Source organism: Scomber japonicus, chromosome 13 (assembly GCF_027409825.1).
Source record: "Scomber japonicus isolate fScoJap1 chromosome 13, fScoJap1.pri, whole genome shotgun sequence".
NCBI classification, from domain to species: Eukaryota; Metazoa; Chordata; class Actinopteri; order Scombriformes; family Scombridae; genus Scomber; species Scomber japonicus.
In genome coordinates this window covers 9463997-9608175 of record NC_070590.1, presented here as the reverse complement: position 1 = coordinate 9608175, position 144179 = coordinate 9463997, and the positions used below count along the sequence as shown (strand labels likewise).

The 144179-nt window shown below is 38.6% G+C and overlaps 7 protein-coding genes and 1 non-coding gene across 9 annotated transcripts in view; 5 read left to right on the top strand and 3 right to left on the bottom strand.

Moving 5' to 3' along the window:
- Positions 1-38712: 38712 nt before the first annotated feature.
- On the top strand, positions 38713-64553 carry nsd1b (nuclear receptor binding SET domain protein 1b; the record flags this gene model as incomplete). Its single annotated transcript, XM_053332186.1, has 24 exons — positions 38713-38835; positions 39793-40709; positions 44795-44936; positions 45768-45940; positions 46148-49229; positions 50922-51034; positions 51194-51443; positions 53290-53390; positions 53771-53813; positions 54774-55036; positions 55434-55571; positions 55998-56121; positions 56497-56697; positions 56792-56971; positions 57795-57951; positions 58100-58305; positions 58483-58595; positions 59716-59862; positions 60224-60346; positions 60466-60582; positions 61488-61629; positions 62064-62170; positions 62416-62617; positions 63892-64553. Coding segments are annotated over exons 2-24 (7686 nt in total), but the record flags the coding sequence as incomplete, so codon positions are not given.
- A 5038-nt stretch (positions 64554-69591) lies between these two features.
- rab24 (RAB24, member RAS oncogene family) lies at positions 69592-84201 on the bottom strand. The gene is made up of 9 exons (XM_053331399.1): positions 83825-84201; positions 81841-82065; positions 79729-79797; positions 77592-77670; positions 76224-76291; positions 75563-75662; positions 74491-74541; positions 72999-73058; positions 69592-72057 (listed from the first exon to the last, which is right to left on the bottom strand). The coding sequence occupies exons 2-9, from the start codon at positions 81955-81957 to the stop codon at positions 71990-71992; spliced, it is 612 nt and encodes a 203-aa protein (XP_053187374.1). The 5' UTR covers positions 81958-82065; positions 83825-84201; the 3' UTR covers positions 69592-71989.
- Positions 84202-85994: 1793 nt separating this feature from the next.
- On the top strand, positions 85995-91825 carry pgrmc1 (progesterone receptor membrane component 1). Its single transcript, XM_053331483.1, has 3 exons — positions 85995-86339; positions 89073-89228; positions 89440-91825. The coding sequence occupies exons 1-3, from the start codon at positions 86045-86047 to the stop codon at positions 89532-89534; spliced, it is 546 nt and encodes a 181-aa protein (XP_053187458.1). The 5' UTR covers positions 85995-86044; the 3' UTR covers positions 89535-91825.
- A 673-nt stretch (positions 91826-92498) lies between these two features.
- trnal-caa (transfer RNA leucine (anticodon CAA)) lies at positions 92499-92609 on the bottom strand. Its single transcript has 2 exons — positions 92572-92609; positions 92499-92544 (listed from the first exon to the last, which is right to left on the bottom strand). It is a non-coding gene; the product is annotated as a tRNA-Leu (tRNA).
- Positions 92610-92793: 184 nt separating this feature from the next.
- Positions 92794-95258, top strand: LOC128371384 (cytochrome c oxidase subunit 7B, mitochondrial). Its single transcript, XM_053331697.1, has 3 exons — positions 92794-92950; positions 94088-94203; positions 95036-95258. Exons 1-3 carry the CDS (start codon positions 92833-92835, stop codon positions 95117-95119), a joined length of 318 nt encoding a protein of 105 aa, XP_053187672.1. The 5' UTR covers positions 92794-92832; the 3' UTR covers positions 95120-95258.
- Positions 95259-96936: 1678 nt separating this feature from the next.
- Positions 96937-109115, top strand: pgk1 (phosphoglycerate kinase 1). The gene is made up of 11 exons (XM_053331519.1): positions 96937-97084; positions 100461-100511; positions 100650-100805; positions 101068-101212; positions 103832-103935; positions 104049-104168; positions 105933-106047; positions 107628-107807; positions 107979-108156; positions 108756-108854; positions 108954-109115. The coding sequence occupies exons 1-11, from the start codon at positions 97020-97022 to the stop codon at positions 108992-108994; spliced, it is 1254 nt and encodes a 417-aa protein (XP_053187494.1). The 5' UTR covers positions 96937-97019; the 3' UTR covers positions 108995-109115.
- A 15057-nt stretch (positions 109116-124172) lies between these two features.
- myl10 (myosin, light chain 10, regulatory) lies at positions 124173-129500 on the bottom strand. Its single transcript, XM_053332185.1, has 6 exons — positions 129450-129500; positions 127960-128035; positions 127117-127221; positions 125630-125708; positions 125168-125216; positions 124173-124280 (listed from the first exon to the last, which is right to left on the bottom strand). Exons 1-6 carry the CDS (start codon positions 129483-129485, stop codon positions 124173-124175), a joined length of 453 nt encoding a protein of 150 aa, XP_053188160.1. The 5' UTR covers positions 129486-129500.
- A 6441-nt stretch (positions 129501-135941) lies between these two features.
- The window catches only part of kctd7 (potassium channel tetramerization domain containing 7), an 8903-nt gene continuing 665 nt past the window's right edge, over positions 135942-144179 (top strand). Inside the window, exons 1-4 of one of the 2 annotated variants that reach the window (XM_053331950.1) lie at positions 135942-136214; positions 137011-137022; positions 138016-138185; positions 143231-143409. In XM_053331950.1, the coding sequence (XP_053187925.1) occupies positions 135942-136214; positions 137011-137022; positions 138016-138185; positions 143231-143409 (634 nt within the window). The remainder of the gene's footprint in view (positions 136215-137010; positions 137023-138015; positions 138186-143230; positions 143410-144179) is intronic. The other variant, XM_053331951.1, reaches the window with a different exon arrangement.

The following is a 144179-nucleotide window of genomic DNA, read 5'->3' as shown; positions in this document are numbered from 1 at the left end:
GTGTTAAAAGTGGGCGAAAATGAGAATACAAACACAGGAAAAATGTCCTAAAGAAGCTCGTACCTTCAACATACTTCTACTTCTAGCTGCTGGCAACTGATGATTTGACTCATTCGTATCCCAAAATGCTGTTTAAAGCTCAAACTTGCAGAGTAGAATTAGTAGTTGGGTCAATGGCGTGTAGATCACTTTCCCACTGCAAACGAACCAGAGTCCAAGTCAAACAGACTAAGGTTTACACACCGTGCATTAAAATCGAATGACTCAAAATGTGACAAACATATACATTTTTGTCAAACCTAAATCAAAATCAGTTGCCAAAATTAACACTGAACACAATGTTGCTTTTGTCACTGAATTTGGTGGTTTCTTGTTTTAAAAATACAATTCCTCAGCAAATGACATGCAAATGAAGTCTCAGATGTCTTAATATCCTTGAATGTATCAACAAGAAAAAGTTAACAAATAAAGTAACTTCACCACATGACAATAATATGACTATTTAGCATTTAGCTAATGCTAAATAAAATAAATGACTAAAGTTTCATACAAGTTGATTTTCATGTCATAAGCTTAACTGAAATGTACATAAAAAAATACTTTACAAAACTGTACAAACTGAGTCTGTTTCTGAAAAGAGGCTGAAGGTAGCGTGAGGTTGGGCACACACTTTAAAAACAGCCACTTCCTTTAATACTATGCAAAAGTGTCATTAGAAAACAGCAGGTAGTCTGGGCCTTTAAAGAGCCATTACTCAGCTGATGTGAACGATTACGGGCAGCCAAGCAGGCCTGTAATTGTTCGTGTATGGAGACCCTAGGATGTGACTGATTGGATGTCATTAAGTCCAATGTGCGTCAACTGGCATGTAGCAAGCGTATTATAGTCAAACTCTGTCTCTCTCAACCCGTGACTTTCTCCTCAGAAGACGGTTAATGGCTCAGGAGGTCCAGGTAGCAATTTAGGCCTCTAAAGTTTTAAATGCTTCCTACTGTAAAATAAAAATACACACACACAAAGTACTCAGAGGTTTTTATGTTTTCTCTACTGTAAATGTGGTGAGTTTTTGGTTCAAATATAAATTAATTAAATAAAAAAATCAAGGACACCTGACCAAATAACATAATCATTGGTCCAAATTTTTGTTTTCTTTTTGGCCATAAATCTTTGTGGTTCTGGGGAAACCGCCAGTGCTAGTAATGTAACCTAACAAACACTTACTCGTCTATTAAATTATAAATATTTTGGCATTTTCCTGCATTTTTTCTTGGGAGGACAGAAGTTTGAAACATTGCATTCATAAATAAATTTATCTGAAGAACCAGTCACCACCTGAGTGAGTCAAATGGAGCAAATATCTTCACAGTTATTATTAATTATAGTAACTAAAAGAGGGAATTTGGCACTAAAAAGGCTGTAATGTTGAAAGATATTTTACTTTATTTGACGAATTTGGACAACTGGAGCCCCTTATTAGCTTCAGGTAAACTGTAACATACATATTTGAACAGACTGACTTCACTTAGGTTGTGAGTGGAAAAACGTGTCAGTGTTCATTTGGGAACCTATCCTTTTAGTTTTGGGATAAAAGCATTTTAGTAAACTGTCACTTGGAGTAAACTTAGTTTTTTTCTTCATGTAGCAGCTCTGGGTTCCTAAAATTATTATTCTTTCATAAAGAGAGAGATTCACAGAGAAGAAGTCCATAAATTAAGATCAGCTCTTTGGTTTGAAAAAAATTGGTGCAACATGTTGAAACCGTAAAAATAATTTTATCTTGATAACTGATGAAAATGATATAGTAATTTCTTTAAATAACCTGCATGTGTTTACCTGCTCTTTGTGCCTCCAGGTGTTCAAACATACATGTCAGATAAAATACCATTGCAGCTAATCAATCCAAGTCATTGCATAATTTGCCTCAGTGGGTATCAGAGTAGTTACATGATTTTCAGGCAGATTGTGCTGTGTTCAGGTGCTGCGGTGCGTGAATAGTTCTCACAGTCTGACCTGAAACCTCTTACTTTCAACATAAACTCCTCTAGACCATAAAAACTGCCTACAAGGCACCAAGACAGATGAGCCAGATAACCCACTAACGCTGTTTCACACAAAAAACATAATCAAAAGAATTAACTTTGTTTTCACATTTTTAGGCATCTATTTGATCCATTTGGGGTCAGATTAACTGAACTGAGAAGTAATAATTGCATGTCTGTCATGGCAAATAAACTCTTGAAATCCACTAGAATTACTTGTTAATAATAGATCAGAGTACACTAATCATCACATACTCTTTCCCCATGTCTACAAACTGCCAACATGTTTTCTCCTCTCTGTTCAGGGCAAAAAGCATCACTCCTTACTTATGGGTTTTGTGGAAATTGTTTGGAAAACTCCACAACTCAGCAACTGTTGGGCTGCGTCTTGAGACTTTGTGATTTGCGGGTGTGGTTGTGTTTGCGGGTTATCTCTCGTGTGTTCGTGCCTCCTTGAGAAGGACTTAAAAACATGTTCAAAGACAAGTGAGTTCTCCAGAGTTTTACAATGCTGTGATTGCATGAGACGGTTTTATAGATGAACTTTACAACATGAACAGAACACAACAAAGTGCTGAGAGTGTTGCTCTATATGAACAAACCAAATGCGACAATTCCTTTGAGTCTGTGAGTGGTATCATTTCTGAATATGCTCCATATGGACTGCAGGATCATCCTACTGTTATCTTATCAACAAGACAACAACAAGACGTACAGACTAGTGTCAACATGCTAACATGCTAACAGTTGACAATGCTAAAATGCTGATATAGTAGGCCTAAATGTATATAATGTTTACAGGGCTTAACATCTCAGCTTAGTGTTAGCATGCTAATATTGAGCACTCAAATTAGGTAAATAGAAACAGTATTTACTCAAACCAAAGTATTGGAGACACTGAAATCTTAAACTTGATGATGAAACCTTATTCATGATGTCTGCACCATATTTAATGGCTGTATAGGGACAGTTAGGAACATTCACAAACCATGTTACAGATAGTATAGTTATATTCTAGACCAGACAAACAGTCATTTACCATTTATATTTTAGGCTCCAGATTACCAATAGAGTAATCGGTATTGTACCAGCTAGGCCTGTCAGTTAGCAAGATGTGCTAATGCAACAATTAACAACATTTGCGCCATGGAGTGTTGTCTCATTAATGTCTGTTAACATAAATGGTTAAATAAAATAGATGGTGCAACACAGTGAATGAGCCAGCCCTCTGTTCCCTCAAAGATCAGCTTTGTTAAGGCAGCTTGCTATCGCTCAACTGCAAGAATCCACTAATCAAAGTTCACTAACGCAACATGAAAAATTAAATCAGTCAGTGCTTCAAAATATCAACAGCTGTGTCCTTAAAATATAATTTTCTATGATGTGCAACTATTATTAAATGCAAAATGTGTCAGCTTCAAATAGTAAATAAGTGATTATAAACTTAAGACATTTTGATTAAATTTTTAGTGTGTAATTATAGTTTTGAGTTATCAAACACCCAGTTAAAACTTGAAGTAAATAATACTGTAATATTAAATTGTCTAATGAAATAAAGACTTTATAGCAAATGTTTTGTGTTAGTTGCACTGAATCATGTGACAGTTAGTAGAGTTATTGAATGAAATGCCCCTTTAAGTCCCTGAGAGTCTTTGTGGGAATGTGGAGCACATGGAAAAAATGTGGAAGAATGTAAATGGAAAACAAAGAAGAAGAAAAAGAAAGCTGTCATCGCCCACTATTCATCCTTCATCAGTGAAATATGTAATTATCAGTCCGGAAGAGCAGCCATCCTCCTCCTGTTTATGTTCTCCTCTTTCCTCTGTGAATGTGTGTGTGTTTGTTTTCTCAGCCGCCTTAAAATCTCTCTCACACACACACACACATACTGTAAGTTCATAAACAGAAACTTATGATCCTCCGCTGAGCTTTAGTGCATTGTCTTTTGTGGTACATATAAAACAACAGCGGCATCCAGAAATCTCACAACCATGACCACCTCAATCTGTCCGTCTCCCACAACCATCAAAATTCACTTTTTATTTCTCACATTTAACAACAATCTGCTTTAATGGAGGAGACAGACAAGGAATTGTAGGACACATAACTAATTTTAGCCAAGCTAGCGCCTTAAAGGGTGGCAATGTTGGTCTGTCTACCACTTTGGTTCAACAACTCTAGAAAGAAGAAGTGAAAAACGTCTGGGTTTTCTTCTAGAAGTGAGAAAATCTCATTCAAAATTCATTCGAAACTAAAAATCCAGCCTTGGAACAAAGCCTTTCTCAACAGTGTGTTGCACGGCCCATTTCATATGTCTAATTAAGGATGATCATATGATTGTTTAGTCAATATTTATATTTTTATCTGCCTTTAACAAACACTGTTTCCCTTAAGCCCTAGATGTTTGTGGGGTAAACAGAAAAAGCAAGATCATGAGCGACTCTGTCTGTAATAACGGCAGGACAGAGAGAAGCAAATGCTGTAGACGGCAGCATAGATTTCAACAAGAAAGTGGGAAGAAGAAAAAAAAAAGACTTTAGAAGAAAGCGCTGAGTTTTGAGGATATGTACAAAATCAAGTAAAGATGATAATTTTTTAAAACAACAGCTGTAATAGATTTTAGAAAGATGAATGAAATGTTGAGTGAGAGGTTATGTCAAAGTTACAGACACTAACCTGCACATAGCATCATGACTTCAGCTCTCTATCGGATGAACTACTTGGTTCAACCATTCATGGATCCCAAAGCATGAATTGTACCGATTTTTTGTGATCACCTGGCTTTTCTTCTATTGCCACTGAAAGATTAATTTAAAATGCAGTCTCATATAATGAGATATTAAGCATGAAAGATTTGGTCAACTAAAATAAATTATACCTGCCGAACATCAGCCTGTTAGCACTGTGGCTGCAAATTCTTGGTACATGTTTTGTCACTTTGAATCCAACACATTCATTCACAAAAATGTGGCTCAATGTCTGAATTAAGTCATAATTAACAACAGTCTATCTCTGAATGACAAAAAGATAGATTAACAGATAGATGAAGCCAGAAACAAACAGCATCAGTGATCAATCCAATTCTACTATCCTGATGGGAAACTCTTTAGCAAACAAACACGTTTAACATTCTTGAATGTAAATACTTCAATCAACACTTTGTTTACATGCCCTCAGTCAGTCAAACATGTTGGAGCAGAGTCATGTGTGTCCAGGAGATAAGGATGTCCGCGGGAGTCCCATCCTGCCGAGAACCAGTGAGGAAAGTTGACTTTGACTGATCCCTGAAGAACATTTGCCTTTTGTTTAGATTTTTGCTCTTTAAACAACTTTTACTGATACACATTCACAAATAAAATCCTGTTTTTGTCAGATGAAGAACAGTGTCTGGATTAACACTGCGGTTTTATATGTCTGTGTTTGTGAGGGAACGCGTACGGATCATTGTTTCCCTGTTGATACTGAGGAGATCCTGACTGGGAACGTTCCCCTCCCTCCTCCTCCTGAGGAGAAGTGGGCAGCAGCCTCTACATTTGAGACCAGAGAGGATCCCAGTAGGAGGTTAATTAAAACAAACTGGCAGTGCTGTCGTACACGCAGATGTAGGCGAAACAACTGGAGCCTCCAAGTCTCTCTCAAACGAAAACAACTGCTGCCACTAATAAGGCCATGCCCAGACTAATGTGAATAAATGTACAAATACTGTTTATGAGAGTCATATGTGTTTATTGAAGGAATGGTTGGCAATACAGCAATCTGCTCTACTGTAGAAAAGTCTACAGTTTGTTAATTAACACATACCCTTTAAAATGTATGCACAAATAGAAATATAAAAACAATTTGGGGTTGCTGGAAGTGATTTTTTTTGGTAAACAGCAATGTTTTTGTTTGCTGTTAGTCATACTTCTTAACTTTGGACAGAGCCAGGCTAGCAGTGTTCCCCTGCTTCCAGTCTTTATGCTAAGCTAAGCTAATCACCTCCTTAATTTCATACTTAACAAAATGTGAGAGTATCTTCTCATCTAATTCTCAGCAATACAACATGTAAAAGTCTTACCCAAAATGTTGAACAGCTCTTCACATCCTCAAATATCTTTTCAGCATTTTGAAAGCACATTGTGTACTTCCAGAGAGAGATTGGAGCACAGACAAGATTATCAAATTACCTAATGAGATATCTGTGGTCATACAAAGCTCTGTATGCAAAGTTTCAGACAAGAATTCAATTATCAAACATCCATATAATAAGCTGAAAATCACCACCTAAGTGAGAAAAGGAGTATGAAATAAATATTAAAGAATGTGAAATTAAATTGATCAATATTAGCGTAAACATGGAGAGATTCTGATAACATCAGATAAACGTTACTCTGACCTCTCTGGTATGTCAAAGATTGTTGTGTTTGTTCCAGTGATGACAAATCTGCGTCCATCCCTGTGTTTGCTTGGCTTTGTTTTGCTTTTATCTACAAACCAACAAGACAAGGACCAGCTGTTCTGATCAGGGGAGGAGGAGGAAGAAGAGGAGGGGGGCAGAGAAAGTGACCCTCTACTCTCACCCAGCAATCAGAGGTCAGTTTAAACTAAAAACAAATCTTTAAAAGTGTAAAATTCAAAGATGCAATCAAACAAGGTTTATCCAAGTTACTTTTAACACACATCAGTGTCATAATAACCCTCAACCCGAACCAATCACAATATCCTTCCCATTGATTTCAAAGCAAATCATTATTTTATGCTGCAATCTTATATTTAATGCTCTATTCTAGCATTTTATTTCTCTCTTTCTATTTTTCTGTACTTTGTTTTTGCTATTAGTGTGTGTGGGTGTGTGTGTGTGTGTGTGTGTGGGAGGGGGGGGGGGGGGGTTAATTGTATGTTTTAATAATGTTTCTCAAATTGCATGTTGTTCTGTTTTATGTAAAGCACATTGAGTTGCCATTGTGTATGAAATGCACTATATAAATAAAACTGTCTTGCCTTGCCTTGCCATTGTTTTCTATGTAAACCCTGTCTACTAAAAATGATATATTCTACTGATTAGGAACAAAAAATGTGACAATGTTTCACATTCACCAGTCAACTAATCGTAATGGACATACCAAGTAAGTTAATTCATGTAGCATGATGTCATCCATAGTGATGGGGTCAGCCAAATTATGTTAGGAAATAACTAGTTCGTAAATCAGGCAGAAGTGTTAATAGTTGTTCTGAAAGGTAACACTTGAAGGCAGGATGAAAAGCGGGCCATTACAAAGAGCGGAAAGACACAATAATCATTTAAATACGGGCATAACTGCGCACATTTTCAAGCGTGTAAAGACAGAAAAAAAGAAAACCAGAGTGGAAAAATTCAAACTCTGGCTCCTTCCTCACCTGCACAATCACAGGTTGAGGAAGTAGATGTGAATGTCAGATTGTCAGTTTTGGAAAGTTACAGAAATTTTCAGACACTGCCTCTCTAGTCCTGACTTCAGAAAAGTGTTGGGAGGAGGTTTCTGAAACTATTTAACCATCTGACAAGCAGTGCTGGTATACTGGGGTATACTGGCACATTAAGAGTTGTCTCAGTCCCGCGGTAAAACTTGCTCACAGCAGCTTTATGAATAGGCCTTATTAGGAAACTCTTAGCACCAGTGAGCAGAATTCAAGACACAACGCTACAGAGGTTAAACGCCTGGAAATCCCCTGCAACCAGTCAGAAGTGAAGAAGCTTTGTAAATAAGAGGCAAAATGTCCTCAATAATCTTATTCAGTTGCCTTTGACTCCTAGATTTATTATGCCTTGGCTGAGTAAAAATCCTCACAGACATAAAAATGTGAGCAATGTGAATAATCAGACTCAAATCTACATCCAAACATGAGTTTCAGTTCACATCTCTGAAACAAGCCCTCAGCTGCAGGCACCTGTCTGTCTCCGAGCTGTGGCGAGCACCGTGGGGGTGAGACAGTCTGGCGAGAGCCCCGGTGACCGGGAGGCTGAAGCTGTGACCAACGTCTGCCCACACAGCTACGGGTCAGTCTACACAGAGACAGACAGCGAGACGACGACTGAGGGTCTCCTCCAGAAGACGCTAATGATCCAGAGACAAAGAAATGGGGCAAAGACAAACACAGGGAAACATTCACTGGCTGCTGTTAGATACTATTATTCCTACTAAATATTATCCACCTGATACAGCTCCCAGAAAAGTGCCAAAAAAGTGGATAAAAATGATTTGATACAGTCATCAATTAAAAATAAAAATGGCTGTAAACAGTAGAAGATACTGAATTTATCTTTTACCAAAGATTAGCACTGAAGCAACAGTTTTTTATCCGAACATTTTACCAGTGAAAGTACTGAACAGAAGACTTTTATCATGTTTTGTCAGCTGCTGTTTCTAAGGTCAAAAATTAACTTTAATCTCACAATTTGAATCTACAGTTCTGTTCTTTCTGCTGACAAAGATGGTTTGATATGATCGAAAGCTCCAGAATAGCTACTAATAGACCGTGTGGTGAGGTTGTTTTGTCAATTGCTTTATCCGAGGTCAAGAACAAACTTTCAATCTCAATTTTTTTACAGCCCTAAAACTGAAAAAACTCTTAAAAGATGGTTCCCCTGGGAAATATGCACATAGAAAACTGGTAGAGAGTGTTTATAGTGAAAACAAAAGAAGAGGAAGTGATGTGTCTTCTTACAGCATTTGGGAGAGGTACATACTGTAACTGCTTTGGTACTACATCGCTAACAAAGCACAGAGAAGTTTGTTAAAAGACTGTAAAGAAAACAGTAAGTAAAAGATCATCCAACTTCTTCTCCAAATGGCCCCAAAGATCACAGGAACAAAAACAGTGAATGTGAGGCTTCATGCGGCCTCGTGGACTCATGGTCAGCTGGTGGTCATCGAACTTTCAGCCGCTGTCTGTTTGTGCTTTGAGTTTTTCCTCATTGAGACGTGTCTGTAACTTTTTCCAATTTGTACATGGTCTATTTCTTTTTCTTGATATTGCAACATGCTACTTATAATGATTAATTACTATGAAGCAAGGGTACAGATACAGATCAAAATTTCAAAAAGTCTTTTGCTCGTCTTTTTTTCAGTAAATGTTGCATACTGAAGTTTGGGTGTATGGGGGTGTCCAAGAAGAACGACTTTGACTGAATATAAATGATTTTAGATATTATAAAAATATAAAGAAACCGGAAACAATGATTACGTAGGTAATGTTTGCCCTGATCAGATTATAAATATAAATGATAATAATGAATACCACCAGACATTTTCAAAACATTTCTGTAAAAGGAATCCACATTTGAAGTGTAGGCTAATCATGACATGTTTCTATTCTGATTTTACTATTATTAGTGGAATAAAATCTGCATTGAGCTATATACTCAGTGCTTTAATACACCTAGACTTATTTCAGCTGTTTAGGTGTGAGGGAAAAAGTGTAATCCAGAAACACTGTTTTTAAAAAAAGCAACTTTTTCAAGTTTTGAGTCAAGAGTAAGACTAAAGCTTAACTATTTTTATACATAGGCTTCAACATGAACTCATAGCTGACAGTGTCGACAGATCAATGACTGTGTCCTGATTGGATGACGTGGATTTACTAGATTCAGGCTGCCAAAAAGAGTTTAACAGCCTGCACACAGGAAGGCAAGACCAAAAATAGCAGCAAAAGAAGCAAAACCTTTTTTCACACTGTCTGACTTTATTGCTTACTGTAGCTAAAATTGGACACTTCTTGCTGGTGCAGACATTTATAAACTCATAACTGACAATGGAAATTAGCAGAGGAGGTAAATTATGTCTAACTGTTGCGCAGCATGGAAACTGAGGCAGACAGAGGCCTTTCTGTCTGAGCCGTAAGGGAGGAAACACAGGCGTCATGCAGCGCCGGGACGTCCTGACAAGCCGGCGGCCGCTCGGACCAATTAAAAGGTGAGAGGAGAGGAAGAGCAGGATGTCAGGAGCCGACCGGAGGGCTGCCTGGACTCCCCAAAACACTGGGCTCACTGTACCCTCAAACTCACTGTTTTATTTATACACAATTCCACCGGAGCTCATTTTAAACTTAATGTAGTGCGTCACTTAACATGAAATCCCTGCAGCTTCATTATGTGAAAAGGTTGGCTGATTGTCAGGCAATTAAAACACATGGAGAGATGATGAAGGATTTTTGATAGCAACAGACCTCTAACCAGCAGGTCACAGTTTTCACATGACCTGTGAAATATTTAAATATCTACAAGATTGATTACCACAAAATGTTGCACAGGCAGTCATAATTCCCAGACAATGTATGTGAATGTCTTTGGTGATTCCTTGACTTGTCCTCGAGGCTGAAGCTGATATGGCCGTACCTTAAAGTGCAATGCACATTCCTGAAGAGTTCGGTTTAGAACCTGCTCTATGTGCAAAGTGCCTTGAGATAACTCTGTTGTGATTTGGCGCTATACAAATAAAGATTGATTGAGATTGATTGATGCAATGCCACCGGCGTTAATGGGACGCTTGCTTTAAAAAATGCCATTAAGAAAGCGTCATCTCCTTGTTTATCTAAGTACCTGCAAAACTAATGACATTCCCATCAGTCTCAGCTGTACTCTGTGTAGTAGTAGTACTAATTAGGTAATGCTCATATATTAAACATAGTATGTTATGTATGTATGTGAATACATGCAAACTTTATTGCATGTAAACAGGCTGACTGTAAGCATTGGCTGCAGTGCTGATATGTGCAGTATCACAAAGCCAAAGTGTGGCTGTGAACTCTTATGTTTGTAGCATTTGTGGTTTCTTGTTATTTTTGTGTCTAACATTAATTTGGTATTTCATTGCCCTGCACTGCTGCCACAGGATGATGCATTTTCCATGTTGTTTCATCAAAGTTACATGAGAAAAGTTTTTCATAGCTCTTTGGGGTTTGAGAACTAGAACTAAAAATCAATAATTAAATGTGAAAGACAAAACTGTCTCCATCACAAAGACTGGACTGTAATACATTGCAGTCGTATTGTTGCTGTAAAATTTTGTTCAGAATTGACCAGTTAGAACATAAGTATAGAAAAGAGATTCATCAATATATCTCAAATACACTAAAGTCTTTTTAACTACTTTTGTTGATTGTGAACACAAATGATAATCATTCTGAGGATCGGCAGAAGTGGAGGAGAGGCAGAAAGGAGTGGTGATTAAAACAATTAAACACCTCATCAAAAGATGGTGGTTTTCAGACAAACTAGCCACATTTGATGTGTGTTTGTTTAGTGTGGAGAGTGTTATTTATTGCCTTGTAAATGTGATGTTTTACTTTTTTTTATTTAGACCGTCTGACAAGATAGATCAAACCCACCCTCAGGTCTTTAAATACCTTGAGGTAGAAAACATGCTTTGCTTGATGTTTAAATGGGTCACCGTGGCCACAGCGGCTTATTCTAAACATTTTTGTGGTTATCGAAAAAATATAATGGAGACATGACAGATAGTGTGACATGAGGTGAAAAACAAGAGTTATGAAAAGTCTCCAGGTGGGGCACAAGCAAATAAGTGACTGAAAATATCTGCACCTCAGTACAGAAATGACAGAGCTTGTCTGGGATGTTGAGAAGTCAGTGACACTCATAGACGATTAGAAACCTGGATAGGGTTGGAAACATGCAATGACATTAAAGGTTGAATATGTAGAATATTTATTAAAAGCTATATTTTTTTTAAAATAATACAGCCACGGGGCGTTTTGAGGGGTACAGAATGAAAGTATTGCTTTTCCATAAAAAAAAATATTTAGTCTGAATTAATATCTGGTTCACTGAGTTTTTAGCGCAATAATAGTGGTACTGTTGAACTCGCCAGGGTCTTAGCTTTCATATGAGATGCTATTTGTTTGTGTACCATGAAGTATCAAAACAGTAGCAATGGAAATGTGGAGAGTGGGTTGACTTTCTGACGCTATTCGGATTTTGATATTTGATCATCAACCTCTTAACGCACGCTGTTCCGTTCACGGGACAGGACGGATGTTAGGAGGTAGCCACACGTTCTTCTGAATGTTTTAAACACCAACCCTTAAACATATATACTCATGCCGTACATTGTTGGAAAGCTTAGATTGTTCTGATTCATTCAAGACCACTCACGACTTATATGGTTGCTCACAGCCGTAATAGTATTACCGATTAGCTCGGCTAGCCACTCAGCTAAGTGAGAAAAGCTATAATGCCTACATACCTTCAAAGTCTTCCCTTTATCCACAACGATCATCTTATGACTCAGGACTTTCTGTACAGCTCGCCAAGTATCCATTCTTGTGAAATATGAAATCCGTTTTCATAAAACCGGAATATTTTCCTCAATATGTCCATGTATTTAGTCCAACACGTAATGTAATAACAAACCATATACGGTCCGTTTACGTCATTTCCTGACCTGCGCGTCCATCTCAGACTACACGTGACTAGATGTTTACTTTTTTTTTTTTTTTTTTTTTTTTTTGTGACTAGATGTTTACGACCGTGAGCCTCTTCTGCTTCTGACGACACCACACACAAGCCAATCGGTGTTTAGGATTAGGCAGTACATGCAGAGACATTGCTGCTACTCCCACTGCCCTTACAATGTAATGTACCTCTGTGGTTTCAAGTCAGTTACAGCGAGGGTATGTTCGCTTCCTGTTTTCAAAATAAAAGCACCAACTCTATCGTTATGGTTTTCTTAATAATAAAAGGCAACGGGTGTTTTATTTTGTGAAAATGACCGGAAGTGCGTTACTCGCTACGGCTAACTTGAGTGGCTCCGAATTCGCAGGAACAAAACTTTAAGCAGATGTTATTTGGACAAATTAGCGTCACATTGTGGATCTAAAGGGCTACTTTCTCGCCTAAAAAGGTTAGACATGTGGATAAAGTGGTATATTTACAGAGTTAGAGCTAAAATAAAATCCGGCACCGGACCTGGCAACCCGACTGCTGGAATTACTTTTTGGTTGTTGCGACTACGATCTCGAGACATTAGATGGCGTTGTTCTGCTCATTCTACATATTCTACCTTTGATATCCAGCTTCCATAATATCTTGAATCTGATTAAAACCTGGAGAAAACTACAAAAATGAGCACACAAATTGAGGATGGGGTGGACTATGCGGCAGGAGTGGTTTGAGATATTTTTTTCTGACTGTTTGTTGAAGACCATCAATATCACGGTGAATAAAGAGAGCAATGTGAAAACTAAGTCATTGCCACTAATCAGTTTTATTTGGATTTAGACCAGATCTCTTTAGCCGTTTCTTGTGGCAGTTTTTGGACTTGAATCAGTGTGGTCCTGGGAGGTCTGACAGGTCCAGCAGTAATCTCAGTGTAGTTGGTTTTTTTCAAGAGAGGAGACAGCAGAGAGGCTCACAGTCATCTTTTGATGAGGCCAGATGAGACCTTCAGCCACATTCCTGGTCAGTCTCCTGGGCTGCAGCTCGCCACATTACTGCCTGCTGTTCAAATAAATAAGGCCAGTCCCAAAGGGCCTCCTGAGCCGTGCCGAGCTGTGCCAAGCCAAGCCAGGACAAACCACCCACCTCTGACTGTCCTAAAATATAGACTCTCCATTTTTAACTCCAGGAACAAGAAGCTTTTTCAGTGTGGCACAAACAAAGTCGTTCCACATGTTGTGGCACAAGCTGTTGTCGTCGGTGCTGATGTACAGTGTCACTGTGTGTGTTCCCAAAAGACGTCACCAGACTCGCCTTGGAGTCTTAATTGTTTGTTTTTTCATTGAAGAAATTACGCTAAATTGAGCGTTCTCCAAAACCCTTTTGGATCCAATTGTAGGTAAGCAGCCATAACTTTACATGGCAGGATTGACGTTGCTTTGGATTTCTCCACATTCCAAAGTGGTGTACGTGGTTTTAATCAGAGTGATACCTGGTATTTAAAGAGTTGTAAGGGTGGTGTCTTTCTTACCGTCTTTCCAAAATCAACCCTGTCTGGTTAAATAACGAGCATATACAACTAAATAGTTTATCCAATTATGTTGCATTGGCAAATAAACTGCCTGGATTATGTTCATGGGTAACGTGTTTTCGAATGAATGAAGCACTGTATCGTTTATATATCACTCTGAAGCCTGAGGGAGGAGGTTGGGGTTGAAGTTGAGTGTACAAGTTCCAGGAACACCTCACTCATACTTTAAGCATCAACATTTTTGTAAGCTGTCATATACTATAATATTCTAGCTGAATGTTTTTGTTGTTGAACATAGCTTCTAGGAGACAGGGTTGATTAAAAAGTGTTTACCGGCTATAACGTAAAGATGCAATCATTGCAGCATGTCCACTAGCTAGCTACATCCAGTGGTAATTGAGTGTTACATCCATTATATCATTAGCTAGCTAACTACTATGAGTTTTTTGTCATTACAGGTTACGATAAAAGCCACATTCATGACAACCACATCCACAGTTTAGGGTATCATCATCAGCTTTATCTGCTCTTTATTGGATTTGGGTATTTAATAAAGTAGGATAATTATATTCTCAAGTAAGACTGTTATTATCTTCATATTAAACCATTAAAACGTTATGAATCCCAACAGATGAATTAAATCATAACTGATGTTTTTTCGATATTAATTCATTTCAGCTGACAGAAAAACATCTAGAACATATTTTCTGTCTGTGATGTGTCAGATGTTTGCTTCAAATATATCTGACAGTTGCATGAAAACAGCTTGTGTTTTTCCATGCAGGTTTATGTGTGTGTGGGAGACAGAGGAGGGAGGATGAGAGTGAGATGTGTGTGACACAAAGGTCCAAGGAGGCAGAGCACCGCTCGTAAAAAAACAACAACACTGACCACAGGATTTTGATTCGCCATAAAAGTTTACAAGACATTTTTTCACATGTTGTCCTGAAATGTCCTCCCACGTTCTGATTGAGAGAAGGCTGCAGGGTAAAAGTGTTGGCTGTGTGTGATATTAAAGTGTCTAACATGCATATAGTTTCTATTTTACTTGGAGGTCTTGGGATATGGGATATCTGAGCCTGAAATACAATGAAAACCCTAACCCTATCCACAGTAAAGTCTGTGGATGCCACCTGTTTGTTGAAGAGCACAAACTGTACCTGCACCATGCAAATCCTCCCTTCCTCTGTCTCTCTCTCCCTCTCTCTGTCCAGGAACCAACTTTGAATCTCAAATCTTAAGGCTGAATTTTACATTTTAAACAAATAATAGTATTTACATGAAACCAGACACAAGCAGTCACCAGACAGGCGGTTCAGTAAGCAGAAAATCAAACAGAACATTTGAAGCTCATTAGAAACCCTCTACCTTTTATTGCATATAAATCCTTCAGCCCGCTCACCTGATATTTACAGTCTGTTTTCACTCTGAACTGTTTAGTAAGTCATGGAAAATATATGCAAAAAAGTCCAATTTTATGTTTAACTCATTTTATATTCTTATTAAATGCTCTATTTTTAGTGACTTCTTCTGGTTTTAGGACAGAAGCCTTTTTTGTGGCATGCTGCATTTTGTAGAGCCTGTTAGAGAAGAGAGATAGTTCATAGTTATGTAATTAGTTAAAGATCCTTTCTAGGCATGTTATAAGACAAAGAAATACTCTGCTTCGAATCATTTGTGTCTAATAAAACTTCAATTACATAGTTAAAAGTTCATGTTGAATCTATTAACGTCCAAATACTTTTCATTAACTGCTAGACACAAGATGTATCGTATTTCAGTGTAAAGTCCACTCTCAGTGTTTACAGGATGCTTCAAGTTTCCACATCTCATTTGTGTAAGTTGCATGTTGACCTATGATTGTCTTCCCAGTTGTGATGCCACAAATCATGCTTGTTTGTACATGTCTTAAACTTTGATTTTCAGTGAGCTCAGAGAACCAGGCTTTTGGTGTCAAACTTGGCACAACAAAGCTCAAACACACAACTGAAGCAACAATAAGCAAAACACATTTTATAGTAGATGGACTTCCACTGTGCTCCAAGAAACAACAAGACAATTATGAAAACCTTCACTTCAGCCTTGAAAGTCTTTTTACCTCCATACGATGAGTGCTGAACAAAGAGAGAACATGTGATAGTTGAAAGGAGGACTTTATAATTGATTTGGTAAATATGTAATGGATTCCTTCAAGTGTTAAATGGTTAATATGAACTTTTTATTAGATCTTATTTTTAGTAAAGACTAGAGATGTTTCTAAATACCAAGATTGTGGATGAAATAATAGATGTAAGTGAGAGTAATGACATCTTGATTAACTTTGTAGTATTGTAAGAAAAAATACATCAATTTATTCAATAATTCCTGATTGATTGCAGCACTAATAAAGTATTTGAACTGTCCTGTGTTTAATTGTGCAACACACACCACACCACCATTGATGTAGTTTGTCAAATTATTTCTGAAAAATTGTTTCATATTTGGTCTTCATGAAGTTTGTCTTACCTCAAAAAAAATGTTAAACATGCCCTCTTTACATAAAAATATCCAGATGTCTTGCATAGAAAGAGACACAACATTCATGTGGAGTGGAATTCCCATTTTGGATTGTGAGTGTGACTGAATCTAAAAGTCTTTATCATGGTTGTCACATCAGATTGACACATAACCTTTGAAAGAGAGTCTGTCAGGACGCCAGACTGCGACTGCAGGGCAGCGCTGTGTGTGTGTTACTATGTGTGTCTTTGTGTCTGCATCTATGTGACAGACAGAGACATCAAGTCATCAAAGAGGACAATGCGTCTGGTCCAGAGCTGAACTCTGGGAGACGGAGACAGACAAAGGGATGGTGTGATAGGTGGAAGGAGGTGACAGAGAACTAAAGGCCAGTGGGAGAAGCTGTGTGTCTCCACCTGCCCCCTCGCTGTCGGAAAAACTGAAAATGAGGGAAATGACTGCCTCTGTACCTGATGAAGAGCCAATTTGGGCTTGAAATATACTTTTTCTGAAGGTAATACAGAAAAATATTTTCAATGTTTTCACATGTTCTTTGGAAGCAAAAATCATGGCACTTTGTCATAAATCAGTGGTTTGGCTTCTTCCTCTTGGGAGGAACTTACTGCTTCAAGTGAAGGACTTGAAGTATCTAAGAGTCTTTTTCATAAGAAGTAAAATTGAACGGGACCAGATCAGGTGAACCTCTTAATTTACCCAACCACCAATCATCAGTGACCTGTAAAAAGTCCCAAGATAACTCTGAATCAATCTGTTCTACATTTTCGAATTGATTTAGTACAATTTTATTTTATTTATTTAATGTTTAATGCACAAAACAAAATTTACAATAGTGATGAAACAGAAGTGTCATAAAACAACAAGCCCCTAGATAATTTATGACTACATGACTGATCCCTCTTTAAAACAGTCAAAATTAGAATTTGAAATTATCCATTTTAATTGTGTACAGGTATAAAAGACTTAATTTCCTCCATCTTCTGATCCTGGTTTCTTGATGGGGCCCTGTGATCAGGTTTAGCTTTTATGTAATTATTATTTTAGTGTATGTTGTGCACATTCTGAAATAAAGTTGAGTTTTATTAAGTTGCGTCAATTATGAGACAGAATATTACAACTCAATATCACAGAGACAATCTTCATATATATACATACAAACAGCAACTCAGTGACCAATGCACTGTGTTGCTGGACTGCTGTCACATTGTTTTGTAAATTATTGTTCAAATATCTTTGTCATGAATTTCCTGGCTGTTTGATTTATATTGTTTTTAAACAACAAACATAAAACACACGTAAAAAAAAAAGATACTGCATAAAAAAATGAAACTGACATATAACACAAACAAGATGCACACAACTGAAACATGCTGCTGCAGACTGCTACATTATAGACTTGAATGCAGGTTGTAACAGATTTTCCTCGACATGGTAAATCATTTTTGGTCAGTTGCTAATCAGCCTTGTAAAACTCTCATTTTTAGCACCTTTGTGATTGTCACATCTCATATTTTTACTTCTCTTTCTATTTTAATTTATCTACCACCTGTATGTCTTGAGTATCTTCCAGTTTAGTCCTCTCCACTGACCAGTGAGCCAGCATCCTGATTGGTCCAGTGCGTTTGCTGCCTTGGCACCACAGGGGGTCATATTATGGGCCAGTGGGGGTGTCACTCAAACCTCTCTGAGCAGAAAAGAGAGGCAGCTGATTTAACATTAGGTCATCCCCGCCCCTCCTGGTCCCTCTGTGGCTCTCTGACAGGTCTCATCATACTGGGGACCTGCCGGGCAGATTGACAACTCAATGAGTCGACCAGCGCTGGGCTTTTACTAGCACCATTTCACGGCTTCAGTCTTTGTATGACAAACCCCTAACACCACCCAAAATCCCCTCCACCACCACCACCCCCAAACTTTGTTTTTCTTTCACTCTAACTTTTGTCTTTCTTTCCACAACCACTCCCCTGTTTTTCCACGTCTGTTTTGCCGGTTAGAGATGTTGCAGCTCCAGCTACTGATGTGTACCTCATTGGGATATTTGTTGACTTCTTCTTCATTATTAACAAGAGGAAAGAAGAAACCTGTCTTAAAGTCAGCTGCCCAAATGCATATAGAAGCACCTGACTCTTGTTTTCCATTTAATTTAGCCTCTACTACATGCCCAGGTTGGATATGTACACCCCAATTATCACTCAAGAACATCAGTTTCTCCGAAATCCTGGATACTGTTCAATAACCAAGCTTAATTTATATCCAAATACAAAACAATTTAAAATGTGTTCAGTATCTGCACATGGCGGCTATAGTGTAGTTTTGGTTAGAAAAACATTGTGGTTATGATCTATAAAACAAATGTTGGCACCACATGTAAATAACAAGGTGCAGAATCCTCAAATGTGGACGTAACTCTTAGGGATACATGGCCGAAATTAAAGGAGAAGAGGAAGGATGGAGGAAAACATGTAAGGTGGAGGAAGGATGCAAGAAAGGGAGGGAATGAGTAAAGGAGGGAAAGTGGGAGGCAAAGAGGGGAGGGGATACTGTCACGCTTTGGTGCCTCTCAATTGAAGTCTGAACACCGGCCACAAAACGTGGCTCGCTCCATATACCTCATCTTTGCATGTGAAAGGACGACGCCATTGTCCAGACCTAACTGCACATTTAACCTGTCTGGACAGAAAGAAAGGGGAAATTTCTCTCCCTGTCTCTCCCCTCACACCCTCTCTCTTCTTAACAAACCAATTAGCCGGACATTTCTCCTGTAAAGACAAACTTCTTTGCGCTTGTGCTAAATAGAGAACAAGCGGCTCACGGTCCAAAGCGGATGGAATGGTTAATTTTTAGCCGGAGGGAGAAATTAGTACGTCTCCATCCTCTTAGCTTGTTTGTTCTGGATTTGGGCCTTGAGGATCACTAAGTAGTGTGTTCAGAAGGATGCAGGTTTCATGCCTGTTTGATACTACTGTTTCCTCAGAGCAGAAATGAAGCTGGTGGCTGTTGTTCAACTTCATATATTTTGAAATCCAGATGATGATGAATTTTAATGAGATTAAACTGAAGTGTTTTTGTTTTGAGAGATTATATCATATGTTTATATTTCGCAACACTTTGTATTACATTTCTGCTCAAGTTTGAACCTCATTCAGAGGTTAACAGCTTTCAGTGCCAAGGATTAGTGAAGCTCAATATTAACTTTTCTTAATTTTCTCTCCTGACAGAAGAAATCCTAATTTAAGGAGGAAAATCAAATCAAATATAATTTTTTTATGACACACTTTAGGTATGACATTGGACCTTTTTAAATAGGGAAAAAAAGACATTACTGTTAATCTTTGTAAAGCAGAGTAAGATGACTCTATCATCCATAAGCACCACTCAAAACACCTTTTCTAATTCTCTGCGAAAGTAAGAATACATTTCTAAAATCCAAAGACACTCATAAAGTTGAATCCAAACAGAGGCAAGATGTGCAATGCAGCTACATCTATACTTAACAGTTAAGTGAAAGTCTTGTTTTCTTTCACCAGAATAGATGCATAATGATTTCAGGCTTTTCTGCGGCCGTGTCCACAGAGAGCCCGCTGCTCATGCTGAGTGCCCAGAGTGGAGATTGTTTTTTTCTGCCAAAGCCTCCAGCTGTGCTTTGAGTTTGAAAAAGGGGGGTTATTTGGCTCCAAAATGGCACTGACCAACACAGTACAAACTCAAAGCTGTGTGTGTGTGTGTGTGTGTGTGTGTGTGTGTGTGTGTGTGTGTGTGTGTGTGTGTGTGTGTGTGTGTTTGTGTGTCAAAGTAAAGCTGACAAGACATCATCACTCATAAATCTACATGGCAGTGCTGTCGTGTTGACATTTAGGTGCCACATTCAAAAGTGTGTAATTTCTAAAGTAGTCTACAATTATAATGAATGACTTTATTCATTAATCATTAATGGTTTATAGATCACCAAAAAAGACTAATCTGTTTAGCTGGTCAATATCCTCCTCCAAGATCACTTTAAAATCACTTTATTCATTACAGAGACTGCCATGATGGAGAGTAAACAACTTTTTTTCTTTTAACTGCACACCTGGTTATTCACGATTAGGCAAGTACTGAGATCTGGGAACATCACTACAACAAAGTCTTACAAGGTGAGCTACAGGAGCTGTCAGGCAATCAGACAGGTTGTTAATAATCCACCATAGCACTTGAAAACTGTGAGCATACATCTACATTAAGTCCGAAATTGAAGCAGGAAGTCAGTCTTTTAACAACAGACAGTTTGGGTAATAACTTACAATAACTACTATTCATCTTTCAATGTCTCTTATTTACAGCCCATCTGACCTCCTGCTTAAGAGTCTTGACCCATTTTCTGATGTCTTCATCTTCACAGATCTCAGTAGTTAATTTTGTGGGTACAGTGTTATTACTAAAGAAGAAGAATTAAGCTGTGATAAACTGACATTATCTTTTATATAAGGCTCTTTGGTTACAAACTATATTAAAGTATCATTTAGGGATGTCCATTCTGATTCCTGGTAAAGCCATACAACACAAAACCCAAAAAATCCAAGCTTAATTCTGCATAAATTATTTTGTGGCTTATTTAATTTGATTCATTCAAGTGAGAAAGTACATATTAGATAAAGCTCTTTTTCTATTATCTGAGCAGAGGCTGAGACCATGGAAGTCGCCATGAACATGATTGTCAGTGAAACACCAAAGATGTGATGCCAGATAAATGGATAAGCGTTCCTCAGAGCTGCAGTGCTCCCCCAACGCTCTGTCCTGAATACTGGCTTCCTGAGGAGTTGAGTCCTGGAGAGAGGACGCCGTCTCTGTACCTGTGAAGCCATCAAACAACCAACTGGGGTTTGTTTGTGTCGGCAGCTGAGTCGATCCTCAGCAAGAGCTCTCTCAACACAATGTCCGACGCCCCGGCATGCTGGCTCTGAGGCTCAGCCGAGGGGGCCAGCTGTAAGAACGTCTCAGCCAGGGACTCGGGGCCCGGGCTGGTCCAAAGGCCTGGTGCTGGGAGGCTCTGACAGGGTCAGCTGCATCCCAGCGGCCCCTCAACACCCCGCTCATTCTTCTAATGAGACACTCAGAGAATTAACTCCCGCATGGCGAGAGCTGCCTCTACTCCCTCTGAGCCAGAGGAGAGAGGAGTAGAAGTTATTCAGTGTTCAGTTTTTAAACTTTATATTTCACTAAAAGATATGTCAGTTTGATTAAGTGATTAATACCTTCAAGGGCAGCGGATGATTTGAAACTTTTTGCTAAACCAGGAAGTTAACATCTAGAAATACAAATTACAAGTGGAAAAAGGAAAATACTTGAAAGAGGAGGAGCTTGTTGCCATCCTTATACTTGAAACTTGTGACTCATAACACTGAACACTCTGCCTCAGCAGTGCATCACATTCATTAACCAGTGGTGTGTCTGTGATGCTTAAAATTAGAGAACTGAAAATCTGATCCACCTCTCACATTGCCAACGCATACAGCAGAGAACCCGAACCTTGACCTCACCGTAATCGCTGACATGCACAGATATTATATGAAAAAACAATTTTTTAACATTGAAAAACCTCTTCCTTGTGCATAATCTGGGAGTTTTGCAGAATTGTACAAAACCAACATTTAACCTGCCATGGTTGGAAGGTTGCAAATACAAGCAGTTTAAGTTTATTTTTGTTTTAGTAGATTTATATCATTTAGTGATTCAGTTTCTCTTAATTTTGCTTTAATAGACCATTTACTGGTAACCTACCAGTTATTTTTAAGAAAAGTGTTGTTTAATGTGTTTTTTATTTCATCTGTCCATCAGCTTTGTATTCATTGTTTAGCTGTGTGTGTGTATTTTTCTATCTTCCTGCACATTAGTTCTTGCTTAACACTGCATATATTGAGGACGAAAGAGTCAAAGACCTTTTATGCATCAACATACCAAGGCATCTTATATATATTCGTTATTAAACCATTCACATTCATTTTGGCTGAAAGAATTTCATTTAGATGTTGGCACACACTCATGTTTTTTTCCCTTGAGATCCTGTGTGGGGACATTTTTCCACTGATGCTCCTCCCCAATACTCATCAGTGTGATGTACAGATCTTAATTAGAGGGGATGGGACGCTCCTCCCTGCTGAAGCCCCACTTTGTGAGGGCAGGTGCAGCTTTAAAATGACTTGTTGACATTTTTTGCAGTGTGCAGAAGGTGGCAGGTTGTGATCCTACAACCCACATCTCATATACATAATCCAGCAGGCAGGCAGGCCCCCGCTCTTGTTGAATGGGGGGACTCTCCCTTCCTCTGGGGACGTTTCAGGGCTGAAAGAGAACCCTCACCACCCGGCTACTGGGGGCCCGTGGGCGCAGTGAGAAAATGAAGACCTCTGCGCCCCTCTAAATCCCCAGGAATTTCTCATTAAGCATAGGTCTCCGGCTGCCGAGGGCCCTCTGGGTCCTCACCCACCCCCCGTGAGGGGTCTCCCTCTCTGGCAGGGAGAATGGAGCTCTTCACTCCACTTTGTGCTGGCTGCCGGCTACCAGGGCCTGTTATTCACCTTTTCCCTTTCTCACCAGCACAAGAGCTTTCTCCCAATCATGCTTTCAAAGCCCTCAGGACTTCCTCTTCCTTTCATTCAGTTTTTACATAAGTGTGTGTGTGTGTGTCTGTGTGTGTCTGTGTCTCTGTGTGAGTGAGTGAGATGTCTTATGTGGCCCAAAAGAGAGAAAGGCATAATTGAATTTGACATTTTTTAATCGTCTCCTGAGATATTTTTGTCGAAAGGCGCCAACGATGGAATGAAGCGGACTCATTTCAAAGAGTTTTTTTAAAAAACTTTTTTCACACGTTGTTCATGAGTACAAGTAGGATTAATGAGGATTATGTATATGAGGAGAGGTAATGAGTTTTGATGAGAGTAGAGAGGATATTTAGATTTCAAGATTTCAAAACATTGCAGCGAGTCAGGATTTGGCAGCATCAGCTGCTCGTGACTTTTCTTGTTTTTGTTTTAGAGTACTTGGCTTTATCCTCAAATTTCTCTGAGAATATATGGACACAAGACACAAAGAAAAATGACAAAAGATATGACAAAAATATTTATTTTTTTGATTTGCAGTTATTTAACTGAAAAGTGAAAGTGTTGCTTCTAATAGTATTATAAACAATATAAATACAACAGCAAACATATTGGCAATACACAATATATTGAAATAAAACATATTGGAATGGTGTAATTACAACTTATAGTTCATTTCATATACATTCTTTGTACTATGGTTGATTTACTTGTGTTTGCTTTTAAAATGTGTATTCATTCTTCATTCTTGTTGCTTGTTGTGAGGCACTTTGTGACATTGGTTTCAAAATAAGGAACTCATTTATATTCTGAATAATCCCTGGGAATTATACATCAGACAAAAATCCAATTTGGTGTGTTTGCAACCTGCTGCAAGTCTTTTTCAGTGACATCCGTGCCAGATGCGGGAAAGAAATAAATCAGGGACGAATCACTCAAATGTTGAACTGCAGGTTGAACAAGGCAGTGTGAGAATCTCGTAACAGTTCAGCTGTCAGACCCGGACACACTATGATGATCCGAGCCAAATGTGGTGCTTCCTTTTGGTCATAAACCCGCCATTTTGCCCGTGTGAACATGCCAAATCTGACTAAACTGCTGCTGTGTTGTAGTGGGACAGCAAAGAGCAGAGAGCAGCTCCTCTGGTCACTGCAGTTCATCTATCAGCTGTGCGTGCTGGCCCGTCCGTGGGGAAGTGTTGGAACGATCGGTCAAGGCTCATTACCACGACTCTGTCAACATGTCCAACAGGAGAGCGGCTCCATATGGTTCCCTCAGTCACACAGAGCCTGTGAACCGTCACTGAGATGATGGACGTGCATGGTGACCTTTAAGGGGCCGATACCTATGGGGCCAGAACAGCGACAGTCAAATACTGGCATCAAAAATAAAATCTGGCATTTGTGAGGGGGTTTCTCCTCTCCCTTTCCACTGGGCCCTGGTTCCCAACATTACTAGTGTTTTTGTGTCAACACACTTATTGATAAATTGAGAACAATACTTGATTTCCTGTAGAAATAAAACATTGCCTCCCTATTCACCAGAGAAAAAGAAATATTGAATTACTATTTTTATCTGTTTTGGATTATGGGGATGTTATTATGATAAACTGCTGTTTCTAAATTGAAATCCCTGGATGCTGTGCACCACTCAGCCTTAAGCTTTATAATTAACAATCCCTACAGTACCCACTCTTTACCAACATATTGGCTGGCCATCCCTAGCACTGTTTTTTATTCATCTATAAAGAGTTACTACAGATACTGCCACCCTATATTTAATCTCTTTTAACTCAATACAATATTCAGTCACAATATTGGTACTTGCTCACAGAATAGGTTGTTGCTCTACACATTAATCAGAACTGAAATAGGAAATATTATCTTACAATGCACCGTACACTTGGAATATTCAAAAAACTGAACTGTATTGTCTTTCAAGTTGAAGGTGGCGTTGGTCAGTACAGGCTATGGATCGGTAGGATCGAAGTGTTTTTGGTCAATGCAAAAGGCTTTAAAATTAGATACTACTGCCACTACGGACCTTGGTTTAACAGATTGCACATGTTTTTAATTTCAACATAAACTTATCTGTTTACTTGTATTCATTCATTGCTTTATTTTCTTCTATTTGCCTACCTAATATTGTTTTGCATTGTTGATGTGGTTTCTCAACACACTGTAAATGAGGATTCCTCCTCAATGGTCTTTCAAGGTAAAATAAAATTAAATAAATTTCAGTCTGTATCTGTTAATTTCAGTCATGTTGTACAAGTGTTATATGGTTTTCAGTTGAGTATGTTGTATTTTACAAGAACTTCAGTCCTGATTGTCTGTTTAATCAATGTTGGTAGCAACAGGTGTGCATCATTAGCTGCACTGAGTAATGTCACTGGGCTCTGTCAAGTTGAGGCTGGTGGTAAACTGAGATTGTACATTCCAGTTAGGTGAGACTGAGAAGGTAAAAGGCTAGTCACTATCCTAGTGAGGGGAATAAGGAAGAGAGTAGGTAGTAGTTTGCTGCGAGGCTGCAGATTTTTTTGTTGTTTGTTGCTGTGGCTTAAGTTATTTTTTTAATTTCCCAAAGGTTAATTTTTACCTTAACTTTGTTATACTTTTTTGTTAATGAATATTACTTTTTGTGGAAGTTCTCCAGCCGGAGGAAAAGCTGTTTTGCAACATTCCTGTAAAAGTTTCCAGTGCCCAAATACCATCCACTGCCCTTAATATTAGTGGCAGCACTGCAGCATTGAAAACAAAACATGGGCAATCAAATGTTTGTATTGGAAAATGCAACACATCGAATCTAATTTTCTTTAAATATTTTTTGCATTATGATGTTAATTTTAATTTATGTCAAGTAGTTTTTTTCAGTTTCAACTTTCTTGCAGTGTTTTGGTGTTGAGAGGTGCCTTGCGGTGCAACAAAGATTGGACATCCGAGGGTGATGTCATCATGGCAAAGATTTTGAGCCAGGCTGTTAATTTTCACTCTAGGACTGTTAATATGTCATTTTATTAAGATTTAATATTTTTTCAGGTGAGGAAGTAGCCATGGAGATTCCCAATATGTGGTCATTTTATCCAAATGAGGCCTGTTTGTAAATCTGCTGCAACGTTTACGGTCATCTTACAACAGTAGCCAAAGTTCTTCATCGTCATCTGGGGGACAATATGATCTGATGGACTGATCTGTGCAGCTCTTTGGTGATTTATCTCTGGCTCTAATGTCTCTGCAGCATTTTGATATATGATATAATTCCCTTTGGAAGATAAATGTTGGTCTCACAAATGAAATCTAACGGTTGTAGCTGCCACGTTAGTTTGCCTGAATGTAACGTGAAGCCCCATGATTTGTGTTCCACGTGTATGCTGCTGTTTTTGGTGTCACTGTCCAAACAGTGTTTGCTGGGTATCTGTCACCATGGTGATGAGATGATTCAGTATCTGGAGTCGTAGGTCACCAGTGACTCAGCTCCAGATGCTGAGTTTTCTGGCTGTTTGTACCCCATGAAAAATGTCTTTCCACCATGCTGTCCTGGTTTTGTCCTCCCTGTGTGTTGCTTTTCTGGCTCTGCACAAGGAAATTATAATACAAGTAAAATAATAACAGTAGAAGAAGACTTATTTATATTCAGGCATCTCATAGATATAATTGATTTTGTTGATGTTGGTCGGTGTTTTGTTAAAAATTGGAATAACTTTATTTAACCTGCCCCACTTCAATGAAAAATCTCCTGGTCAAGACATCAGAAGTCAGAGAAGTTGCAGAAAATAAACATGGATCTGTCACAGACTTGCGGTTTTTTGGACTATTTCTGTTCTCTTGGTTTCCAGTGTTGTACTTCTGTTGTTCAGTCATTTGGTTTTGCTTATTTATATTTGGGCTTAGTTATAGTGTGTTTTCTGGGCTTTGATTTTCAGTTTGCTCTGTGTTTCCCTTCTGTACTCCTCTCCAGCCCATTTTTTCCCCTCAACACCTGCCCTGCATGAGGTTCATTAGCCCTGCCTTGCCCTCAGTGTCTTTCCTCCAGCCTTCACACCTGTCCTGTATCAGTCTTGTCAGCCCTGTCCCTTCTGCAAGTTCTGTCATTTAATAAATGTAGGGAAATTGCCAAAACCACGTAGCAAATACCACAGCTTGAGGCTGAAGTCAATATGGTACCTCACAGTGCAATACCACCAATGGCCACTAGATGCTGACCTTGTGAGGCAGCTGAAATTGTGAAAGCATGACAAAGATCACGCAAGAGTCCATCTCGTCAGGCTTCACGTTATGCAGTCATATCTGAACCAGAAATTAGCATCCTATAGGGATATAGGGATGCATATAGGGATCTACCACGCAAGGTAAGACGTTGATGGACAATGCTTCATCCAATCATAGTATTTTTTTGAAAGTGCTTTCCCTTTTCCAAACAGTTTCCAAGGATTTAATTATTATTTCTGTGTAACAAACCATCTGATGCGTCAGGTTAGAGAAATTATGGTTCCAAAAAAGCTTCAAGTGACTCCCATTCAAAAAAGCATCCATTTCTCTTTCGTAATACCAAATCAATCATTTTTTTAAGTCTTTGAAGTCTTTGTGGTTTTCATTCAGGCCCCCTAAAAAGTGTGCTGGTGGTCATTTTTGGAAAATATTCCTCTGTTAATAAGATTTAAAGACAAACCGTATCTTTGATGTCTGCTGTGTGGGCGTTGATTGACAGCTGTGATTGACAGTTGGCTCATCTGCTGTTCTCCTCGGCTCCAGGACTTACACGGAGTCTAATTTACTTCAATGTTACTTGGTCAAATATTGAAAAAGTCAAAAGTGACTTGAATAAATAGATAAGATGTGTTTTTGAACATCTTTATTAACATATAACAAGGAGTCTTGTTAAAATTAGAATAAAGTGATATGAATAATTTGTAATGTTTTTGCAAGGTACTGACATTCAACATCCTGCTGATAGGACATGAGAAAATGCTCGTGTGTTGTTTCAGAGGCCAATACTACTGCATATCTTGTCATTTTATTTGGGAAGCGTTGTATGTGGAAGCAACATATATATAGATGGGATTCAGGAATACTCTAAAAATAAAGTCAAATGTGTTCAGTACATTAGAAAATGTAATGCTGGAAAGTTATTGAATATCAGAGTCAGGACAGTCCTCAGTAGAGCTTATAGACAGAAGACACAGATAATGAACAATGGCTTTAATACTGGGAAAGACTTGAGTAGTAGAAGAAGTCCGGCTGGAATAATGAATGTTGGGTCACAAGTTTCAACAGCTCCAATGTGAGAGAGTCAGAGAGCAGTCCCATGCATGCAGGCCAGGACAGCTGACAGCTGGGTTCAGCAGGGGTCAGAGGTCATGGATTGGCAGCAGTGGGGGAGTGAAGTGGAATCTAAAACAACAGGAAGACGAAGACACACACACACACACACACAGTTCCGGGAGAGGAGACGAGCGTGGGCCTCCGGAAGTCTCTCTCTCTTGTGAGGGGTGACAAACGGTTGACTAAAACTTCATCAGTGAGTGGTGTCAACGCTTCCTCCCTCTTATTGAATCCAGGAGCTTTCACTTTCTGTGCGTATGTGTGTATATGTGTGTGTGTGTGTGTGTGAGTCCTGATGGCAAGTATCCATGAGGTAAATCATTAAAGAACAAATTCACAATTTTCAAAGATATAAAACAATAGTCAGGGGCATAAATTCACATCAATATAGGTTTTTCTTGCAGTAATGATTCCTCCTTTTTGTACTAACCATTAAAATATCCCTTCATAATGCATTTACACTTCATGGTGGGGGACAGGTGAAACAGCAGTCCACTTTCTGTTCAAAAATGCATTTCAAAGTTTATCTGAAGCTAATATAAAGCTTTAGCCACCCAAATTAGTTCAATCAAGTAGATATCTTTCAACGTTAGTCTTTGTAGTGCTAAATTCCCTCCTTGTGTTACTTCCACTGCAGCTCAAACAGTTAACACAAAGAGAGAATTTGATGCTAAAAACACTGTAAATGTGGCAGATATCCACTTACCTAACATAATTAACTAGCTTAGACTGCCAAAGCCTTAACCTTCAGATGCCATACATTTAGAAAATTACCCTTTATATTATATTAAAATTCACCCACTGTATTCTTTACATTTTCAGGTGAAGTCCAGTCCCCACTCTGGACAGACCTTCACAGAGTGATTTGATGGTTAAGACTTACAGTAAGGAGAGTAAGGGAAAGAATCTAAATTTGATACTGGTATTTGGTAACCGATAAATCACCTAAATCCTCACCCATGCATTTATAATCCTGTATGAGCACAGTATTGTTTGGCGTAAAAAGATGATGTCTTAGCTTTCACTGACAGCCAGATAACACAGGTTGTGGATACTGTATTCCACACTGATATTCAGCAACCTGCTCAGATCTGAAACCTCCAGCTCATATCATGTGCTGTGCTGCCTTCTAGTGGACATGACAAGTCTACACGGGCCTTGAAGCTTTTTTTTTTTTACCCGCCTCTCCAACCCATTCCCTTGTCTCCCCTTCCACCCCCCAACGCAAAGCAGGGTTGATGGCCTCAACTTCCGGATGTGAACAGGGGACAACATCTGTCAGCATGTCATCATCACCCTTTCTTTCCCCCAACGATTTGTGTCTGTCGCTACACTGTCAAACTGTGGCTGTACATAGGCACAGATAGTGGGATTGAATCCATTTTTAAAGCTCATGTAAGTGTAATTATCTAAATTGATGGTAAGAGCAGTATAGGTAATATAAAACTGAAATATAAGTTAAATAATGGTTTTAGAAACCCTACTCTTTTTTCCATTTTTATTCAACAGAATTAAAACAGTCTGTTATTAGTGCATTTTATATTTAACATACAGTTTATAAACCATAAATCTATTCCTTTATAGATTTATAATCCTGAATGAGCACAGTATTTTGGGCAGTAAAAAGATTATGTCTTAGCTCTCACTGACAGCCACACAGCCAGATGACACTCAGGTTGTCACACTTAATTGCACACTGACACTCAGCAACCTGCTCACATCTCAAACCTCCATCATGTGCTCTGCTGCCGTCTAGTGGACGTGTCAAGTCCACATGGGACTTGAAGCCTGTATGAGGCAAGTATGACATCATTGGTGACACCACATAACTGGTTAATACCAGTGAGAGATTGTTAATTGTTAATGCTGATGAATTAAAGAGCCTTTTGGCAGTGACTGTGGAGCTAATTATAATATCCTGATAGTTGAGTGGTTTTGTGAAGTGGTTCCCTTCAGAGGGTCAAAAAGATACATTGGATAGGTCAGAAGATGATTTATTCAGTCTGAAAAAAGGAAAGGACAAAGTTATTATGTACAAATTAATTTTGTGGACTTTTATCTTTATACTGGGACATTTTGAATTACTTTTTTGTTTGTATTTGAGGAAGTTTGAGGAAAGTCACTCTTTGGTGTAAACTGCTGGTGCGAGCAACTCAAAGGCATCTGAAATATGTCAGACAGTGTACAATGCTGCAACTACTGGTTACTGTATGTTGCATTTTATTTGCATATCATATGTTTTTGATGTGAAATCTTACTCTGTAAAGTAATGAGTAACCTCATCTGTCAGATAAATATAAAAATCACAATAACCTTCCTTTAATAAAACTGAAATAAAGATGTTAGAAAGCAGCCTATGGTAACTAATTGGTGACATAATATGTCAAATACAAATATAAGCCATATAAGACTTTATTTTTTATTTTATTTTGCTTTGTTATCCTAATTATTCAGTTCACATTTTATTGGATATGTCTTAAAAATGTTATGTCATTAAACAGGAACTTCAGAATGATTTTATATAAACGCAAAATTAAAAACTAAAAGAGCAGATGATAGTCCCCACTATTACATATCGACAGCCAATGAGCAGTCAGCCTCATGTATGATGTCAAAGAAGGCAGGAGGGAGGCTGCAGGCACCTGGAAGAGCCTGTTTTCTACCAAAAAAACTGCAGACCTTTCTCCCACCCATCTACATCCCTCTGACCTTTGTTCCTCTCTGGCCTCCACAGGAAACTTTTTACTCTGCAGAAAAGCAGCAAAATAGAGCATCTTTGTTAATATGTACACTAAAACAATGTGTCATTATGTAAAATATCTCTGAAATCATTATTCCTGGCCTCAGTTAAGAGCAGGCAAATCATCTTGGTAGTAGCGTAATGCTGGCTTAATTACTTTTTCTTTCACCATAATGAAAGAAGATTGATTAATGGCAAAAATGTTAATATATACATGAGAAATATTGAGGGAAATCAATCTTTTCACCAAAATATCTGATCCTGTATATCAGCTTTAGTGAGTACAGAATTGAATTGTTTGCCCAAGCAACATAATTTGGAAAACAATTTAGTATATAAACATAATTTCTAGGAGATAGTGTTGCCGCCATAGACATACACTTAGAACCCTTTGATTGACCACCTCCAAACATGGAAATTTGACAGTTTCCTTTTCTTCTTCCTGGTATCTGTGTTTTAACATGGCTGCCCGCCTTGCCCTCTGAATTTGTTTGGGTTGGGCTGCCATCCTGACTTTAAGCATGTTGACTGGATCACTGATCAAGTAAAAGTCCCTTTTTATCTATCTGTACTGCCTCAGTGTCTCAGTTCGTATTGTCAGTCCTGTTGCCTGTTTGACACACATTCACAACTCTGCATTTACCAGGATGGACAGCTGGCAGGTGAACGGCAGGTCTTGTACAACATTTCTAATGTTTTCCATCACTGTTTTTTCTAATATAGAAATAATAGATATGAAATGACAGCCAGGAGACTGTTAGCTTAGTTTAGCATAAAGAGTGAAGCATGGAACTAGCTTACCTGGCTTTCTCCAAAGATTTTGAAACTTTTCTCTATCACCTCTGAAACTTACTGAAATAATGTTATATTTCAGTTTTAAATTAAGTATTTAAAAAAAATACCCCCGTTAGATTCTAGCTAGCTGTGTCCTAAACCACAGCTATTCTTCCTGGGATCTTGATACTGTCTTCTAACTCCTGGCAACAAAGTAATTCAGACTACATTCTCATTCTCAAAACAGGCCCAGTGTTTCCCACACATTCATTCTTTCGTGGCGGCCCGCCACGAATAGATTTTTCGGCTTTTGGCTCGCTCGACCTCGCTCATAAAAGCATAATAATGGGACTCTGTCTGTGAATGTAGCTTGTCGTAACAATTCCGGGGCAGTAGGTGGCGGCAATAAAACCAAAGAAGACGCACTTAATTCACCTGGTCGGCCAGAAGAAGAAGAAGAAGAAGATAGACAGACATATGTCTTCGTATGTCTTTGCTAGAGGCTATCTGCTGGTGTGTGGTGTGTATGAAACAGGAGGAGTTCACCGACGTAAACAAAACAGTCACGTGTCCTACAGATGCACGTGTAGGTCAGGAAGTGACGTGAAAGGGACCGTATATGGTTTGTTCCGTGTCTGTTTCCTTACGTGTTGGACTAAATACATGGACATATTGAGGAAAATATTTCATATTTCATATTTCACCAGAATGGATACTTGGCGAGCTGTATAGAAAGTCCTCAGTCATAAGATGATCGTCGTGGATAAAGAGAAGACTTTGAAGGTATGTAGCATTATAGCTGTTAGCTTACTTTAGTGGCTAGCCGAGCTAACCGCTAATACTATTACAGCTGTGAGCAACCATATAATTCATGAGTGGTCTTGAATGAATCAGGAGAATCTAAGCTTTCTAACAATGTACGGCATGAATATATATGTTTAAGGGTTGGTGTTTAAGACATTCAGAATAACTTGTCGCTACCTCCCAACTTCCGGTCCGTCCCGCAGGCGGAACAGCGTGTTTTAAGTGTCTGTAGTTCCGATCCTTCATGTTGGCTGAAACAGACAAGTCACCCTCAAATATGCTGAAAACCATGTTGAAGTTTGGCCTGCAGTTAGTCTTCCCTAATGTTTATGTGGCTTTGAGGATGTTCCTTACGTTGCCGGTGCCAACCTGGGGGGGGTGGGGGGGGCGATCATTTTCTCATTTGGGGAGAATCAAAAATGAGCCGAGGACCACACCACCACAAATAGATGCCTGTCCTGTGGGAAACACTGAGGCCATAATGCTAAATTCACTTTATTTTTTCAGATCTGATGGTTTTGTTGATTGTTCACATTCATGTTTGTGTCACAGTCTGTCCTGCCACTATAGCTCATGTTTTATTTTCATTATTTGTGTTTCCTGTTTTATTTTGGTCACTTACCTTTTGTCTCATTTCAGATCCACTTCCTGTCAAGTTTCCCGCCAGTGTGATTGTCTGCCTAACCCTCTCCTATTTAGTCTGTGTCTTCCCCTTCTTCTGTGCCAGATCTTCTTCACCTTTGTGAGAGTTCCAGCCTTTTCTGCACTAAGGCTACGTTCACACCGCAGGCCTTAATGCTCAATTCCGATTTACTGCTCAAATCCGATTTTTTTTGTTTGACTGTTCATATTACACTTTAAATGTGGCCTCTTGAAGTGACCCCATGCTCAGTTGATCATTAATGGTGTGACGCACAGAAGGGTGTTTACGGAAGCGAACATGGCAACGGCAACAGCTGGTGAAGTTACTGGTAGTCTCATTTATGGTCTAATGTTAAAAACACTGTGTGGCAGCAGCCGGCAAATTTGTGAGCGGGTGATATTAAAAAGGAGGAAGAGGAGAAAGAAAATGAATACTTTAATGATGTCTTTATGCGGAGCATTAGCATTAGATGACGAAACCATATTCTTAATCTTTGGGGAGATGACTCCGTTCAAGCGAAGCTTGAGGGTTTGTTGTTGCTATCGCAATTATATGACATCACAGCAAACTGTTATGAGTCACATTTGAGTGAACAAATCGGATTCAGGTCACTTTTAACTGCGGTGTGAACGCCTTTGTAAGAGACATGTATCCGGCTCCAGTGTGAACAATGCTGAGATCCTTTACTGCCACACATGCACATATTTAACTAAAAATGTGAGACAGAGATCAGATATGAATCAGATCCAGGATTACACACAAGTGACCCAAATCTGATATGAAAAACAAAACAGATTTGGTCTGTTCAGAATTCAAAGTAAAGTGCATTTCCTATAATGTTAAATTAAAAGTAAGACACATCTTTCTTTGGGATCATCATACATCCAAAGACATTTTTCCAACAAGGATGGCTTCAAAACATACTGACATTAGATATTGTTTCTAGTTTCCAACAGTGTTCAGGAATGTAGTAATCCTCATAGACTTTCCATCTTTGAAGCCATAAAGTAAGCAAACTATTTACATTTACATCACACAGTCATTTTTATTTCACTATTTAGAAAACTTTTCACGAAGCTTCACAGCAATAAAGAAGTAAAAGTAGGCCTAGAAATCTAAATCCATCTAATCAAACTGTAATTTCTGGGCCTGTCCAAGTGAAGCCAATCTGTGAAAATGAGATGACTGTGTGAACTATGTCTGTCTCATATTACCAGAACAGAAACCTACACAAAGCCCTTCTCCTCTCAGCTGAGTCATGTGAAGGTATGAGAAAGAAGTGACACAGATAGATGACTGGTCATGAATGCCGTGCGGAGCTTTAGTAACATAATCACTCACACAATCGTCATTATTGTGCATGGGGATAGTTTATGTATGTCGCACAGAAACTATTAGAAGCAGAGGTGGGACTTTCCAGACTTTGTTTCTTGTAGAATGCACTTAAAATGTTACTCCCCAAAAGTTTTGTTTAATTTAATTAACTACACCTTTACACAATATGATGTAAAAAGATGAAGGGTTGGAGGTCTCATCTTGTTGAGGGTAAATATTTCCCTTTAAGATCTTCTTTATGCCAGTATGTATTGTGCTTTCATTGTATATTTTACTACATGAATTTGTTCATTAGTTACAAATGCATACAGAATACACAGAGTGGGAAAAACAGAGGTTCATTAAGAGGCCCACAGGTCATTTTTGTGTGTGACCCTTTGGCAGTGACACTGACCCAAACAGTCAATGAGCTAAAAGATGCTAAAATGCCCTCTAGATTTGAGGTGATTTACGGATTGGAAGGTAATTCTAGGAGGGTTTGTTACTATGAGTGAACCTTTTTCGTGTCATGTCGTCATTGATCCTTTGTTCAGTGATGTTAACACTGGTAACTTTCTGTGGCCTTCAACTCTCTTTAATCTATTACATTATCAGGTTAAAGGCCAAGTCAGATTCAGGCTGCAGTTTGTTCTTGTAGCCCACTTTTTCAATGTGCACATAAAAACCTGAGAAGAAATGTTAGAAATTTGAGGACAAATGTCCAGTAAATAAGAAGCGCTGTAAAGCTGAGGACGGTCATCCCAGCAGACTGCAGCACCACACATTGTATTAAGAGTTTAAATGATATTCATGCCTTTGAAGGTAAGACATTTGACTGAAACACCATGTAGCTATACCAGATTTACAAATATTGTTCTCACGTGTATATTTACACAACACCAGTTAATACATATGCACACTAATTTGCATTTTGAATTAATCTGTGTTCACTCTTTGGAAATTGGCACATCTGGATCAAAATGTAGTCAGAGAGTGATGCATACACTAAATGTGGTGTTTCAAAAGCCAATGAGCATTAAATTAAAAGTATTGACAGCTTTGCCTGTTGAGATGATGGGCAGCTGGTCTACAATACATCATCATGTCATGGAAGCAACATGTAGAGATGGAAAAAACTATCACTTTTTTGGGTTTATTGTGTTGATTTTCTTTTGTGGCAATAACACACACATTATTTTGTTTTATTAACATCAGATAATAGTTGCAGTTGTCTTCACAGTATATATCATACAGTGTATACACATTTACTGAGCATTTTATTAGGAACATCTGTGCAATCTAATGCAATCCAGTACAACAGCTCCGCCATAAATTCTACTTTTATGAAGTTTACACATTTCAAGTTTTTGTTGGCATTGTCAACATTGTCAACTGCTGTATATTTATTATTGAGGTCATAGTGGGTGGTAGTGGTGGTGCACTGGAGTGTATTGAATGGTGTTCCTAATATTAGACTTTTAAATACAATCCACTCTAAAAGTAGAATGTATGGCAGATCTGTTGTATTGGATTGCGTCAAATTACACGTGCTCCTAATAAATTTCTCTGTGAGTGTAATTTCTTCAGTGTTGATGCTCTGGCTCGATGGCCTGCCTTTCACCCTCTCCATCAGCCAATAAAAACTCTAATTTTAAGGACAACATCTGAGCTGGCCTTCAGATTTCATGCAGGCCACCACTGGCCACCCTCTGGTGAGGAATAAATTGAGTAAATATGGATGTATTCAGTCAGTTCTAGTTAACTGAATATGTATTCTTAATTATATTGCTCTAATTAATATGATCCATTATGTGTATTTTGTATACATATGCACATTCCTGTGAGGTTTGTGTGACTCTTTTAAACCCACTTTGAAGAAAATTGCATCTTATATATTACCTTTTTAAAAGTGAAAGTGTGTTAAACATTAATTATTGGTATCTCAGTATTTCTTACTCTTAGTCAGAGCCTTCATTTGTTGTCAGATCGAAACCTGGTTTGATGCAGCAGTGGAAAGTTCACCAAGTGAAAAAAGCTGCGCTGACTAACCAGCATGTGGTTTGTGTAAATGAGACTTAAACCACGTTAATCGTGTATTGATGGTGCGCGGTGCCACCGGGCCGTGGCGCTGTTCTGCGCTGCGCAAAACCCGCAGCAGGCCCTGCTCTCCCTCCTGTCTGCCTTTTTTCTAAGTGTTTCGTTCTCTCTTTCTCACCAAACCGTTCCTGTGAGAATCGAGGCTGAAAAGCAAGATCCTCCGTCTCTCACTCTTGGCTGAGTAAAAAAAAAGAAATAAATCAGGAAACACCGGAGAAAGTGACCGAGACAATGTGTGTGTGTGTGTGTGTGCATGCAGAAAACGAATAATATCCACTAGATACTCGTCTTTTTCTGTGGGCTCAACAGTGACCTCATCGAGCTTCATGCTGTTTTCTAATACTCCCCCAAGACTTCAGAGCAGAGGAGGGTTTGGTGTTTTGCAGCCATGTCGATCATAAACGCTATTTCCCACATCGTCTCCCGGTGACAAGAAGAGTGAGTGAGTGTGTCTGTGTGTTATGGGGGGGGGGGGGGGTATTTTTACACCTGAAACACCCCCCTCGTCCGCCCTCTCTGTCCTCACTGACATATCGTCTCCAAAGTCTCCAATTCTGCACATTTCTTCACCCATAAAAATCAAATACACCAAAGCAGAAATCTCGCATGTCTCCCTTGCAGCTCAGCTCAGTTTCAGCGGCCGAGAGCTGCAGTTGTTTTCCAGCTTTCAACCCCTCGTTTCTGAAAAAAGGAAAGCTGACCGTGTGTTTCCCCCCCCACCTCCTCCTCCTCCTCCTCCTTTTTTTAATATGTACATATACAAAAAAAAAACAGTCACCAAAAGCAGCACAGTCGTCGCTTAAAGTGGCATTAAATGTTGTGGCTTTTGCTTGTCAGGCGTGCGTTTGGCACACACAAGCAAGAGGATAATGTGCTTCAGTCCCCCCCAGTCGTGGCAGAAAAACGCTCATAAGACAGTGACTTTGGGAGGCACAACATGTAAAAGAAAATGTTCCTGTCGTGGCATGACTGATTCAAGACTCAAACAGCCTACAGAAACACCTCCAGAGCACAGGAGAGGTGCGCTTTGTGGCTCAGTTTCTCCGTGGCTGGGTGAACTTTATATCGAGCATATATTAACACTTTGTGGCCTGTTTTTTTTCTCCTCAAAGGCTGGAGGACTCCATTTTGAAGGGACCGGGTGTGCAGCCAGAGTCTACATACAACAACTCGTCTCAGGAAAGGAAACCCATCTGTTTTTCCGGGTAGCCTGCTTGCACTATTTCACTGCTCCTCAGACGTGGTGGTGATAGTGGGGGACATTTAAAAAAAAAAAAAAAAATCTGATCATATGTTTATTTCTCGTCTCATCTCCAGGCGCATGTGTGCTGCCCAAGTGCGTGTCGATGTAGTGGTGGTGGTGGTGGTGGTGAGGAAGATGATGCCAGTTGTTGGCATAAGTTTGGCATGTGTCATGTCATTGGGGATGGCAGCCCGGTTTAAGGTTAATAATTGATGCTTGTAATTAAGGAGAGGGGCGGGGCGATTTTTTTTGAGGTGTCGTGTGGTGGTCCGGGGGATTTTATTTTTTTATGGCTGACAGCTCAGATTTTTTCTTTTTTTTCTTGAAGAGAGATTTACGGCCCCTTCTGTGCTCCATGCTGTGGACCGGCTGGGGAGGGAGGCAGTGGTGACGACTGGCAGTGCGCACAGCAGAGAGAGACTGACTTTCAAGGGGCAGGCAGAGTCTGCAGGCAGGAAATAGCCATTCAACAGAGCAGAAATCAAAAAGACGGAGGGAGGGGAGGGTGGGGGGGTTATAAAGTTGTAGTTATCACAAAACAAAAAAGAGGAGTGGGTGTCGCTGGAGGAGCACAACACGCCTGAATTTCTATTCCAATCCAGGGGCCGCTGGACCAGGCTTTAGCGCATGTAGAGGAGAGGAGGAGGAGGAGGGAGGGAGGGAGGTGGTGGAGGAGGGGGGGTGAGTGAGTACGTTTCAGAGGATCCAGGCCTAGTAGTATTGCCGCTGGGACTCTCCTCATCCGCTTTCAAAAAATTGGAAATTGGCACATTTAAACGCCAAAATGAGCGGGTCGAGGGTCATTTTTGCGGTGGCCGACACCGGAATGGTAAGATTCTCGCGACAGATCCCGTGTCATTTGGCGTTTTCTGCGTGATTTTGTTGTTTGATGCACATAGCCCGCATCTGACGGAGGGAAGCCTGTGGAAGTGTGTGTGTGTCTGTGTGTAGGTGAACTTGTTGTGTATCGTCCGCTTTGCATGTTGTGTAGCGTTTGTGTTGCTGTCTCGTGCAATCATGGACCCACTGCAAGCCACGAGCGACACACAGACACACATGCAGTTGCACACACCTTTGCACACACACACATACACACACACACACACACACACACCCCTATGCACACGCGCGTTACATACACGCACGCGCACGAACGGGTCCATTTTAATCCCAGTTTGTGGTTAAAGCGCAGGCAGCGTTGGATTGATTTTAACATGACGCGCTTTAATAATCGCGTAGGCTTTATTGTGTATGCATGTGTGTGTTTGGTCGCCAGCGATGAGTTTACAAGCTGCTGACCTTATCGGACTTGATGTCATTTTCATCATATCGCGATAATATTCCTGAAAGGCTTTAACAGCTGGGCTGCGGTGTTTGCGCAGATTTCTCTCACAAATGTCACATTAGGTCGATCCGATCGTCGCCGTGAGTCTGTTTACGTTTTGTTTTCATATCAGTCTGTGTTGCCTTTACAGATTTGATGCACTGTGCCTTTTTAGATATATCTCATTACCAGCAGCCTGGGATAACTTTAGATAAGCTGCAGGGATGCTGTGACATTTCATTGAATGAAAGACAGAAAAATCTTGACTAAAGTGTAATTTTTTACAGGAATATTATTGAAGGGTTATACAAAATATTATTGAATAACAATTGAGTTCCAGAGGAAAAAGTGGGAATCCAAAAATAATTATTACAGGCATATTAAAACAAACTTTAATGCAAAATAAAGGTGAAGTCTATGTTTTAATGACAATATTGTGACAATTTTCTGTTCATGTTTCAGGGAGGAACCATGCCAGCATGAGTGGGCCTTACACAGGCCCTGGCAGGGAGACTCGTCAGTCCAGCTGCCCTTTGACCCCTGGTCGTAACCTCTCCGCCCACTCTTGCTCCCCCAGACACCATGACAGCAGGATCAGTCTAACCATGTCTGCTGCCACCTCCTCCCTCAAACATGCATCTGTCTATGGGTTCACACAAAGGGACCACTCCTCTTCATCCTCCTCCTCTTCCTCCTACAGTCCCCTCAGGAGGCTGCAGCATCTCACCAGCATGGTGAGCCAACCTGACCTGGTGCTGCCAGTGAGGGAGGGGAGGGCACCTGAGAGGAGGTGGGAGTGGGGCACAAGTAAGAATGACAGGGGGAAGGAGATGGAAAGGGACTCGTGGACTGATTGCACTGGCAGGGATTATTCTGGCACCCAGAGTAGGGAGGAGAGTTTTGGTAACTCTTCATCTGCTGGACGAAAACAACCTGACGTCCAGACTGGGAGTAGAAATGCATCAGCAGCCAATCGGAGCGATCCTGTTGTCTCAGAGAAAAAGACAGAAGGTTGTTTCTCAGGCCCGCCTAGCCCAGCCTTCTCTCTTGATAGCAACAGTCCATTTGCTAATGGCTTCCTCCACTTTGAGTCCTCTTTGTTCGAGGATGACGATGACAACAACAACGAGGAAGAGCGAGAGGTTGCGTTGCCCGTTGGAGACTCACGGGACAAACGTGAGAGGGTAGGGAATCTTCTTCAGTCCACTCCTGGAGACTTAAATTCAGACTCCAAGGATGCTACTGTGTCGTCAGCCAAGGTTGTCACCCGGTCCCAGTCCTCAGGTCAGCGCAGGAGATACTGGGACGGCTCGGATGACGAGTGGGAGAGCGACACAGATCTGTTCCTGTTTGAGGATAGTCCTTCAAGGCATTTGATGGCAAGTTTTACCTTTTATTAGTAGACATAACACAACCGCTTTTTGGGTTATTTTAGTAGTTTGGTTTTGTTTGTGGCACTCTGGCCACTTCATTTCAGACTGAGGTCAATGTTTTGCTTTTTCATGCTGTTAATTGTCCTGATACAGGGTTCTTACTGGTGTAGGTATAGGAATCATTGTAAAATATTAAAATGGCCTCCAGGCAAATGAGGACTGACATTCACTTAAGTGGAAAATATGTGTCATGGTGCTGGATTAGGTTAATGTTTTCACACACAAGCCCTGTGCCCTTGACCTGTCACAACAGATACTTGTTCGTCTTGGATAATGGCTGGACACACACACAGTGTCTCCACAATTGTAGCTCTGTCATTGATAAACATGGTTGTCCTCCTTTGAAAAACAAAAGGAAAACATTCACCTAGTCAAGTATGAGATTGGCTCACAAATAGACACCAAACATGAACTTAGCGACCCATAAATTAATATGTATCCACTGTCACAGGTTCTCCTTTTGTTTCCCAGGGATACGTTCCTGGAGAAAAATTTTGGCACAGCTCAGGAGGTGATACTAAATCCAAAGACAGAGCAGCACAATCATAACTCTGTAGTTTCACCTCAATTAATCAGTGTCTCAGGATGTATTTTGTTCTTCAACAGCCATTAATTACCAGAATGACACCACAGGACAAGAGATTCATCTTCATAGGGCAATCAGTGTAAATAGGGCTGCAACCAATCATTATTTTCAGTAGCGATTAACTGGTGGATTATTTTCTTGGTTAGTTTTTTTTTTCAATTTTTTTAAATATTGGAAAATGTCAATCACCGTCTTGTTTTGTCCTGATCAACAGTCCACAAAGATATTTAGTTTACTATCATGTAGGACTAAAGAAACCAGAAAATATTCACATTTAAGAAGCTGGAACTGAAAATTTAAATTTTTTTTAAATCTTTAAAATTACTATTATTATTCATAGATCATCAAAATAGCTGGCGACAAATTTTTTATCAATTCATTAATCGACTGATCATTGCGGCTCCAAATGTAAATACAGTAAACATAGCAGACGATTTGACTGTGTATTGTTGGGAAAGAACATGTGTTACTAATAATAACATTAACAGTGGATATGTTTCATTCAAGAGTCCCAGTAAGCCATGACAATGTAACAGTGAGCCAGCATGAACAACACCAGGACCTTCCAACTGAAGCAGCTAAATGGAATTCAGCCATTGCTAAAATTATTTACACCTGTGCTTTTCCTACTGTGACATGTCAAAAGGCCTGCAGAGGTAACTCATAGCCAACAAAAGCCGCCAATATTCTCAAGTCCACCCGTGGTTATAGAACAGCAAGGATGCAACATAAGAAGACCAGTTTATTTACAATTCACACATTTTTTTCTAACACCACTTCCTGACCAAAACAACTGCCTGAGGAAAATAGGAGGCTGATAGGAGGCTACCCTCTTGTCAACCGGATTGATGGCTTGGCTATACTCTGACTTTAACAGTAAAAGATTGTAGTTTTACGGGGAAGTCCCTGGAATCTATTTATCATTGTGTGAAATTAATGGAATTTTAAAAATACTGAAAAAATGACATTCAGGCATCCACAATCTCTCAGAGGTCAAAGTGATGTTTTCGATTTCGTTATTTTGTCTGACTAATGGACTAAAATGTTAAAGAATAGGTTCATCATTTTTCAAGTCAGTCCTAAAACAATCATGAGGCGTAGCTGAAGAGGAAAGCACTCTTGGTTGACACACAAAGAGGTAATGTTTTACCATAAAGACTCCACTTACCGGTGGAAGATATCCACTTGTTTTTTCAGGCAATTGAACCATTAAATATTTGATTTTTTTGCTTGGAAAATGACTAAAATGATTACTCAATAGTCAGAATAGTGGCTGACTGACTAATTGTTGCAGCTCTATAGATTTTGTTACTTTTGGACAACACCAAACCAGCAGTAAACCTTATTTCCCACCTTTAAGCTAAGCTAAGCTAAGCTGCTTGCCACCTGGCCCTAGCTTCTCTTTGAACAGACAGATATGTGAGGTGTGGATCTTTTTATCTCTCGGCAAGAGAGTATGTAGGTGTATGTCCCAAAATGTTGAACTACTCCTTTAAAGTGCCCCAGCCAGGGTTACATCATAGTAGCAGTCAGTGTCGCCTCGCTGGCCAATCCTGCTACATGCCGGTCATAACTCTGGCCTGCTCATGTGCCCTGGGAGTCCACTCAACCTGCTGCTGTGACCTGTTAGTCTAATTTACACAGAAAAGGGTGGTTGTCTGTTTTAAGATTTAATTATCTATGATTTAGTAGATTATTTTTTCATATTCCTTTTGTCAGACAACAAACACGTTTCCACCTTGTTAAACGGTTGATGGACTGTGACAACACAGGGGATAATACCCATACTATCATACTATTTAGTATGCCAGAAAAAGATTTTGTATGTCCTGATACATGTTGTGTCAAATGCAGTATGCCTAAAATACCAGGATGTACTACTGCATTTTGCAGTATGCAAGCCAGCATGCTTTTCTGGCTATTCTCACCCACAATCCTCTGCGCAGTGGAAGATACGTCAAATCGACTGAGCTGCAGAGAGAGCACAGACCAATGACAGCACATTGACAGTGCAATGACAAAAGCTAGTGCAACAACAGAGGCCGTAATCACAGATGAAGTAGTGTGTCCCAATTGTTTGCATACTGCATGCAACAGTGCGTGCTTTGTAATAGCGGGTGCAGTACTAACTAAAAGTAAAAAGTATGCAATTCGTAAAGCAGCGCAGGATTTTATCGTTCTATCTTTGACAAAGTCTGATATATTTTTAACATGTTAGAGTGCTGACAACAAACCAAAACTTAAGATCTATTAGCTACCAGTGCTAACAGGCTGTAATATTGTGCTACTGTGGTTTCAGTGGAAACATAGTTAAATGCAGAATAAGAGAAGACGAGTTGAATTCAGGCCACGGAAAAAGACATTACCAGAAACCGAAACCTTTGACCGAACAGAAAAGATAGTAGACCGTCTTTTCATACAGTTTCATATGTGTGAAAGAATTGCACTGCCACAAATATGATGAAAGATTAAATGTTATCTTTTGCCTTTGCCTGTCCTTCATCCTCCTTCTCTCTACTTGCTTTCCCATCTCATAATGTTTCTTTGTAGTTGAATCAGGTGGAAATAATTGATGGAAAAAGATATCAATATTGGAGCAAGTTGTTCATTCTTGGCCTTTAGAAACATTACACGGTGAAGAGAATTTAAGCACAAACGTCCAATCACATTCACAGCCCTTCTATGAGTGAACACAAAAAGCTATCAAGTGGATCTTTGTGCTCAGACTCACTTCACCGTACACATCAGTATTACTTCCTCCAGCATCTTTGATGTTCTCAGCCACACAGTTGTTTCATATGTCTGACCTCAACTGTTCAAGCAAAGCCATCAAGGCACTTGGTCAAGACAAGCAAGGTCAGAGAAACATCTTACAGGTAAACAAATGCCAGCAGTCTTATTTTTTGACTTAAAGCAGTAACATCAGCTTCGTATAGGTTGTATTGGTTTGCATCATTAAATCATCATTAAACTTTAGTTTAGTGTTCATAAATTTAATACTTAACATCAAGTCGGTAACAGAGAAGACTAATGTAACTTAAAGTAAATACATTTTCATTAAATGTTTTTCGTGCCTCCTGCAGACCTAATAGTTTTCACAAGAACATTGTATTTAGTTCTGTGTAGCATGAGTCACAGCAATGATATTTTGCAGCCTAGGAACTGAGAACATACTAAAACAGCCACTATAATTTGAATTCTTCAGACTTTTGGACCTGATTCTCAGCAGATGATTAACAGCAGAAATCAAGAATGAATGAATTATCACATTACAGATCATGCAACATGTCTTAGTGTCTTTAAAAGTTGAGGTACAACTAATTATGGTCACAATGAACATAAACAAGAACACACATGTAGCTCTACAATACAATCCAAAATACAAACCTGGCTGATTTTCAGATGTCTTATTAACATGTTCTTTTCATCTTTATCTTGATGACAGCCGAACAGCCTCAAGAAAAAGTCTTTGCCGCCTGTGAAGTTTTTAGAGGGTGAAGTTATTTGGGCAAAGTTCAGCCGAAGACCCTGGTGGCCCTGTGAGGTGATCGTTGACCCTGCACAGGGAACCTATCACAGAGTTAAAGGTGGGTCTGAAACATTGTTGACTTGCTGTGATTATGTAGACTATAATGCATTATGTATATGGGTGGCTTTCAGCTGTGAGAAAAATGCTCTATAGATTATTTTGTTGGCCGTTTAATCGCCATCCCCAGCTGGTAATGACAGAGCTGTATTTTGTCAAAGAATGGCAAACACTACATCAGAAAACTAACAAGTAGGCTGTTAGAGGTAATTTAGGGCAAATTAGAGCTGAAAAACGCATTCAGAAATGTATAATAATTTTGTTGTAAACTTTTCACTTTCTTACAACATGCCTCGATTGGACATTAGGTCATGTTACTAAGTGGAGAGAACCATTATGCCTGAAATGTTTTCAAAATATTATGTGTAAATATCTAATTTTCTCAATGGCAACAAAAAACTAGATTGTAATTTCTCATTGGATGTCCTCCTGCATTAATGTTGAAAGCATTGACATGCTTTATGCTTTTGTGCTGAAAAAGTATTTGTCTGCTTGGTTTTTCTTCTGCAACTGTGCATGTGTACATTTAAAGTCTAGTCACATACACCATTCATTGGGTTGTTCTAATGTCTTGAATGCCACAAACTGCTGGTGTTGTAGGTTTAAGTTTCACTCTTGCAGTTTAAATAAATCATACTCTCATCTAAGAAAAAATGCATACTACTGCTACTTTTGTTCAGCTGAAAATTCATATTTTGGCCATGTCAATCACTCATGGTCAGTGTTCTTGCATTTTAAAGCTGTTGCTTCGTTGATGCATTACCTGTGCAGGATGATGTTGTTTTATTTTTAATCCCATGAGACTGAGGCTAATGTTTTGTTGTTGTCTTAGAGCCCAGTGATCGGCCCTGTCGGCTCTACCATGTCAAGACATTTGGGGAGCCTGTGGAGTTGGCCTGGGTGGCAGAAAAATCAGTTCACACTTTCCACGGAGGCTTTGAATTTGAGCAGCTCTCCCTACCGCGTCAAAGGGGAAAACAAAGGGAGCAGAACTACAAATACAATGTAATTACTATTTTATGAATGATAAACTACTACTTGCATCCCCTTAGAAATGTTGGTCTATATAATAATCATTGCTGGGTAATTGTTATGTTAGACTTTAAAAGAAAGCTTGCACACCAAAAACTCTTTGTAAAATAGATTTGTTCAGAAATAACTAGCAACGGAGAACCATTCCCCATATGAGTGTTTGCCTTTGTGTCTCTACAGATTGCTAAACGTTTTCAGGACTCTTGGAAATCCAGCATTGCAGAAGCTGAGTCTGTTCTCCCACAGAGACCCAAAATGGGATCCTCTCCTCCTTCGTCCATAGATGATGCCTTGCACAACAGTTCCACACCAGAGAACAAGGCCCATCCAATCTCTCCTCCCTCCACCTCACCTGTCTCCACTCCTCCAGAGACATTGCACATGACCAATGGATCTATTTCATCCCCTGTTATTTCATCCCCAATACCAGCTCCAACAAAGCCAAGCACTTTAAGGAAATCTTCTGGCAAGAAGAAACTGAGTAAATCATCAAAGAACATGAGTAGAAAACACTCTAAAAAAATGTTGCATAATAGCCCAAACCAATTAGAAAGAGACAATGAAGAGTGTCCATATTCTGACCTGGACTCAGTCCCTAAGATTTTGTGTCCTAAAGCACTTGAACGTCAGCCGAAACTGGTTCCAACCCCGCCGTCCGTTTCGGTTGTCAAAGAGGTAAAGAAGCAGCCAGAGATTCAGAGCGGTCTGTGGTTTAGCAAATCGGGCAAAGACAGGCGACCTAAAACAACCAGTCCAATGCCAGATCGAACTCTCTTTAGTAAGGTGCCCTGTAAGAAAAAGAATTCATCTGTTGTTAGTAAAAAGATGCTGGTTCCTAGTGTGTCCACCTACAATGGTGGTCATGGTGACCAGTCAGGTCTGTCAGACAAGCATAAGACTCTGGTACCTGCTGAAACAAATCTGCCACCTGAACAGTCAGGACATTTGAAGTGTAAAAACACCATCGTTGCTAATAGGTCTTCTGATACAAACGGCAGCCCTGCTGACCAGTCAGGATTGTCAGACAAGCAGAAGTCCCTGGACTCTGTTGAGATTGGCATTCCTTCTGGTGTCAAGTGTGGATATTCAAAGGGTAGACAGACAGTCTGTAATACAACCAGTGCTGTTAGTGGCACGCTCTCTGACCAGTTAGGTAGCTCAGATGTTAAAAAGACCCAAGATCCGAGTAAAAAGGCCAGTTTTAGTGATCAATCCAGGTTTTCAGAGAGCGTAACGACCATCAGTCAAACTGAACATTCTGATACAATGGCTAGGAAAAAGGGTTATGTACAAGACAGAATTTCAGACCAAATAGAAGAAAAAGAGGTTAGCAAGCCTCCAGCGTCCAATTTGAGTGTCGACACTACTGACCCATTAGCAAGACTAGGGAAGAAAACATCTCTGCTCTCGAAGTGTAGGTTGCCCTTTGTCAAATTAATACGCAAGGACATAAAGGGTAAGAAAATCTTAAACTCCAGTGTAATCATTAGTTCCAAAGACCAACTTAGAAGTGCAAAGAGTGAAAAAACATCAGATATGAATGAGACTAAAATGTCCTCAAAACAATCAGACTGGGTGGATGGCATGGCAAGTGTCTCCATAAAACAGGCAGTCAGTTCAGAATCCAAAAAGGTTTCAGTTAAGAAGTTAAAAGCAAGTGGTGGGACTGGTACGCTTCGTCTCTCTTCAGAATCATCACAAGGGAAACCTAGTGTGGCAAGTGTGTCTGCTGATGAGTTAAGTGACACAGAAGCAGAAAGGATACCAGTGTTAAATATAAGCTCAAGTAATGTGAGTTACTCATCTTCAAACCAATCAGACCCGTCAGAAGGTAAGAAGACTACTGCCTCCAATGTAACAAGCATGTCCTCTGACAAATCAGGCAGCTCAGAGCAAAAAACGACTTCTGTTACTAGCCCAGCTCATAAGACAACTTCTCTGCCTTCTCACCGGGATGGAAATTTAGTATCTAGGAATGCTCATGTGCCCGAAGCCCTGTCCTCTGAGAAATCAAAGGCCATTGTCCACAAATCGAAGCAGGTTCCAGGTAAAGTGAATAAAGTCCTACTACATGAGCAGCCTGCCCATCTCCCAGCCAGCAATCGACTGATGACCGGAGCTCTGAAGGCTATGCAGGAGGTTGAAAAGAAGAAGCGTGACAAAGCCAGAAAAGGGGCTGATCTGTTCAGAAAAACTCAGCGCAACTCTTCGATGAATCCAGATACCAAACTGGACTTTTGCACTAAATTAAAATCTCTAAAATCTCATTGTAATGACAATGGTGAGTATGATCAGGACACTTTTTCTAGCTGTAGCACTCCTCCTTTGATGTTTTCTGACTCAACTGACTTTGAAGCTGAAGTCAAGAGTGAAGATGAAGACCTTTCAATATCCTCAACTCCACCAATGGACTTTATGCCCCTCACTTCAAAAGTAAAAGTAAAAGAAAAGAAGGAAGATCATTCCTCTGACATTTGTTCCTCATCCGCACCTTCCTCACCGTTTTCTTTTATGAATGCCTTTAAAAATGTGGAAGAGGTATCCTTCCAGTCCTTGACAAATGAGGATGATGGTAAACCCATCTCTTTCAAACCCGACACAAACTACAAGTTCAGCACTTTTCTCATGATGCTGAAGGACTTGCATGACACCAGAGAGCGAGACGGGGCCCCCTTAGAACTGGAGATTGGGCCACCAAGTGCACATGTTAAGAAGGAGCCCTTAGTGATGCCTGGGGAAGCTACACCCACAGGTCAAGATCAACAAAGTGAATGTGTTAATCACAAATCAAGTTCAAATCCAGACAAAAATGAAGATAGCACAAGTCAGGTTTCCAAGAGGCCCTACACCAGAAGGGGAAGCTCCACTGGGATGAAAAAGAAAATGAACCGCAAAGTGCCTTGCCGTCCTGCCAGGTCTGGACCTGGTTACCCAGGGCTGGAGTCCTCTCCAGAAATGGCGTCCTTGCCAGGAATGGAGTTTTCATCAGAAATGGATTGCTCATCAAGACTCCAGTCCTTGATGGGTATGCAGGCCAGCAACTGGGAGAGGCAGGCTGAAAGTGGTGAAGGAGTGATACGGGAGCAGGAGGAGAAGAGGTGGAGCAGACTAAATGAGAATCTACAGAATATGGTGCCTTTGGAGCAAAGGGGGTCCGACACTAAGCAATTTCTGGAGCAGCCGAATGGTCTTGCTGCTGACCGCACTGAGGAAAATACCAGCTTGATGTGCATTGCTGCAGGAGGCGACGATGCTCCATCGGGTAAGGACAGTCTACTTTACATTCTGACCAAAATAGTGGAGCACAATCTGACCCGAGTTCCCCACATTTCTACACAAAAATGCACTTTCAAGTTGATCACATTGCAGTATGTCTTGGATGCCACCCAGTGGGATAATATGTTTGAGGAGTACCCTTCCACAAATTGGACAATTCAATCACATATTTGGAGGCTTATCCAAAGGGCTACTGGGCCTAAAGTGATGTTCCACATACAATAATTTTAGTATCCTTAAGCATATACTTTACATCCATTTGCTAAGTGTGTTTCAAACTTTCTTGAACTGTAGCCAATGGTATTAGCTCACAACACAAATAACAACAATGGAATCAATACATGCAGCCATATTTTGGCAAATCTGTTACTCTTGTTACTTAATAGCAGTAAAGCTAAGTCTCAGAGATTAACCTAACCACTTGGGGGCAGCAGGAAGAAGTTGTAAACACAACACTGACATATCTTCACTTTTTAACTCGATGCGGAAAATTGTTTTGCAAACAGTCGATTGTTTACACATCCAGCTGTTACGGAGCAACATAATCATTCATTTTGCAGTTGTATTTCTGTCACCTGATGAATGTAAATCCAATATTCACTCTTGTTTAGCTCAGTTTTTTGGCCTATATCAACTCTTTTAAATTGCTAAACATTCCACTTTGATCATCAGCTAGTCGCTAACTGTGTCTGTTTGCTGTCTGCTGAGCAGGTAGTACACAGTGGATTACTAGAGTTATTTATCTGAAAACAACTGTCTGCTTCAGCCGAAAATTACCAAGAGAGCGGTGAGAGATATGCGGAAGCTGAGAATGGCCATGTTGCAGTTATTTATTTTGAATGCTGTTATCTCGAGATTGCAAGTTAATTATTTTGTTACCTTGAGAAAACAAACTTTGTTGTCTAAAGATAATGAGATTATCAACCCATTATCACAAGGAAACAAATGTATGTTTTCTCTTTTTACTTATAATGTTGATCAGAGATCAGCAGTGCCATGCCAACATTCATAGATGCTGTCATGACAACTGTAGCAACATATTTAAGTTGAAATTGCCAGATACAGGAGTACAAATTATATTCACAGCAAATTTATCAATGATATCTTGTCACGGCCAAATGGCAAGTTGATTAACTCCTGGTCATAATATGAGGGGATGTTTCATGTAGGAAAAGTACTAAGCAATACCTTTCAATGATTTTCAAATGAGAGAAACAAAAGAGAGAGATGCAATAAGAACCAGCATAATTATGATGGATTTGAGCCCATGTCCTTCAGAGCCACTTGAAGACTTCTTGTCCTTGATCAAAATAGTGGGCTAACCCATGTGAGAGAGACATGGAGAGGAGTAGACAGGAATAACCAAATGAGAATGAGCTCGATCCGTGATAAATCTTGTAATAAATTATCTTGTTATCATTGAGAAATTAGCCTATTGTTTTCTTGATATATTGAGATAATTCAACTTGTGATCTTGAGATAATGGCATTAAAAAATAATTGAGAGCATGGCCTTTCTCGGCTTCTGTAGAGATGAGACCTTTTTAATTTATATTATTTTTATTTGTCAAGGACTATGTGGTTCAGAATAATCAGTGTAACCTCTATGGTGAGACTAACTGTATGTAAAAAAGTACATGTACAAAAGTTAAAAAAGGTAGTGTCTTCGTCTTTCTCAGGACATAAACGAATAAGAAAACCAAGCAAGAGGCTCATTGAATGGACTGAAGAGTATGATCAGATTTTCTCCACGAGGAAGAAAACCAAAAAGCCTCTCCAGTCGATTGGAAAGGTAAAAATCATACAAAGTAAGATCTGTTGTAACTTTATAATTATATGTCGTTATGTTTGCATAACACTGTGGCATTGAGCAACTGATTTCACCTTTTACAGCTAGACATGAAGCTTGTATCACTGACTGGCAATGACATCAGTTCATTTGTATTCTCAGGCCAGTCAACCCATTACCTCCATGTCCGAACTCCCGGTATCAGACACACAACACCCTCCATCTTTGAATTTACTTCCTGAGATACAAACTCCACCTCCTGAGGAAATCCCTGTTACAACGCCCGCTGAACTACAGATTCCCAGCACTGAAAACACATCTCCCCAAGATGCACCGGTGCTTTCCATCGACACGCTAACCCCTCCACCTGAAGCTGAACCTTCGCTGGCAGAGGGCCCTGTCAAAGACGATGGTGAGCCAGTATTTCTTTATTTGCAAAAGTCTTGAACCATGTTAGGGAAAACAGTCAAAGGAAAGTCTTGTTGGTCAATGTTGATACAATCTGTTGTCAATACAACTCCAAACTGTTGACTGGTACTTTATGTAGACGCTTCAACAAAGCACTGGTATGTAAACCCCCAAACATTACATCCATATGTGACTGATGAACATGTCCTGAGCATTCAGTGATTACTCCATGAGCTTCCGCTTCTCTATAAAGACTTTCCACAAAATGTTGCACCTTGGCTGTAGGGATTTACTTCGATTCAGCCACAAGATTATTTGTGAGATCAACCACTGATGTTGAGTGATGAGGTCTGGCTCGCAGTCAGTGTTCCAGTTTAAACAACTTGTATTGGATGGAGTTGAGGTCAGAGCTCTGTGCAATCCAAGGAAGTTCTTCCACACCAAACTGGGAAAACCATTTGTATATGGACTTTGCCTGATGCACGGGGAACTGTTATGTTGAATAAGAAAAGAGCCTTCTCCAAACTGTTGCCACAAAGTTTAAAGCTCCATATCGTCTAAAATATAAATGTGTGGTGTAGCATTAATATTTACCTTCATTGGTACAGAGAAGCTGAGCCCAATTCATGAAAAATATCCCCAGACATAGTACACAAAAAACTTTGGAAAGAACTGTCCAGATACTTATGGCTGTGTAGTGTATTTTAAGGCTTACATTTTTGTATCCAGAGATGACGCAGTGGTATTCAGACACAGATAAACACATTATTGTGCACATGGATTACAGCTGCATCCACTCCACATAATAGCATAACTATCAAACACATGACTGGAACTAGAGTAAAATTTTTATTTTGTATAATAAGCCAGAAATGCATAGCTGAGGGCAGCACGTCTTTCCTGAGATAGTGTATTTGTTTCACACTGCTTCTTCTCCTGTAAAATTACTGTGGGTACAAATGATGCATGTCAATGTGTTTGAAGGAAGCCATCCTTAATAAGGATATTATAGGAATTTGCTTGTTCAGTATTTCTTGTGGAACACTGATCAATATTCAATAAAAAGTGAACGATAAAGAAAAAAAGACTACTCAAGTCTACTGGTCAAACTAGTGTTTCAGCCAAACTTGATTAGCCCTGGGTGTGTCACAATTCAAAGTTGCCAATATTGTGCCAATAATTGTAATACTGTATGGCTTTGATACAGAAGTATAAAAAAGGTAGGCTATTTAAAAAAGTGAAAAGCAAAAATTATTTTTTGTTGTTTGCCCATTTTGGTTGTTTGGTTGTTTGGTTGAAGCTGTCCACTGTTCAGGGATCCTGAAAAATAATAGCTAAGCTAACAAGTTGTTAGAGTTTCAAGTATGCACACTGAAGCAAAAGCACAGAATATTCTCAGATATTTTATTTACAAGATGCAAACCTGGTTTTAAAGCCAAACAAAAGGATAAAGTAGTATTTTTGATACAGTGTGTTGTTATCATGTGCAGTCTGACCTTTTTCCCAGGGAGTTTGATCTTAACTCAAGAACCACTCACCGCTTTTTCCAGAGTTTGCTTTCTTGTCAGTGAGATAATGTCAGCTATTGAAATAGGTTTCTTATCTGTGCCCACTGACAGCTGTTGGACAGATGTTCACTGGTTGGGGGATACAATCAACTAATCACAGTTTAGGAGGAGGATTTAAAAATAGGGATGTCATCTTCCTGCATTTATGCAAAATAGTGATTAAAAAACAGCTTTCCTCTTTACTAGATGATTTACTAGATGATTTCATTATCTTGAAACTCTAATATGCCTTTGAACATCTTTATGTTCCATGCTAACCCTGCTCTGATGTCTCATTCACAGGAAAGGCTCCTCTGCTGGAGAGAAAGCGGAAGAGGAAACCCACTCAGAAGATCCTGGAGTACTGTCTGGAGGCCGAGGCCGCCACAGGCCCCAAGAAGAAGGTACAACATGGGCGTGTTCTGTAGTTTGTACATTAGGTCATTTATGGTTTGTCCAAACATCAGGGAATCAGGGAGGGGAAGTAACAGACAGAAACAGCATGTAGGACTTAAAATCTAAGAAGCTAATCTAACATAAACAAGCCTCATCCCACTCAGACCCTCAGTGAACAGGGTCTAGTTTTTGAGGATCAAAGATACCCAGAAATCTATTCAGGAAGATCAGAAAGAAATAAAAAAGAAAAAACCTTTTATATGTGTTTTGTGTTTTTTCTTCAGCAGACAAATACAGTATCTAGAACAGGGATAGACCTAACAATGCTTTGTAATTTGCAGCTCGGCCAGGCTGAAATGATTTGTGATAATATTTTTCTTTGTCACAGGTCAAAACACTGAAGAACAATTCAAATCCTGCTCCTCAATCAGGTCAGTCAACCAATTATTTAATATTTCAATTCAACAGATCTTGTTACAGCACAGTGCAGTTCATCATAAGCTCATCAGTTTCTGTCCTCTCCAATGTGCAAATGTTTATACTATTTTTTCTTAAATGTTATTTCCCTTGTTTCCAGAATTTTGTAAATTGTATTCATCAGAAATAAAGCAAACTGACATGTATCCAAACATGAGAAAATTCAATAAAAGGCCTGTTGAATTCCCAGACAGAAGAAAATGATTTCACAACTTCACTTTCAGTTCAGTTCAGTTCACTTTCACCTAATAAATCAGCTCTCATAGAAATATTGTGATTTAAAATGACCCGTAATCAAAATAAATAGTTTTGGATGGAGATTTTCCCACAGTATTATTGACTTTAAAGGTGTACTATGCAGGATTCGACTAAAAATAATCTCAATTATCTCTCATGACCCACTAGAAGTGTATGGTAGTGTATTTTTCTGTGGAGACTCTGTCCACTGCCTGTATTTTCTTATTTTCTTCCTATTTAACTGTTTTCAGGACATTTCTGGGTATCAGCCTTTGGGCAGTGGGTGTGTAGCCCCCAGCCAATAACAACTCACAGCGTAGTGACCCTGCTTCTCCATCTCTCTTCTCTGCTGTCTGGGTGTCTGTTTGACCGACACACACACGCAGAGCAGAAAGTGTGTTTATTTGCGCTTTAGAGTGTAACCACTGTGAAACAATGAGATTATAACGATTTATTAGTCTGATTCATGGCTTTGTTCTTGCCAGCACTGCTCGCTCGCTCGCTTCATTTACTCTCTAGCTCATTGGGCTGGGGAGGAGGGGCCAACTCTAAATTCTGTGTGTTTACAAACACCAACCTACTGTCCTTGCATATTATGCCTTTAATAACCATCTGTGATGAGCCTCCTTTAGTCATGCCTGTGATTACTGCTGCTAACATGCTTTTCTTACATCCAGATTCTGGGCCACAGCCTTTAAAATCAAAGAGCAAGCAACTTACAGCATCCAGTTCCCCACCGACCACCCCAGAGGTTCCCACCTGTGCACCCACTCCCTCTATTCAGACTGATCCCACTCCCAGCTCTCCTGCTCCCTCCACTCCAGCCCCGCACCCGCCTGAACCCAGCCAGGTTGAGATGACATCAGCAGATGACGATGATGCTCCTCATCCAGATGAAAATAAGTCTCAGGAGGTCAAAAAGGATGCAGTTGAGTCAGAGGTCTGTTTTGATTGAGCTTCTCCGGTTTATGTAGTATGTGGAACTGTTGCTTATATTTCTTCTGTATACTTATGTTTGTGAAACTAATTGAAATTGGATGTGAGTGGATACGACTGACTTAGATAAATCAATGCAGCAAAGTCAATTTACCTATGAATACATTTACTTTTGTTTGTTCCCTATGTTAAGTTACAGACTATGCAAATGGTAAATTGGTAAATATTATGAGATTTAAGCCACATATTAGTGTTGGCAATGTTTGTTAATTAGCTAGTTTATTTACTGAATTTTTTACCATTTTCCAGTGTTTTTAGTCTCAAAATATCTTTCAGTGGCATTTCACCTCAAGTAATTCTGAGGTGCTTGATAAATCTCAATCTTTCCCCTTTCTCCTCAGGGTGACCCGTCCAGCTTGGATCACAGCTTCTCCTCCATGAAGGACGACTTATCGCTGTGCGATGACCCACTTTTACCTTCGAGGAAGATCATAGGAGACCGAGGAGGCCCAGCTTCCATGAAGGAGAACATATGCCAGGTGAATTTTCCCAAGAGCCCAATTTACTGATGGAAAAACAAAAAATCAGTTTCCTTTTATCATTAGAAGAGCTTTATTTTCAGTAGCAGTAGACTTTATCTTATGTAAAAATGTAAAATGTAAAAAATGCAAGTGCACTTTATGTTCATTTGTGTCTCTTTTCTCAATATATTGCAATGTTTTTCAAGTTAATAAGTTAAAGTTGGTTAAACACAACACAACTCCTGCTGCAAGATAAAATTTAGCTTTCTTGTAGAGAACAATGCATGCCCGTAAACCGTCAGTAGAAATCCAGTGATTATACCTCACTCTACCCATCAGACTACACCTAAAGAGGAGCCCCAGTACACAGCATCAGTTCCACTACTACTCTTAATCACTCTTGTTATATTATGTATTTTAAAGCAGGTTGTGTTTTTGTTGTAGGTGTGTGAGAAGACAGGAGAGCTGCTGCTGTGTGAGGGTCAGTGCTGTGGAGCTTTCCACCTGGCCTGCATCTCTCTGGCCGAGGCCCCTAAAGGGAAGTTCGTCTGTCCTGAGTGCAAATCAGGTACGCTGGTGGTTAAGCTTCATTCCCAGAATCTGCAGTGTAGTAGTAGTAGTGCAACTAAATTAAAATAGGTAGATACATAAAGCATATCAATGGTGTGTGTAAATCTTATTATTTTCAATTCCAAGTCTTATTTTAAAGCTATGTAAGTTCACTGTGTTATATATAAGTTAGATTTTTTTTAATTTTTATGGTTTGTGTTATTTATTAATTTATTTATGGAGATATGGGGGTTGATGGGATGGGTTGAGAAGTTAAAAATATTCATATTAATGTTTGTATTTCTATTATAATTGATCTCTCTATAAATATACTTTTCAAATTGTCTTACAAGCGTTAACATGTATAGAAAATGGTTTATGTTTTTTCTGTCAGGTATCCACACCTGCTTTGTGTGTAAGAAGCGCAGTGAGGATGTGCGGCGCTGTATGATTCCAGTGTGTGGGAAGTTTTATCACGGGGAGTGTATCGCCAGCTTCGCCCCGACCGCACCTGTGAACAGAGGCTTCCGCTGCTCCATCCACGTTTGTCTCACCTGCTTCATCGCCAATCCCAACAGCTCTTCCATCTCCAAAGGTAGATCGCTGTTTGTTTGTCTGCTGCCTGTGTTGTTTTTCTGCACCCTTTCTGCGATCCAAGTGCTCACTTATTCTCTTGTGTTTGTCTATAGGTCGTTTGGTTCGGTGTGTGCGCTGCCCAGTGGCTTATCACGCTACAGATCTCTGCATGGCGGCAGGCAGCGTTGTCCTCTCCAACAACAGCATTGTTTGTCCCAACCACTTCACCCCCCGTCGCGGTGTCAAAAACCACGAACATGTCAACGTCAGCTGGTGCTTCGTCTGCACTGAAGGTAAGTTTTAGGAAGATGTTGAGAAGTCTCAGACCTGGCCAGGTTTATTGAAGCCCAAATTTGAACAAACGACATACTGGCTCAAGTCTTTCTTTCACTCTACCTGTTTTCTTTTACTGTCTTTCTCTGTTGTACACACACATGCTGGTACACTGTTCATTGCTGTTTTTGGCCTAGCCGCCATAAATTCTTGACCGATGCATCAAATAGAAAGTTTCAAACAATCCTGAACACTGTCGATATAAATATTTCCTGTTGAAAGTCCCAAACCTTGTAAATAAAGTAAGTACAAGTGATCAAAAGAATGCAGGATTTGTTATATCTTTCACAGATTTATTTTTTGGAAAAAAGGTAAATAACTTCTGTTGCTAGGACCAGGATCAAGTGATGAAGTGTAATAATTGGACATGTAATTTACAAACTCAAACAAACTCCTTAAAGCTGCATTAATTTACTCCACATCAAGCTGCAGACACAGAGCAACATTGGTATTCATTTATTCACTCTTTTAGCTCCAGTTTGGTCTCCCATGAGCTCCTGAGAAAAATATCTGGCTCCTTAGCTACTTTCTGTCTTTACCCTTTGGCCACTTGGAGGCAGCGTAAATAAACCATAAACTCAACAGTGACATGTTTTCTTGCTTTAAGCTGGTATTTCAATCAGGAACAAACGTGATGGACAGACTGATTAACAGCAGCTTTAACTACCTGTAATTAACTGGCAAAACATATTAAAGCAAACGGGGTAACCTTGATGTTCACACTAAACTGCTAGCCAACTCCTCACATGCACACAGTTAAAATGATCCTCCTTCTGCCTCCAGGGGGCAGTCTGCTGTGCTGCGAGTCCTGTCCTGCTGCATTTCACCGGGAGTGTCTGAACATCGAGATGCCTAAAGGCAGCTGGTACTGTAACGACTGCAAGGCTGGGAAGAAACCTCACTACAAGGACATCCTGTGGGTGAAGGTTGGGCGGTACAGGTCAGTGGCAAGCCTGAAAAACTAGACTTTTCAAACCTTGAGCTCACATCTGTAGTCCTGTAAAATTAACAAGCGCTTCTCAATAAATTCTTCATCTACCATGTGTGAACAGCTCTGTTCCTTCTGTGTTTGTTCCTGCTTTGTAAAGGTGGTGGCCTGCAGAGGTCAGCCATCCCAAAACGATCCCAGAGAACATCCAGCGGATGAGGCACGATGTCGGAGAGTTCCCCGTTCACTTCTTTGGCTCCAACGACTACCTGTGGACCTACCAGGCCAGGGTCTTCCCTTATATGGACGTGGACGCCAAGAGCAAAGAGAAGATGGGGAAAGGTGTTGATGCCACCTACAAGAAAGGTATTGTGTGTTCAGCGAGATCGTTTCTGTAACAGATCCTGAAAGTGAAGGTCACCATTTGTTTATTTTTTTATTAAATTCTATTTTTTCTAATGTAGCGCTTTGTTATGATGTTTGTTGCGTCTTCAGTTGGTATTTGCTATATGATGATTTTACATTTCGGAACTTTCTACTCAGCTTTGGAGGAGGCAGCTGTGCGATTTCGTGAGCTGCAGGCAGAGAAGGAGCTTCGGCAGCTTCAAGAGGACAGAAAGAACGACAGGAAACCTCCTCCATACAAACATATTAAGGTACAGGAGAAGACTTATACAGATGTTTTGAAGTAAAGCACAGCACTAACTAACAGTGGCATCTGTCAAGCTTCTCGTTTATCAAGAATCACTGAAACCCATCTAATCAGGGCAGTGAGAGTCTGGCACTTTGAAGTAGTCTACTCATTTATTCATTTCTCCTTTTACCTTCTAACCACTGTAAATGTTCATATAAAAGCTGGTTTTAATGGTAGAGTGTCAGATTTTTTACATTTACAGCCTACCAGTAAAGCACAAGCTGAAAGACTTCATATGAAAAGTCTGCAGGAGATGTTGAGTTTCATCCACAGCAGTAAACAATAAAGTATTTGTGTTATAAAGAGAAACTGCATTTACAATTTGCAAGAAGAAACAGGAAGGAATTTGAGATGCTCGCTAAAGGTTTGTTTCTCTCTGCCATCGCTGACCAGTATTTGAGAATTAACAGCACATTTTTACAGTCAAAACTCATGATACACATATTTTTAGATTCAGTGTGACTTACACTTCCCAAAGATATCATTATTTTTGATCTGCATTGCAAATAAACATCCATAAATCTGCTTAGAAATCATAAAAAAACACACTTGTATCGCTGCAGAACTATAGGAATCATCACATTTCTAATATTCTCCAATATCAAAGTAATCCAGTGATAGTCGTTTGTACAAACTCTACAAACTGGAATTGCTATTAGCTAATTTGGCATATTTTTAATGGTGCCAGTCTGCCAAAGTGTAAACTAATAGAGGCTTAAAACGACAAGGCCCACAGTTGTAGCCCTACGTTATACCCCAAAGCCTTATGGGAATTATAATTAACCCCCATACCAAAATAAGATTAGGAGCAAAGAATAATCAAACAGGTGACAAAATCACACTTTCACACTTACACACTACTTCAAAAGAAATCATGAAAAGGAAGTCGAAATCATTTGAAGCCCTGATAGGTTGGAGATATTACTTGATATATTGACCTGAATAGATTTAAAGATAATTGCTTTAAGAGTCTATTTGTCACATCATTGGATTCACTCAGATATTCAGCAACAAGCTCGACATGTTCATACAAAGCTTGATGATGTGCAGTGAGCTTATATTTTCTTCTCCGACTCTTTCAGGTGAATCGACCAATAGGAAAGGTTCAGATCTTCACAGCCGATCTATCGGAGATCCCTCGCTGTAACTGTAAGGCGACAGACGAGAGCCCGTGTGGGACGGACTCGGAGTGCATCAACCGCATGCTGCTTTACGAATGCCACCCGCAGGTACAGAAACGCCTCCGACACGCTCGTAACGCATCATTAGGTTTGTTTAATGATAGTAGAAAGTAGTTTCTGTTTTGCTGCCCCAAAACACGATTAGACCACATTTACTTAAGGCCCGCAGCTCCCCTCTAGTCCATAACTCATTGTTTTTGTTTTATTGCCCCCAGCTTAACTATTTTGATTCACTATCACTTTTTAAGGGGACTTAATGGGCTTTTTGTGATTTTGAAGTCTGTTAAACATGGTCAAAGTTATTGAACTTGAAGAGAATGTATTTAAAAAAAAAAGTTGTTCTGTGGGTTGTTCACGTTGTCCACTTGTCAAATATGCGATATACTATAAAAGATATATGAACTTGCAGGTTTGCCCGGCGGGTGAGCGGTGTCTGAACCAGGCGTTCACCAAGCGTCAGTACAGCCAGGTGGAGATATTCAGGACGCTGTCTCGAGGTTGGGGGCTCCGCTGTGTCCACGACATCAAGAAGGTAACAACACTGCTATTATTACTAATACTGGCACTGATGGCAGAACCCAGGAGGTGCTTTCTGCTCAGTGGGACCAGATCTAGATGGAATAATCAATGTTTCCTGTGTTTTTCTGTCAGGGTCAGTTTGTGAGCGAGTACGTCGGGGAGGTGATTGACGAGGAGGAGTGCAGGTCGAGGATCAGACACGCCCAGGAGCACGACATCTGTAACTTCTACATGCTAACTCTGGATAAGGTACGGTTTATGTGTGTGTGTGTGTGTATGTGTGTGTGTGTGTGTGCTTTCTACTGATGATACCTCATGTTGAGATATTTTAGCAGTAAAGATAAAGACATAGATGTACTCTTATGGGTTAAAAATAATGCAAAGTAGAAGCCAACGGTCGTCAGTGTATCATTCATTCATTCAGTTATTTCATTCAGTCTGAAAACTCATCAATATTTAGTTCTTGGGGGCTTAAAACATTTTTTCTGTTTTCTGTGGGTTAGGGTTTGGGTTAGGATAGGCATAAAAAATAAATCACGTTTCTGCTCCTTTTATGTCTGTTTTGTGGATAAAAAAGGAAAAACTCTCTCTCTATTTCTGAGAAGAAGCAATAATGTTGATTACAAATATTAACCTTCGCTATCGGGTTCCCTGTTGATCATTTTAATTTATAGATCAACATACAGTGCTTTGTCAACATGCTGTTTAAAAATAACAAATCACTTTTTTGCTGCCAATATCAATGCAATTCATTATAATTGCATTTTTCCATTGTTGTGGTGCATTTCCTCCAAATGTTTAGTTTAGCCCTTGTTGACAGAATCACCAGTTTTCCAGCTCAGTGACTTTTCTCCACAAACAGACGTGTTTCTCAGATTTATATTCTCACCACAATTTCTAACAACCCATGTGCACCAAAATACCAACTTCTGGCCTCATTTACACCTGATTTGAATTTGATTGAGTAAATCTCTTCTCCCACTTGCATCTGCACATCAGGTTGTACCACTGCTGTAAAAATCAAACCCTCAAAGTGTTGTTAGAGTATGGATAGCTGACCAAGTCACATGATCACACAACCGCAAGTAGATTAAAGTTTGGATACGACATGTCTGACTGTCTTTCTTACCGGCATCGGTGTGTTTGTGTGTTAGGATCGGATCATTGATGCTGGGCCGAAGGGAAATGAGGCTCGCTTCATGAACCACTGCTGTCAGCCAAACTGTGAGACCCAGAAGTGGACAGTGAGCGGAGACACGCGGGTCGGACTGTTCGCGCTCGTTGACGTCTCTGCAGGTTAGAATAAAGATGACTACTAAACTCAGATGGTTTATTAAATAATCAATGTCAATAAATAAGAAGAATCTGATTTCGAGCATCCACTCGATTATGTGATTATGTGTGTGCAACCTTCCTGATTTTACATGTTAAATCCACTTTAGTCAACAAGGAAAGACCAGTTCAATGGAGAAAACAACTAAATGATGGATTCTTCCTAGGAGGTCTTAAAAATGTTTATATTTTGAGGGATTTATAAATATTAAAAAACATTCTTTGGTTTAGGCTAAGGCTTATTATATTGACATGCTTTTTAATCTATACCATACTGGTGTCAGTTCAACCCGACCTCTAACTGAAGCTAAAAGGAGGTTGCAGTACTCTGAGGTCAGATTTAGTAGATATCTCCCACAGTTGCAGCCTCTTCCAGCTGTTTGTGTGTATCTGTTCAGGCACAGAGCTCACATTCAACTACAACCTGGAATGTTTGGGGAACGGGAAGACGGTTTGTAAATGTGGAGCACCAAACTGCAGCGGCTTCCTGGGCGTCAGGCCAAAGGTGAGAGGAATTACACACATACATTAACAATACAGTTTGACCTAAGAGCATTTTTCACAAGACCAAAAGGGCAGCCATGTACTCTTTTAGCTTATTTTTATTTGTAATTTAACATTTGTAATTGTATTTATGTGTCTATTATAGTGCCATGTGCTGCTTGGTTTTGAAATGTGCTGTACAAATAAACTTGCCTTACTCTTGAAAAGATAATTAATCCATCAAAATCTTTCTCCCCTGCAACCCAGAACAACCCTCCATCTGAAGACAAAGGTCGTAAGCTGAAGCGGAGGGGCCACGGCAAGAAGAAGAAGAAGGTGGTGGTGACCAAAGAAAGAGAGGACGAGTGTTTCAGCTGCGGAGACGGTGGACAGATGGTTTCCTGTAAGAGACCCGGCTGTCCCAAAGTTTATCACGCTGACTGCCTCAACCTCACCAAGAGGCCTGCAGGTCAGTGACTCTGCATGGACGCAGTAACCCACCAGATCCTTGTTTGTTTTGTATTTGCTTTGGTCAAGTCTCAAATGCTGGACTGCCATTACTGTTGTGTTTTAGTGCTGCACATACCAGAGTAAGTAAAGCAGCCGAGATTTGAGGAAGAGAAGCGGACGAGGAATGTGGAGGTCAGAAATGTAGCTAGGGGCATTTCAAGGAGTGCCTGTTGTAGCTGATTCTGAATTTTACAGGAAGCCATGGAGGGGGAAGCAAGAACAGGGAAAATATGGGATCTACAGCTGGTTCTGGTTATAAACCTGGCAGCTTCATTTTGGAGAAACTGCAAACATTTAAGAGTAGACTGACTGCTGCACGTTTAGAGGGAGATACAGTAGTCTAGCCTGGAGAAAATGAACATGTGGATATATCATTCAAGATCAGTAGAGCTCACTGTAGACAGAGCTTTCTCTTCTTTATATTTTGCTTTAGTATATATATTTTCTGTTGATGAAGTTCTGAGCTTTTCTTTGGAAACCTACAAGATACACATTTTTCCATTTTTGGATGTTTAGCATTCAAAGAGAAAGAAAGGTGGAACACTTGTGCCCGTCTTACTTTGTTAAACATGACACATTGAACAGAAAGCACGAGTGTACAAGAGATTCATTTTAGTAAGTCAAGGTACTGGGGTAAAACTGTGTAATTAGATTTTCTCTTTCCACTGTGCATGTGTGTGTCTTTCTATCTTTGAGAGAACCCATTTCAGTCAAAAACCATGTGCTGTGATTTTTGCTGGTCTTCAAAATTTCAAAGGGCACATTGAGGGTGAAGACTTAGTTTCAAGGTTCAGGTTAGAATTGGGTTTAAGGTAAGGGGCTGAGTGTCCTTACAAGTATGTAAGGACAAACTGTGTGCGTGTGTGCGCATGCATGTGCGTATGTGTGTGTGTGAAGTAAAGTAGCAGAAAATACTTGAGTAGTACCTAAAAATTGTACAAAATAAGAAACGTTTGTTTTTTCATTCCATAATTTGTGTAGACGTTCTTTGTACATGTGTATGAATGATGATGTATCCTGTATGGATGTTTCTCATGTAGTTATGTTATGTTATGTTATATGTGTTCATTTGAAACTCTGCATAGACTTTCCTTGAAGGATAATAAATAATCAATCTATTACATATTCAACTTTCTCAGATTCAAATAAACAGTAACATTTTTAAGTCTCAGACATCTTGGTGCCCCCCTTCTCTCTTTCACATTCTTGTCTGTGTCTCTATGTTTGTTGTAGGACGTTGGGAATGTCCGTGGCACCAGTGCGACATATGCAGTAAGGACGCGGCATCTTTCTGCGAGATGTGCCCCAGCTCCTACTGCGCCCAGCACCGCGACGGCCTGCTTTTCATTTCCAAGCTGGACGGAAAACTGTCCTGCAGCGAGCATGACCCCTGTGGTCCCGAACCGCTGGAGCCAGGGGAGATCCGGGAGTACACCCCTGAACCCAGACCCCTAACCTCAGGGCTGGGCATGGCCGTCATCCCCTCTGCTGCTTCTAATGCTGCCACAAGTGCGAAACCAACCACCAAGAGGGACCAGGAGATCAGCGCCGGCGCTGGCATGTGTGCTTCCGAGTCATTTCCTGAGTTTTCCATCCCGGTACCCATCACTATCCCTGTCTCTGCGCCTCCTGCCTCACCTCCCCCTAGCAGCACGGATGCTCCCAGCAGCCCGCATGTGTTTGACCTCCCACACTACTCGCCCATTTCCTCCTACGAGGAGGAGAGGGATGTCTTAGAGGAGGAGGAGGAGGAGGAGGAGTTAGAGGAGGTGGAGGAGGACTTAGTGGAAGACGGGAAGCAGAAATCTGATTCTCATGAAGAGGATGGAGAAGAGGAGGAGGAGGAGGAGGAGGAATACCTTGAGATCAAAGATGATGAAGACGAGGAGGAGGAGGAAGAGGAGGAGGAGGAAGAAGAAGAAGAGGAGGAGGAGGAGGAGGAGGAGGAGGAGGAGGAAGAAGAAGAGGAAGAAGAGGAGGAGGAGGAGGAGGAGTGACACACAGTGGATTTATCAGTGGCACACTCACAGTCACTACAGTCAAATTACACAAGTAGCCCAGTCTGTCACTGTTTGTATCCAGCGAGCAGGCGTGTGTATGGAGGAATTTTAGGACAGAACTAAATCAATACATAAATAAATGTTGAAATTCATAAATCAGAAAATACACACAGCATAAATATTGTATAGATTCATATATAAATAGACAACTATCCATCAGTTTCACTATTTATCCATACATTTGTTTAATTAGTTCTGTCCTATTAATCGATTCATATTCCCTGACCTTGGTGCAAACCTTCTGTGGAGACGGTGACTTTGCACACACTGGTGCTGACTGACACTCGATATGGGAGGTCTGACAAAGAAAATTATCTGGAACTGCTACGTAAAACATATTTCACTATGATATACTGTTTTTTTCCCCACACAGCTGGTTTGTTTTGGTATTCTTTGAGTAGGATTTCAGTTGTCATATATGTCAGAAAGTTGACCTGCGAAAGCTTTGTGTAGTTTACAACAGTTACTGTATCTGCTGGATCTTAGAGTCAGTGTTTTTAGGTGTTTTACACAACAAAGAGACTACACTGTGCTGTAGCTTCCTGTCAGGGTGGGATTGAACTCTTCAATCTTCAGCTCACTAGTCCTGGGACAGACTCACATTAGCGGTCAGCCTGGTAAAGATTAGATCAGAAGTCTAATCAGTAATATTTGGATCCAATGGTGACCATGTTAACATCCAGAAAAAAAACATGGCATTAATCCACAAATAAACCAGTTTGAGTTCCCTCCGTTGCAATCACATCCAGTCTGGTTGTGCTTTCAAACAATGATGTCAAATGAAAACACATCCAGCTTTTACTGGACTGAAATTTGGAATGCAGTCAGTGGACTGTGGTGGTTACTTCTTGAAAGTCAGTGAGTGATGTATAATTGGGATTTTACTGGACACACACACTGCTGGAAAAATCAGAAAAGGACCAGATGCAAGACCAAACACAAGAGATCTGATCCACTTCCTTCCAGGAAACTGACACACAGGAGTCGTCTCCTCCATGAACTCCAGTTTCTCCCCTCAACGGCTCAGATTATTAGATGGTGCTTTGACAGTGGAGCTGTGTTGACATGCTCCAAAGATCAGACTGTCTACAATAAAATGTGAACGTGCCAGATGATTGGCTGCCTGGTGTAGCCTTAAAATGCGATCGCACACAACGAGCGACTGTCAGTGCCAGTTTACGGTTGTTGAAACATCTTGCAGTCTAATGCTGGTCTTGCTGCAGGGTATCATCTTGTCAGTCAACCAATCCTGCAACTCTACAGCACAGCTACATGCCAGAAAGTTTCAATCAGCCTGGAGACAAGAGAAAGATGTTTGGCTGAAATTATACACTCATAATTTTCGACTGAAGCTGCCAATAGTTAGCATCAGAAGGAATTTTCTCAAAGTCTGACCATTTCATGTGCTATTTACCAGCTTCATAAATCTGGTTGGACTGCAGGTTTCACTCACTAACACTCCTGAAGCTGGTTTTAGTAGAATCACATCCTTCAGCATTTAACACTGGGCAACACGAAAGGACAAATCACTCGCGCCCTCGTGGTAGCTGGTGGTCTGAATGCAGAGATGGCACTAAGTCCTGCTCCAGTGTGTGTGCTGTGCTCTGTAGTTATTATTTATATACTGTTCTGTGACGCACAAATGATGAAGAGCCTGGGTGTTTAGCGCTCCTTCGGTCTGCTCACTCACTTTGACTCTCAATCGAGGGGGAAACAAAAGTCTTCGATTGGATGCAAGACGCTTGAAACGACAGACTCCTGCCATGATGCTTGCACTTCAGTATGTGTTCTTGCCACACGTGTTTCGCTCTGTCTTCAAGCTTAATATTGTCTGTGTGTTATATGCCAATGCCTTAGAGTGTATTTCTTTGGACATGTTTTTAAGGAACGGTTTGGCGCCTATGAGAGCCAAGTTTCCCTACTAATGCCTTTTTACAGAAGCAATGTTTCATTCCAGTATAATTATTACCTGTTAGATCTCAACCATTGACCTGTTAAAAAAAACTGCTATATAAATATATAAGAAGAAGAAGTTATGAAATAAGCACTTTGTACTGGACTCATTCTTTTTCCATTTAATGGTCCAACATGAAGCTACATACAAAACATCTATGAGGGAGCTAAGTTACTAAAAACTAAAACTGTTACTTCTTATGTGATTACAGCATCTTTCAGATTATCCTGATGGTGTAAATCAGATATTTACAAAACCTACACAGTGGAAATCATATTATCCGAATTTAAGAAAGATTAATTGATAATAGAAATGTATCATTTTTATCCAATGCTTGAAAGTGTAAATAAAGATTTGGTGTTTTGTTTGAAAACAATGGTTAGTTTTAACACCTGCAGTTCCCATAAGCCTTTGTCAACGTGCCAAATGCTAATTAGTAACTACTGTAGTAAGCTGGATATCACAAATTCCTGCCTCTTGAGAAGAGATTTAATCTTTGTTTTCATCCAAAAACAAAAAAAAAGTATATACTGATGCTTCCACCGTGTTGTTTGGTAAAAGATGAGTGTACAGTAAGTACCAGTAGAGCGATGTGGTTTTAATGGGCGTCAATACAACAACTGATTATTTTTAGTCACCTATGAATGTTGCATTTTGTTTAATAATTGATTTTGCGCCAAATCAAAATGAATGGCAAGTGCACATCACAAGCCACTAAAGCTTTGTCGTGATTTTGCGACTCCCAAATAGACAAACGACAAAAAAACAAGTCTTGAGATACCTGTAAATGTCTGTTAACGGCTCTGCAGACTCCTGAGAAAATGATGCTGTGTTCAAATCATGATTCTCATGTTTACAATTTACGAGTGTGATCGAGGTTGTATGATTACAGAGTTGGTTGTGTGAAGGTTAAAAAATACCGTGCATCAGAGTGCTCTGGTGCCTCAATGGTTACTGAGCATGTCATATGACCTCTGGTTCAATTCCAGCCAGGGAGTCTTGTTACATGTCAAACCCAACTCTCTCTCTCTCGCCCCTTGTTTCCTCTCTGCCACTTCAGTTTCCACTATCCAATAAAGCAGGCAAAAGGCCTAGAAATTAAAAAAAATATATATATAGACAATATAATACATTAAATTTGGGTTTAATTATCTTGAACAACAGACTTTGGCTCATATTAGGCAAAAAAATGTTGGCTCTCGGGTTCTTCCTCATTATTGGTTTCATTATTTTCAAGCTAAATGAGCGAGTTGACATAGGCAACACAAGACTTATACAGGTCATTCAATTATTGGCACATTTAGCATGTAAAGTACATTTTTACACATCGTCATTGACCAAGGTCTATTTCTCCACATGATTTATTTGACAGTTATGTTCCAGTTGTTCTAATAGCTCTCTTGCTAAGAGCCAAATGTATTTTGGAGAGAGAGAGAGGTTTTGCCCAGGTGTAACATGTAACAAAAGAGGAATTCATTTCTTTACCACATGTTCATAATTTAGTCTGCAATCTCGTGCCAATATTAAAAATTGGCATTTCCATATTTTAGTGTCTAGTCATATATGGACAAGAGTTTCCTACATGAATTTTGACTTGAGATGAATGTTGTTTACAAACCATAAACAAGCCATTATGTGATGTCTGGTGTGTGAGTTCACTAGACTTGAACTGATGGCTTCGCTCCATTTGGCAGCGCCACTAGTGCTGCTGCATGTTCTGTAGCAGCAAGGGTCGGAAAACTGGTTCATTTAAGTGCAAGTGAAATATGAGACAGTGTCTATCAGCTGATAATCAGACAGTTACAGGTTCTGGAGATGCTGTGGTAAACTTTATTTTTTCAAGAACTGCCACAGACAGAACAATACCTCCTGGATTCAACCTTAAAAACCATGTGAAATACAGAATGTGGTTATTTCTAAGTTTATGACGCTGTGAGGACACAGGATTTGTTTACTTGCTGGATAGAGCAGTCCATTCAGGTCGGCATGTGTTGTTTTGTGTGCCAAATAGGTTTTTTTTTTTTTTTTTACTTGTCATTGGAGGAAAGTCACAGGTATTACTAATAACATTAGCGAGTGTCCCAATAAGTCATGACAGTGTAAAAATGAGCCAGCATGCACAAGGACCCTGAAACTGAAGTAGCTAAATTGAAGTCAGTCCTCATTACATTCATTATTTACACCTGTGCTTTCCCTGCTGTAACATGTCGAAATGTATCCTGCAGGAAAAGCACTATTTGAAGTGAAGCCAGCACTATGCCTGCTGGGCTTTGGAGCATTTCTAATAAGCGTGACAATGTTGTAGTGAGGTGTCCTGGGACCTGAGGAGAGCCAAAAAAAGTGAAAAAAAACCACCTGTGCAGAAAAACCCACCTGTATAGGCATGTAAAATAAACAGTCTTTATGAATCAAAGGTGGAAAAGAAAAGGCAGCGTTGGCACATCCCCACCCAGACTTTCAGTGTCACTGTTTTGAAAGATTTAAATAAAGTTCACACAAACACATTCAACTCAAGTACAAAATAAATCAAACAGTAATGAGCCACACTGTCAAAATGAGTGTAAACATGTTGAGATACATTCACAGACTCAGAAAGGTTTTACATACAGAGATACAGAGAAAACTGGTCATTTAATCCTGCATCACCTGCTTTCATTATAACAGCAAAATACCGTCAGCAAGGTTTTATCTAGATTTATCTTTATCTAGATTCAAAAAAGTGCTTCAAATAGCACCGAAAGCATTTTTTCCCAGTTTCTTTAAACTTTCAATTACTGTAAACGATGTGTTTAAGATGCATTTATTTGCAGCACTGTGAGGCAGTGGTAGCGAGGACAACACAGATGAACGTGCCCAATTCATTATCTTGAATTTGTCCTTGAAAACAAAGTTTCCAGGTTTCTTTTCTCTACTATTTGACCGATATTTTATGTTTCTACCACATTTTCCAAAGCATATTTTAAGTTTCTAGATTTAGTGTTTCATCATTTTTAATACACAGTTGCTTTTTAATTGTATGAACACTGCTTTTTGACTGATGATAGTCAATTCTAATATATCCTAGCGTCCCTGAATGCACCGACAAGGACATTTTGGAAAATTTTAAAAGTGGTCAGCATTGTAAAGTACAGGTGATTAACTAAATCTATGTAAAATCACAGCAAGGAGGATAACTGTAAAACACAGAAGCTCACAGGTTGATTTCCTCGTTTTCACACTGAACAGGATGAGATATATATAGGATTTGCTTCGTTTACTGACAGTTTTGCTGGTTTTCAAAGGATTTAATTTGGTTTAGGGTAAAGTCTGGTCCGAGGCACAAGATTTTTTTTTTTTTTTTTTTTTTACTTTCAGGGTTGGGATGCATAGCATGTAATGATCTATGATGGAGATGAACAATTTGAAAACCAGCAAAATGATCTGCAAATAGGTTAAAAAAATAACTAAATACCAAACTGAATATGAAAAAAAAAGGTTTTCAGTGTCACAAATTCAGTATCGTAGGGCCTGATGCATTAATGCTAATATTTGGGATGATTTATGATACACTAAACAGATTTTACAATTTTACATATTGTATATTGCAATTATGTTGTCACTTTTTGCATAAAAAGCTTAGATGTTATACACAAGGCCAACAATAAAATAAAATTGTGGATAAATACATAGAAAACTTTAAGGTCTATTTAAAGTCTGAAACATTCTTTCAAGAAGATTTTAATTTTTCCACAACATTTTTGTACTTTACACCCATTTCTCTGTAACTTTCAATAAAAAATATTGTGCATCAAATTATCAACAGGCGGAGTGTCGAAACATTAAAGCAGCAACACGTGTCCATTTATTTCCCCACGTCAGTCTGGCAGCGCAACTTAAAAGGCAATAAATTAGTGACTTGAGTAGATTTTACATAAGTTAAATATAGCTGTAAATACTGGTCTGAGAACATTAAGATGACAGTTTGTGCCATATTACAACATTTACCCACAAAAGCTTTTTCCTGTTGATGAAATCTGCAGTTCCTCACCTCCAACAAGAGGAACTTCAATCGTTTTTTGTTAAACCTTTCTGAGCTCGCCTTCACTGCTAGAGAAGACTGAAAGAAAATTTGACAGTTGTATTTCCGTATGTGTAACATTTGAAATTACAAAATAGAAAATTTAGAGTTTAAAGGTAGAAAAGTAACTGTCTTTAAAGTTTTCTTTCAGTCAACTCGGGCCATGCAATTTGATGATGTAGATGTGGACATTTTAGGAACCGCCACCTAAAATCGTCTTTCTTTGCTTTCTTAGCTTATGGTGCAAAAAGATAATGTACTAGATACATGTTGTACATGCTGTCACATGGCAAACGCTGTGGTAAACAATAAGGAGCTGATTTTGGATGCACACCAACACACAGTCCTGCCTTTCTACTGCAGGTTAAATGCTTTCATAAAGGATTACTGGTATGATTTGTGTTGCAACAAATTTGCAAGGGTATGATTAGGTTTAATTTCAATTAAATTTGGCTGGGAAGATAGATAGAGGAAGGGAGGAGTGTTTTGTTCCTTGACATGTTATATCCAACTTAGTTTCCCTTCATGTATGTGGGTTTCAATGAGCATGTGCAAGCCAAACCAGTATGTCAAGCAGGGCCAGTGAGGGCCTGTTCAACCATTATCTTACAAAATTCAGCAATAAGTCTGAGTTCACATCAGGATGTTACGATGAGTCACAGCTGCTCCGTTTGCTCCGGGGTTGAAGGTGAACAAAAATGAACTACTGTAAACAAAACATTCACCGTCCTGAAGCACTGTGCCCAGCTACAACAATCAACTGATTCATTCAAGTTTTCTCTGCCAGTATTTCTTGGTCAGCATCGCTTTAACTTCACCTCCGCCCAAAGTCATCTTTTAACTACAGCGCAGCTTCTGACTGTTTATCACCGCAGCTTTAGTGATGTGTTTACTTCCATGGTCCAGCTCAGAGCTACAGAAGAAAGATGAGTAGTTGATACGGGGACAAAACACAGGACACGACTGGGTGAAGAGTTTGTATGTTGGTTTTTTTTGTTGTTTTTGGTTTTTTTTAAATCGCTCTCCACCCGGTAACAGTTGCAGTAGTCGTAAATCCTCTTCAGTAAAATCCGCAGCTTTCAGTTCTTTATGGCACAAAAGAAATAAACATATCTAACAAGGTATAAACAGTACTGCTCGATATCTCTTTCTGTGACTTGGATACCAGATCCAAAACCGAGTTATCCGACACCCATCCATCATATCCAGGTTTTACTCCAGCCAGGGGAAGGTGACCGTCTCCCTTCCTGCTGCTCAGCATCAGTTATGGCAACAGGAGTAGAAATATGAGTCTTTCTTCTGGCCCAAGTCGACGCCTGTGTCCTCGGCTGAAACACAACAAGACATTTTAAAGTTCAGAATTTTGTATTTAGCTGGTTTGGGATCAGTTAATGTTTTAATTTTGTTTGACAATATTATTTTATTAGCTCTCTGGAGTAATATGTACATCTGCCCCATCTCACCATAGTGTTCCCCTGGGGCCTGTTATTTACACTGCTCCAGGGTCACATATTTCATTTAAAACCACTTTATTTTACCACCATCACTTTACCCCTCAAAAAAACTTGATGACTCTGTTAATAAAACCTGAATCCTTTCATGTCTTTAAGATCTTGACAGCTGGAAGGCAAGGAACTTGGTACATAACAAGCAATCTAAGTGAGAAACCATTTTCTTATGAACCCTTCCTGTACTACTACTATTTTTTCCACTACCTGCCAAAGTTCAAAACATCTCAAAATCTGCGTGTAAAATTTGTGACAGCACCACAGTCGTTTCATTAATTTAGGGAGGAAGCTGAACTCTTTCAAAGCACCATTACTTGGTTTAAAGTAGCCCTTAAAATGGTGTAATGTTTAAAGCTGGGTTTATATTTGGCACAAAGGGGTTGACAGATTATTATGAGGTTTTAATTTAAAGGGATAAAGGGTACGTGTGCAGGGGTCAGTAAGCTTCAAACTAAACTTTTTGGAACATCAAACGACATCTGAAAAACAGTGATAAATATGTTTGCCTTCCAACATATTCATGAGACAAGTTTTAAGGACTTTTTTTGATTCAGGCATACTGGTCTTGGATGAAAAGCAGCTGATTAATGAGCCTTTTTTTCTATCAACCATCCCCACTGGCATATGAAACGCCTGCAGCCCAGACCGACCAAATACAACTGTTGCCGGGGTGACACATGGCAGATACAGCGACACCTCCATAGCTAAAACCCCCCCAAATATGTATGTAAATGTTTTTGTATGTGAATGAAAACACTCACCTGTCATATACTGGAAGGCATTGTTGTTGTAATCCTCAGCAACTTTGTGAAACAACTCATCTGGGAAAAAGGCAGAATGAGGCGTGTCAGCTTCATATTTTATTCTCACATCGTGACATGATAATAGCTGGTTCACTCACATTCCTGACAGATCTTTTACAGTAGATCTGTGCTGCACACAATAACTACATAACAGCATGAGTGAAGTTGTATAAATGCATGAGAACATTTTAGCAATAAGCATTTCGAAAACTACAAAAGGAATATTCTGATTCAAGGCTTTTCCACAATGTTATACACAATTCATTTGAAGTGCCTCGAGCTCTGGAGGAGAAAGCGTGTAAATGAAAGCCTGACAAAAAGCCACACTGAAACAACACGGTCACTGGTGAAAGCAGGCAAGTGTGCATGTTTTTTTTCTTCTTTTCTGATCTGTGAAGGTTGAAAAGCCCTTTTCAGAAAGGCAGGTAAGTGCTGTCAATGTGTGACATTATCAAAAGCAGATGCTCTACAAAGTGAATAAAAATGAAAGGCAGGCTCTCAGTGAGTAAACACACTGGTCACCTCTGTGCAAAAAACAGATTATCCTTGACAATGTTTTTAGAGTGATTATGTGGATTAGGTCCTGTTGATTGTCCTATTTTTAGCTTCTGTGAACAAGGTCAAACTCTGATGATTTGACTGGCCGAGGAGCACACACTGGGGGTTATTTCCAGTGATTAGACTAGCACTTTATTCTCTTAATTTACTTTAAGAAAATGCTTCTTCAGCAATCATCTTCTTACATCTTGCCTCTCCTTCCTGTCAAATGGTCTTTTTTTCTTGAAGAGGACAATCTCTTCTTTGTTTCACTTTGACTCATGTCTTACATATCTTTGCAATTTATTGTTCACAATCACACGAGGGCCGTAGGAATCCTGCCAAAGCACAACCGCTCTCAATCCTGTCACTTAGTCAGTTCTTGTGACTTAATTTCCATCTACAATATATATATATATATATATATATACACTTTTGATAATTATATAGAACATTAATGTATTTAGGTTTTAGAGCCCAGTTGAAATGTGTGAAGACTACCTTCTCACAGCCTGATTTGCCAACAGTAGCAGCTCCTCTCTAACAGCTTTTTCTCATTCTGACTCATTCATGAAGCTTTTTTCAGACATGACTGGACTGTAAACCTGCTTAATGGAGGTCCAAACTAGCCAAACCAGACATATGACTCTCCTGCATATTTTACACCACCATCAGAGAGCGTCTTTCCTGAGGAGCCGACTGTGTATCTGCCACGCCATTCTCCACTCTCTCATTCATAAACCTACTTCTCTTACTATAATCAGGGATGCTGATGTTATTAAAAACATCCCAAGATTTTTCAATATCAAAACTCTGAGGGAATCCCACTTCCTGAATTGTGAGCCTGTGAATAAATAGAGGTGAACTCTCCGTGTTAAAGAGCTGCATGCAGATGATAGAAGATGTGACTCACCCACGTTATTTCCTGATTTACTTGAGGTTTCAAAATGCTGCGCCCCAATCTCTGTGAAATAAGACATTAAGGTCAAATGTCAGTCACGCTGAAGCACAAAATAAGTTTTAACCATGTGCAGCTCACACTGATCACATGGAGAGGCTTAGGAGAAGGTCACAGGTTACCCTTAACAACAGCCAGGGCATTTACGAGCATTTTAGTAAAATCAAGGAATTGGTCAAATTATTGGTCAAATTTGGGCAATGCCGTGATTTCAGAGATGTCAGTGTAAAGGAAAACCCTGTTTCCTTAAAATGCCCCCCTCTGTACCACAACGGTTAATCTTGTTCCATAGCCGACAGTATTTGTAAAATTCAAACATGTGCGCATAGTAAGAAAAAAAAGAAGATAAATCTGGTTTCAGATGTAGCGCTTGGTGAGTCATTTATGACTGACAGATATGAGGACTAGACTGTTTAATTTGACCTGTTTGGCTGCTTTCGTCAGACACATTCACAGATGGTCGCATGACAACGCTGTCAGATAGTGTACCAGAATAAAGGGGCGAACCAACTGCACCAGACACAACAGGCAAGAGTGGGAGTGTATTTGACCATCTGCTGACTCACGTCACACCACAACCTGTGACACAGCTGAAGGAGGATGTACAACCACAGCTGAAACTAAACAAACAAGCATGCTCACCTGTCAGTAAAAAAACAAGACAAGTTGATAAACCATGTCTAACTATACAATATATCCAACGGTATAAAAGAAGTAACAACATGTAAAACTAAGCATGGAGCTGAAACAGTGGGAAGATTAATTGATTAATCCATGAAAAGAAATTTAAATCAGCAACTTTTTAAAACTTTCTTCTATGATTATAAACAAAATACTGCTTGGTACAGTTTTGATTAATTTATTTGTACTATTTCCTGACATCTTATAGACTATATTGTTGAACAAAGGAAGTAATTAATGTTGCACAGAGATTATATTCACATGAAATCCTTTCTACACATCCGCAGTTCAACCCATCAGACAAATCAGGCCAGAGTACCAGTGAGAACGACAGATTTATGCCCACCTTCAGCAAAGTCCTGAGCATCGTGGTAGTCGATCTGGCGCAGGCTCCGATCTGCTTCAATCATGTCGTTCTTAGTGCCGCACAGGTAGATCTTACAGTGCTGAAGACAAAACACACACACACACACACACACACACACACGCACACACGCACACACAAAAAGAAACAACACAAAGAAATCCAGTCACACATTTTTACTGGCATCTCTAACAGTGAGACATGGCAGGCATCGGTTTCTATTTATTTATAAAGCTCTAAATGGCAACTGGCCATCATATATCACTTCCAAGTGACTGGCTAATGCTCGAAGTTCCACATGCAAACACTAAATTTAGGAAAACTACTTTTAGTTTTAGTGCTGCATACAATTGGAACATTTTACAACACACAATAACATGCAACATATCAGTTTAAAACCATGAATGCAAACTACTCCACTCTTGAATGTAATTGTTTTTAACTGTGTTGTTGTTTTAATTTTACTCTCAGCATCACTGAAGGTGAGGGCCACAATGATTCCTCAAAATTTAAATAAAGGTTGAATGAAAACACTGCTCCCAATTTAGTTTTTTACTATAGTCTACAAACTGATGAGAAGCTACAGTATTTTATGACCATGTCCTGTCATAAAATCATACAGCTGTATTATGTTTAACTTTACCTCCTCACAGTTCTGCAGCTCTTTCACCCAGAACCGAGCTCTCTGGAAGCTGCTGCTGTCAGTCAGATCTGAAAATAAAACACAACCCAGTTTTTAGCCATCAACAGATGTGACACACTGATTATAGACTTCAGTGTTTTCAGTGATCTCCTCCCAATACAGTATGTATATAAACACAACCACATGTAGAGTATAAAGCATAATATCAAAACAGACATCAGAATACACAACAAATTTACCAATTTTCAACAATTAAGACATGTTTTTACAGTGGTGGGTGAAGTCAGGGATGTACCACTGAGCAGATGGAATAGGAAATAAACAGAATAAACAACAAAATGCCCAATAAAACACCCGAATGGAAACCAGTTATAAAATCAAATCTACAGAAGGTAAAGAAGAAGAAGGCCAAGGGACACAAAGAAGAACTAAAATAAAACATGACAGCAGTGTGAGTAATACACTGGAAAATGCCATTAGCTATTTTTTTCTATAGAGATGAAGTTCCCCAAAGTGGAACAAACAGAGACGTGAAAACCATTCAGAAAATGTGCAGCAAGCCTTAACCTGCTGGCAGATCAGGAATGTGATGAGAATAACGCAGAGATCAAAAAATAGACGTGAAGATCAGCAACCTGTGAGAAGATGAATCTTAAATGTATAAATGTATGAATTAACATTTTATCAGCATCATTTAGACCCTGTAAGTCTTATCATTCTCTGATCCTTCTTCCTCTTTTTTTCTCTTTGCTCTGATCTCATCTTCAAAGTGTTCATCTGATCTTCACTCCTGATTCTGCTGAAGCACTTATCCATATCTTCACGCGTTCATTTTCACTAAGTGAGACTCTCCTCTTCCTGATTCGACTCCCAGCCGCGATTCGTACATAGATTTTAGTTCAGCATATAACTTCATATGTTCACATCACTAAACAGGTCTGTCCTGCGTGATGAGGGTTTATTGTTTTTTTGTAATAGATTCCCTAAAGCAGTTTTCTTTCAGTGACATATTAGAGGTTTAACTGGCTGAAACTGTGCAAAGTCCAAGTCTAAAGTCTCTGTACACTCAGCTTCAGCAAAGTCAGCTTAAATGTATCAACTTGTCAAACCCAATGTTGACCAGATACCAGGGTAACAACGTAATACGCTGACAGCATCTATAAAAAATTCATCCCATATTCAGTAAGTATTCATGGCACGATGTTCAGTTCTCCATTAAAAAAAAGCACAAAAACTGACCTTGTGCTTTCAGTTCTGTTTGTGGTAAAGCCGTTTATTTAGAAAAACTGAACACCTGCAGTGTGACCACCAGAGTTATGACACCTGAAAGATCTCCATGTAACATGGAAAAAATAAGTATTCATGTACCGTAGCAGACTATGGCTGCCCGGGCTCCTCTGTAGTAGATTCTGCTCATAGCCTCGTAGCGCTCTGATCCAGCTGTGTCCTGAGAGAGAGAGAGAGAAGAGGAGAAAAGCTGAAATTCATCAAAATGAAGACAGGGGCTGTGTTCAAAATGGCATACTAACTTACTGTCTACTGCGTAATTGATCAGTATGAACTGCATGCTGCCTATTTAATGGGCCCTGAGCTACCGTTGGATGAAAATCATTTATCACAAATGTAAAACATTTCCTCTTCTACTCAATGAAGAATGGAAAACTGCAGAGACTTTAAAGCCTGCAGTAAATTATAAAGCAGCTGCACAGATGAGTTCATCAGATGATGTTCTCTCTAGAATGACAACATGTTGACTGGCCGAACATCTCAGCAGTAAGGAGCGGCTAAGATGAGCGGCTGGGTCTCACCTCACATCTCAGTGGCAAATTTACAAATAGGCATTATTTGGATACACTGACCACATAATAAAGTCCTAGAGTGAAAAATGATGACAGCTTTTAGACTGGCTCAAAATCTTTGCCACTGTGCAATCTGAAGGGATGCAATGCATTTTGGGGCGGTTGAGTGCATTCAAAAAGCTCACACCACATACTCAGATATTCTTGCTAATGTAGTACAGATCCGGGCATTTCTCTCATACACAAAACCCACATATTGCATGAATTGACATCATACTTAGCAGGAATAGCTCGTTAGTCTGCAATTCCAAACACAGTCAGGGTGAAACGATAACGGGGAGAGGACACAAGAGTAACTGCTGACTATTTAACTGTACTGTAAACAGCTTAAATGTGGTCATGTGTTAAACATAAATGACACTGTTGTGTAACATCAGATCTGAGATATATGAGGGCAGTCAACATTCCTACACTCCTATGCAGCCTTTACATTCTGTGTAATCCTCTGTGTGAAAAGCTCTGCAGCAATTTCCCCCGCTCAGCAGTTTCCTTCGGCTGGCATTTACTTCAAAATTACATGATTTGCTAATTTTCTCTCACATTTTTCTTTTTTTCCACATGTAATCAAGGTAAATATAAAGAGCAGTGGGACGCAGAACTGAGAGAAATCACTGCAAGTCAAACATTTTCAACACCATAGAAGTGATAATGGTGCTTTCATTAAAAATGTAGAATCTTCTGACATGATGCTGTGTATAATGCTAATTGGCCCCACACTTGTACAATCAGATCATTTGAACAGCGGATCAATTATTTGCTTTTCAGAAAATGTCAAAACCACATTTTCTCTGACTAATTATTAAAAGTAAATTCTTGGTTGTGTCAGCGGGTTTGTTTTCAGTTCATGTAAATGACTGAAGAGTAATAGTATGTACAGTGGTGGCATTGTAGTGCTCAGTATAGTTGTACATTTAAACGACAAACTGAACACAAGCTTTAAATCAACTAAGCATATTTATGTTATAGAATACAATAATACAGTAATGCAGCTTACAATCATAAAATATGAATATAATATATTTGGGAAGTTCACTATAATAATCTTCCAAATATGAATATTCTGCTAATAGTAACTTACATTCATCTTTTAGGTTCGTGTAGATTTTTGCCTCCTGGAGAGGAAATATTTCGTCCTGGACCACTGTCTTTTTTTTCATTATCTTTCTTCATTTACAATAAATACAGATACCAGATGAGTGCAAAGTCATTTCAAAGTGCAAATAAAATGTATTTTTTAAGATATGACTATTTTTTAAGATTAACTACATGTTCAGTTAAGAAGCTGTACTGCTCGACTTCAAAAACAAACTGATTAAAACAGGTTTCTGAGTCTGATTATTTAGACTTGTGTGTGTTAAATTGACCACAAATGATCAGAAGCTGAATTACATAGAACAAAAAATAACATAAAATATGTTCTTCTGTATATTTGTGCCAATTTTCCATTTATAAAGTTTTCCATATCTTTCCAAAAATAAACTTCTATCATTAAACTATCAGGAGGAGCTATTTTGATATAATTGGCTATTAGGTTTTAATTGGGGGGGATATTCTCCGATTTTGCCCTGGTTACCACCTAAACTAAGCGAGCTGACACTGATGCAGCACACAGAATTCAGATCAGGTGAATTCAGCCTCCAACTCACCCATATTCCCAGGGTGATCACTTTGTCTCCCACCTGGATGGGTTTGGCAACAAAAGCAGCACCGATAGTCTGTCAGGAGAAGAAGAAAAAAAACATGTTCAGTAAAGAGTCAGACTCTCAAGGACGGTGATGTTGAGCCTTTCAGTCTGGACTTTCACAGACCGCAGTCTAAGTGGCTACTAATGGGAGATGAGAGATGGGACAGAGCAGCATTAGACAGATATCTGTGTGCTGATATCTATTTATCAGACTCTAACATGGAGCTTGTGCTAAAAACTTGCAGTTAAGTCTGTTTTCATTTATATTTTCATGACAGTAAACTAGTGAGTCAGCAGATGTTGCACATAAATGTCAACAGAAGAAAGTTTTTTTTTTTTTCTCCAATGTATTAAGCTCACAGGAAACATAACCGTCTGATCATCAGATTTCTTCTACGGCATGCAGACCTCATGTCCTACTAATTAACTGTTTAAAGTTTAAGAAATTAAATAACATTTATTTTTTTAAAGATGAAAGATAAGATGATCCTTTATTAGTCCCATGACAGGAACATTTTAAGCATCCAAAGTGGAAAAATAGCAGACAAAATCATCAATTAAAAAAAACAAAAAACATTAATAAGCAGTATAAACAATAGGAAATATAAAAATAGCAACAGTATAAAAAAAGAGGAGCATTCATATTGCACAATCAAAATGATAATACACCTGAGTGAGATATTGATATTACACAGTTAAAGTGAAAAATACATTATACCAGAAATACTGATATCGCACAGTAGTGTCCATTAATAGAGCAGTTTGTCGACTGTCAGTTCGGGGGTGTGCGTGGTCTACTGGGAGCAGTCGTTGCTGATTGTGCAGTCTGACAGCTGCAGGAAGGAAGGACCTGCAATATCACTTCTTAACATAGTCTCCTGAACGCACTGGAGAGCTGTTTCAGTGACAGACTGCTTCACCAAGAGTGTCCCGCATTTGGTGGGAAAGTATAAATTCAAGGAATAACTTGTTCTGCTTTTTAAATGTGCTTATTCACTTTTTTGTCTTAGTTAGAAAAAAACAGGTAGCTTGGGGTACAGGTTGGAGCTATTTTGGCTATATCCAGTCACTTAATGGAGTCTCTAGCGTTACTCTGTGAGTTTACATGCATTTAAGTGATGGATACAGTCCAGTCCAGAAAGCTTATTTCTTTACTGTCATGAGAACAAAAAACCTGGTTTCCGTAATGTGGTAGGGGATTACAGAAACGTGATAGATTTATCCTGGAGAATACCAAATTATCTGCCATGTATGCATGTAAAAAGTTTCTAATTAGCTTTTCAGAACTACGCATGTGCGGAAAAAGCAGACAGCAGACAGCATGCAGAGGCTGGATGAAAGGAGAGATCATAATACAGAGCACGGCACCCTCGAATAAGACTGAAACTAAAACAAAGTAGCTTGCAGAAATCTAAATTAGTCAATTTCCTCCTCTGTTAAAGTCTGACAGGTTCGTGCTGTGAGGATGAGCTCTGATCTGTCTGCATGCCTGTCACCAAAAAAGTCAGGAAGCAGAATCTGTAAACCACACCTCCATATAAGGATGAGGATAGAAGACAAACTTGATCTGCTGCACGTGTATATACATATATGCAGATCTGAAACCAGGTAACATGCATGTAAATGTGTTCCCCAATTACCCACATGACCCGGTTTCTCTGAGTAACATGCTTACTTTGAGTACATGTTAAACGACGCTGATAACAAGTCTTCAGGAAATCAGCGCACCTCAATAACTTTCTGAATCTACTGTATCACCTTAACAGAACATGAGAGGGTATGTCTGAAAGGCTTTCCTGTTAATAATGTTATGTTCCATGTTAATAAGCAGGATTCTTATAAAAATGCTTGTCTAATGCTGCATCTGCTGAAAGAAACATGCTGAAACATTACTGCATTCCCAGTTCATGTCGATGCGCTTTATGCTTTAAGTTGATCAAAGTCTTGAGCATCTAATACCACAACCACCCCCGGGGATAAAAATAAAAATAATGCCTTTCATCCAAGCAGCAGGCAGGGAGGGAATCAGCAACAGGCCGACATGGAAAATTAAAGCAGAGCAGCTGACACTCACGTTCTGGTACGGTCCAACCAAGAAGCGATGATGAACGTATCTCTCCACCAAGCTGGTCTTCCCAACACTTTCCTTTCCCAGCATCACCACCTTGGCATCCACGCGCATTGCACTCATAGTAACAGAGTTTGGAAAAGTCGAAGAAGCCCAAGACGAGACCACAGCGCAGCAGACAGGAAGGGGGCGGGGGTTGATTTACAAAGCAGCTGCTGGGCTCAGTGTGCTCTGTGATGACAAGAAAGGACACAAAACAGATGAGTGACAATACTGATGAAGTCAGAAACATGATTTTTCCTCCCTGAAAACTGTCCTTAGAAGACTGAAAACAGTAACAGATGCTTGCTTTTTGAGAATAATTGTTTAACTTAACTTTGTATTTTCCATTCATTACCAAATTGTGAATGTTTCAGGGATTACCTCCAAAATCTTTTCACTTCCTCATCTGCTGTGCTGCAGATAAGTTCTGTATTTTTACACTTTAAGTGTCAAACTAACTCCCTTCCTGAAGAATATCTTCAGAGCTGCAACTATTATTACATAAGTCAATTTGACGAGTAGATAAATAAAATTGTGCAACTATTTTGATATTTGATTATTCCTTTTTTCTTTTTTAACAAAAATGCCAAAAATGTGATAATTTTAGGTTCTAAAATATGACAGTAACATTGCAGAAAACTGAATTTCTCTGGGTTTTGGACTGTTGTTCAGACATAATGAGATTTGAATGACGTCATTGTGGACTTTAGGAAACTGTGATGAACATTTATTCACGGTTTTGAGGTTTTACAAACTATAGGACTGGTTAAAAAACAATATAAAAAATGTCATATGAGGGAAACCGAACTGTAACAATTAAATCTGTCTTTGCAAACTATTAATTAGGACTACCACTAAAGATGACTAAAATAAACAAATTAGTAATGTTACATGTTTATTACAACAGAGTTAAAAACCATGTCTTAAATTGACAGTTTTGTCTGACAACCCCAGGACAAATGAGCACTTACACTTTCACTTTGTAACAATAGGAACTGGATGAAACTAAAGTCAGTGTATTTGTATTTGACAAATAACTAAATAAAACTGATAATGTATTGATAGTGATATATTAAATATTGTAGTTAAAATGAACATAGATTTCACAATGTCTGTCTTAAGACATTAGTCAGGTGTCCAAATGAACATTTAAACTTTTAAAGTTGTTTCTTACCATAATAAACCACCCTGTTCATACTGGCCATTAGAAGAGCCTTTCATAATGCACTTACAATTTAAGTGATGTCCAAAAATGTATTTAAACATTTCTTTGAATGTAAATTGAAGCTTCAGCTGTCCAAATGAGTCAAATCAAGCAGATACCTTTCAGCATTACAGTGTATTTAGTGCCAAAGTCCCTCTATTTTTGTTTCTACACTACAGCCACAGCTCAACCGGGAAACACAAAGAAGGAATTTAATTATATTAAAAATTAAAATGTGGCAGATATCCACTTGATATGACTACCTATTCTGCTGAAGTCTCATATAAGCTTCAAATCAACTTTTAAATGCATGTTTTACACTAAATGACTGTGTGGACACATTGTGGACTTTGACCCCTATCTTATATTACTCAGTATAAACAGAAACAAACATTACAACAAGGAAAACCTCTTTCAGTTTTCATTTGGGGGTAACTGACTGTTGCTTTAATACAGACATGTGCTAATTTTAATGCACACATAAGAAGGTAACATCGTGTACTTTCATCGCTCGTACTTCTTGTACCATGTTGCACCCCCCTGTGTTTCAACTATAAAAGGGTGACATGCATGTTCAATTTGTAGTTTTTATTTCCTCTTCCTACATTGAAGCTGTGAGTATTTCCAGTTATCTCACCGGGACAAACATGACATAGTCAAAACAAGCCCTGACGTTACTGGTGATGGAGGGTTTTTTTTTTTTTAACCTTAACTTCAGCAGCTAAACAAACACTGAAAACTTACCAGATAGCTACAGCTTGGCTCAATAAACCTCTCTCAGATCCGGGGCTGTCATCCGTGCTTGCCAAATCTGTTTTAAAGTAAAAAAAAGGCAGCAACCAAACCGGGCTGCTGCTAGCTTAGGTTATAATGTTGCTGCCACTGTTGCGCAATGGCTAAAAAAAAATACAATCAAAACGTTACAGAAAGAGAAAATGAACAGCCAACATCGTCTCTGGCTAATAGAAGAGTAATTTTAGGAACAAGGTCCAGTCAACTGATGAGGGAAAAATCGCCAACTGAGCTTTGTTTGTTTGGGTGGGAACCAAATTGGTGTTAGAGGCGGTTTCCAGGGGGAAGGATGTTCCCATGATAAACATCACCGGATGTTTGAAAGAGGAGCGTGTGCCCTCTTTTAGTCCACCCGCATTCAGCCAAGCCCCGCCCCGTCCTGCCGTTTATTGGCTAGTTCTAGCTACCTTCGTCGGTCATGATTGGTTAACGTTAAGCATAAGAAGTGAGATGATTGGGTGAGGGTAGAAATGTGAGAGGCACAGCCAATCAGAGGCAGATTTCGTAGAATACGGGTGGGGAAAAATAAAGGAATACAATCACACATAAAAACTTCCACCTACAGCCTACACTTTTCCAATAATGTAATAATAAAGGTGGTTTATTTTCCTAATTAACTGATTAGTGGTTTGGGCCATAAGTTGTCAGAAAATACTGTTTCCTAAAGGCCAGGGTGACATCCTCAAATGTCTTGTTCTGCCCGTTCTGCCCCGATCGACAGTCCACACCCCCAAATTCAGTCCACTGTCTAACACTGAAAAAGACAGAAAATACTCACAATTCAGAGGCTGGGAATTTGAATTTGGACATTTTGTTCTTTTAAAAAATGGCTCAAAACAATCATGAGAATAATTGGTGACTAATTCAATAGTTGGCAACGAAGTGATTAAACAATTATTGTTGCAGGTAGGCTATAATATAGATAGATAGATAGATAGATAGATAGATAGATAGATAGATAGGTAGATTCTACGTAAGCAATTTCACCAATAAAATTAAAATCATACACCTTGACTTCATTATGTTATAATTACGACTTCATAATTACGAGAAAAGATAGTAGGGAGACACATCTCATAATTATGAGCAAATATCTCATGAATACAAGAAAAGACCTCATAATTTGGAGATAGTCATAATTTTGAGATCCATAATGTAATGTTCTTGTAATTTTGAGATAGTGAGTATGAGATCTGTATCTTAATTATGAGATCCTTTCTGGTAATTTTGGGATCGTAAATCATCATTTTGAGGTATCTTGTAGTTACCAGAAGCTTTCGTGTAAGTTTGAGATAATAGGTGTGTATGAACTTTGAGATTTGTATATCGTAATCCTGAGATCTTCCAATGTAGTTATGAGGTCTGTGTAAATATTAGATCTATTCCTGTAATTGTTTACTTTCTCATGTTTTTGAGATAGTAGACTATGTCATAAATGTGAGAACTGTATCTCGTAATTATAAGATCTTATCTCATTATTATGACAGCTGTATCTTGTATGAGATCTTTTCTCATGTTGTGAGATAGTGAGCATGAGATCTGTAGCTTAATGTCTTGTAAATTTGAGAAAAAATGTGTCTGAATTTTGAAATTCGTAATCCTGAGATCTTTCTGAGTAATTATGAAAGCTGAAGCTGTATCTTGTAATTATGAGATATTTTCTCATATTTTGAGATATAAGTATGAGATCTGTAGCTTATTGTATTTTCTTGTAAATTTGAGAAAATAAATGTACAAATTTTGAAAATTGTGTGTCGTAATCCTGAGATCTTTCTGAGTAATTATGAAACCTGTATCTTGTAATTATGAGATATGTTCTTCTGATATGTAAATCCGTATCTTCAGATCTATTCTCATATTGTTTAGATAGTAAGTCATTATGAGATCCTTTCTTGTATTTTGAAATAGTGTGTGTTTTTTATTTTTATTTTAAATATGTCTCTCATAAATATGACATGTTTTCCAACATTATCGATAAAAGACAAACTATCGGATCTTTTTTTTTTTTTTTTTTTTTTTTTTGGCACTCAGCTACAGGAACATGATTGGTCCAAAGGGTTAACCACCGCCTCTGAGGTTGCAACAGGGATTGGTTCAGGATGCATGAAGTCTGCCAGTCCCACCCTGCACACACACACACACACACACACACGGGGGGAGACAGAGCCCAACATGGCTGAAGCTGAAGGAAGCGAGTTAACTTCTGGTGGGATTTTTCAGGAGATTTTCACCTCCCCGCTGAATCTCACTCTGCTCAGTCTGTGTTTGTTCCTCTTGTACAAAATCTTCCGCGGAGACAAACCGCAGCAGTTCCCTGAAATGGAGCCGCCGCTGCCCAAAATGAAAAAGAAAGACTTCACCCTGGCAGAGTTGCAACCCTACGACGGTCTGCAGAATCCTAGGATCCTCATGGCTGTCAACGGGAAAGTGTTCGACGTGACGCGGGGAAAGAAGTTCTACGGGCCAGGTAACGTCACGCCTAACTATACGTAAGGTGTTATGAAATATTTGGTTCCCCAGTCTCTATTTGAACACAACGTCACAATCGGCAAGCTAGCATGAAGTGGCCGTCAGTGTTCTAACATTCTATTGATTTTAGCAATTAACTTTATTATTTCCAAAGTTATTATGGCGACTGTTTGGAATAACTTTAAAACGAATGTCGTAACTAGAAAGGTAACGCCACACCCCCTATAGTTTATAGCTATAGCTGATATCCCATCTCTCACAACAGAGGAGCAGAGGTAGCCTTCAACTCAGAGATCGTCTATTGAAAAAGTTGCATTACTCCCATTGTCAAAACTGTAACCTGGCCGCCATGTTTGGAAAAGGCTAGAACTTCATTATCAATTAATTGATCTATTTATGAGTTGTTTTGTCATAATTATGAGATAGGAGGTCATAATTATAAGGTGTGTGTGTTTTTTTTCCTATTAGTGAATATGCATATTGACAAAGTGTGGACACACTTTCCCATTCACATCAATAAGAAAGTGTGTCCAAACTTTTGCCTGGTACTGTATATATAGACATATATAGACAAAGAGTTTTACATGGTTTTTGTCATATTTATAGAATTTTGATTGGGTTGAAGGCCCATTGGGGTGACGGGTGTAATGCATGTATGTGAAAGCATGAGCATACATGTATGTAGAGATTAGATCACCATCCGATACATGGTCACCTGATATTATTGGCTGATATTGACCTATCACAGCTATATCTATATCAGCAAACATGTTGTCAGATATGTGCCGATATGTTTACTTTTTTAAAAAGTTTTATAGGCAGCATTTTATGTATATATGATCCCTTTTCTTAATTCAAGTTTAATATATACATGTTTTTTTCTGTGTATGTTTTTTATCTTTATTAATTATAATTCTCAAATTCCCCAGTGGTGATTATTGTTTCAGTGCCTGGATGTCATTTTATACAATAAAGTGTAAAAATTATTAAACTGTTAAATATCACAACCTCTATTACATATCATTGTCACACGTGTTTGATAACCACATTTGAGGTATCATTGCAAAAAAAAGTGTGTTTATGTATTATGTACCTGTAATATCTGTATTTTTTTAATGAGCAGTATTAGAAAAAAAACACTCTCACGTGCCCATTCAGATATCTGAAGCCTCATATTAGCTTCAGCTGAACTTAGCAAAAAGTTTTGCATAGAAGGATAACAATAGATTTTTGCCTCATTTGGATCAAGATAGGATGGGGGGGAGATAATATTTCTGTAACCAGGAAACATGCACAGAGTTAGACCTCCTGTTTTCATCTAATCTCAGATCGCAACCTCTGTTGCCTGTAACCTCTGACCAACATGATAACTCACTGTCATGCAAACTTTTTCAGCCCTGAAGCCACAGAAAGCCCGTGTTAGCTGCACACTAATGAACTCAGAACATTTAGCCCTGAATATTGTTGGAAATGTATAGATACTGGTGCCAATGTGATAGTGAATTTAGGTACAGATATAAAATGATACATTACATACCTATAAAGATATTCTATTATTAGAAATGAACCTTTTTTTTAATTTAAGAGAAAGAGCCATAGGTCTCAAAATAGAGGCAGCTATACAAGGATTTCCCCCTAAAGAAAATAGTGTCTAAACCTGGCAATATTTTGGTTTAAATCATAAACTACATGATCACAGAATAAATAAAGTACCAGAAGTGATTATGGTTTGACACTTACTGTGTCCCAGTAACAGTTCCCAGTTACAATGTCAACCATAAAACAGTGTGAACCTGTGTTGTTATCAGTTACAAAACAAGCAAGGACACGTTCATTTGTGGATATCTGGACAGGAGACTAAAGCACAATTTGAGAGGCTGATTTAAGAAAATATTCTCTAAAACTGGCAGAAACGACATGATTAAAGAATAAATAAACTAGTCTACAGATTTGACCAAATAGTTTTTGAGACAAAATTGCAACTTGACAGACTGGTATATAATTATTTTGAAAAGTGGATGTAATATTATTTTTTTCATTTAGATAATTAGAAGAGTCTCTCCTGAGCCCATTTGTTTCCACAGAAGATGGTAAATCTTTCATTTTAGTTCATAAAAAAGACTCAATGACTTCCTACAGCTGTGTTTTGTTGTGTTGTGTTGTAACTCAGACAGAAGTAAACAGGGCATTTGTTAGAGACTATTTTCAGCTTCCAATTAACACACATTTGGTGCTCCAATGAGTGTTTCTGGCAGCATGATGGTGTTTGTTGGATTGACCCGAATTAAATTAGAGCAGTCCTGTTTATTGTAATAAAGAACAATTTCATTTGGATCACAAAGGAGGTCTGTAGGCAGAGGAGGAAGTGATTTGGATTAATTCATTGTTGGCTTCTGTCTTTTCATGTGAAAAATGTATAACATCAACAAACTTCTCCTTTTTGGCTCTATATTTTTCAGAAAAGAGGATGCTGAGCTTGGTGAATGTAATGTTTATAACAACTGTGCTGATTAGTGATGATGTGATCCTATGATACTAATTGGTTGGCTCCACTTCAATCCTCTTTACTAGAGAGAAAATGTCATTTAACTTTTTTTTTTTTTTTTTAAAAAAAAGCTTATGATCAATTTTCAATAGTTTTGTAGCATTTTGCACCCACTGCCATTGTCACTGTAATTGTGTCCGTGCTTTCACCTCACAGTGTGCTCTGTGTCTCCCCGCTGTGTTTCAGATGGGCCGTATGGAGTGTTTGCAGGCAGAGATGCATCCAGAGGTCTGGCTACGTTCTGCCTGGAGAAAGAGGCCCTGAAGGACGAGCCCGACGACCTGTCCGACCTGAACGCCATGCAGCAGGAGAGCCTCTCTGAGTGGGAGAGTCAGTTCACTGGTGAGTGTTTCATTTAATAAGCGAGAAACAATCTAAAACTCTTCTGGTTCCACCTTCTGAGCCAGATGAAAATGTTTTAAGATGTTTTAAAGATGATGAGATAACAAAAGAGACCTCAGTTGTTCTGCCCTTGACTCTGTCTGAGAGCTCAGTGTCATTGAAGCTGTTACTCATCATCTTCTTTTTTTTTCTTTTTTTCCTCCCGTTACAGTTAAGTATGACTACATCGGCAAGCTCCTGAAACCAGGAGAGGAGCCGGCAGAGTACACGGATGACGAGGAAGGAAAAGACAAAAAGACGGACTAAAAGAAAAAAAAAAAGAAACTTCAAAGTGCTCAAGTGGGAAAAAGTTATACAGATGCCTTACTGTTTGTTTGCCATTAGATGATGCCTGTTGCCTCCTGTTAGTATCCTTCAGAGAAAAACACTTCCATCTTCTGTATTATTTTTGGATCATCACACACCAGGATTTTAAACAATGGCTGAATAACACTGATCTCCATTGATCATATTTGAAGGTTAGACGGCATTTACGGTTAATTATACTGCGTACTGATGATGTAGAGCTGTGTAGTGTTGTTAGAGTTTAAATCAGTTTCTGTAAACTTTAAAAAAAAAAAATGAGAATCAGGAACTTCAGCGACTTATTGACGGCGCACTTCCAACATACCATTATAATTATCTCAGGAAGCGTTTTTTATTCAAGCTAAGAAATATATATATATATACTGAGGGTCTGGAGTGGAGATAGAGGGCAGATTTATTTATAGGTGCTCTATGTAGGATTTAGAGGCATCTAGTGGAACGGACTTTGCAGAAATGGAAAAAGTATGTTATAATTAGTGTTTAATCCCCATTTTTTTCATTTCCTAAGAATGAGCCCTTTATATCTACAAAAAGAGTTGTTCCTTTTGGTGCCACTAAATCTTACATACCACCTTTAAATAGTGGCTGTTTAACTATGCGTCATGCGGACTTTGCACTCGCAACCTCCATCCAAAACACAAAAACTCATATGCAGTCAGAGCTGAACGCTTTCCAAATAATTTGACAGAAATCATTCAAAAACTGCTTTGGTTAGCCAGCGAGTTTCTATATTTTATTTCTGTGCAGGTTTTCTGTGGGACTCAGGAAATGTGACTATAAATGTGTAAAACAAAAGTTGCAGTTTAATCAGAAAGCTTTAGGAGACCCGCCCTGCTTGCTGTGATACTATAAGTCCAACTATAAGTGATATGTAAAAATTACTACAGCAGGGGTGGCAAGTGCAAAGTTATGACTCGTAGTTAGAGAGGATATAATAACGGGAATAAAACCTAAGCTGAAAAATATCAGAAATGTCCGATGCAGCTAACGGGACCGAACACTTTGAGATATAACAGCTGTAATCGCATAAACACTGCTAAATAAATCTCTTTTTAAGCACTTTTTCTTCATTTACTGAATCATATACATGTAATTTTCACCAACATGTGAGTGATATACTTTATATTTTTTGCCATGAAACAATGAGAGATGGATAATCTACTTTTTTTTTTTTTTGGTAACATTCCAGCCCGTCAAATGTATCTGCTGACTTTTCTGAATTTTCATGTCCTTGTAAAGGTTTCTATGTTTGTCTGAATTTCAGAGTTAGTTTCTGTTACTCTGAAACTGATTTTTCAGCGTTCACATTCTGCTGCATCCAGCTTTGCTCGCTGCAGAGTTCATCTCTATCTCAACAGTCTGATGTAGTGCGCTGACTTCATTAAAAGTCGATTGTCAGAAAAGGAATTGAAAACAAAATTCATGAGTCTTTTATTTTATGGTTATGTTTCAGTTTCTCAAATATGAAGGTTTCTTCTGCCCTGATTAACATGCAGTAGTGTTTTTAGTGTTTGTGTTGGCATACAGGGAAAGTGTTAGAAAGTTGACAGAAATGACCACATGTTAAGCAAAAAAACAGTAGAAAGGCCAAACTGCTGCTAGTGAACAGCTGTTTTGAATTATGTAGATGTCTCATTTTATTTTCCCTCATGACTTCCCGACATTCCCCTTTTTTGTGTGTTATTACATTCTCAAAATCGCATGAATTGTTTTTCTCCTGTCAGGCTGTGATGAGTAAACTGGACACGTTTTCTGTATTTGTCACAGAAAAAAAAAAACAGGAAACTGGAAGGAAATGAAATCCTGCATCTGAAGGCATTTTCCCAAACTCATAATCATTAAAAGCTGTGATTAACAATCAGAGTTTGTAACATTTTCAGAAATATTTTACAGTCATTTGTCATCACAAATCATGTTGGAGGTGTCAAGGCTGCAAATAGTAGATTGAGATCTTATTTTTTCCACAAATGTATACATGAAATCCTTCAGAAATATTGTTTGCAAGTTAATTTGTGTTATATGGAAGAAGTTTGTTCTTTCTGACTGCAGGAAAAATATGTTGCCCTGTAAAAGCTGAAGAGATCAGCCTCTCTCAGTAAAAAAACGATTCAATGAGGGAATGTTTTCAGTATGTATGTACATACAGGAACTAAATGTTATAATACTGTTAGTTATAATCCTGAAAATTATATTCTGATTTAATAAATAAAACTACAAATATGAAGACCTCATGTCAGTCTGTAAATCTTGTTTTATTTCATATCAAGTGGATATCTGCCATGTTAACAGTCTTTTTAGCATTAGTTTCCCTCTTTGTGTTTTCTTGGACAGTGTTTACCTGTTGAGCTTGCAGTGGAAATAAAGTAACAAAAGGAGGGACTTTGGCACTAAAAACTGCAATGTTGAAAGATATCTACTTGATTTGACTCATTGTGACAGCTAAAGTTTCATATAAGCTTCAAATAAACTTTTGAGTACATTTTTGCCCAGAAGAATGCTTCAGACCCTATTATTTACATGTTAAATGCATTATGAAAAGATCTTTTAATTGTCAGTTTTAACAGGAGGAATGATTATGGCAATGAAAACCTATTTCAGTGTTCTTTTGGGCACCCAACCATTGTTTTAAGGCAAATTGCAATCCCCTCCTTTAATCAATGAACATAATTCACATTAGTTACAGTAATTTACACCTTCATAAAATGTGTGATTAAAACATCTTTCAACAAAATTATGGAAAGTCAACTCTTCCAACTCTTCACTTTACAAACTTTACAAAGTAAAAGCCTAGAATAATTACCTAATTATCGCGTTCAGCCTGTAAATTTCTGCGTTTTTCAAATACACTGCTTGTAATGCTGTTGTTTATTAACAGAGATTAAATGAAACTCAAGAAAAGGTTAGTGTCAGAAGTGGGATTCGAACCCACGCCTCCATTCGGAGACCAGAAGTCCCGTTATACCGGAAGGAGTTTATCCTTGAGTCTGGCGCCTTAGACCACTCGGCCATCCTGACACGGCGATAAAACCTGATATCAGCTAGCTTTTTATCTACAACAACCGTAGTCTATTGACAAGTGAATAGTTATATATTTGTTGTTGTACTTTTAAAAACGAACTAACAGTTGCTTTGTACTTGTTTACAATCTTGTTTAGTGTTTATTTTCGCTCTCGTTTTCTCACATTCTGCGTTTGGTTCCATCTGCGCATGCTCATGTCGAGAATCGTAAGCTTCCGTTATGTATACGTCATCGGCGTACGTACAGCAGCCATTACACTTCCGTTCTTCAAGGGTATCTGAAGACACCAGAGCAGGCAACATGTACCGGTTTGGCAAAGCTGTAGCGACCGTCACCAGTAAGCAGACTGTTTTTTAATAGAAATATATGTTGTCTGTCGTTTTTAAGATCATCCTAAATCTTGAATGTAGCTGACTACAAGTTTGACCGGCGTCTCTTTGATGGGTGACCGCGGCCAGCGTGCTAACAGGAGCAGCCCGCTAATGTTAGCAGACTCCAAATGAGTCGCAATATGTCTTAAATGTGGTTATTTGTTCAATTAAATCTATTAAATGGCCGTGAGAGAGTTAATGTCAACGTCACGTTTTAAGTAGCATTTCTAATATGCTTGTTTTTGTCATTAACATGTCATTGTCGGATACACTGACCTGCTAAAGTCAGGTCAATGATTAAGTTAGCTCATGTGCCAATGTTTGTTTCTTTTTCGAGTTGTAATAAAAATGTGCTTTAGTTGGACACTAACACGTTTAAATGTCTAGTGCATAAACCTAAAAATTTAAATCTCTCACTAAGGAAAAGGCAAAAAAGAATAGTCTTTTCCATCTGGCACATTATTCAAACAAATATGAAAGGATTTTGACAGACGACTCAATAATATGCCTTTTGTTGTTCAGACAATACTTAAAACAACAATAACAATAATAATAGTGATAAACTATTTCTGTAATTTTAGCGGAATACAAAGACAGAGTTAGAAAGTGTTTGATGTGTATGCAGTGCCATGTAATTTAAATGCAATTTTAGGTAGTAAACAGAGAAATATGACAATTTTAAAGAACAATTTAGACAGAAAATCCAGTATAAACAGGGTTTTCAAGAAGTGTTGACACACAGAGCAAAATATAACAAGAACAGTAGATTTGGGTTTTAAAGCTTTTAAAAAATATGTTAACCTGAGGCAGTGACTCAGCTGATCTGATACTGCAGAGGAGTTTTTTTATCCACAGCATTGGAGCTAAACAGGATCCATTAAGACCCATAAAAATGATAGAATAGTTCAGTATGACTTTCATGGATACATTACATCTGAACATTTTTTGGCTCTTGTAATTTACATCTCAAACTACAAAGTCTGATGATTTTAAACATCATATTTTAATCTAGCTCAGAAATGCCTCGTTTGGATTAAAACTGGGTGGCTTGGTGTAAAAGGGTTCACTAAATATTAATTGTATTGTTGTTTCTTGTTGTATAGGTCAGGCCACACGGCAGGTGAGGCACGGCTCCTCTGTCCGCCAGGACTTCCACTCCAAGTACGGCAATGGATTGATGGCCGGCGGAGTTGCCTTCTCCACAGCTGTTTGGGCATATGTGAGTAGTGCAACCCACATTCATTTATAGTTAATCTGAACAGATAGCTTGCTCACAAAGCGTTACGTAGATCAACACGTGTGAGCTATAAATGGTCTCATTTTGGAGTGAGTAACACCCACCCCTAGGCTTTTTAGTGTAGGAGCAGAAAGAACAAGAGGATGAGGGGGGTCACAATACAGAAAACCTAAAGTGGAAGGGTGCAAATAATAATTATAGCTTCCTTTTGGACACAGATCAACAGAAGTGTACACTGAGCAAAACTGACATGCCAGATAGTTCGCTGAGAACATAAATTAAGCTCAAGACATAAAATCCCAGTGTGGTGACGTTCCAGTTAAACAAAATACATAAAACATAGACAGTGTTCTGTCATGTATATAATGTACTGAGAACTGTATGAACACAGAAAGATGATTAAATGTCAATGAAGTCACAGCTCTTTGACCTTAAGCTATTTTTGTCATACATTGACAAAATGTGAGTTGAATATTTTTTGTTCTTCATGACACACCAAACATTATTTACCAAATTTTGTTTGTCACAATTGTTCCAGCACACATCCGTCTGTCTAATTAAACACCAGCTGTATTTACATATTTGTACATATTTATTATAACCACTGGGAGGCAAACTGAGCAGGTGTACTGACACAGAGGTTGATAGTATGACTGCCATTGTTTAATAAGTACACACATCTGAGAATGTTTTATTATTTTTACCACCAGGGCCTTAAATCATTTTCAATATAATGTCTCCACTGAAGAATGTACAGCTATATACATTCATAGGCCTAAAAATCTTGATAAATAATTTTCATGTCTTTATACAGGTGCTGACACAGACTGGCATCACCTGGAATCTGTCACCAGTTGGGAAGCTTATGCCCAAGGAGTGGAGAGAGAGCGAGGAGTAAAAAGCCGCCATGACAGACCTATATCCCACCTACCAAACCTTCTGGTTGTACAGATGAATAAAGAATATCTGCGTGTTCAGACAGTCAACGCCTGTGTTATTCCAACATGTTACTTGAGAATAAATTAAGTGTGATTCTACTGATCATTGTTTTTTCTTTTAAAATGCATGTAGACATTTGCTCATATTTGCAAACAACTGTGCAGAAAGAGTATTTGTCATTTGAATAAGGGTACCATTCACATTCCTTTTTATTTTGTAAGTGGGTCAATTCTTTGGAAACATTAAGTCACTGCATAGGAATAAACTGGGACTTCATGTGACAGGATAGCATAAACTTGCAAATATAAGTATAGTAAGTAAATAATTGAAATAATTTACTGAGGTTAAAGAGGCAATACAACAAGGTAAGAATGTTTAAATGAATATTCTACATTTAAGACTAAAGTTGGAGTATAGATGTATTGGATAATGTATAATGATCACAATTTCCTCTACTGTAAGTGTCCATAGTGAAAGTGCTGATTATGTAGATAGATGGTCCCTCAGTATTACATTGTTTGATAATTTCTTGAGTGCATGAACATGCAATCAGTACTGCTTTATACTATATAGTGGCCATTTAAGTTTAGTAATTTTTTATTTCATTTTATGAAATCATATGTATGTAAAATCTTAATTTAGTACAAAATAGACAAACATCAAAAGATATCCTCTTGGTTTGACTAATATTGGTTTGCTGAAGCTTCATATTAGTTTTACATAAACTTTTGATACTTGTTGCACAGAATGAGGACTGACTAGCTTTTGTCATACATCTACACAGTTTAAATTTAAGGGATCTTCTGATGGTTAGTATGAACATGTGGAATGGTTACGGCAAGTAAAACCTGGTTCACTGTTCATTTGGGCACCAGACTGTTTAAAGGAAGACTTAAATATGTTAAATAATGTTAGTCTCATGTTTTTTTTCACAATTATTTTGTTAAAGTCCTTAAAATGATGTCTACTCCTTTCTTAGGTTAAAACAACAAAAATAATCTATGAATAAGGAAGTATATTACATTTCAGCAGTTCAACTGCTGAACACAAGATGTCTCCTACTGCACTGCGAAGTCCATTCTCAGTGTTTGTGCACTGGAGGCTTCACAATGAAATAAAGATAACTTACTGGACATGACTTCACTATCAGTTTGTGTATACAGTCAGTATGGTTAAAGGACAAACATCAAAAGTAATAATAAATAAATAATTCAATGAAATCAAATTTCTTAAAAATACAAGTTTGAATAAGGCAACCTCTGATTTTTTTAGACACAAAAACATATTGAATACAAGTTTTTTAAGGTCCTGAATGAAGCTCCTTTCATTCGCCTTCAAACTTTTTTATGCATGATAAGAATAATACATAGCCTAATGCATGAAATGAAATAAAAACATGAAATCATTATTGTGTGGACCAAAATATAATACAAATGATTATTCTTAACCAAAATGACTTAAAGTGGCATAAAAACACATTGATTCTAACACGGGTCATTTGTGACCCACTTATGGAAGAGTGTAGGGTCCGGTCACCCGTTAACGCCAGTGGAGATAAAGATCTATATAAAAACACAGCACACCTTAAATGAAGTAACAAGTGCTGAAGCAGTCGTCAAAGAAACGAAGATGTTTACGTCACAGACAGACAGAAACCTGCTCCAATCATACGCGACGTTCTCCTCCGGCTACAGCCAATCAGATGTATGGACGCACCATGTGCCCCGCCCCACCGGTGTCCCTCCTCGCTGCGCTAAGGTCACGGTAGTCACTCGGTAGCTAACCAGCAGACGGAGGCGGAGGAGATCCAGCACAGGAAGGAACAGGAAACAAACAGCAAACCCCCAAACAACAGAAACATGTCTCTGTCTAATAAACTCAACCTGGACAAGGTTGATGTCAAGGGGAAGCGGGTCATCATGAGGTGAGCATTTTTAGTCTAATTTATGAACTGAAGAGACTCATTTGGATTATTTGGATTATTTGACGTTAGCCAGCTGACATTTAAGTCCGCAATAATGATGCTTTTTTTGCGGCAATGAAATGCTTTGCAGCTTCGCAGTTTGAATGTAAAAGTGATGGTTAACCATGTGTGAGTGAGTCAGATGTGTATACGTGACGGCAGGAAATGAAGTTGTCACGTTTTTTCCCCCATCCATGTTACGTGCCTGTGAGGAGATGCTGCATGGATGAAACTGCATCTTCACCGCTGATGTAGTCCCTGAAAATTAAACGCAGAAACATTACTGTGGTCCATTATTTAGCCTGTAATGCTATGATACTAGAACACCATCCCAAGTGTTGGCAAAGGCCTCTATTAGCTGAGGAAGAGGAAACAGGAAGCATTACATTTTGCAATTACAAAATGTGGGCTTGTTTTACTTGATAGACTGATGAAATGGGTATGAATGGGTTATTCATCAAAAGAGGAATGGATGCATGTAGTAGTGAGCTAGTATTTCTCCTAATTCAGCAGGCATAAGTCCCTTCTGGATTTTTAAGGGCTTTTTAAAACAAACAAATAATTTGAGGATTCAGCACTTTCTGACATTTTATAAACCAAACAACTATGAATAGTCCGCAAAATAACTGATAGATTAATTGATAATGACAATAATCATTCCTTGCAGCCCTAAACATTACAGCTGGTCCAATGCCTTGCATAGAGGCAAGGCAATCCACATTATCTCTCCCTATCTGGTCCAAACACAGTCTCAGTAGCTGGGAGGATGTCCTGATGCATGGCTGAACAGAACATGCAATAAATTGATAGTTGTAATAATAAAAAGTAGGTTTTAAAGTAATCTTAAATGCAGTTCTGTTAAAAGTAGTATTTGCCATTTACTTGCTGGATATTCCTAGAGATTGTGATGGGAGCACACTTGAAACTGACACCTTCTGTGAAAATGTCAGAGGGCCATCTCGGATTTGCTCGGCTTGGTGTTGCAACGACAGACGGCATAGGACAAGGGTCAACAGCAGCAGCAGCCCCCAACCCGCACCGCTCAGTAGTAAAAGGTCAAATTCACTTCAGTTTGTGCGAGTCTCAGTGTGGACAGACAGTTTGCTGCACCGAGACAATCAGACGTCGAGTTACCTCACATCACACCCAGGGCCTGTCTTAGCATGCCGTGTATATGTTTTATGAAGTTTCAGCAGCAGACAGAGTACAGAGGGGGATTTGTGAGTTAGTTGCTGGTGCAGAATTAAAAAAAACAAAAAAAACAGGGAAAGCAGGCCAGGACGTTGCTGTAGAGACCCAACTGTGCCTGACAGAAATCTGTTCAGCAGCCAAATCCAGCAGAGGCCAAGACCTGCCTGGAGAGGCAAACACACACTCACCCCTCCTCTTACCTTACATCTCACTTTTGCATCATTAAATGCAGAGTTTCTCAAGCACTTCAGAGATGTTCAAAAATGTCTTTAAGAGAGAAATAATTTCATTGGTTGAATTCATTTTAATAGATAAAGCTTAGGGCTGGGCGATATGGACAAAATCAAATATCACAATATTTTAGACCAAATACCTCGATATCGATATTGCAACAATATTGTAGAGATGACCGTCGATGCTTTCAGAAAATATTTACACTATGAAATCTTTGATAAATAATGTGGATATAATGACAAAGTGGGTAAAAGGTACATAACAGAACAGCTAGAACAGTCTTGTAAGTTCAGTTTATTATACTATAATTCATCCTTTAAAACCAGGAAAAGACAACTCTGAGGACAAATCGCGATATTACGATATATATATATATATATATATATATATAATCTAAAACGATATCGATATATATTCAATATATTGCCCAGCCCTAATAAAGCTACATGTGCACCGATTAGTTGATCAACACATAATTAATCACCAATTTGCCAGTTTTTGATTCTTTATTTTGAGTCATGGAAAATGGTAAATTCTAAACTCCTCCAGCTGAATATGTTCTAGTTTATTTAATTCTCTTTGATAGTACAGAACATTATCTTTAGTTTGTGGTCTATTGGTTGCATATACTTAACATTGCATCTCCGAATTTGGGAAACAGTGATTCACATTTTTCAAACATTTAAAACCCAGATTGATTAATTGACAAATCAACAATGAAAATATTCATTATTACGATTAGTTGCAGCTCTAGATGGAGCTGGGTAAAACTGCACCTGAGGCAAATGAGGAGGCCTATACTTCTCATTCATTGTTGTTTGCAGATTGAGTTAGCCATTAGCTAACTTTGTACCTTTGCTTTGTACAACTGCAGTTCTTCAGCTTTACCCATCAAGTTTTAACTCGTCCAATGAATCATTCCTGGTTGCAGATCAGCTCTGCTTCTGAGAAACGTCAGAGTCGTGTGTGTGTTTGTAATGAAGGAGCAAAACCTTCAGTTACATACAGCTTGACACTCAAGAGGAGCAGAAGGAGTGAGGAAGAGTGGAAATCTACTGCACTTGTTACACATTGGACCTTGTCTTTGTTCGACAGCCTGCTGTTGAGCCGCAGAATTGCTGACTGATGCGTTTTAGGCTTAAGACAATGGATCGCTGCTATAATGGCAGTGGGTTTGGTATGTGTGTGTGTGTCAGCTGTACTCATGCAGGCTTATCGTGTGTCTCAGTGCATCAGGTTCTCCGACAGAGGGAGGAGGGAGGGAGTTATGTAACAGCCTGGAGTACGAGGGATGCAGCATGTTCTCATGAGCTGCTAGTGTGCATCGCTGCATCGGTCAATATGCAACCAGCGAGGCATAATGCTGCCATTGAAAAGCAATTTTGAATAAAAGACTTATGTCTGAAAGTGTCTGTTGACAGTTGAGAGAGCTTACAGTTGGATGTTAAAAGATAAAACGATAGCATTATGTATCAGCAGTAGACACGTCTTCAATAGCAATTTTAAAAAAAAAGTTCAATAGAAGGTTTGATAGTTGCACGTAAATGCATTAAATACAAACTGACATGAAAGTGCACAGCAAAATTTAGTTGGATGGCTCAATAAACACAATATTTGACGGAATATCTTCCATTTGTCTGTGGCATTGGACACGTGGACCAGCACCAAGTTTTGGGAACCCTGATAAAGTGTCTAAGGATAGAAGATGTGTTATTGTACAGACCATAAAGCCCCCTAAGCAGAATTGTGATTTTGGGCTTTAAAAATAAAACTGAATTGACTTAACTTTGTTGTGATGCACTACATTTATAAAGTGTTGGTTGTAGAATAGGAAAATATGGCAAATCACAAACTTCAAACATCTCATGCGTCCATTTCTGTTTGATAATTTAGTTTCTTTCTTCTCTTTCAGAGTTGACTTCAATGTTCCAATGAAGGACCATCACATCACAAACAACCAGAGGTAAAGTCCATCTCACTTCTGAAGCTTCTTCTCTGCTCTCACAGTTAAAGTCGATAAACAAACCATTAAATTTGTGGATTAAATAAACTTGGGTTTTTAAAAGGATGAAATCACACTCTTGTGCTCGTTGATTTTCAGGATTAAGGCGGCCGTTCCCACCATCAAGCATTGCCTGGATCATGGAGCCAAGTCTGTGGTCCTGATGAGCCATCTGGGCCGTCCCGACGGAAACTTTGTGCCCGAGAAATACTCCCTGGAGCCCGTCGCTGCCGAGCTCAAGACCCTGCTGGGAAAGTGAGTCAATATAGTGACTGACACTTTTTTTCAGTAATGCATAGACTGAGATGGCACATGCTGAGGTCTGAATGTAGCTACCATTAAACTCTCAAGTTCAATCCAGCCTAAACTACTGCCAGCTTAAGTATTCTGTTTTGGTAACCACAAGATAATTATTTCACGGTCTCAAAACGAGAAGAAAGAGCTTGTTCTGTCAAAATCATAAAATAAAGTGTTTGAAGAAGATAAACCATCAGAAATCATCCTCTGTTCTTTACAGGGAAGTCAAATTCATGAAGGACTGTGTTGGTGCAGATGTGGAAGCTGCCTGTGCTAACCCTGCTAGCGGATCCGTCATCCTGCTGGAGAACCTCCGCTTCCACGTCGCTGAGGAGGGAAAGGGCAAAGATGCCTCCGGAAACAAGGTGAGTCTCACATGAGGTAGCTAAAGAGCTCCATCTGTCCGTCAGACAGCGAGAGAGTCGAACATAATTTGTCATTGCTGGGTCAACTGGAGGAAAACGCCCAGTCATCTCCAGCTGCAGCGCCCCTGCAGTGTCCCCCTGGAAATAGCTGCGTCACTGTCTGATGATGTCATTAATGGGAGTGGTGCAGACTGTATCCAAAAGCTCCTCCTATAATGCACATTATATTTCTATTTTTATTTGTAAGTTCAAACATTACAAAGTGCTTTCTCTCTCAAAGTGGAACAAAATATATGGTGTCCATGGTGTTTGTGCTGCTTTTTGCATAGAAATGCCACAATCTTCACCCTTTTTAAATTAATGGTGATTCATTAGTGTCCAAAATCTCAGTTTACTGCTCACTGCTGAAGAACCTACTGAGTCTTTATTATACAGAAAGTGGTGTCAAGTTAAAGTTCAGTTTATTTGCCACATGATTTGTGCTGCAGTAAGCATAATAAAAAACACCTAAAACACACAACACAGAAACAGATTTTTTAATCAGACTGAGTTTGTGAACTGTTAGCAAGAGCTGGAACAGAGCTCCGCCTATTCCAGTCCTCCTTCTCCTTAATATGCCATCTCTGCTTTCATGCCTGCTGGAGGCAATGAGGTGTGACTTTGACATCTAAGTGCTGACCTCGATGAGTTTTTCTCTTTAATCATGGTCCAATGCAGATGATATAAGCATAAAACAGGGCTCACGACTCCCCTTCAGATACTGTATGGATGTTAGGTCCTGAAGTGGTGGTGGGGAGGATCAGCAGCCTTGACCTGTTGACATTTATTTTGAAGGTCAGTGAGCTGCACTGGCTGGACGTGTTGCTTTTCCTGTCCTGAGAGGCCTGGTTGGTATGCAGCCGCTGTGGATTGGTTTCTACTGTACTGCCTCACTGTATCAGACAGGGAGCTTTATTTTTAGCTCATTAAAGAGAGTCACTGAGTTAAACCTCAAGATAAAGTTAAACTTATCCTACTCCATATGACAATACTGTAATCTTTAATAGAGAGACAAATGTTGTTTTGGCAACATATATACAACAAATACAAGTCTGGTAATAATAAATCTAACTGGAACTGATTTTAAGCCGATCAAAAGTCAGACTCTGAGCTCCAATGATTTCTTAATCAGGTTGTTGTTTAAAGAGCTTACACTGGTCTTAAACACATTATTAGTAGCTCCATCATTTCCGTCACTTTGCATTGTATTGTAGGACAAAAGCATTCTTCATTTAGCAGTTTTCTTTGTGTGAGCATACTGCAGATTATAGATTCCTAAAGAAGAATTTATTACCAAACTATTATTGCTCAATGCATGTTCTCCAGCAGAAGAAAACACTGCTTGTGGCAGTGATACAGTTAGAAAAGAGTACTTTTCTGATTTATCATTGTACTTCTATCACACAGACTGATGATGCTGCATTAATAGAAGTAACAATGCATCTTAACTGCCAACAGTTCAGTCAGAGGTCCGGGTGTGTTATGCAACTAATATAACCCCAATTCTTGACAAAAAGTAACTTTGTTGGAAGAAGAAAGAACACAACGGTAAAATGTTTCTAGTTTTTACCTTTTTATATTCTGTGGATTAAAAAGGGTGAAACGTAGGAAGCCGTTACAGTCATGCCCTGACCCAAGCGTGCAGCACTCGTGTCTGACATTTGGACGATACTGAGGAGCTCATTTGACCTTTTTCTGCCCTCCAGTCACACTGTCACGACCTTCATCTGTTAAAGTGCAGGAGGAACCTGATCCATAATGATGGACTGAATGTCTTACTGATCACGGACTGCATTTACAGTATATGGTGCTTCTAATCACACAGACACACATACTTGAATAGATGCATCCAAGGTTTTAAAGTTTGAGTCAGGTTCTCCTACTACTACTACAAGATATCTGCTTCTAATTTTCCCATCAGAATAAACTTTTTTTCTTTTTACTCACATTTGCTGCATTAATTAAAACGTCATTTTTAATCTCGTAAACAGAGTCTGACAGATCTTGATGTGTCTTATCGTGACTTATGATCACTTTGCCAATGACTAAAATCATAAAATATATTGGTTATGCTGTCTGACGTAGTGCCATTCCTCGTTTTCCATGAACATACACTTTCATTTTAATTAACTTTCCTTGGTGATGATCTTTCACTGTGGAAAACCTTTTATTGAAAACATGCTTTGAATCTCACCTAAAGATGATAATACAGCAGGTGCAGCAGCTGCTCACATTTTAATTCATTTAATAATTAATTCACTAATTAATGCTTGAATTTAGTCATTGAAATGAAATGGAAATATGTTTTTGTTTATGAATAAATGATGAACACATTGAAGGCTTTTAAAAAGGAAATAAACAGGCCTCCACTTCAAATCAACTGTCCGTCCAGTTATATTTTCAACCGGCACCAGTTCTCGTTATCAGTGTTCGTCAAGCAAATAGTAACTCTGAACGATGGTGAAATGAATATATCTGAATAGAAACAGATTACAGTTTTTACTAAAGGTCACTACTTTTTTTCTGTGTTTGTCTTCTTCTGTTATTCATTCCTATCCTTTTTTTTCTATTTCCTCACAGACCAAGGCCACCCAGGAGCAGATCGACAGCTTCAGGGCGTCTCTGTCCAAACTGGGAGACGTTTACGTCAATGATGCCTTTGGTACCGCTCACAGAGCCCACAGGTGAGCAGGACGCAGGTTGTCTGAACATAGTGGTGATCTGTGATAAAGTGATGATGATATCTTAACTTCTCCTTCTCCTTTGTCTTCTTCTTCTTCTTCTTCCTCTCTCACAGCTCCATGGTTGGAGTGAATCTGCCTCAGAAGGCAGCTGGTTTCCTCATGAAGAAGGAGCTTGACTACTTCGCCATGGCACTGGAGAAACCTCAGAAGCCCTTCCTGGCCATCCTCGGAGGGTGAGAACAATATTAGACCTGAGTTTGATTAGAGCTCCAACAATAAGTCCACTGACGGAGAATTATCTTAACTTATCTGCAACTATCTTTTTTTTTTTTTAAAAAGCAAAATGCCAAATATTTTCTGTTTCCAGCTTCTTTAAATGTGAGAATTGAATCAGTTTTAAATATTTAGTGACATTTATAGACCAAACGATTAATCAGTAATAAAAATGATCATTAGTTGTAGCCCCTAGGTTTGAGCATGTAACACAAGAGGGTTCATTCTTTCATTCATATTTTGTTGTTATTTTAGAGAAATACCAGCACTCACAATATTTGGTTAGTCTTGTCAGCTTTGTCCTTACCTGCGTTTCAGGTATCACCACACTGCTGCGTGCCAGCGTCTTTTTAAAATACCCAGGTGACCATCCAGGAATAGAGACTATAAGCTCATTATATAATCCGTGGTGTCACGGTACACTGCTTTCTTCAAGACATTATCACTGCTCAGCACTTATTGATAAAGGAGAGCGAGCAGGCAGAGATGAGAGGTCATACACAGATCACCTCGATATCTTGTTCATTTTTAACTTGTTTTCCTACAGTATGTGCATTTCAGTGCCCCAGATCTGTGTTTAGTGGACAGTAAAGGGCAGATTTATTTAATGTGAAAATGAAAATATTATGTATACACAGATGTAAGATCAAGCAGGGCTGCAGTAATCAGGGAGTTGCCCTGAAATTACTGAATTCATTGAAGGAATTTGTCTAAAACCATCCTGTTTTACCTAATATTACACATTTCAATAACAGAAACTTAAATAAACTGAAACTCACAATCATTAATACATCTATAATCAATAAAGAGCTCAGAGATAAAAATCACTGCATTGAAAGCAACTGAATGTAACTTTGGAGATGAGTATTTTTCAGCAGGTAACAAGTTCACAATATCTCTGTGGTGCTGCAGGTGGTTTTATCTTTATTAGGTCATCTTTTCCCTTTTTGGTCCAAGTTCTGGCACCACGTGTGAATGAAAACACGAAACAATGGGTGAAGCTGCTGTGATGGTGTAACCGAGCCGCATGTGGGAGTCGGCCTCGTCTCAGAGTCCATTTTAGCATTGTGCAACTGTCACTCCCGCTCAGCGTCAACCAGTGCAGCCAATCACCTTCCAGTTCTTCCAGTTCACAAATAGAGGACATTGACCATTAGTGTGTAATGATCAGCCAGTGAGAGGCTGCGAAGGTCAGCAGCTGCTTCATTACATTGATTTTAAACCATACTGTCCTGTACAGTTTCTTTTCAGTTCACAGTAAAATATAGTCAGGCTGCATTAAAACAGAATTTTGTTGCTATGGTTACCTGTAGTTGAATAAATACCTTAAGTAAACTGTTGGCTGGAAGTATTTTATGTGGGCATGGTGTATAAAAACCCTAAAAAAATGTCTCTTATTACAAATACTGGTATAATATAGAAATACGTCATGATAGGTTAAATGACTTTTAGCAGAATCTGGCTTCAACTTTATGTTTTTATACAGCTGTGAAGACGCCATGATAAAATAAAACTACAAGAATTAGCAACAGCATTTAGAGATGTAAATATCTGCTTTTAATAAAATATTAAAGCATGGGTCAGAAATGATATTAATAGTATAAATCAATTACTAATATATAGATGCATATCAGTGTAACTCTTGCTTATTGTTCACTTTTTTTCTCATCTTTCCATCTTTGTGCATCTTATCTATTCTGATATGTTCTGCTTGTTTGTTTCAGAGCAAAGGTCAAAGATAAGATCCAGCTGATCAACAACATGTTGGATAGGGTCAATGAGATGATCATCGGTGGCGGCATGGCCTTCACCTTCCTCAAAGTCCTCAACAACATGGAGGTGAGCAAAATTACACAGATACCCCATGAATCTCAAACATACATACACACACACACACGATCCATAGTTTTAAAGTGATCTCATTTTTATACTTTACTTATATTCATCAAGTGGACAGAAATACGACTCAAGTTAATCATAATGTTGCTCCTCTCAATGTGTAGTCACACCCTCTAGTGGCCAAAAAACCCTGACTTGATTTTTAACCATCTTGTTTGTTAGCCCCCAAACAGTTAGCCCCAAAGTTAGCGACAATGGTTTAGCTTAATTTCACTACTTGATCTAAGTTGGACTAACCTTTAAGGTGGACCAGTTGTTGGGATGATGGTGGCGAGTAGTGAAATTTTGAACTGGGCTTGCTGCAACTGAAAACGACACTATAAAAATAGTGAGAATTAACAAAAACAAGGTTGAATTGCAAAGAGCTGAAGGGGATCAAAGGGGTTGGATGATGATTCTCTGTAGATTCATCACTATGAACCCTGTAGGATCATTACATGTAATCATTAAAACATTTATTATAGCAGCTTGGAGTGTTTTTGGTATTGTTTTGACAGTGCAATGATTCCTCTTAGATTTTCTTTTCTTTTTCTGTGGCAAAATGAAACGATATCTTGAATGAACCCTGTATGACCAGACGTGAGCGTGCTCTCCTAATCGAGCTGTTGGACTCAATGTTGAACATCGGTGGTGTTCAAATACGCTTGTGAAACTGCTTTGTTTGTGTCACAGCAGAGATTGGGAATGACGTTGATTACCTGAGTTTGACCTCCCAAAAAAACAAAAGGCTCAGTTCATTTCACCCACATTGAACACATTTTCCTTTAAGTGGTATCAATGCCAAGTTTTATTTGCCTTGATGTTGAAATTTCCATATTTATCACCTCAATACTACGTAGATGAATGGAGTTAAGTTTGTGCTGCTCACAGCACTGAAAGATTGCATTAATAAAACAAACTTCTCTCTAGAAAGGTTGAACCACATCAACGTCTGTGGATTATTCCAAGTTTCTGGAAATTGTTTCTAGAAAAACACGTTACTGTTGATTTATTTTAATGCCGTTTTCAGTGTTGTGAGCACCACAAATTATAATTATAATTAAAATCTGATGATTATTTTCACAATTAATCACCTAATCAACAAAACGTCATAAAATAGTAAAAAACACCCATCACAACATCAAAGGAGATGTCCTCAAATGTCTTATTTTGTGCCGCTTAATAGTCAAAAACACCAAAATATAAAATTCACATATAAGAAGAAGAAAAGCAAACAAATTCACAAATTTGAGCACCTTTACCCAGTGACGGTTTGGCAGATTTGCTTGACGTTTTACTGAAACGATTGTTCAATTATTAAAATCAACTTCCTAACTCTAATGTCAATATCCATAAAGTCAAATTTAAATATAAATATGAGAAGATATGAAGCTGCACTCATCAAGGGTTTAAAAGTTTCAAGAGTTTTATATCTTTCATGTCGTCTGAAACATCAAACATCAGCTAGACTGCTTGACATTTGTGAAGTTTATTTGTCTCCTCATCTCTCCTCGTTTCCTTTCCACCTCTCCTCTTCTCAGATCGGTAACTCCCTGTACGACGAAGAGGGCGCCGGCATCGTCAAAGACCTGATGGCCAAGGCCGAGAAGAACGGTGTCAAGATCACACTGCCTTGTGACTTCATCACTGCTGACAAGTTTGACGAGAAAGCTAAGACCGGCACTGCAACCGTCGCTGCTGGCATCCCCGCTGGCTGGATGGTGAGAAAAGAAATTTCATTGGCTCAAAGATTTAAAGATTCACCATGATTATGGTTATTGACATACTATGAATATCATATATCTTGCTTGTACAAATTCGAAATATGAAGTTTTCTTTTCACAGTTATTTCTATTTTAGTTCATATTTTCTGATAAATGTCTCCTCTGCAGGGTTTGGACTGTGGACCAGAGAGCTCAAAGCACTTTGCCAATGCAGTGGGCAGGGCCAAGCAGATTGTGTGGAACGGCCCAGTCGGTGTGTTTGAGTGGGACAACTTTGCCAAGGGGACAAAGAACCTGATGGACAAAGTGGTCGAGGTGACCAAATCAGGCTGCATCACAATCATCGGTAAGAAAGACAAAAGGGAAGCTGAATTATGCTTGTCCACTTAGGAAATTATAAATTCAAAGAAAAGACAGATGAAAAGCTTCTGTTTCATCCTGCCACAACAGGTTCATCTATTTACAGTGCAGCCTCACTCTGCTTCAATAATCAGATTTTTTTCACCATCATGCTGCAAACACAGAATCAGCAGGGCTCTGTTACCTACAGAAAATGTTGGATTTACATTTGCAGTAACTCTGGAAATGTTGCTTGACATAGTAAAAATGCATATATGATATTGAAATTGAGTTATCTATTGATTATTGAGTTATATCAAGCATCCACAGAAATCTGAGTGAAAATAAAGATAACTATTAGAAAACCTAATTCAAAAACAACTAATTCGGCTTTTCGAACCATTTCTAAGGATTGCAGTGGTGTGATCAGATTGTTTGCTCATTTTCAGCTCAAGGCAGAGTTGAACATTCTGTCTTTTTAGCATTGTCAGCATTAAATAAAACTCACGGGTGTCACATCTGTCAGAGTTATATTGAGTCTTTTTAAGATTTTTGTGATAAACCTCTTTAATCATGCATGTATGTTGTATGTCTGCGTCTGTCCAGGTGGGGGCGACACTGCCACCTGCTGCGCCAAGTGGAACACAGAAGACAAGGTCAGCCACGTCAGCACAGGAGGCGGTGCCAGCTTGGAGCTGCTGGAGGGTGAGTGACGGACAACATGATGAGGAACAAATAAAAAACATCAACATGGTGCTTTGCTTGATGCCTGACTGTGTGCCTGCTCTCTCTTTGTGTCCACAGGTAAAGTCCTGCCCGGTGTGGATGCCCTGAGCAACGTCTAAACTTCCCATCAGCCCCACTGTGTGTGTGTGTGAGAGTGTGTGTGCATTTACGTGTATGTATGAGAGGTGTGTAGCGACTAAGCCAGACTTCTGTTTACTCCTTAAAACCCTGCAAAACAAACCCACACCCCGCTTTACCAGCTCAGTCTTTGTGAAATGATGCCAGTTGTGATTCATGGGAGATAAATCGACGCTGTCTGTAACAAGTAGATCCTTCTGCCTTATTTCAACACACTGATTAATTCAAGTCAAACTGCTGGAAATAACAGAATCATGACCTCTTGATAGATGGATGAAAACAGATGAAATGGCTTGTTATGTATGGTGGAAGTTTTCTTCCTGTTGACCTGCTGAATGGACGGCTGAAACATGGCAGACGCTCCATCTCACTGCTGTCACCTGAATCCGGGTTAAAAACCGCAGATGGCTTCACTTCTCTGGGCCGGTGTCCCTCAGACATGTCAGGATTTCTGCTGTGTTGAGCTGTCAGCCGTTCACCCATGAGATACTTAAGCACTGGCTCGTATGAATGTGTGTGTGTATCGCTGCATCACACCCTGGAAACATCACAGCACCACCACTCTCGAGCGTGTACACATACAGTATATATATATAGATATATATATATATATATATATGGAAACGGTTTAGGTGGTGTGTGCGTACCTACTGTAGATGTTATATTTTTCTGTCAGCTATGTTCACACTAACCTCGGCTCTGGTCATCTGTCTTCTCTGGTCGTTGGTTTCTGAGCAGCTTCAGACTGAGACAAGGTGATCTCAGCTGATCTGTTCGGGCTAATAAAACCGTCTGTGTAAAAGTTTTCTGTGACTGTTTCCTCATTCTGTCTTTTTCACAATAATATAATATAATAAATATAAATTATAATATAATAAAGACCATTCCATCATAATCTTCTCTAACTTTGATGCACACTTAGAGACAGGGTAAACATCTATGACTTGTCACCTTACTCACATTCACTTTCACACTTGTGCATACCCTTGCTCTTACAGTGTCACACTTATTCATGTTTCCCTGGTAACCAAGTTTTTTTGCAAACTATGCATTGCCTATACAAAACACTTGTCAGTTTATGATAAACAGACAGATTGTAATAATACTAATGAAAGGATATGTTAACAGCTCTAGTAGCTACCAATTATTAGATCAAGCTTTTACATACAAAACAGCTTATTAAATAAGATGCTCTGTTTATTTATTATTAGTTAAAAATCAGCTTCCCCTCAACTGCTGCTTCAATATTAATACATCAAAAAGAATCCAGTTATAAAGAATATACAATAATACAACAGGCTGAAATGGGTCATTCTGCAAAATAAGGAAATTTCTCTTTATTTACTTTTACTCAAGTAACATTTTGAATGCAGCACATGAAGTACTATATATATGCAGTGTAATATATTTTATATATTTTTACTAAATAATTTAATTACTCCTTCCACCGCTGCTGTAACATGTTTGTATAACAGATTTTTAGGCTCTTCATGAACAAAAAATGCTTCTGTGGGAACATTTAGTGGTACTAACAAAAAAACTGTTGGTTAAATAAACAATAACTAGTTTTTCTGAGTGATTCTCTAAAAGCAGAAAAGCAAACTAAGAACCCAGCTGCAGAACAATGCCCTTTACTTTTATTAAGGCATATTTGGTCAGTTTGATTATTGATGATCAGTCATAATGTGGAGGGAGTCATTGGATTGATTTCTCAGAGCTCACAACAAATGCAACATTTTCTGCTCTGACCCCCAAAAGCAAAGATTCAACAATACAAAAGAAGATACAACATGATATCTATGTATATTTATATGTATATTTTATATTTCCTATGAAGTGTATATTGTACGTCGGAGTAGATCTTTCACCACTAGATGGCAGCCTACGTTTTCACAGATGACGCACAATCAAGGTCCTTCAGTATTGATAACACAGCTGTCCACATCATTTGCACATCACACATGGCAGGAATAAAAATATGTTTTACTTCCAGTTTTGCACAACAGACAGGGCAGAGTGCAGGCTGTTTACTGTCCACTGGTGTTGTCTGGTCCATTCACATAATCTGGGTCATCTGTTCAAAGAGTGGACGGATGGTTAATATTTTTTATTCACTTCCTGAGCAGCACAATTGTCCTCCTCAGTACCACCGCCCACCACTCCACAGATCAGATAACACAACTGTTACTACATGAGTCATAGCAGCAATGGAGAAATTAGGTTTGTATTTTGCTGTGCAGCTCTGGGTGCTGTAACATGAGTTATCCCTAAGCATTTTAACAACTGGTGACAACTTAAAGGACCAGTGTGTATAATTTAGTGGCATATAGCAAAACAGACTTGGCAGAAATATAATATAACAGTATGTTTAATTAGGGTATAATCATATGGAAATAAAAATTGCTGTTGCTTGTCAGGTTTAGTCAGCTTGTTCACTTTTACTCAGATAAGCTACAAACTTTATTCTGCTAGAGTGGAATATTTTGTGTTAAAACCTAAATGCAGTATACAGTATATATTTAAGCTATTAAACGTATAATTAGCAAACAAATGCTGTTTTTTGTTTTTTTTTGTACTTACCATCTTCTTGTTGTGCCAGGAATGCAGAGTTCTCGTAGTCATCATCTGTTTTGGTGAAACAGCAGTTTGAATGAGTTGAGGTTTAGCAACTGTGTTATGTGATGAGGATCAACCCTCATTCACATTCCTACAAGTGAAACTTGTCATATGATCCACTAACAGTACTAGAAATATATCTCTGACATCCAATTAAACAATCTTTACTGTCCCCAAACAGGACCTTTGGTTTGCAGCAGGTGACATCAGTCATACAGAACAAAAACTGTAAATATGGTCACTAGACAAGACAATTAATACCTTCCGCAGGCGTGTCTATGTTCCCATAGACAGCTGGATCCGCACCAGCCCCTACAAGGACAAAAGTGTTTGTGATGAATGTTAAAACTACTAACACAGCATTCAAATTGGAGAGATTAGCGATAAACATGTTTTGAATTCTGTCTAAAGTCTTTTCACTCATCTTATGCAACCATTTAAGGTTTAAAAAAACAGGCTTAAACAGACGAGGTAATGCTCACCGTTCATATTTTTAATGTCATCATTTTCATACACTGAGATTGCGATTGGAGCTCTGCAAAACAATACACAAATATGACATTACAGTCTTACATTACATTTTGGATTTTATTCTGTATGTCGATATAGCACCAACACAACACTGAGTTAATGTTACCCAGAAAGCGTCTGAAGGGTTTCTCTTGACCCAGATCTAGTTGGGGTTTTTTGTGGGGCGGTGTGTGTGTGTTGGGGGGGGGGGGGGGGGGGGGTTGGTTGATGTTGGTTTATTTTAAAGCTTGTTAAAATCTGCTGAACTCTTTTTTAACTTGCATATCAGCGTTTGCTACTGACTACTAATAGCGTGTGTATATTTTGAATTTCATATGCATATAATTTTGTATAAGAAACAAAAATTGGTGGCAGTTTTTTTTTTTTTTAGCTCAAGCTTATTGTGTTTGACACTGAGCCAAACTAAGAGATGGCTGCTGGGTAAAGTTAATACAATGTTATATTTGGTGCTATATTGACCCAAACTGCGTTAAAAAATTTAACCCAGTGATTTTTAGTGTGCATTCTCAGAAAAGAGAACCAGACGTTTATGGTATTCATTACAAAACTCAAAACTTCCTCCACACATTGACCTTTTGTTAAGATAATTTCAATAAAAAACTTCCTCCAGAGTTTCCACTAGCAAACATCCTTGCAGCCTTCACTTTACAGTATTAGATTTGTTTCATATACTTTTTTTTTTTTTTTTTTTTTTTTGAAGGTTCGAGTTTGTGACAAATTCTGGTGATTTAAGGCGAAAATATTTTAAAACGTGTTGGGTGGTTTCAGCGAAAGTGTGATTATTTAAGCACTGGGCTAGGGTTTTCATCAGTGTTTACACTATAGAAGATATGTAGTCAAATGTATGCCAGACCAGCTCGGCAAGTGGTTTGAGTGATCGGATCACAGTGTGACTTGTTGGTTTTTCACATTTGTGTTATATTTAGTGCTGTGATCTGATTATCCAAGAGTCATCTTTAGAAAAGAAAAATCCCACACACATTTGGCCAGGAAAAGAGCAAGGAGAGAAAGAAATGTAAAACAGCAAGAAGAGAAAATGATGCAAGGAAGCTCAATTAACACGAAACAAATCCGAGACATGAGTCCCACTTCAGCACACAAGCTGTCCCACTTAACCTGAATAAAACTGAATGAAGGAAAAAAAGGTTCTTTGTTGGATTTGAGAGTCTATAAATTTTAAATAATAATAAATTCCCTTTAAAACTTTACATCACTATGTTAAAAAGGTTTGTACCACTTCATAAACAAATTATTGATATTGATACATCTGTTATAATAGTGGGACACAATGTGGTGCTTCACCACATTGTGTCCCGCTTTTGTTGAACCCTCCTACATGGGCTAACTAAAACAAGCATTAAGTGGAGTCTCTCTGCTTCTAAATGCATTAATGAGCTATTTGCATGAAGTAAAAAACAACACAGTTGACCATTACAGGAAGCACACACATGTTTGTCACTCTTAGCTTCAATGTGAATGTGTATGAGAAGAGCATAAACACTTACACGTACGCAGGTTCTGAATTTCCTGTTTGAGCTGCAGCAACACAAAATGTAACAAGACACTCACAGTATTAATGCAATTACACAATGATAAATATGTTTTTAAAATATTTGAAAAAAGATGTTTGATCGGTGTGTTCACTGTGTATTACAGTATGCATATATGTAAATTTACCATCTGTGATGTTTTCATAGTCATCGTAGTTATCGTCTGTAAGAATATGATGGTTAAATATTAAATTATTTTGATGGTTCATCACCTTAAACTGATTGAATGAGTCACTAATCAAGTGTTTAAATATTTGACATTAAAATAAGATTCAATGATTTGAATTAAACTGAAAATCTTTTAAAATATGAAGAGCTTACCTGGAGAACATTCATCAGATTCCTGTAGAGCGTCACTTAAAACAGATAACAGAGTTTTCTGTAGTCAAATGTTTAAGGATTTTTTTGTGTGTGTCATATTCTGAATCAGAGAAACAGCTGATATCTTCTGGTAATTAAGGGCCAATTAAGCACTCAGACTGAAAGCTGGACTGTGTTGGAATAATTGTACAAGATTTTTTGCTTTCTTTCTTGAGTGAGATGAGAAGATTAAAGGACGTGTTCACGTTTTTCAAGTGTATCTTATTCTTAAAACAACAGTCAGGTGCCCTAGTGAAATTTAAAACCTGTTTTTCCTTGCTGTAATTATTCCTCCCATTCATACTGACCATTAGAAGATCCCCAACTGAGCCTGACTTGTACTTCAGACTTTGACAGCTGAACCCAACCGGAGACTAATGACTATATTTCGGCTTTAATTTATCCATTAAGGACCTTTAGCTTCTCGGCTAATGCAACACATTTTATGCACACACTTCACTCTGTCCCCTGCTCTTCTCACTGGATATTGTGTGTCTACTTGCAACACACAATACAAACAAATACAGATTGACATTGCCATTTTCTTTTCTGCTTGTCCTCTACACAGTGTCACGTGGAGCTGGAGACAGTTGGCATTGGGTGAGAGGTGGGGTACTCCCTGGACAGGCTGCCGATCAATCACAGGGCTAACTTTCTGCCTGCAGTGGTTCAACTGCTCCACTTCCTGCAGGAGGGTCGTCAAGTTCATGCGGTAACACCTGGGTAGACCTCGACCAAGACTTTTACTACCAATGTGGTCTCTGGTCAGTCTGTTTTAGCCTAGACTCCACATCTCGCCAGGTTTGGGTTTTTTTCCTACACTCAACCGTAGCATACACATTTCTCACTCAATTAGCACTTTAACTTGACTTGTATGCCCTCTTTGTCACATGCATCTAGACTCAGATCTTAGAGTCACCACTTAACCTAACCTGCATGGTTTTGGTGTGTGGGAGGAAGTCGATGAACCTGGAAATAACCGACACTGACGGGGTGAGAACAATGAAAACTCCGCACAGACTGCCACAGATTGGCACAGTATTAGAGAAAAAGAGAAATATGTCTTAATTATTTAAGAGATCTTCAAAGCTGGATCTCTATACTGGACGCATAGAGATTACACTGATGGTAATCTTCTCATATGATTGGATATGATGGCAAAAAAAAGCCCAAAACAAGCTGGCTGCCCCCTCAAACACACACAGTACATGGAAATTACAATATGAATGTGATAAATATACTGAGGAAATGTCAGTATTGATACTGCAGTGATGAGATGGAGTAGTAATGATGACAACATAGTGTACATACATTCCGGTTGAAGGCCTGTGATTGGCTCCGGTGACTGAAAAAGAAAACGCAGCAAAAATATGTTTTGTTTAAATTACAAAGATACTAATTAAAGGTGATCAATAAACAGAAATGCAGGTGGACAGACAATTTAAAAAAATCTCACTTCATCAAATACAGCAGCTGATGTGAATAACATCTGTAGTTGATTTACCTGGTTTTGATTGCGTCACAGCAAATCTACTTCCCCCACGTTGGCTGTCAAGATAACACTTTAAGTTAGTTTATAACTTTTTTTTTACTTATTTTTATACATTTTAATGTATTTCATTATTAGAATGAAAATCAGACTTTAGTACATGTGTATAAGGAATTTGTTTTGGTTTCAAAATATTAATGTTCTTATTGTTAATAACCTAATCATAATAACTACAAAAGCTTTTATCTATAAATTCTCTACAATTATGGAAAATTGATGCAATGTAACACGCAATCTTGAAAAAGTTGGACGAAGTGAAGATGCACCTTTGGAATAAAAACTAAGTTTAAATAATTCATTTTTAATACAACATGGGTTAAATTTTTTTAGAGTTTATATGGCTCTTTGGGATTTTTTCAAATTCTTTTGGACCTAATTGATCAAATCTAACAGATCTACCACACTCACCCTAGCTGTTTACACAAATTAACAATAATTTTGGGATATGAGGATGGTCAGAGCTGCCTGCAAACATGGCTTGTGGGTGTTGATAAGAAATACTTTATACTCACAATGTCTGTGGGTTGTATATTTGAGTCTCTGGGTGTATGATCTCTGCAAGAAATACAAAGCAGTCAATTTGTAGCGTGTGGTCTTTTAACCTGCAGTAATATTTAGAAACAGTTTGAATTAGTCTGCTCATAAAAGAAGTTGAAAGAACTAAAACTAGAAAACCAGAAAGTATGTGTAGCTGTTCAGCACAGTACTGTGTATGACTCACATGAGATGTTAATTCAGATCGCTTTACTGATTTATTTGCTCAGCTCAAGTTAAAATGCTTGAAGTCACAGGTTATGTAGGTCACTTTTTTCTAAGTGTGTTGTCATTCAAATACACTTTAGTTTGTACAAGAGTAATTAAATACATCATCCTTCAAATGCAGATCAGTTTGTATAATAGTAAGTGAAGGCATCATTGCTTAAATTGACATAATTATGGGAAACAGTAAGTGAACGTATTGTTCTTCAAATGTGCTTTAGTACGTATGATAGTAAGTGAACGCATCACAGTTTAAATCCACTATAATATGTATAAGAGTTAATGAATGTGTCATCATTAAAATGCACTGCAGTGTGTACCACAGTTAGTGATTACATCATGGTGGGGCTTAGTATGTAAGACAAGAAGTGAAAGTATTATCATTCAAATCGACTTTAGTAGTAAATGAAAAGATCACAGTTCAAATCCATTACAGTATGTAAGACAGTAAGTGAGGCTTACTATATGAAGTAATTCAAGAGCACAAATTAGTGTGAAGAGAATGCATTGCATTTCAGTATGTACATTGGTAAGTGAACGTATCATCGTTTGCATGCACTTCAATACAGGCAAAGAGTCAGTGAAGGCATCGTTGTGGTGCTTACTACTTAAAACAACAAGTGAACACATTGTCGTTCAAATTCAGTATATACAACAGTAAGCATTGCTGGTTTAATCACAATACCTTCTTGTTTTGTCCTTTTTTCATTTGTTGTAAAAACTGTAAATTTTCTTAATTATTCATTTCATTTGTGTTTCCTTTTCATGATAAACCACGGTTCAGATTGCGAATCTTCCACGACGTCCCTGCATGTTAATGACAAAGAGCACATCTGCCCCTTTTTAATGTTATGAGCATCGAAAACATTCTGCCTACCCATTGAAATGGGAGCCTAAACTGATAAAACAGTTTGCTGTGAAACGCTCAAAATGCGGCTGCAGTACATATTTGAGTCAGATTCAGTTGGCCTTATCTACCACCACAACCACAGCATACAGAGATCACAGCAGTCAACCCTTTGAGGAATACTTACTAGCTTTCTTTCTGCATCGCAGACACAGAAGAGACAGAAATGTGAGTGACATCACTGATGCAACAGTCAGTGCTGCAGCCAGCAGACCCGAGTTTTCTATCATACCTGAAAGAGACACAGAAGATAGAAATGACCCACTATGGTTTGACCTGAAAGTAGACTTACACAGATGCTGCATATATCACATTACTGACAGACAGCTCAACACTTCCCTACTTTACTTAAAGTGTTAATCAATAATAAGAGGGGTTGTTTAGATTATATTAATTCAGGGATTACCGGTCAATACTCACTCATGATTGAAGTAGCTACTGTGTTACTGGTAACAAGACAGAGTGAACCACAGGATGTGGTTGGCCAGTACAAAACTGAAACTCTTTTGGACTCGCATTTTCAAATATGGGGTTTACCTACTGGCACTTAAAACGCACCAACTCATCACACTCCCAGAAGCAAGAATACAGTAAAAATAGAGAGCTCAGAAAATGAATCAACTTTGATTCCACATCTGCAGGCCTCGTCGATCATTTACAGTATGTCAGTCAGAGCTTTTCTCTCGATTGAGTCTAAAGCAAGTTTTAACAGAGTTTGACAAAGCCTAAACTGTACCTCCAGGTTATCACACACGTAATAACTGTGCTTCTTAAATCCACAGTGACACATCCAAAACAACTTTCTCACCCACAGGCCACCTTGAGCGTTGTCTTTAGCACATTTTTGAAAAGGCTTAATTCACACAGAATACACAGGAAATTAGCCCTATAAGAGAAAACCACCCACTCAGATGACCTGAGATATGCAGTACTGTGCAAAAGTTACAGGCAGTTTAAGATCAGGGGTCAACAATTAGGCTCAACCATGGACCAGTTTTTCAAGGATATTTCATATTTCAGTTAATTGATAAATTACAAAACATTCATGTCATTATTTTTTTAAAGCATTCTTACTTTACTTTTAGTGCCTCAAACATTTACACAGTACAGTTTATCTCAAATGTTTATTTAAAGTTTGGGATATCAAAGCCACCGTCATCATTAACAGAAGAAAAATCTAAATTAAAATAACTTACCACAAAATAACTGCAAATATAAAAACACAGTAACTGATAGAATAAGTATTGGCTTACTAATTGAAATGGTTGTATGTGGAAAGATCAGATGTTTGAACATTGCGTTTTTTCTACATTCGTTGTCATAAAGCTTTTCATTTTGTCAAGTTTTATGAACCACGACTAACGCACGCAAATAGCACTCTTGGATTAATAAACTGTCAGGACAAATGACTAACGCTCTTGAATTACTTTGAATTGTATCTTGAATTTGTCCTCTTAATTTAATAATTTGCCCTCAAATTGACAGGCAATAGCATTGAATTATGTTATCAACATTTTGACATCATTTTTAAAGAAAGCATAAAGTAAGAACTTCTCCATCTGTGTCCAAAATCATCATGTGCATATATATATATATATATATATATAATCAATTCAAAAGCTCAATTTTTCTTTTTTCTATTTGTCATATTCCCACCACAGATTCTAGATAAGACTGGGCTCTAATTGGCCACCACAGGTCATTAATATTAATGTTCTGAAGCTCTCTGTGTGGTTTTGGCTTTATGTCTGAAATCATGCTCTCACTGGAAAGTAAATCTTTCTACAGTCAGCAGCTCTCGGTGAGACAGCAGCCAATTTTCTGACGCAATATCTCTGTTTTTACTGTACTCGTGTAACTCTGTAGCCTCACAAGCCTTTGATATCATTTCTGCTACAGAGAGACAAGGTTCTGTGGTGATGTTTTTCTTTTAACATTTGGCTTTTATTTTAGTGCCATGACGCCACTTTATTTTAGTGCCATGACGCCACTTTATTTTAGTGCCATGACGCCACTTTATTTTAGTGCCATGACGCCACTTTATTTTCAGTCTTTGTGTTTTTGCTTTCTATGTCTGTGTCCACTGTCTCTCACATCTAAGCTACAAACATCCTTATTTATAGCTATTATATGTAGTAGCCCAGTGCGAGCGTATTTCATATTTACTTGCAAATACAGTATAGTACGGGACTGCTCCTATTGCACAAACATGAATGGAACAGACAATGTCAAAATGATCTCCTGATCATGTTTCTTTTTTCCCTGATCAGCATCCACGTTCTTTAAAATTGAGAATCTGACCAAACGGAGTATTTCTGGATATTTATTTGTCATATGTTGCTGTTTTTCTTCTACGTCATACAGCTGCATGGACCATACTTATACTGAAACAAGCCTACATTAGCCTAATGTAATATAGATACATACATACATAGATATATACATGCATAAATTAATATACCTGCATTATATTACGTTACTTTAATGGTTTTCTGTAATCCTTTGTATGTACTTTGCATAATAAGCTATTTGTAGAGAGCAGAATCATGGTGGATAACAAGTGTAGGCGGCTTTAGCCTCTCTTCATCTCCAGTGTCAACAAAAAGCAACAGCTTACAGTCATGGTTAACCTACAAAATAACCATGCATGAAATGAAATACTTATTTAGATAATTGTTTTTGTCCTTGAATTTGTTATCCTTTATATATATATATATTTTCTAATTCTCATTTATGCTGTTTATCTAATTATTATTCTTTAACGCACACAAGAGTATGCTACCTTGCATTTCATTACACGTATGTAATGAATAATCTATAAAATGTACAGTTATTTATTTCCAGGTCCAGCCCAAATGTATTCTCTACTTCTTCCCTTATCTACCACTAAGTATTTTATTGATACATCATATTTACAAAATATTTACATTGTAATTTGTGGACTGTAATAATGTAAAGGAATAATACTTGGAGCGCTATAGAGCCGTATTCCTCTATTTGCACACTATTTTGTATAAATGTTATTGTAAAACAAAAAGCATATATAAGCTTATAGTTATCTATAGTTACTCATCTATGCTTATGCTTTACGATCCATGTGCTCCAACTATACAATTTTCCATTGACATTGATAAAGAACTCCATGAATCTATTCTCGCATATGGCCAAAAGTATACTTTTTTTGGGTCTGTGGACCCTGACTAAAAGGTTAAAAACATTCAAAATTCTACAAAACTGTTGTGTGGTTATGATTTATTTTTATTAGGTGGTGATTTTGTCCATCCATTATCACTGTCCTTTTTAAAGTTCACTCTGATCACAGTTATGTTTGTCTGTGAGTGTCTGTTTAAAAAAAAAAAAATCTTTCCACCTGCATCCACCAGAAGTGCTGCTGCTGAAAATAGAACCAATAGTTCTACTTAATGTCTATCACAAACACACACATTTACCTTACACATTTACAATAATACTATTAATATATCTTTAAAAGCACTGACTATACGCTTTATCTCACAAAACAGAAGGTTTCTTATCTGACATGTTGTTACCTTCAGTGGTCCGGGCGCTTCATTCTTCTCATGTCTCAGACAACAGCAGCATGTATGTGCTTTGCTTCCTCTTTCAACACCTCACCACATCCGTCACACCCGAGACAGAAAAGACCCTCAGAGGCACACATCTACAGTGAGCATGTGGTTTGAAGTGGACACATCACTGTTCTGCTTGACATTTTGAGATGCATATGTCATTTCTCTTACAATGCTCTCTAACAAACGTCTCAAAAGTCTTTAAACTGACGCCTTTATTTGTTGTTGTTGTAAATGAAATACTGCAGAACTGTATTGTTGTCATTTTAAATGTTTCCTGTATCACTGTTTCCTCTTAACTCACCCAGATATTTGAAATGATTCATTTAGTTCACATTTTTAAAAGTCTGAATCCTTTTATATAGACAGCAATACGTGTTAATTGGTGCCATAAGCTTTTATAAACGTGTTGTTAAGTGCATCCATGTTGCTGTCTTTTTACTTTAAGTGTAACATCATCTTGCTAATTAGTTTGTTATAGACTGAAAAATGTGATAGACATGATCATAAAAGGTGTGAGTGATCCCTGTATGTGGCATTTATAAACATATCCTTGTGCAACTGCTGAACCTCCTGTTTTCTCTAAGAAAATACCTGCTTATTACAGCAGTGAAAGTCATTACAGAAAATGTCTTCACAGGCGAAACCTTGAAGTACAAAACCAGAGTAAAGCTAGAACATTTGGGACAATCAGGGGGACAACAGAGGGAAGTTACAGCAGCAGTTACAGAAGATCTTTCACCAGTTGTTGGAGTTTCCTAACAGCCGGATTCAGTTTTGCAACTTTTGTTCTGCTGACTGTTTCATAAACAGTTTTCAGAGCTGTACACGCTATTGGAGATTTATGTGCATCTCTGATTTGCTTGCTCTTGTGGAATTGAAGGTCTTGCTTAAGGCCTAGCAGATCTTTTGAACTTTGTGGTGCTCTCCAGGGGTGATAAGATGATACTCTACATAAAGAGCGGCATCCACCAGCAAATTAACTCATTGATCAATTATTAAATTAATTGCCAACTATTTTGATAATCAATTAATCTTTTGTAGACATTTTTTAAGAATAAAATGCCCAAATCCTATTTTCTCATTTCTTTAAGTCCTCTATAACAGTAAACTGAATATTGTGGACTGTTGGTCAGGACAAAAACTTTTAATGATGATTGGGCTGGGAAATAGCGATTGACATTTTTCACAATTTTCCGACATTTTATGGACAACTAATCGATGAATTAACAAAATATTCAAAAACTTTTATCCAATAAAGAAAAATATAATTAGCTGTAGCCTTATCTATAAAGAGTTTAGAGGGTCATGCTTATTTTACTGTCCTTCATAAACCAAAAACACAGTGAAAGTGTGAGGAATGGTTTAAACTTTGTGTTTATCTACTAACAAAAACTGTTAATGTTAGCAAGCTAACTAGCTTATTAGCTGCAAAAGTAACGCTAAGATATTTCCATAGAGCACGGCATTTGCTTCTAGTAAGATTATTTTGTGGGGTTACAGGTTACACTACAAAAACCCAGGTTCACGACTGAAACCCACGTCTTGTATACACAGCTGCCCTGGAAACTGTATCAGTACTTCTCTGTAGCTATTAGATTTAGGGAAGTTTGCAGCCGGCTAAACCTCTTACCCAGAATATTAACGAATATTAGCTTCACCAATATTTTGTTATGATACGTTAGTGCTATTCCGAGCCCGTGGTGGCATGTGAGGCCAGGAGATACGTGTCTGGATGTGTCAATAAACGTCTTTATCACAACACTGGAGGATTTCCACTAAATGATAAACTGGGCTGTGGTAGAGACGTTTGGAAATGACATCATCCAGATCAGAGGTTAGTAGGTCAACCTACAGACCCCGGATGTTGATAACATCCACTGGAGCTAATTTCGTCCGAACGACTCCAAATGACACCAAAGTTGTCTGGGTCAGTAAATGGTTGTATTTTATGCTAGAAATAAGGTCCAGGTTGTAAAAAACGGTAATTATCCTTTAACGAGAGCGAAAGAGGGGGAAGAGGGTTAGTTTTGTTCATATATGAGCCGGAAGGGGTGTAATTGGGGTGTGTTCCCGCCCCTGAAACTGCGCTTCACAAGCTTCGATTCATTTCAGGAGTCTTCTCATCATGAAAGATTATAGACAATTACAGTACAAATGTACCCGACCCCGGATAAGCGGAAGAGGATGGATGGATGGATGGACAGTACAAATGTACTCTCTGTGTTGCTTGCCAAAGTTTGCTTTTCATAAAAAAGCAGCTGAACAGGGATAATGTTAGAATGTAATTGGTCTATATGTCTCTTTATTTTAATGTCTTTACATGGATCATTAGCTGGTGAGTATTTTTTTTCCTGTGATGTGTAGCTTTAGCTTGCAGTCTTTCACCACAGTATTGTGTGTGTTGCCATCAGTTGGACATGTGAAGGGGATTGATCATGCACATTTCCAGGTGCTGTCCAGGAAACAGGTTGTTTTAGCTCCTGTCTTTTTAAGCCCCTCGTCCTGATTAGCCCACTCTGTTCTGATGGGTTAGCTTCAGTAGGCTACATCTCGGCAGACTTCCTGAGGCTTGGGAAGTTATATCAACACTCTTTACTGAAAATGGAAACTTGGAAAAAAATGGATAATTTGAGCGGTAAATCCGTCTAGAAGCAGCATACAATACATGCTATATGACAACGAAAAGCTTGTCAGACTTAGCAGTGGTAACTAAGGGGATGTCGCTTAGCATAGTCTCAATTTGCCCCACTGTGCCCATCAGTTAGTTCAACCTTAGCAGAAATGGAATATAATATTCATAAGTAAGTTTTAATTTGTATAATCACCTGAAAATATGAATTGTTGTATTTTTGTTACATTAGAATGAGCCCTTTATATCTACATAGGGAGCGGGTCCTCTTCCATGGAGCCTGGCATGTTGCACCACATGTTACATGTTTCTACACTAGCCCAGAACAACGAAACCAAACACTGGCTTTAGAGAGGGCCATTCACATTTTTGTGAGTTTTGAGGTCCCCATAGATTCTCTCACATGTTTGAAGGAGGAGGGGTATTCACGTGGCTACGATCTGCAACCTCAGTGCTAGATGCCACTATCCTACACACTGGTCCTTGAAATGCATTACAAACCATGTGAAACAGTACCAGTGAACAACAGACTTTTATGAAAGTTTTATTAAAACTGTGGGTGAATGAAGATGGGTGTGATGGTGATAGTGTGTGTGATGATGTTTGGTTGAATTTCAGATGACGTGACATGTGATTGACAGGTGATTTGAGGGTTGCATTTGGTGGTTTCACTCCTCCTGTTCCTTATCCTCTCCGTGGGTAATGACATAGCACAGGTTCTTGTAATCCAGGTTTCCAGCTACGTCCAGAGGAAAGTTTGTGAACATCTGGTTTACCTACAATAAGGGAAGTAAGGATGTGAGTCAAAACTCAGATTGATCGTCAAGCTACCTAGGAACCATGTAGTTGATGCAAGACTGTGTTGGAAACTACAGTGAAACCTCTGTTTTCTAAATTATCTCTCTCCCAGAACATTTGAATTTTGAAACTGAATCTCTCTAATAGTTTGGAGTCTAGTTTCACTCCTCATTTTCAAACTGCTGATCACACATTGAGCCTAATTTTAGTGTTTATTGATTTCTCTCAGCAGCATCAAAGCTGCAGACAGAAACATTTCCTGATGTTGCTGCTTATTAAAAGTGTTTTGAGTTGGTTGAACTCCATTAGTGGTACCATTCTTCAATTTAAAAAAAAAGTCTAAACAACATGAAACCGATGCATTTGTTGCTATTTGGTCAGCAGATCACTTGTATATATTGCAGTAGTGAAATGAAGCAGAAGAAACAGCCACAGTAAAATGTTGAAGAGCTGCAGGCAGCAGGCTCTTACTGTGGCACCACTCCAACATATCATCAACAACTTTCTTTATCAAGCCATGCTGTCATGTGGAAAACCACCCACACTGTACCAGCACTGCTTTATTATTTGGAATATATCCAATTCATCAAAACACAGCACTTGTGTGGAGAGCTCTAAGGCTCTGAAAAGCCAACTTCATACTTAATCTATGGTTTAACACAATGCAGCACACCATGCAGGCTATTTGGTCTGTTTCTTACAAAGTTAATTGTATAATGTGCTGTACAATGATTACACACCTGACAATCTCAAGGTGAATGTGCTATGTATCAATCTTTATGTATAGTAACCTCTTCATCATGCAAGGATCACTGCATCTTTCTGTCGGACAAAATAACAGAAGTGATGGATGGACATGCATTACCTCTTCCTCGGTGAACTTGTCTGCCTGAGACATAAGGTGGTATTTGATGCTGTGAAGGGAAATATAGAATTTGTCACTTTTTAAAAATGTTTTACTTACTAAATCTTGACCAAACTTTGCCCCGTAAGATTTGAGTAAATTCTTATTGATCTGTGATAAAGCTTTTTTAAATTTAAACCATCCACCCAACCCCCCACTTCTGATTGAGGAAATTTGACAATTTATATATAGACATCATCTGAACAGTGCCATTTCTCTGTGCACAGACAGTATAGGTCATTTTTGCCCGACTGACATTATGATCTATTGTGTTGTTTTCTCAAGAGGATAGATTCATAACATAAACATGTTAACATTGTTGTTTTGGTCATGTTACTATGCTGATGTTATCATTTATCTCAGCACTGTGTCTAAGTACAGCCTCACAGAGCAGCTATTGGAAAGATATTTTAAAATGCGTACTCCTCTCCTTTCAGGGCTCCTGTTCCTTCAGGGTCAAAGATCTTGAATGCGTTGAGAATGGTTTCCTCAGGGTCGGTACCTAAACGCAGAAAGAAACAAAAACAGATTACTACCACAGAAAAACCTCATTGTGGTAAATAAGAGAAAATAGTGTTATGTAATGGTGAATAAAAACTATGGTGACATATAATGGTATTGAGCATCATTAAAAACAATAATACAGAATATTTTAACTGATTAATACAATTTGGCCTGGCATAGCAAGATGAAAACAGTCTTTAAAGGTCAGAAGAACTTTGTATGGTGTTAAACATTTCATTATAGCAACAACAACAACTTTATTGTCAGATTCAGAGAATCAGACATATATATTAAATTACAAAGATGTCAGTTTTTCCACAGGGTTGAGTGGTACTGTACAACACAAAAAAATTAGGATTTTCCAGCAGCATGATAATCTGAGAAGCTTTCAGATATATCAATAGAGCTTGGAAAGTGTTACAAAGTAAGTTACTTGCACTACACCACATTGAGTAGTTATATATAGTAATATTTGTATACTGTCATTACAGCCAACTTTAAGCCATGTTTGCCCTGTTAAACTTGGCCCACAAGGGGGCAGTATAGAGAGGAGTGCAATATGACTTAACATGGTCTGAAGGTAGAATTTTTTTGCAAACATATTAGCTTTATCATATATTATTCAGCATTGCCTTCATGGTCATCAGACATTTGATCTGTAATGAAGTGCTCAGATATTTTGCTGTATTACAAACACATTGCACTTCTTCCTGCCAGATAAAAATCTGGAGAATCTGGAATCACCCCATTTGTTCTACATGACAGCACTCTTTTTAGCATTGTATTGCTCATCATGTTTGACCCCATAATTCAGCAGCTGTTGAAACCCAGCACTGCTAGGAGAAAGAATAGCCAACTGTTGGCATACATAAGATGGTTTATCAGGGTGTTACCAATCATAAAGCCAGTTTACAGCCTCTTAGCTGTCAGATAAATCATTTGTGTACACTTTAAAGAGGGCTGGTGAAAGTAGCCCCCCCTGTCGTACTCCATTACCACTGCCAAAGGGAGCAGAGACTCTATTGTCCTATTTGACCTGCATACTCTGTTTATCATACCAGTATGTCTGGATTCTTATCATGCAGTCAGGCATGCACCTATGACTCAATTTCATAAACAACTTTGGGTGATTAACTCAATCAAAAAACATCCATAAAGTTGATTAGAACAGAGGAATTTTGCCTTCTACACAAATCAGTACCATGCTTATCCTCGAAGCCAACCTGGTTGTCGGTGGTAGTAATATATTTCATATAAACGACTCAATTAAATAATTTCATGGATACCACACTAGCTAGTGCAATTGGCGTATAATTATCAAGGCTCCAAACTATGCCAGCTTTGTCCTTGATACCATTCAAAGATCTTAAAGAATGCAGCTGTAATTCACAGATATTCAGACTAACCTTTAAGCTTCTCGCCAAACATAGCTAGGAAGATGGTGAAGTTGATGGGGCCGGGAGCCTCCTTCGTCATCTCTTCCAGCTCATCATTGCCAACATTGAGACGGCCTGCAGACAAAGCAGAGTGGTCACTACAGTCAGATCAAACACTTTGTTTCTATGCTGACAATCATACAGTAGTTAACTGAGAAAAGCTCAGTTTCACTGTTTGAACCGTGTGGAGTGTTTTAGTGTTTTTGTCAGTGAATGAGTATTAGCTTATGTTTGGAGCCTAATGAACAACAATCCATGATGTCTACTCCCTTAAAGTAGTAATCAAATCATCAGATCTACCATCAATGTGGATTTTGGTTTGGTTTGATTACATTGAAAGTGCATTTGAAGACATCTATTAATAGCCCGTATGAACAGGAGAAAGTGTGAATCAGAGCTGTAGCGAATTCAGTTTTCATTTAACTGAATTTCAGTGCTGTAGTTACTGAGTTCATCCAAAATAGATTCAGAAGTCTGCATATTATGTTTATTTTCTGCTTTCTCAACATGGAAACAAGCCGTCACAGGACCACACAGACCTTCTTTTGTGAAGTCGGAAAGATGTGGGGGAAGATGTTTTTTAAAATGTTGTTCAACCATCTTACAAACATTTCCGCTGAAGGATCAAGCAAACACCTTAAAGGTTGAGGTAAGCTGTGTGGTAGCTGGTTACAGTTAGTCCTCTGAATTAAATTAAAGTGTGTGTGTGTGTGTGTGTGTGTGTGTGTGTTGGCGGTGTCCCTCCCTGCAGCCCCGTGAACCGAGCCTCCTTTATGTTGAATTGTAACCTAAGCTAAAGGAGAAGCAGCTCACCCAGAGCAGCGTATGTGTCTCTCAGGTCCCCTTTGTCAATGAAACCATCTCTGTTCTGGTCCATGATGGTGAAAGCCTGGAGTGAAAGAGTATGCGTTACAACTGATCACATTTTACAATTTTTTTATCAACAGTAACTAAAGTGAAGTGATATTATCAGCAAAAAGTTGTGTTTTTTTATTTATATTAAGTATTTAAATGCCCTAACTGGCTGTGATGAAGAAAAGTTTAACTTTTATTTATATTTTTTAACTGGTTTAATAAGTAAGAATGCATCATAACTCAGGACATGGTTCGTCTTGTTGAGCATCAAGATTGAGAGCAGTGAGAAACAGCTAAAATGGCTTTGTCCGACAACACCTCTATTGTTTGTGTCTCCATACACAAACAGAAATGTTAAAAAAGGAACTAAAACTGTTTTTTTTTTTTTTTTAGAGGGAGTCGCTTGCTATTGGTATTTCTTGCCGACAGTGATGGTTCATCGTAAACCTGTGCACTGTAACTGTATCTGGCAGCCCACACTGTGGCTGGAAACATTGTACACAAGTGCTGGGCGGATGGAAATAAACAATGCACAATGCACAATGCACAACGCCCACTAAAACCTTTGTTTTTATGTTTCTAATTTTGGATATATTAAACTAACGAGGTGCAATATTGTGTGATAAGCTTTAGAGGCGTTAGTATTTATGCTATGTATTTTATGCTAAGATAAGCTAACCACATTCTGACTGTAAGTCCATATTTAAGGCACAGTCATGAGACTGATATCTGAGAGTGAGAGATGAGATGTATATCTTATCTCACTCTCATAAAAAAAGCCAATGTAATCATTTCCAAAGAGCTTCTTCTTTGAATAGAAGAAGTAAAAAGTACAATACCATTTTAAACATACATTACTGTGGTAGATAAAATTGTTTAAATTGGAGATAATAAAGTCAAGTCAAAATACTTCAAAAACATTCTTATTCTAAGTAATTAATTACATTTAGTTACTTTCCACCTCAGAAAATAACTATTATATATCCTTGTTTAACATTAAAACATTTTATAGAGTGAGCCAGTAGGTTTGTTATATTTGTTTTAAACGTAAAACAAAGAAATTCAGACAATTAATTAACATAATAACAACTGCAGTAGCTCAATTCATCCGTTTTCAGGAAACATGTTTGTGCATCACATCATAGACATGAATGACAGATAAGGAAGTAAATGGACTGTATTTATAGCGCTTTTCTCTATCGACCACTTGCTTTACAACACATGTCTGCATTCACCTACACAGCTTCACACAACCACTGATCACTTGCAACTTTGATCACACAATATCTTGCTAAAGGAGTCTATAATATAATTCAATAGGTGTTATGAAAAACAAACAAAACCTGAAATCTGGTTTTAACAATCATGGCCTTCTGGCTCAGACAAAATGAGCTTTTGATGAAGATTAGTAAGAACATGACAGACATAGCTGCCACAATTCATCCCACCTCCTTGAACTCCTGGATCTGTGACTGCTCAAACATGCTGAAGACGTTGGAGCTCGCCTCGGCGGTCTTCTTCTTTGCTTTCTTTGGTGACTGTTGGGAGAATTTGAGACATTCTTTGTTTAAAAATGGAGCATTGTTGCTTTAAATGACTGATTATGTTGCTTTACTTCTCTACAATTTGACTTAATTCAGAAGACAGTGACATGTAAGGGTCATATACACACACTGTAAATTTAGTATTAAATCTTTTTGATCCCTACAGTGACTGGAAGAACTTGACAGACTGTAACTTTAAGGAAATACATGGAAATGGACAAAACATAAGAACATATTCCCTCTGGGTTTTCAGGATACCCATTTGCATTTATTTAAGCATGACAAAAAAAATTCCAAGACCCTTTACCAAGCTTTTTGTTGGTTTACCTTAATCATACTTTTCCTGCCACATGCTTATATTTATTTTGAAAAATGATATCAGTTTTTGTAAATATTTCTTATAATCTGAACAAAATCGGAGTCTGTCAGTTATTAGAGTTCATATTTTGCTAAGACAAATACTTTCATATGAACATAATTTCTCAAACATATCATAAATTTGCACTTCCATCCTTGTTTTCAGAAAAATAAAATAGATATTCTGTCTCCTCAACCCACTGACTCAAGAGAAGAGAGCTGAGCAGATGATGTGAAGAGAGCAGGCATCAAAGAAGGATGTGAAGGACAAAAGAGAGAAGCCTTACCATTGTGGAGGAGTCTTTCAACAGGTCTCACGTTCAGAATCTCCTGAGCGAACACCTCCAAGTCGCCCTTTGCAGTTATATAGACCTGGCCACATCAACCACCTGGGCTATGTTTAGACAATTGTGGGTGGATCAGAATCTCAGGTATTTCTTCCATATAGAGTCTGGACCCTTCTCCCCCCTCCTTTATCGTCCATAAAATTTCTATTGTTACCCATTGTTGTGAATGGGGGGTGAGCTGTCATCACGGGGCAGACGGACAAATGCTCATAACTGAAGCTTCATTCGGGCTAATCATAGCTCACAAAGTACCCACATTACCTCCATAATGAAGTAACACCCTTGAAGACTTGGAGGCTTTCAACATTAAGTGACCTTTGAAGGAAAATAAATTATTAGTATTGAGTGCTTTTGTTTAGATTTCAGTTCAACTACTGAGCTAAGTTCAGTGTGAAAGAGAACAGCTTAAGACAAAAAAAGCTGATGAAAAATTTACTTTCTAGTGTGAAAAAGCTTTTATGTGTTTGAGTAACTGGAGAGGAGGCTGTTGGAAAGAAAAAAAACAGCCCACTGTCTACTTCTGAGGCACAGTTGTACTTCTAACTTGTGACTGTGACCTTGAAACTTCGGCGAGACGCATGTTTTGGATGACAGATGTGACATCCAAAACAGGTGTATGTTTTAATATCCATTTATAGTGTAACTTATGTACACTATGTTCAAGTGTCCTTGTGTGTTGTGTATGTGCATAGTTGTACATTTATAAGACATGGTCAGCCCATAATGGCTGAGAGAGACTGACAAACTGTAGAAGAAAATGTATTTCAAGACTTTTTCAATAGAGCATGATGTCCTCTTTGTAAATGATGGCCCTGTTTAATTTAAATTTGGCAATAAACTCAAGAGGCCCAAACTTCAGACAGAATGGCAGACGTAGATGCAGACATCTTTACCTCTGCCTCCGCAGGTGACAGAAAGTCATGTGACATTCTTCCTGTTGTTTTTTTGTCTACAGTTGACAGGAAATGACTTCAACGTTGGAGTAGAGGTTGGTCTTCTTTGTGTGTTTTTCCACGTGAACTAGCAGTCGGATCCAATATAAAGTTAATTCACTAAGTCTTTGCAAAATTTGCCAATTCTTATAAATGTGTCATGTAATGTTTTAAATCAATTTATGACAACTTATTAAACAACATTACTTCCTGTCAACTGCAGAGGCAGAGGTCAAGATGTCTGCCTCTATGTCCGCCATTTTGTCTCCAGTTAGGTCCTTCTCGATGAAATAAGGTATGCATTAGGGCATGACTACATTGTGATAGACTAAACGCTACCATAGCGACGTCGATTACGCAACGTCACCATGACAATACAGTCAATTTCTCAGTGTGTTTTGAGTTCCTGTAAATAACAAAAAAATACAAACAAACAAACAAGGCTATTATAATAACTATTATAATTACCAGACAAATAAATAAGTATATTGGGGCAACTTCACACTGACACCTTTTTTTAAGGTTTAAGTTGCTGGATACATCTCACTAAAGATTTTAAATAGCACTTTTCAACCTCAAGCTTTAAAATATTTAGATATATTTAGAGTATTTACTGTATTTCTTTACGTCCATCTCTTATTTTGATTTGTGTGCCTCATGAAGTCATTTAATAATTATTTAAATTCATATAATTACTATATTATGATAATTAGTTAATTAATCGATAAGTTGATCAACAGAAAATGAATTGGCAACTATTTTGGTAGATTAATTGGCTATTTTGATCATATGCAAAAATATCTCCTGGTTTTAGCTTCTCAAATGTAACAATTTAATGCTTTTTTATAGTCATATATGATAGTAAACTGAATATTTTTGGGTATTGGACCATTAAAACAAAAAAAAGACATTTGACTCTATAAAGTAATAATCAATAATGTACACTTTTGAGATACTTGTACTTATATTTCCACTTTTATACATTTCAGAGGGAAATATGACATCTTACAAAAAGCAGTGTCTAGTCGGGGTAACATTTCAGATGTCTATGAGTTGTTAACAGCTTCATCAAATTGTGTTTTTTTCCCCCCCTAAACTTCTCACATGGTTTCATTTCAATATGTGTACAATGTGTGATGTGGTCCAATATTATATTATCAGAAGGGCCATCCAATATTTGCAGGTGCCCTGGACGGTGTCCTGCCTGTGGATGCCCTGGATGGTGTCCTGGAACCTGTGGATGTTTGGAGCCCATTACTGCAGCTGTTAACAGTTTCAATGTTGATTTATTGTTTGTCACTGTGCCCCTCTCTCCTCTCTCTCACTTCACCCTTTCTCCCTATCCGGTTGCACAGTTCTGCCTGAGGTTTCTTCCCGTTAAAGAGTTTTCCCATGCCACTGTCGCCAAGTGATGCTCATAGGGAAATGTTGGGTCTCTTTAAATCAAATTAAAGACTACGATCTAGACATGCTCTATGTGAAAAGTGCCTTGAGATCACTTTTGTTGTAATTTGGCGCTATATAAATAAAGATTGATTGATTGATTGAGTGATTTTACTGCAATACTTTTTACTGCATTTTGCAGCAAATAATTGTGCGCTTTCACTTAATTCTATGCAGGACTTTTACTTGTAATGGAGTATTTTAAATACTTTCACCTAAGTAAACAATATTAATTATTATTCCTTTTTTGATTCCATTCATGTCTGAGCTGCATTTTAATGGCACAGGAGAAGCTGACATTAATTAGTTTATAATTAATTGTTGGATAGATACATGTATAAGAACTCATGTTTTACACACTAATCATATACAGCACAACAAACTGGAAAATAATGTTAGCTGTAGCCTTGAACTTGTTTTACAATCGCAGAGGGAAAGCTGAACATATAAAATAATAGAAAGTGTTTCATTGTTGTAAATGACTATTTACCCAACTGCAGAAAGAACCAAGCCTAGTTTAAAGGTAGAATATGTAGAATGAGCAGAACAACGCCATCTAATGTCTCGAGATCGTAGTCGCAACAACCAAAAAGTAATTCCAGCAGTCGGGTTGCCAGGTCCGGTGCCGGATTTTATTTTAGCTCTAACTCTGTAAATATACCACTTTATCCACATGTCTAACCTTTCTAGGCAAGAAAGTAGCCCTTTAGATCCACAATGTGACGCTAATTTGTCCAAATAACATCTGCTTAAAGTTTTGTTCCTGCGAATTCGGAGCCACTCAAGTTAGCCGTAGCGAGTAACGCACTTCCGGTCATTTTCACAAAATAAAACACCCGTTGCCTTTTATTATTAACAAAACCATAACGATAGAGTTGGTGCTTTTATTTTGAAAACAGGAAGCGAACATACCCTCGCTGTAACTGACTTGAAACAATAATGTCTCTGCTTGAAACCACCGAGGTACATTACATTGTAACGCCAGTGGGAGTAGCAGCAATGTCTCTGCATGTACTGCCTAATCCTAAACACCGACTGGCTTGTGTGTGGTGTCGTCAGAAGCAGAAGAGGCTCACGGTCGTAAACATCTAGTCACGTGTAGTCTGAGATGGACGCGCAGGTCAGGAAATGACGTAAACGGACCGTATATGGTTTGTTATTTGTGTTATTACATTACGTGTTGGACTAAATACATGGACATATTGAGGAAAATATTCCGGTTTTATGAAAACGGATTTCATATTTCACAAGAATGGATATTTGGCGAGCTGTACAGAAAGTCCTGAGTCATAAGATGATCGTTGTGGATAAAGGGAAGACTTTGAAGGTATGTAGGCATTATAGCTTTTCTCACTTAGCTGAGTGGCTAGCCGAGCTAATCGGTAATACTATTACGGCTGTGAGCAACCATATAAGTTGTGAGTGATCTTGAATGAATCAGAACAATCTAAGCTTTCCAACAATGTACGGCATGAGTATATATGTTTAAGGGTTTGTGTTTAAAACATTCAGAAGTCCGTGTGGCTACCTCCTAACATCCGTCCCGTCCCGTGAACGGAACAGCGTGCGTTAAGAGGTTAATGATCAAATATCAAAATCCGAATAGCGTCAGAAAGTCAACCCACTCTCCACATTTCCATTGCTACCGTTTTGATACTTCATGGTACACAAACAAATAGCATCTCATATGAAAGCTAAGACCCTGGCGAGTTCAACAGTACCACTATTATTGCGCTAAAAACTCAGTGAACCAGCAGCCAAAGAATACAAAGGTAAACAGCCACTTATTTACAGCGACTAACAGATATTCTGTCTTACCTTCGAAGTTTTGTGATGAAAAGTTGTACTTGAGAGCAAAAAACGCTGGTTTTATTGAGTCCAACACGGCCGTGTTTGTTTACAACTCCATTTCACCCAGTGCCAGCCTACAGTAGCTGCGCAGGAACAACAGACAACCCTGGCAACCCGCAATTCCGGCCGCTAATTGGCTGGTACAGTGTACACAGAACGTGTCAGAACGTCATTGTCGAACCCGTCAAAACATTTTAAAAATATTAATTCAGACTAAATATTTTTTTTATGGAAAAGCAATACTTTCATTCTGTAGCCTACCCCTCAAAACGCCCCGTGGCTGTATTATTTAAAAAATATATATAACTTTTAATAAATATTCTACATATTCAACCTTTAACTAATCCAGACTAACACAATGTTAATCTGTTAAAATTATCCTGCTCTCCATGGTGATAAAGACTGCCTAGTCCATCTCTGGAACAGCCTTCCCATCACTACAGGAAATTTACACCACCAGGGTTATCAGGAGGGCTCATTGCATTATCAAGGAAAATACACACCCACACCACAGTCTCTTCACACTCCTGCCGTCAGGGAGACACAGGAGTGTCAAATCCAGGACTACAGGACTCACAAATAGTTTGTACCCACAGGCTATCAGGCTCCTGAACAATACAACCCCAACAATGCACTGATGCTATCTGTTTGTTTTTATTTTTTTTATCTAGCTTAATATTATTCTTCTTAGTCTTTTTTAAATCTTTTTTTTTTTTTTTTTTTTTTTTTAATCTAATACATTATTGTTGTGTGCATGTTGTCAACATCATTGTAGGATTGATTCTTTAAATTTTAGATGAACTCATGAGTGGTTGACATAGTTGTTAGTCTATTGTGAGACAACTGCTCCAGTGTATGTATAATTTTTTTAATTTAATTATGCTAGCTAGTAGGCTATGCCCACAGTAAGTTATATTGCTGTGTTTAAAATTACACGAGAACATACATGCTACTAACTACTTATTTAACCTAAAAACTATGGGTACATACACACATTTCAGAACGTTTTAGAAAATAATGTTAGTTGCATCCATAAACTCTCATAGAGGATTTTATTCCGTCATTATTTTTTATTTTTATTTTATTTTACTTTTTATTTTATTCCGTCATCCCTCTCGAGGACGCTTGGCGTGATGACGTCACATCACGTACAACCAAAAACAGCACGGGCCCGGTCCTGGTTTGTACACCTGGATTAAATATTCAGCGTGCGCTTCTTTCTTCAATAGTTTATGATTGAAGGAGGATTTTCTTTACTCCCGCTCTGTCCCTCCGGGGTTAAAGGCGGAGTGTGCTCCTCCTCTGCTCCTCCTCCTCCTCCTCGTCCTCGCGCCACACCCTCTCTTCTTGTTCCCCCGGCGTTTGTTTTTATCTCTTGTCGTTTGTTGTTGATGTTAGCAGTCTCGCGCTGTGGCTCGTGCTTTCACCCACCACCTGACTCGTGCCAGAGCTGGCCCGCCGCGCGCATGCAGCAGAATGGCTCGAGCGGCTCCAGCGGCTCCTTCAGCCCGCTGCCTGCAGCCACGACACGGGTGAGGAGGTTCATGCAGGAGCGACGGACGCTGCCACTACCTAGGGTGATGGTGGTGTTCTCGGCCGCGGGAGACACCGACAAACCGGGGGATGCCATGTCCAGCTCGGACTCTGCGGAGGACGATTACCGTAAGCCAGCCTCCCCGACTCCGAGCCTCACCCTGAGCAAGCCGCTCCGCTCCGAGCTGGGCACTCAGGAGCAGGAGGTAGGCCGCTGCTGTCCAGGCTGCACAAAACACAGTCATTAATAAGCAAAACAGCTTGTCCGCAAACGTAGAAAGCATTAGAGGTTAATTATCCACATGAAAGTATGTTTGTGCTGCTCATTAAAAACACAAGAAAAGTGTTTATTGGCAAGTAGGTTTACTCATATCAGGAGTTTGCTTTGGTGTGGTGGTGCATAAGAGTAAAAAAAAAAGTCAAAACATCCTGTAAATATGAAACAAGTATCTCTTAAAACTAATACAATGCCACATTATTACACTATAATAGCTGCCTTAGTGTTGAGGTGCATATCTAAGAGTAAGAAAATAGTCAAAACCTCCTGTAAATGTAGGACAGTCAAGCTTCTTAAAACTAATACAATCCAATTTATTACTACCAAAACATTACACTGTGTTTGCTTTGGTGTTGTGGTGGTGCATAACTTAATTAGTAGAGAAAGTGAAAATACACATTCAGTAAATATGAGACACTGTAATAGTCAGTTTTCCCTTAAAACTATTACTACTACATTATTACACTATGTCTGCTCTATATGGCTATTAATATAAGAGTCAGTGATTGGTTTAAGCCAGCCATGAGCAGCTGAGACCCGTCCTCATTGGCCAGCAGTGGTGTCACATGTGATATGCCATGACTGCCCACCCCTGCTGATGGATCTAAACATGGCTCTAGCAGAATAATCCTCTTATTTCTGCGTCTGATAGTGAAGACGTGGCCGCACAGAGACACAGAGGGACACGTAGATTCCCCTCACAGGCCCATCCTCTGCTGTTTGAGTCATCCAAAGAGGTTTTAGATTTTTTAAATCAGGTTGTTCTGGTGACCTACTGTGTTAAAATACACCATTTACATGTACAAATAAATCAGGACTCTGTTCAGGATGCTGTTCAATAATAACCCTGCAAGTTTAGAAATATTATTACCTACTACTATAACTCTTGGCATATTGATATGACAGTGCATCCTAGTGTTTATATATTTAATTTCCTTTAAAAGGGATACATCAGTCACATTTCTCAGGTCTATATTTATATTCTGGGGCTCTACTGGAATATCTTTGCAATGATTTACAGTTCACAAAATAGCTTATTTATCTTATACTGGCTCTTATTGCAGCTCCACAGTTCAGCTAGGCCACTTTGGCTAATAGTGTTTACTCAAAATGGAAACTGAAATACAAGCTTAGCATCAAAGGCTGCGTAATGGACAGTTGTTTGTTGGCATGTACAAACAATCAAAGAGGAAGAAGAAATGTCTATGCAAATGAAGTCATGGCTTTTGACTTTCAGGGAGCATTTTTACAACATTTTCTCTCAAGTTTTTGAACGTTGACCATGTTTAACAAAGATGTCTGACATCATAACAGAAGATTCAAAAAAGCATCATATCTCCTTTAAGGTATATAATTTATGCTGAAATAAAATAATCCAATTGACTTGTACTCATCAAACAGATTTCCTGATGGATTCAAGTCAGTCTAAATATATATTTTTATTCCTGTACTAGTTATAAAGCCCGGTCAAATCACCCGTACAAAAAAAGAATTAACTGTCACCTTACCTTTAGTAACGATTAATGAAATGATACTTGTGATAGAGATTCTCACTTATTAATCGTACTGAATAAACAGAAAAGCTCTGAGCAATATTTCTTAAACGTGTTAAATATATTTATTCATTGTATGTTAAAACTTGACATTTAACTTGGTAAATGTTAGAATGATTAACTTGTTTATCATCAGTTTGGTTTTATGGTGTCATTATTTCCGTTCTCATTTAAAAGTTTCCAGAGGTCATCTCTCTCAACGTGGGCGGCACGTACTTCACCACACGCCTGTCTACGCTGCGGCGGTACGAGGACACCATGTTGGCCGCCATGTTCAGTGGGCGTCACTACATCCCCCGCGACGCAGAGGGACGCTTCTTCATCGATCGTGACGGAGCGTATTTTGGGTGAGTGGCATTGTGTGTGTGTGTATGTGATCTATCTTTAGATCAGCAAGCTTCAGCAAAATGTGGATTATCATGAAGATCCAGTTGTTTCATTGTAGATACAAAAGAAGGTGCCTTCAGGCAGGAGGTACAGCAGCCTGCATAGCAGCACTGTTACATTCAGTAACAGCTTCTACTCTGCTGTTACCAGACTGCTAAACAAAATGACACACCACTTCATTCTCTCATCTTACAGATGGCAGCTGTCAATATAAGCAATATTATTCTTTATTTATTGATGTGCTCATTTTACATTCTCCACACCTGTCCAGAAATTTGTTATCTATTTCAATTTATCTTATGTGTTTTTGACAGAGCTTTGCTCGTAATTTCGTTCTTTGCATCTTGGATGCTATAGTGAATGTGTAACGGGACCAGTTAGAAGTTTTAAATGACCTTTATTATACAGTCCACAAGGTAACTGAACAAGTATAGGCAGAATGCGTGGGGCAACAGGCAGGGCTCAGGGTCACTGATGACACAGAAGGCAGCAGGTAAGATTATGCCAGGAGCACTCACGGAGTTTAGGTATGACCAGGCAAGAGTCTCCGGGCTCTCCTAACAGGGTCGAAGCCGGAGGACGCCACACAGCCACAGGCAGACAGGAACAGGCAATATTCAAGGTCAGGGACAGAAGGCTGGTGCTTTCACCGGGGGAGACACGAGGATAGGAGGTCCAAGGCAAGCAGGGTCAAAACTAGGAAAACAGTCCGTAAATACGTGCTGCAAGGTCTAGTATGAAGCAATTGTCAACGACGATCTGGCAAAGAGTGAGTGGACAACAAGAGTATATACACAGGCTTGATTACAGATGGGGTGCAGCTGAGAGTCCAGGTGATTATTGATGAAGCCCAGGTGAACAGAGTTAACTGATGAGGTGGGTGTGGCTGATTAGCAGGAGTAGAGCAGGGGTGTGGTGAATGGAAATTTACCAGCAGCAGCAGGAGAAGAGCAGACTGTGACAGAATGACAATAAAATTGAATCTTGAATCTTGAATAATGATCCTAATATAGGTAACATGGCTCAATATGGTTATTATTAGGCTATTTTTTAATATTTTGCCACGCCTGATTGTGATAGAAAAAGACAACAGAGAGAAAGAAAGAGGAGGGAAATCGTAGTCACTCTCCATATTCAGAATATTATCCGTAATATATTCACTCTGCAATCTGAAGTGGTTGCTTTTATAAAACACTTTTTGACGTATTTGCTGACATCTTTATTACATCCTTCTCGTAATTCCTTCATTGACATTTCCGTGCCGCAATTTCTTCTTACTTGTTACTTAACTGTTGACATACACACATAACAATTATGTCTGTGATGAGAGGAAATCAGTAGATGTATCTACCTGTAGATCTGGTCCTCAAGTCCTGATGATAATTACATGCTTGCTCCCAGTTAAATGGCGGTGTTGTTCTGCATTTTAGAGTAGTGAATAAAGCCAGCGGAAAAGGTGCAGCTAAATAATGGCCTGTGTGGGTTTTTCCGTTACCGATCTCAGCTGCTGATATCATGAACCTCATTACAGTTTAACAGAAGTTTACTGAGACCTTCAAAGATCCCTCGAGACATGTAAGAATGCTCTGCTTTGACTTTGTTTCTGATGTGGTTTTCCACAATAAAAGTTAAATTACCTCTTTAAAAATGTAATTGAGCCTGAGACAAATTTCCCCTCAGAGACAATAAAGTATATCTTCTAATATCTAATAAGATTAAGAGTTTACAGTTAACAATGGCAATGTTAACATGCTGATGTTTAGAAAGTATACTGTTTATCTTGTTCTCCATCCCACTTCAGCAAATGTTAGTAACATTTGCTAATCCAAACAAAAGTGTAGCTGAGGCTGATAGGAAATATTTAACAAATTGTCACTACATGAAAAGTCAACTGATCAATAAGGTGATTAAAATTGATCCAATAATATGAATGTCAAACTTTTATGGAAATCCATCCAATAGTCATAGAGACATTTAATTCAAAACCACAAATTTCAACCTGATGGTGGCGCTAGAGGAAAAGTCAGCAGATCACAAAGTCATTAGGATACTCTGTGTGTGAACTATGAAAACAGACGTTAACTGGTTAGTGTCAGCACATATGGATATGAGTCAGATAATCAAGGCATGTCAGGACTATTTTATTGTAGGAAAGACCACGGCTGGAAATGAATTTACTGATATTCAACTAATCATTGTAGCATTGTAGTGTGGATAGCAGGATGCCTATAAGGGTGAGAATATTTTTGCCCTACAAAAAAGAAAATACTTATATGATGTTTAATAAAATAAAGGTGCATTAATATAATATTTAAGCAAAGAAAAAAACAACATTAGCATCATTAAAAGTATAAGTAAAAGTATAAGTACTGAAATTAACTACATAAATTACTAAACATTCATTCTTCATGTTACAATTTACTGCTCATACTGAGAGGCTACAGAAAGCTTTAGTAGTTGAAATATTTCAGTCTGGACCAAAGTGAACTGACCAACCAACATTAGTGTCTCTGGAGTCATGCTGCTAAAAAAGCAAAAGCAAATATCTTTAAATATGAATGTTATACAAGCAGAGTCAACGTGTATGACTAATGTAAGAAGTGTGTCTGTGTGAATAAAACATTTAAACATGAGGAACTGAAAAAATCAGAGAGCAAAGACAATGTATGTAACTATATAAAGTTTGGCAGAATGATTATGAAACATCTTAGTAAATAAATATCTTGGTGCAATTATTTTTGTGTGTATCTGTATGTTTGTCTATAGAATATAATGTGTAGGTCAGGATGTCGCTGCAGCATGATATTTAATTTAAAATGATGTTTTAAAACACATTTTGAGCCTCCTGCGACTTGAACATTGCACCAGACCTTGTTGCAATTTCATTAAATTTTCTATTAATCTTTCAGCCCTAATGTGAAGTAATAAAGGCCTCTGGAGGCTGCTGGCCGGCTGCAGGTGGACACACATTCAGCCTTTTCATTTGGGACTTTAATGTGAACGCCAGCTCTGTTTTTAGTTCTATTGTCTCACTGGAAAATAAATCTTCTCCAAAGCTGCTGCTGTCAGCAGAGTTTCTGTCCTGGAGTGTTTTTCTGCATTAGTTTCATCCTCCGTGTTCACCAGCTGTCTAGTTTCTGCTGCAGAGAATCAAAATCAACTTTATTGTATATTTATACATTTAAGGATTTTTTGCCCTGTTGTCAGAAGCTTTTGATAAAGTGCACAGTGTGGAGAATAAACATAGACACAAAATACTTCAGTACTGTTTCCTCCACAGTACGGCTTTAAAATGATTTTGTTGTAACTTTAAAAAATGAACAGTGAGTGGAAATTTAAATTACATTTCTGCAATAAATGTTCATTTTTTAAAGTTATAACAAATCATTTTAAAGCCAAAATGAGTAATACATTTTTAGAATACTTGGTGATTAATATTCTGGTGTTCAATTAATTGATTAATTGACTAATACATGTAATATAGTTCAAAGGGCTTTATTTGCACGAACGTTTCAAGAACAATGTTGTCAAAGCAACAAGTACCAAATATGTTGACAGTCACAATAACACTAATATGAACATTAACACAACATTAAAATTGATATATTAATTATATACAGTACATATATTTATATCATTACAGCTCTAGCCTACATTACCCACAATGCAACTCAACCACCGACATTTTGGTTCAGAGACTCAGGGGGTGTTTTGTAGCCTCGAGCCGCTCGCCTGAAGCAGAGCTGAGGAGCAGCAACAAACGTCTGATCGCTTCACTTCTTTCACACTTCACACCCTCAGAGTTTTAAACTCATCTTCAGTCTTCACGCTAACTCAGTGACGTCTTTTAAAACAGACTTTAAAAAGTTCCCTCTGGAGCCGCAAAAGGTTTCAAACAACTTTCTTCACACATGCAGTAAAGTACTCTTTGATGTGTAAAGTCGCTGCACTTCATGTTTAAACTGTCTAACTTTCATAATGAGATCAAATAACAGAGTTACAAACCTTCTGTCTCACACTTCAGGCAGTATTTCACACAGAAACGTCTCATTAGTGTCACCAGTAAAGACTGATCATCTTGTATTAATTGTTCAGGCTTACATACTTTATTCCTCTTTCCCAGTTTAAATACAGGAGTGATCAGACATTTTCCACTGTCGGGCCTAAACTGGGGAACAATTTGACACTGGCTGCTAGATGTTCCTCTTCCTCTGGTTTATTTAAAACCTGCAATATGACCCATCATGAAGATATGACTGTTCATTTATTTATTTCCTGTTATTCATTTGTTCTCTGTGCAGTGCCTTCATATCTTTAAGATTTTATCTAAATTGTCACTTCTACACTTTTATTATATTTGTGTTTTTATTAGGTTGTAATTCTCATTCTCTTTAAAGCACTTTGGTCAACATTTGTTTCTAATTGTGTGCTCTATAAATAAACACTGACATGTTTATCAGCACGGGATGTTGCAGTTTTCAGGAAAAAAGTATGACAGTTTAAAGACAAAGCAGCTCAGTTAGTCATAATCATATGTATGTGTGTGAAAACCATTAGTGACACATCAGAATGAAGTTCTGAATTCCTTTTTTATTCTGTGTTGATAACATTACTGGCTCACCTGTTTCATTTCCCCATCATACCAGAGATGATAGAGTCTGAATACTAGAAATTAATGAACACCTGCCAGCAAACATAGCTGCAGTGACTACAGTACTGACACTGCCTATCTCCATTAAGCTTATCATGCACCTATTTAACTGTGTAAAACTGTGAAACAAAATGTTTCAAGTGTTGAAAATAGTTAAAATACACCTAATTATCCTTGTGTTTTAGAGCTATAAAATAATAAGTGTACATTACAGATTTAAATTATTCTGCCATCAGCTGTTTTGTGTCATTCAACCTTTACATACTGCTGGCTGTCACACATCAGAGCAGTGTCTTCTTTAAAGTCAGACTCCTTGTGTGGACATGTTCTAGTTATTTTGTTTCCATTTCAAAGGGACATCCTGAACTTCCTGCGAGAAGGTGAACTTCCTCATAGGGACCGAGTGAGAGCAGTGCACAGAGAGGCTCAGTATTACTCCATCGGCCCCCTGCTGGACAGCCTGGAGGACACGCAGCCGCTCACAGGAGAGAAAGTCCGACAAGCTTTCCTCGATTTGCTGCCCTACTACAGAGGTAACTGCAGTCTGTCTCCCTCACATGCTGACATGAGCTTTAATATGTATGTCCATGTGGGAAATAATCAAAACTCTGAATCTGAGAGGGGCATTAAAGCTTCTCAACTTCACTCAACCTGCACTATTGAGATCAGCTCAGTACAAACATACATTTTAAGACTATTGAAGGCAATAATTTACAGGCATTATTACTGAATATAGTGCTGCCACAAGACCATGTTGTAAATTTAAATCTGTAAAAAGTACATATAATCATCATCTCATCATATTTGAGATTTTTGTACCAGTGCATGACCTTTTTAGATTTCACAAAGCCCTCTGAACCAAATAATTAAAGCCTCATTAGCCTAATCTAATTTAAGTCTGCAGCTTCATCTTTAGGAAACAGACTTATGTTTAGTTTGGTCAAGAGTTGTCGGTTTTATTTAGTATTTAATAGCTTCAGCATCACAAATATGCCTCAGAGCGCTTTACAATCTGTGCAGCGTCATCTATTCTTAGACCGTTGACTCAAATAAGGAAAAACTCCCTGAAAATAACCTTTTAGAGGGAAAACAATGTAAGGACCCTCAGGAAGAGCAACAAAGGAGGGATCCTTCCTTGTGTGAACAGAATAGACCAGATAACAGAATTACAGAAACACAGTGTGGTAATACAGGATGACGAGATTAAAGATTTATTGATAATATTTTGTAGCAGTATGTGAATCAACCTCCGAAGTTTGCTTTCCACATGAACTAAATCAGCGGCCCTCATATTTATATTTGT

Bases quoted from the DNA above. Each gene is read 5' to 3' on its own strand.
- rab24 (XM_053331399.1), bottom strand. From the start codon at position 81,957: ATGAGTGCAATGCGCGTGGATGCCAAGGTGGTGATGCTGGGAAAGGAA. The intron at 77,671-79,728 runs GTGAGTTGGAGG...TCTCTCTCTCAG, and splicing joins TGATCACCCTGGGAATATGG to GACACAGCTGGATCAGAGCG. The intron at 73,059-74,490 runs GTGAGTCACATC...CCTTTTTCCCAG, and splicing joins TAAATCAGGAAATAACGTGG to ATGAGTTGTTTCACAAAGTT.
- pgrmc1 (XM_053331483.1), top strand. From the start codon at position 86,045: ATGGCTGAAGCTGAAGGAAGCGAGTTAACTTCTGGTGGGATTTTTCAG. The intron at 86,340-89,072 runs GTAACGTCACGC...GCTGTGTTTCAG, and splicing joins AAAGAAGTTCTACGGGCCAG to ATGGGCCGTATGGAGTGTTT. The intron at 89,229-89,439 runs GTGAGTGTTTCA...CTCCCGTTACAG, and splicing joins GTGGGAGAGTCAGTTCACTG to TTAAGTATGACTACATCGGC.
- LOC128371384 (XM_053331697.1), top strand. From the start codon at position 92,833: ATGTATACGTCATCGGCGTACGTACAGCAGCCATTACACTTCCGTTCT. The intron at 92,951-94,087 runs GTAAGCAGACTG...CTTGTTGTATAG, and splicing joins AGCTGTAGCGACCGTCACCA to GTCAGGCCACACGGCAGGTG. The intron at 94,204-95,035 runs GTGAGTAGTGCA...GTCTTTATACAG, and splicing joins CCACAGCTGTTTGGGCATAT to GTGCTGACACAGACTGGCAT.
- pgk1 (XM_053331519.1), top strand. From the start codon at position 97,020: ATGTCTCTGTCTAATAAACTCAACCTGGACAAGGTTGATGTCAAGGGG. The intron at 108,157-108,755 runs GTAAGAAAGACA...GCGTCTGTCCAG, and splicing joins AGGCTGCATCACAATCATCG to GTGGGGGCGACACTGCCACC. The intron at 108,855-108,953 runs GTGAGTGACGGA...TTGTGTCCACAG, and splicing joins CAGCTTGGAGCTGCTGGAGG to GTAAAGTCCTGCCCGGTGTG.
- myl10 (XM_053332185.1), bottom strand. From the start codon at position 129,485: ATGTTTGAGCAGTCACAGATCCAGGAGTTCAAGGAG. The intron at 127,222-127,959 runs GTGAGCTGCTTC...CTTTGTCTGCAG, and splicing joins AGACACATACGCTGCTCTGG to GCCGTCTCAATGTTGGCAAT. The intron at 125,217-125,629 runs GTACGCATTTTA...TTCCCTTCACAG, and splicing joins GGAGCCCTGAAAGGAGAGGA to CATCAAATACCACCTTATGT.